Here is a 144,179-nt window from a genome sequence, read left to right as displayed (position 1 = left end):
ATTTTTTTGTATCTATAACCGTTCAAGAGTTATAGGGAAATCAAAGACATATGAAAATCTAAAATATGACCTTGACCTTTGACCTTGACCTAATTTTGTTAGGAATCAGGGGACTCAAATAAAAACATTCCAGGGTTATACGGTTAACGGTTTATGAGTTAAAAAAACATACCGACAAATTTATTCCGAAAAGATAGATAACTCCTATAAAATTTCTTCGAATCGCTTCGATCCAAATACGTCAAAAATTACTGAGGATGTAACGAACAATTTTGTAAAATAAATTTGTCATAATCTTTAACGGTTGCGAAGGAGATGCCATAACAAGGAAAACAGTGTTTGGGGAGATAACTCCTACAAAGAAAAGTATTCGTTTACGCAGGGTAAATTTCAAAAGCGCATAAACTGTTCGATATCATATACAAAATATCTAAGCGACATATTGCTAAACAAATGTTTATCGCAAGAACAAAATTAGGCGGAAGAAAAAAAAAAAAATAATCAGAAGAAAAACAATAGGTCTTTCCACAGAAAAGTGGAAAGACCTAATAATATGGAAAAAACTGGAGTTGTCGTTCGTTTTACGTTGATAGAATAGATAGCACACAACCTACATTCAGTTGTAAGTGGAGGGTTAAAAAAAAAAGGGGGGGGGGCAAAAGGGGGTCTCGGGGAGATTTTTTTTTTTTTATTAACGGAACAGAATGGTTAAAAAGGTTTTTTACAATATAAATCAATTGCTTTAAAAAAGCAATTGTAGGGGGTCTTTCCCCCTGTAAAATTAATTGAATTGGGGGGGGGGGGGGGGGGTGTTTGTTTGTTTGTTTGTTTGTTTGTTTGTTTCTGTATGGGGTCTATATTATTGTTACCGGAGAAGTTTCATGTTTAGTTTGGAAAGTTTTTCTTTTATTTTAGGTACAGCGCGCGCGCCACATCACGTGACACGGGTTTATAATAACGAAAAGATAGTCTTTTTATTTCTTTTTAGGTGGGGACGTTAAACAGACAACATCTATAGAGATGGAATGTACACAATGTAATTTCTTTTGTCATTGTAGGAAATTGACATTTTGATGACAGTTCACAAGTAGTGCATGTTTTGGATTTAATTGATCCGGTGTAACTTTAAAACACATTTATTGATTATTTTCTGATAATGTACATTTTTCAGCACCTGTTTGTAACACAGATTAGTATTTCAAACTCGGAGCGGACATTTTATTGTAGGTTTTTACTGAGATTTACGGACCTAGCAAGCTATTTTTACAGCATTGCCATTTCTTTTCTCTAGGAAAAGCTTTGAGAGATATCTGCACCAAGTTTTTTTATAAACGTTTAGTACATGTATGCCCTGCTGACTGCAAATTTTGAGGTCGATTGTACTTGTAGTTTCAGAGAACATGTGGATTTTTTTTCAGAAGTGACGTAAGAACAATATTAAATTTCAATTTTTCTTGAATAATTGAGAGTTTGTTCCTTCAATAAACTGTCATGATTAAACAGTCATACGGATTGATTGATTGATTGATTGATTGATTGATTGATTGATTGATTGATTGATTGATTGATAAGTTGGTTAGTTGGTTGGTTGGTTGGTTGATTGGTTGGTTGGTTAAACACGTTGGATAGGGTCAATTGAAACACGGAAAAAGAAACAAAGAAGATCTTGGACCCTATATTAAACACATGAGACGGAAACATGATTGATTGATCATGATCATGATTGATTGATTAGTTGATTGATTGATTAATTGATTAGTTGGTTGGTTGGTTGGTTGGTTGGTTGGTTAAACACGTTGGATAGGGTCAATTGAAACACGGAAAAAGAAACAAAGAAGATCTTGGACCCTATATTAAACACATGAGACGGAAACATGATTGATTGATCATGATCATGATTGATTGATTGGTTGATTGATTGATTAATTGATTAGTTGGTTGGTTGGTTGGTTAAACACGTTGGATAGGGTCAATTGAAACACGGAAAAAGAAACAGAAGATCTTGGACCCTATATTAAACACATGAGACGGAAACATGATTGATTGATCATGATCATGATTGATTGATTGATTGATTGATTGATTGATTGATTAGTTGGTTGGTTGGTTGGTTGGTTGGTTGGTTGGTTAAACACATTGGATAGGGTCAATTGAAACACGGAAAAAGACACACAAAGAAGATCTTGGACCCTATATTAAACACATGAGACGGAAACATGATTGATTGATCATGATCATGATTGATTGATTGGTTGATTGATTGATTAATTGATTAGTTGGTTGGTTGGTTGGTTGGTTAAACACATTGGATAGGGTCAATTGAAACACGGAAAAAGACACAAAGAAGATCTTGGACCCTATATTAAACACATGAGACGGAAACATGATTGGTTGATCATGATCATGATTGATTGATTGATTGATTGATTGGTTGGTTGATTGGTTGGTTGGTTGGTTGGTTGGTTGAACCCTATAAGAAACACATGAGACGGAAACATGATTGATTGATTGATCATGATCATTATTGGTTGATTGATCATGATCATGATTGATTGATTGATTGATTGATTGGTTGGTTGGTTGGTTGGTTGGTTGGTTGGTATGTTGGTTGGTTGGTTGAAATTCAAACACACATAAAACTGTTTAAATAGTGCCAAAACCACATAATTTGATGACCTTGACCTTTGACCTTGTAACCTTCGTCAAGGTCACTGCTCCACAAGGTCATTGCAAAAGACCCTATGGGTCAAGGACCTTTTGTTTAAGAGTTTTGCCTAAAAATGGCCTTTTAAAAACCATCGATGGGAGTTATGTCCCTTACATGATGGTAAAATCAATATAGTCATAATGTAAAAAAAGTTGCCCCTTGAAGTACCAAGCATTTTTCACTGCTTAATTTTTTTGTATCTATAACCGTTCAAGAGTTATAGGGAAATCAAAGACATATGAAAATCTAAAATATGACCTTGACCTTTGACCTTGACCTAATTTTCTAAGTTAGGAATCAGGGGACTCAAATAAAAACATTCCAGGGTTATACGGTTAACGGTTTATGAGTTAAAAAAACATACCGACAAATTTATTCCGAAAAGATAGATAACTCCTATAAAATTTCTTCGAATCGCTTCGATCCAAATACGTCAAAAATTACTGAGGATGTAACGAACAATTTTGTAAAATAAATTTGTCATAATCTTTAACGGTTGCGAAGGAGATGCCATAACAAGGAAAACAGTGTTTGGGGAGATAACTCCTACAAAGAAAAGTATTCGTTTACGCAGGGTAAATTTCAAAAGCGCATAAACTGTTCGATATCATATACAAAATATCTAAGCGACATATTGCTAAACAAATGTTTATCGCAAGAACAAAATTAGGCGGAAGAAAAAAAAAAAAATAATCAGAAGAAAAACAATAGGTCTTTCCACAGAAAAGTGGAAAGACCTAATAATATGGAAAAAACTGGAGTTGTCGTTCGTTTTACGTTGATAGAATAGATAGCACACAACCTACATTCAGTTGTAAGTGGAGGGTTAAAAAAAAAAGGGGGGGGGGCAAAAGGGGGTCTCGGGGAGATTTTTTTTTTTTTATTAACGGAACAGAATGGTTAAAAAGGTTTTTTACAATATAAATCAATTGCTTTAAAAAAGCAATTGTAGGGGGTCTTTCCCCCTGTAAAATTAATTGAATTGGGGGGGGGGGGGGGGGGTGTTTGTTTGTTTGTTTGTTTGTTTGTTTGTTTCTGTATGGGGTCTATATTATTGTTACCGGAGAAGTTTCATGTTTAGTTTGGAAAGTTTTTCTTTTATTTTAGGTACAGCGCGCGCGCCACATCACGTGACACGGGTTTATAATAACGAAAAGATAGTCTTTTTATTTCTTTTTAGGTGGGGACGTTAAACAGACAACATCTATAGAGATGGAATGTACACAATGTAATTTCTTTTGTCATTGTAGGAAATTGACATTTTGATGACAGTTCACAAGTAGTGCATGTTTTGGATTTAATTGATCCGGTGTAACTTTAAAACACATTTATTGATTATTTTCTGATAATGTACATTTTTCAGCACCTGTTTGTAACACAGATTAGTATTTCAAACTCGGAGCGGACATTTTATTGTAGGTTTTTACTGAGATTTACGGACCTAGCAAGCTATTTTTACAGCATTGCCATTTCTTTTCTCTAGGAAAAGCTTTGAGAGATATCTGCACCAAGTTTTTTTATAAACGTTTAGTACATGTATGCCCTGCTGACTGCAAATTTTGAGGTCGATTGTACTTGTAGTTTCAGAGAACATGTGGATTTTTTTTCAGAAGTGACGTAAGAACAATATTAAATTTCAATTTTTCTTGAATAATTGAGAGTTTGTTCCTTCAATAAACTGTCATGATTAAACAGTCATACAGATTGATTGATTGATTGATTGATTGATTGATTGATTGATTGATTGATTGATTGATTGATAAGTTGGTTAGTTGGTTGGTTGGTTGGTTGATTGGTTGGTTGGTTAAACACGTTGGATAGGGTCAATTGAAACACGGAAAAAGAAACAAAGAAGATCTTGGACCCTATATTAAACACATGAGACGGAAACATGATTGATTGATCATGATCATGATTGATTGATTAGTTGATTGATTGATTAATTGATTAGTTGGTTGGTTGGTTGGTTGGTTGGTTGGTTAAACACGTTGGATAGGGTCAATTGAAACACGGAAAAAGAAACAAAGAAGATCTTGGACCCTATATTAAACACATGAGACGGAAACATGATTGATTGATCATGATCATGATTGATTGATTGGTTGATTGATTGATTAATTGATTAGTTGGTTGGTTGGTTGGTTAAACACGTTGGATAGGGTCAATTGAAACACGGAAAAAGAAACAGAAGATCTTGGACCCTATATTAAACACATGAGACGGAAACATGATTGATTGATCATGATCATGATTGATTGATTGATTGATTGATTGATTGATTGATTAGTTGGTTGGTTGGTTGGTTGGTTGGTTGGTTAAACACATTGGATAGGGTCAATTGAAACACGGAAAAAGACACACAAAGAAGATCTTGGACCCTATATTAAACACATGAGACGGAAACATGATTGATTGATCATGATCATGATTGATTGATTGGTTGATTGATTGATTAATTGATTAGTTGGTTGGTTGGTTGGTTGGTTAAACACATTGGATAGGGTCAATTGAAACACGGAAAAAGACACAAAGAAGATCTTGGACCCTATATTAAACACATGAGACGGAAACATGATTGGTTGATCATGATCATGATTGATTGATTGATTGATTGATTGGTTGGTTGATTGGTTGGTTGGTTGGTTGGTTGGTTGAACCCTATAAGAAACACATGAGACGGAAACATGATTGATTGATTGATCATGATCATTATTGGTTGATTGATCATGATCATGATTGATTGATTGATTGATTGATTGGTTGGTTGGTTGGTTGGTTGGTTGGTTGGTATGTTGGTTGGTTGGTTGAAATTCAAACACACATAAAACTGTTTAAATAGTGCCAAAACCACATAATTTGATGACCTTGACCTTTGACCTTGTAACCTTCGTCAAGGTCACTGCTCCACAAGGTCATTGCAAAAGACCCTATGGGTCAAGGACCTTTTGTTTAAGAGTTTTGCCTAAAAATGGCCTTTTAAAAACCATCGATGGGAGTTATGTCCCTTACATGATGGTAAAATCAATATAGTCATAATGTAAAAAAAGTTGCCCCTTGAAGTACCAAGCATTTTTCACTGCTTAATTTTTTTGTATCTATAACCGTTCAAGAGTTATAGGGAAATCAAAGACATATGAAAATCTAAAATATGACCTTGACCTTTGACCTTGACCTAATTTTCTAAGTTAGGAATCAGGGGACTCAAATAAAAACATTCCAGGGTTATACGGTTAACGGTTTATGAGTTAAAAAAACATACCGACAAATTTATTCCGAAAAGATAGATAACTCCTATAAAATTTCTTCGAATCGCTTCGATCCAAATACGTCAAAAATTACTGAGGATGTAACGAACAATTTTGTAAAATAAATTTGTCATAATCTTTAACGGTTGCGAAGGAGATGCCATAACAAGGAAAACAGTGTTTGGGGAGATAACTCCTACAAAGAAAAGTATTCGTTTACGCAGGGTAAATTTCAAAAGCGCATAAACTGTTCGATATCATATACAAAATATCTAAGCGACATATTGCTAAACAAATGTTTATCGCAAGAACAAAATTAGGCGGAAGAAAAAAAAAAAAATAATCAGAAGAAAAACAATAGGTCTTTCCACAGAAAAGTGGAAAGACCTAATAATATGGAAAAAACTGGAGTTGTCGTTCGTTTTACGTTGATAGAATAGATAGCACACAACCTACATTCAGTTGTAAGTGGAGGGTTAAAAAAAAAAGGGGGGGGGGCAAAAGGGGGTCTCGGGGAGATTTTTTTTTTTTTATTAACGGAACAGAATGGTTAAAAAGGTTTTTTACAATATAAATCAATTGCTTTAAAAAAGCAATTGTAGGGGGTCTTTCCCCCTGTAAAATTAATTGAATTGGGGGGGGGGGGGGGGGGTGTTTGTTTGTTTGTTTGTTTGTTTGTTTGTTTCTGTATGGGGTCTATATTATTGTTACCGGAGAAGTTTCATGTTTAGTTTGGAAAGTTTTTCTTTTATTTTAGGTACAGCGCGCGCGCCACATCACGTGACACGGGTTTATAATAACGAAAAGATAGTCTTTTTATTTCTTTTTAGGTGGGGACGTTAAACAGACAACATCTATAGAGATGGAATGTACACAATGTAATTTCTTTTGTCATTGTAGGAAATTGACATTTTGATGACAGTTCACAAGTAGTGCATGTTTTGGATTTAATTGATCCGGTGTAACTTTAAAACACATTTATTGATTATTTTCTGATAATGTACATTTTTCAGCACCTGTTTGTAACACAGATTAGTATTTCAAACTCGGAGCGGACATTTTATTGTAGGTTTTTACTGAGATTTACGGACCTAGCAAGCTATTTTTACAGCATTGCCATTTCTTTTCTCTAGGAAAAGCTTTGAGAGATATCTGCACCAAGTTTTTTTATAAACGTTTAGTACATGTATGCCCTGCTGACTGCAAATTTTGAGGTCGATTGTACTTGTAGTTTCAGAGAACATGTGGATTTTTTTTCAGAAGTGACGTAAGAACAATATTAAATTTCAATTTTTCTTGAATAATTGAGAGTTTGTTCCTTCAATAAACTGTCATGATTAAACAGTCATACAGATTGATTGATTGATTGATTGATTGATTGATTGATTGATTGATTGATTGATTGATTGATAAGTTGGTTAGTTGGTTGGTTGGTTGGTTGATTGGTTGGTTGGTTAAACACGTTGGATAGGGTCAATTGAAACACGGAAAAAGAAACAAAGAAGATCTTGGACCCTATATTAAACACATGAGACGGAAACATGATTGATTGATCATGATCATGATTGATTGATTAGTTGATTGATTGATTAATTGATTAGTTGGTTGGTTGGTTGGTTGGTTGGTTGGTTAAACACGTTGGATAGGGTCAATTGAAACACGGAAAAAGAAACAAAGAAGATCTTGGACCCTATATTAAACACATGAGACGGAAACATGATTGATTGATCATGATCATGATTGATTGATTGGTTGATTGATTGATTAATTGATTAGTTGGTTGGTTGGTTGGTTAAACACGTTGGATAGGGTCAATTGAAACACGGAAAAAGAAACAGAAGATCTTGGACCCTATATTAAACACATGAGACGGAAACATGATTGATTGATCATGATCATGATTGATTGATTGATTGATTGATTGATTGATTGATTAGTTGGTTGGTTGGTTGGTTGGTTGGTTGGTTAAACACATTGGATAGGGTCAATTGAAACACGGAAAAAGACACACAAAGAAGATCTTGGACCCTATATTAAACACATGAGACGGAAACATGATTGATTGATCATGATCATGATTGATTGATTGGTTGATTGATTGATTAATTGATTAGTTGGTTGGTTGGTTGGTTGGTTAAACACATTGGATAGGGTCAATTGAAACACGGAAAAAGACACAAAGAAGATCTTGGACCCTATATTAAACACATGAGACGGAAACATGATTGGTTGATCATGATCATGATTGATTGATTGATTGATTGATTGGTTGGTTGATTGGTTGGTTGGTTGGTTGGTTGGTTGAACCCTATAAGAAACACATGAGACGGAAACATGATTGATTGATTGATCATGATCATTATTGGTTGATTGATCATGATCATGATTGATTGATTGATTGATTGATTGGTTGGTTGGTTGGTTGGTTGGTTGGTTGGTATGTTGGTTGGTTGGTTGAAATTCAAACACACATAAAACTGTTTAAATAGTGCCAAAACCACATAATTTGATGACCTTGACCTTTGACCTTGTAACCTTCGTCAAGGTCACTGCTCCACAAGGTCATTGCAAAAGACCCTATGGGTCAAGGACCTTTTGTTTAAGAGTTTTGCCTAAAAATGGCCTTTTAAAAACCATCGATGGGAGTTATGTCCCTTACATGATGGTAAAATCAATATAGTCATAATGTAAAAAAAGTTGCCCCTTGAAGTACCAAGCATTTTTCACTGCTTAATTTTTTTGTATCTATAACCGTTCAAGAGTTATAGGGAAATCAAAGACATATGAAAATCTAAAATATGACCTTGACCTTTGACCTTGACCTAATTTTCTAAGTTAGGAATCAGGGGACTCAAATAAAAACATTCCAGGGTTATACGGTTAACGGTTTATGAGTTAAAAAAACATACCGACAAATTTATTCCGAAAAGATAGATAACTCCTATAAAATTTCTTCGAATCGCTTCGATCCAAATACGTCAAAAATTACTGAGGATGTAACGAACAATTTTGTAAAATAAATTTGTCATAATCTTTAACGGTTGCGAAGGAGATGCCATAACAAGGAAAACAGTGTTTGGGGAGATAACTCCTACAAAGAAAAGTATTCGTTTACGCAGGGTAAATTTCAAAAGCGCATAAACTGTTCGATATCATATACAAAATATCTAAGCGACATATTGCTAAACAAATGTTTATCGCAAGAACAAAATTAGGCGGAAGAAAAAAAAAAAAATAATCAGAAGAAAAACAATAGGTCTTTCCACAGAAAAGTGGAAAGACCTAATAATATGGAAAAAACTGGAGTTGTCGTTCGTTTTACGTTGATAGAATAGATAGCACACAACCTACATTCAGTTGTAAGTGGAGGGTTAAAAAAAAAAGGGGGGGGGGCAAAAGGGGGTCTCGGGGAGATTTTTTTTTTTTTATTAACGGAACAGAATGGTTAAAAAGGTTTTTTACAATATAAATCAATTGCTTTAAAAAAGCAATTGTAGGGGGTCTTTCCCCCTGTAAAATTAATTGAATTGGGGGGGGGGGGGGGGGGTGTTTGTTTGTTTGTTTGTTTGTTTGTTTGTTTCTGTATGGGGTCTATATTATTGTTACCGGAGAAGTTTCATGTTTAGTTTGGAAAGTTTTTCTTTTATTTTAGGTACAGCGCGCGCGCCACATCACGTGACACGGGTTTATAATAACGAAAAGATAGTCTTTTTATTTCTTTTTAGGTGGGGACGTTAAACAGACAACATCTATAGAGATGGAATGTACACAATGTAATTTCTTTTGTCATTGTAGGAAATTGACATTTTGATGACAGTTCACAAGTAGTGCATGTTTTGGATTTAATTGATCCGGTGTAACTTTAAAACACATTTATTGATTATTTTCTGATAATGTACATTTTTCAGCACCTGTTTGTAACACAGATTAGTATTTCAAACTCGGAGCGGACATTTTATTGTAGGTTTTTACTGAGATTTACGGACCTAGCAAGCTATTTTTACAGCATTGCCATTTCTTTTCTCTAGGAAAAGCTTTGAGAGATATCTGCACCAAGTTTTTTTATAAACGTTTAGTACATGTATGCCCTGCTGACTGCAAATTTTGAGGTCGATTGTACTTGTAGTTTCAGAGAACATGTGGATTTTTTTTCAGAAGTGACGTAAGAACAATATTAAATTTCAATTTTTCTTGAATAATTGAGAGTTTGTTCCTTCAATAAACTGTCATGATTAAACAGTCATACAGATTGATTGATTGATTGATTGATTGATTGATTGATTGATTGATTGATTGATTGATTGATAAGTTGGTTAGTTGGTTGGTTGGTTGGTTGATTGGTTGGTTGGTTAAACACGTTGGATAGGGTCAATTGAAACACGGAAAAAGAAACAAAGAAGATCTTGGACCCTATATTAAACACATGAGACGGAAACATGATTGATTGATCATGATCATGATTGATTGATTAGTTGATTGATTGATTAATTGATTAGTTGGTTGGTTGGTTGGTTGGTTGGTTGGTTAAACACGTTGGATAGGGTCAATTGAAACACGGAAAAAGAAACAAAGAAGATCTTGGACCCTATATTAAACACATGAGACGGAAACATGATTGATTGATCATGATCATGATTGATTGATTGGTTGATTGATTGATTAATTGATTAGTTGGTTGGTTGGTTGGTTAAACACGTTGGATAGGGTCAATTGAAACACGGAAAAAGAAACAGAAGATCTTGGACCCTATATTAAACACATGAGACGGAAACATGATTGATTGATCATGATCATGATTGATTGATTGATTGATTGATTGATTGATTGATTAGTTGGTTGGTTGGTTGGTTGGTTGGTTGGTTAAACACATTGGATAGGGTCAATTGAAACACGGAAAAAGACACACAAAGAAGATCTTGGACCCTATATTAAACACATGAGACGGAAACATGATTGATTGATCATGATCATGATTGATTGATTGGTTGATTGATTGATTAATTGATTAGTTGGTTGGTTGGTTGGTTGGTTAAACACATTGGATAGGGTCAATTGAAACACGGAAAAAGACACAAAGAAGATCTTGGACCCTATATTAAACACATGAGACGGAAACATGATTGGTTGATCATGATCATGATTGATTGATTGATTGATTGATTGGTTGGTTGATTGGTTGGTTGGTTGGTTGGTTGGTTGAACCCTATAAGAAACACATGAGACGGAAACATGATTGATTGATTGATCATGATCATTATTGGTTGATTGATCATGATCATGATTGATTGATTGATTGATTGATTGGTTGGTTGGTTGGTTGGTTGGTTGGTTGGTATGTTGGTTGGTTGGTTGAAATTCAAACACACATAAAACTGTTTAAATAGTGCCAAAACCACATAATTTGATGACCTTGACCTTTGACCTTGTAACCTTCGTCAAGGTCACTGCTCCACAAGGTCATTGCAAAAGACCCTATGGGTCAAGGACCTTTTGTTTAAGAGTTTTGCCTAAAAATGGCCTTTTAAAAACCATCGATGGGAGTTATGTCCCTTACATGATGGTAAAATCAATATAGTCATAATGTAAAAAAAGTTGCCCCTTGAAGTACCAAGCATTTTTCACTGCTTAATTTTTTTGTATCTATAACCGTTCAAGAGTTATAGGGAAATCAAAGACATATGAAAATCTAAAATATGACCTTGACCTTTGACCTTGACCTAATTTTCTAAGTTAGGAATCAGGGGACTCAAATAAAAACATTCCAGGGTTATACGGTTAACGGTTTATGAGTTAAAAAAACATACCGACAAATTTATTCCGAAAAGATAGATAACTCCTATAAAATTTCTTCGAATCGCTTCGATCCAAATACGTCAAAAATTACTGAGGATGTAACGAACAATTTTGTAAAATAAATTTGTCATAATCTTTAACGGTTGCGAAGGAGATGCCATAACAAGGAAAACAGTGTTTGGGGAGATAACTCCTACAAAGAAAAGTATTCGTTTACGCAGGGTAAATTTCAAAAGCGCATAAACTGTTCGATATCATATACAAAATATCTAAGCGACATATTGCTAAACAAATGTTTATCGCAAGAACAAAATTAGGCGGAAGAAAAAAAAAAAAATAATCAGAAGAAAAACAATAGGTCTTTCCACAGAAAAGTGGAAAGACCTAATAATATGGAAAAAACTGGAGTTGTCGTTCGTTTTACGTTGATAGAATAGATAGCACACAACCTACATTCAGTTGTAAGTGGAGGGTTAAAAAAAAAAGGGGGGGGGGCAAAAGGGGGTCTCGGGGAGATTTTTTTTTTTTTATTAACGGAACAGAATGGTTAAAAAGGTTTTTTACAATATAAATCAATTGCTTTAAAAAAGCAATTGTAGGGGGTCTTTCCCCCTGTAAAATTAATTGAATTGGGGGGGGGGGGGGGGGGTGTTTGTTTGTTTGTTTGTTTGTTTGTTTGTTTCTGTATGGGGTCTATATTATTGTTACCGGAGAAGTTTCATGTTTAGTTTGGAAAGTTTTTCTTTTATTTTAGGTACAGCGCGCGCGCCACATCACGTGACACGGGTTTATAATAACGAAAAGATAGTCTTTTTATTTCTTTTTAGGTGGGGACGTTAAACAGACAACATCTATAGAGATGGAATGTACACAATGTAATTTCTTTTGTCATTGTAGGAAATTGACATTTTGATGACAGTTCACAAGTAGTGCATGTTTTGGATTTAATTGATCCGGTGTAACTTTAAAACACATTTATTGATTATTTTCTGATAATGTACATTTTTCAGCACCTGTTTGTAACACAGATTAGTATTTCAAACTCGGAGCGGACATTTTATTGTAGGTTTTTACTGAGATTTACGGACCTAGCAAGCTATTTTTACAGCATTGCCATTTCTTTTCTCTAGGAAAAGCTTTGAGAGATATCTGCACCAAGTTTTTTTATAAACGTTTAGTACATGTATGCCCTGCTGACTGCAAATTTTGAGGTCGATTGTACTTGTAGTTTCAGAGAACATGTGGATTTTTTTTCAGAAGTGACGTAAGAACAATATTAAATTTCAATTTTTCTTGAATAATTGAGAGTTTGTTCCTTCAATAAACTGTCATGATTAAACAGTCATACAGATTGATTGATTGATTGATTGATTGATTGATTGATTGATTGATTGATTGATTGATTGATAAGTTGGTTAGTTGGTTGGTTGGTTGGTTGATTGGTTGGTTGGTTAAACACGTTGGATAGGGTCAATTGAAACACGGAAAAAGAAACAAAGAAGATCTTGGACCCTATATTAAACACATGAGACGGAAACATGATTGATTGATCATGATCATGATTGATTGATTAGTTGATTGATTGATTAATTGATTAGTTGGTTGGTTGGTTGGTTGGTTGGTTGGTTAAACACGTTGGATAGGGTCAATTGAAACACGGAAAAAGAAACAAAGAAGATCTTGGACCCTATATTAAACACATGAGACGGAAACATGATTGATTGATCATGATCATGATTGATTGATTGGTTGATTGATTGATTAATTGATTAGTTGGTTGGTTGGTTGGTTAAACACGTTGGATAGGGTCAATTGAAACACGGAAAAAGAAACAGAAGATCTTGGACCCTATATTAAACACATGAGACGGAAACATGATTGATTGATCATGATCATGATTGATTGATTGATTGATTGATTGATTGATTGATTAGTTGGTTGGTTGGTTGGTTGGTTGGTTGGTTAAACACATTGGATAGGGTCAATTGAAACACGGAAAAAGACACACAAAGAAGATCTTGGACCCTATATTAAACACATGAGACGGAAACATGATTGATTGATCATGATCATGATTGATTGATTGGTTGATTGATTGATTAATTGATTAGTTGGTTGGTTGGTTGGTTGGTTAAACACATTGGATAGGGTCAATTGAAACACGGAAAAAGACACAAAGAAGATCTTGGACCCTATATTAAACACATGAGACGGAAACATGATTGGTTGATCATGATCATGATTGATTGATTGATTGATTGATTGGTTGGTTGATTGGTTGGTTGGTTGGTTGGTTGGTTGAACCCTATAAGAAACACATGAGACGGAAACATGATTGATTGATTGATCATGATCATTATTGGTTGATTGATCATGATCATGATTGATTGATTGATTGATTGATTGGTTGGTTGGTTGGTTGGTTGGTTGGTTGGTATGTTGGTTGGTTGGTTGAAATTCAAACACACATAAAACTGTTTAAATAGTGCCAAAACCACATAATTTGATGACCTTGACCTTTGACCTTGTAACCTTCGTCAAGGTCACTGCTCCACAAGGTCATTGCAAAAGACCCTATGGGTCAAGGACCTTTTGTTTAAGAGTTTTGCCTAAAAATGGCCTTTTAAAAACCATCGATGGGAGTTATGTCCCTTACATGATGGTAAAATCAATATAGTCATAATGTAAAAAAAGTTGCCCCTTGAAGTACCAAGCATTTTTCACTGCTTAATTTTTTTGTATCTATAACCGTTCAAGAGTTATAGGGAAATCAAAGACATATGAAAATCTAAAATATGACCTTGACCTTTGACCTTGACCTAATTTTCTAAGTTAGGAATCAGGGGACTCAAATAAAAACATTCCAGGGTTATACGGTTAACGGTTTATGAGTTAAAAAAACATACCGACAAATTTATTCCGAAAAGATAGATAACTCCTATAAAATTTCTTCGAATCGCTTCGATCCAAATACGTCAAAAATTACTGAGGATGTAACGAACAATTTTGTAAAATAAATTTGTCATAATCTTTAACGGTTGCGAAGGAGATGCCATAACAAGGAAAACAGTGTTTGGGGAGATAACTCCTACAAAGAAAAGTATTCGTTTACGCAGGGTAAATTTCAAAAGCGCATAAACTGTTCGATATCATATACAAAATATCTAAGCGACATATTGCTAAACAAATGTTTATCGCAAGAACAAAATTAGGCGGAAGAAAAAAAAAAAAATAATCAGAAGAAAAACAATAGGTCTTTCCACAGAAAAGTGGAAAGACCTAATAATATGGAAAAAACTGGAGTTGTCGTTCGTTTTACGTTGATAGAATAGATAGCACACAACCTACATTCAGTTGTAAGTGGAGGGTTAAAAAAAAAAGGGGGGGGGGCAAAAGGGGGTCTCGGGGAGATTTTTTTTTTTTTATTAACGGAACAGAATGGTTAAAAAGGTTTTTTACAATATAAATCAATTGCTTTAAAAAAGCAATTGTAGGGGGTCTTTCCCCCTGTAAAATTAATTGAATTGGGGGGGGGGGGGGGGGGTGTTTGTTTGTTTGTTTGTTTGTTTGTTTGTTTCTGTATGGGGTCTATATTATTGTTACCGGAGAAGTTTCATGTTTAGTTTGGAAAGTTTTTCTTTTATTTTAGGTACAGCGCGCGCGCCACATCACGTGACACGGGTTTATAATAACGAAAAGATAGTCTTTTTATTTCTTTTTAGGTGGGGACGTTAAACAGACAACATCTATAGAGATGGAATGTACACAATGTAATTTCTTTTGTCATTGTAGGAAATTGACATTTTGATGACAGTTCACAAGTAGTGCATGTTTTGGATTTAATTGATCCGGTGTAACTTTAAAACACATTTATTGATTATTTTCTGATAATGTACATTTTTCAGCACCTGTTTGTAACACAGATTAGTATTTCAAACTCGGAGCGGACATTTTATTGTAGGTTTTTACTGAGATTTACGGACCTAGCAAGCTATTTTTACAGCATTGCCATTTCTTTTCTCTAGGAAAAGCTTTGAGAGATATCTGCACCAAGTTTTTTTATAAACGTTTAGTACATGTATGCCCTGCTGACTGCAAATTTTGAGGTCGATTGTACTTGTAGTTTCAGAGAACATGTGGATTTTTTTTCAGAAGTGACGTAAGAACAATATTAAATTTCAATTTTTCTTGAATAATTGAGAGTTTGTTCCTTCAATAAACTGTCATGATTAAACAGTCATACAGATTGATTGATTGATTGATTGATTGATTGATTGATTGATTGATTGATTGATTGATTGATAAGTTGGTTAGTTGGTTGGTTGGTTGGTTGATTGGTTGGTTGGTTAAACACGTTGGATAGGGTCAATTGAAACACGGAAAAAGAAACAAAGAAGATCTTGGACCCTATATTAAACACATGAGACGGAAACATGATTGATTGATCATGATCATGATTGATTGATTAGTTGATTGATTGATTAATTGATTAGTTGGTTGGTTGGTTGGTTGGTTGGTTGGTTAAACACGTTGGATAGGGTCAATTGAAACACGGAAAAAGAAACAAAGAAGATCTTGGACCCTATATTAAACACATGAGACGGAAACATGATTGATTGATCATGATCATGATTGATTGATTGGTTGATTGATTGATTAATTGATTAGTTGGTTGGTTGGTTGGTTAAACACGTTGGATAGGGTCAATTGAAACACGGAAAAAGAAACAGAAGATCTTGGACCCTATATTAAACACATGAGACGGAAACATGATTGATTGATCATGATCATGATTGATTGATTGATTGATTGATTGATTGATTGATTAGTTGGTTGGTTGGTTGGTTGGTTGGTTGGTTAAACACATTGGATAGGGTCAATTGAAACACGGAAAAAGACACACAAAGAAGATCTTGGACCCTATATTAAACACATGAGACGGAAACATGATTGATTGATCATGATCATGATTGATTGATTGGTTGATTGATTGATTAATTGATTAGTTGGTTGGTTGGTTGGTTGGTTAAACACATTGGATAGGGTCAATTGAAACACGGAAAAAGACACAAAGAAGATCTTGGACCCTATATTAAACACATGAGACGGAAACATGATTGGTTGATCATGATCATGATTGATTGATTGATTGATTGATTGGTTGGTTGATTGGTTGGTTGGTTGGTTGGTTGGTTGAACCCTATAAGAAACACATGAGACGGAAACATGATTGATTGATTGATCATGATCATTATTGGTTGATTGATCATGATCATGATTGATTGATTGATTGATTGATTGGTTGGTTGGTTGGTTGGTTGGTTGGTTGGTTGGTATGTTGGTTGGTTGGTTGAAATTCAAACACACATAAAACTGTTTAAATAGTGCCAAAACCACATAATTTGATGACCTTGACCTTTGACCTTGTAACCTTCGTCAAGGTCACTGCTCCACAAGGTCATTGCAAAAGACCCTATGGGTCAAGGACCTTTTGTTTAAGAGTTTTGCCTAAAAATGGCCTTTTAAAAACCATCGATGGGAGTTATGTCCCTTACATGATGGTAAAATCAATATAGTCATAATGTAAAAAAAGTTGCCCCTTGAAGTACCAAGCATTTTTCACTGCTTAATTTTTTTGTATCTATAACCGTTCAAGAGTTATAGGGAAATCAAAGACATATGAAAATCTAAAATATGACCTTGACCTTTGACCTTGACCTAATTTTCTAAGTTAGGAATCAGGGGACTCAAATAAAAACATTCCAGGGTTATACGGTTAACGGTTTATGAGTTAAAAAAACATACCGACAAATTTATTCCGAAAAGATAGATAACTCCTATAAAATTTCTTCGAATCGCTTCGATCCAAATACGTCAAAAATTACTGAGGATGTAACGAACAATTTTGTAAAATAAATTTGTCATAATCTTTAACGGTTGCGAAGGAGATGCCATAACAAGGAAAACAGTGTTTGGGGAGATAACTCCTACAAAGAAAAGTATTCGTTTACGCAGGGTAAATTTCAAAAGCGCATAAACTGTTCGATATCATATACAAAATATCTAAGCGACATATTGCTAAACAAATGTTTATCGCAAGAACAAAATTAGGCGGAAGAAAAAAAAAAAAATAATCAGAAGAAAAACAATAGGTCTTTCCACAGAAAAGTGGAAAGACCTAATAAACAGAAGAAATACAGTAAGGTCTTTCCCTTTTGTAAAAGGAAAGACCTTAATTAAACTGTCAATTGTTCTTGTTCTTGAACAATTGAGAGGTCTTTCCTTTTGTAATGTAAAATACATGTTCAAACAGACGTAAAATGTATTGAAAAGGTCAAAGTCAACCTTAAAAAGCTCGAAAAAACACTAAAAATCCTTTACATAAGGTTAAAAACACTAAATTCGCTATCTGGGACATGACCCTGACCTTTGACCTTTGTCAAGGTCATGAGTCCCCAATGCCATTACTGAAAACCCCAAGGGTCTAGGACCTTTGGTTATATAGTAAAACCTGATTTTGTCTTTTCAGAAACCTAAAACAGGGGTTATGCCCCTTAAAAAAAGGTCAAATCTTTTTAGTCAAAATGTAACAAAGTTGCGCCATAATGACCCAAACATTTTCCACTATTTAAAACTTCTGTAAGTATAATCGTTCCTGAGATAATCCCATAACAAGGTGTTAGGTCAAAGGTCAAGGTCAAGATACAAATATGGCCTTGAGGTATTTTACAAAGATAAATGAATTGATGATGATTGGTGAAGATCCTAGGTGTCTACGACTTACGGTTTCTGAGTTTTGGTGGTCAACCGACACCGGTTAATTTTCATAGGGGCATAACCCTACCAATGAGTCGTTGAATCTTTTCGATCCAAATGTAACGAAGAACCGGGGTCTGGTCCTGAACAAATTTCACCCTTTGTTTTTTTTCTACCTATTACGGTTACAGTGTTGGAACGATAACAAGGTTTTTGGGTTTCGGAGGGATTACTCCGAACCGACAAAATATTTCGACTAACAGGGTGAGTTCCAGATAGGTATTCATGACACCGATACAAAGTGTGAACGTGAAAGCGACACGTCTTACGGTTAACGCGGCTAAATTTGTCAAAGTTTGGCGGAAAAAGAATAATAATAATAATAATAATAATAATAATAATAATAATAATAAACAGAAGAAATACAGTAAGGTCTTTCCCTTTTGTAAAAGGAAAGACCTTAATAATAATAATAATAATAATAATAATAATAATAATAATAATAATAATCAGAAGAAATACAGTAAGGTCTTTCCTTATAGAAAAGGAAAGACCTTAATAATAATAAACAGAAGAAATACAGTAAGGTCTTTCCCTTTTGTAAAAGGAAAGACCTTAATAAACAAAAGAAATACAGTAAGGTCTTTCCCTTTTGTAAAAGGAAAGACCTTAATAAACAAACGAAATACAGTAAGGTCTTTCCATTTAAGAAAGGAAAGACCTTAATTATGGCATACCATGTACACCTCTGCCAGTAAGAAATATGACTGTGTAAAGCGAGACAATCTAGTTACATTTGTTACATTCGATGGATCAGAATGGTTGAATATTTACAGATTTTACAACGGTCATATGCAATTTGTTATAGAGCATACAAGTAACTATCGTATCGTCAATATAATTAAGGTCTTTCCTTTTACTAAAGGGAAAGACCTTACTGTATTTCATCTGATTATTATTATTATTATTATTATTATTATTATTATTATTAAGGTCTTTCCTTTTACAAAAGGGAAAGACCTTACTGTATTTCTTCTGTTTATTATTATTATTATTATTATTCTTCCGCCAAACTTTGACGAAGTTAGCAGCCTAAACCATAAGACGTGTCGCTTTCATGTTCACACTTTGTATCGGTGTCATGAATACCTATCTGGAACTCACCCTGTAAGTCGAAATATTTTGTCGGTTCGGAGTAATCCCTCCGAAACCAAAAAACCTTGTTATCGTTCCAACACCGTAACCGTAATAGGTAGAAAAAAACCGAAGGGTGAAATTTGTTCAGGACCAGACCCCGGTTCTTCGTTACATTTGGATCGAAAAGATTCAACGACTCATTGGTAGGGTTATGCCCCTCTGAAAATTAACCGGTGTCGGTTGACCACCAAAACTCAGAAACCATAAGTCGTAGACACCTAGGATCTTCACCAATCATCATCAATTAATGTATCTTTGAAAAATACCTCAAGGTCAAATTTGTATGTTGACCTTGACCTTTGACCTAACACCTTGTTATGGGATAATCTCAGAAACCATTATACTTACAGAAGTTTTAAATAGTGGAAAATGTTTGGGTCATTTTGGCGCAACTTTGTTACATTTTGACCGAAGAGATTTGACCTTTCTGTAAGGGGCATAACCCCTGATTTCGGTTTCTGAAAAGACAAAATCAGCTTTTACTATATAACCAAAGGTCCTAGACCCATGGGATCTTCAGCAATGACATTTGGGACTAATGACCTTGACAAAGGTCACAAGGTCAAAGGTCAAGGTCAAGTCCCAGATAGCGAATTATGTGTTTTTGACCTTATTTTAAGGATTTTTAGTGTGTTTTAAAGCTTTTTAAGGTTGACCTTGACCTTTGACCTTTCAAATTTTTAGTCGATATCTCAAAAACGGTTACTCTTACAGAAATAGTAAACAGTGAAAAATGTTTGGGTGACTAAGGCACAACTTTTCTACATTTTGACCGAAAGGATTTGACATATTCTTAAGGGGCATAACCCCCGTTAACGGTTTCTGAAAAGGTAAAATTAGCTTTAACTCTTGAACGAAAAGTCCTAGACCCATGGGGTCTTTTATAATGACATTGTGGACCAATGACCTTCACAAAAGTTACAAGGTCAAAAGTCAAGGTCATGTCCAAATTATCGAATTTGTTGTTTTTGTCATTTTTTAACGGTTTTGTGTGTGTTTGAGAGCTTTTCAATGCATTCTACGACTATTGGAACATGTACATTACATTTCGAAAAGGAAAGACCTCTCAATTGTTCAAGAACAATTGACATTTTAATTAAGGTCTTTCCTTTTACAAAAGGGAAAGACCTTACTGTATTTCTTCTGTTTATTATTATTATTATTATTATTATTATTATTATTATTCTTTTTCCGCCAAACTTTGACAAATTTAGCCGCGTTAACCGTAAGACGTGTCGCTTTCATATTCACACTTTGTATCAGTGTCATGAATACCTATCCGGAACTCACCCTGTGAGTCGAAATATTTTGTCGGTTCGGAGTAATCCCTCCGAAACCAAAAAACCTTGTTATCGTTCCAACACCGTAACCGTAATAGGTAGAAAAAAAACAAAGGGTGAAATTTGTTCAGGACCAGACCCTGGTTCTTCGTTACATTTGGATCGAAAAGATTCAACGACTCATTGGTAGGGTTATGCCCCTATGAAAATTAACCGGTGTCGGTTGACCACCAAAACTCAGAAACCGTAAGTCGTAGACACCTAGGATCTTCACCAATCATCATCAATTTATGTATCTTTGAAAAATATCTCAAGGTCAAATTTGTATGTTGACCTTGACCTTTGACCTAACACCTTGTTATGGGATAATCTCAGAAACCATTCTACCTACAGAAGTTTTAAATAGTGGAAAATGTTTGGGTCATTACGGCACAACTTTGTTACATTTTGACCGAAGAGATTTGACCTTTTTTTAAGGGGCATAAAACCTGTTTTAGGTTTCTGGAAAGACAAAATCATCTTTTACTATATAACCAAAGGTCCTAGACCCATGGGGTCCTCGGCAATGACATTGGGGACTAATGACCTTGACAAAGGTCAAAAGGTCAAAGGTCAAGGTCATGTCCCATATAGCGAATTTGGTGTTTTTAACCTTATTTAAAGGTTTTTCAGTGTGTTTTAAAGCTTTTCAATACATTCTACGTCTATTTGAACATGTATTTTACATTACAAAAGGAAAGACCTCTCAATTGTTCAAGAACAATTGACAGTTTAATTATTATTATTATTCTTCCGCCAAACTTTGACAAATTTATCCGCGTTAACCGTAAGACGTGTCGCTTTCATGTTCACACTTTGTATCGGTGTCATGAATACCTATTCGGAACTCACCCTGTGAGTCGAAATATTTTGTCGGTTCGGAGTAATCCCTCCGAAACCAAAAAACCTTGTTATCGTTCCAACACCGTAACCGTAATAGATAGAAAAAAAGCGAAGGGTGAAATTTGTTCAGGACCAGACCCCGGTTCTTCGTTACATTTGGATCGAAAGGATTCAACGACTCATTGGTAGGGTTATGCCCCTATGAAAATTAACCGGTGTCGGTTGATCACCAAAACTCAGAAACCGTAAGTCGTAGACACCTAGGATCTTCACCATTCATCATCAATTCATGTGACTTTGAAAAATACCTCAAGGTCAAATGTGTATGTTGACCTTGACCTTTGACCTTACACCTTGTTATGGGTTAATCTCAGAAACCATTATACTTATAGAAGTTTTGAATAGTGGAAAATGTTTGGGTCATTAAGGCGCAACTTTGTTACATTTTGACCGAAAAGATTTGACCTTTCTGTAAGGGGCATAACCCCTGATTTAGGTTTCTGAAAAGACAAAATCAGCTTTTATTATATAACCAAAGGTCCTAGACCCATGGGGTCTTCAGCAATGACATTGGGGACTAATGACCTTGACAAAGGTCACAAGGTCAAAGGTCAAGGTCATGTCCCAGATAGCGAATTTTGTGTTTTTGACCTATTTTAAGGATTTTTAGTGTGTTTAAACGTTTTTAAGGTTGACCTTGACCTTTGACCTTTCAACTTTTTAGTCGATATCTCAAAAACGGTTAATCTTACAGAAATAGTAAACAGTGAAAAATGTTTAGGTGACTGAGGCACAACTTTTTTACATTTTGACCGAAAGGATTTGACATATTCTTAAGGGGCATAACCGCCGTTAACGGTTTCTGAAAAGGTAAATTTAGCCTTAACTCTTGAACGAAAAGTCCTAGACCCATGGGGTCTTTTACAATGACATTGTGGACCAATGACCTTCACAAAGGTTACAAGGTCAAAAGTCAAGGTCATGTCCAAATTATCGAATTTGTTGTTGTTGTCATTTTTTAACGGTTTTATGTGTGTTCGAGAGCTTTTCAATGCATTCTAAGCCTATTGGAACATGTACTTTACATTTCGAAAAGGAAAAACCTCTCAATTGTTCAAGAACAATTGACATTTTAATTATTATTATTATTATTCTTTTTGTTCCGCCAAACTTTGACGAAGTTAGCCTCCGTAACCGTAAGACGTGTCGCTTTCATGTTCACACTTTGTATCGGTGTCATGAATACCTATCCGGAACTCACCCTGTGAGTCGAAATATTTTGTCGGTTCGGAGTAATCCCTCCGAAACCCAAAAACCTTGTTATCGTTCCAACACCGTAACCGTAATAGGTAGAAAAAAAACAAAGGGTGAAATTTGTTCAGGACCAGACCCTGGTTCTTCGTTACATTTGGATCGAAAAGATTCAACGACTCATTGGTAGGGTTATGCCCCTATGAAAATTAACCGGTGTCGGTTGACCACCAAAACTCAGAAACCGTAAGTCGTAGACACCTAGGATCTTCACCAATCATCATCAATTTATGTATCTTTGAAAAATACCTCAAGGTCAAATTTGTATGTTGACCTTGACCTTTGACCTAACACCTTGTTATGGGATAATCTCAGAAACCATTATACTTACAGAAGTTTTAAATAGTGGAAAATGTTTGGGTCATTACGGCACAACTTTGTTATATTTTGACCGAAGAGATTTGACCTTTTTTTTAAGGGGCATAACACCTGTTTTAAGTTTCTGGAAAGACAAAATCATCTTTTACTATATAACCAAAGGTCCTAGACCCATGGGGTCTTCGGCAATGACATTGGGGACTAATGACCTTGACAAAGGTCAAAAGGTCAAAGGTCAAGGTCATGTCCCATATAGCGAATTTGGTGTTTTTAACGTTATTTAAAGGTTTTTCAGTGTGTTTTAAAGCTTTTCAATACATTCTACGTCTATTTGAACATGTATTTCACATTACAAAAGGAAAGACCTCTCAATTGTTCAAGAACAATTGACAGTTTAATTATTTCTTTAATGTTCAGAGAATTTGGTTTTCAAAAGTGCATACAATGCCAATGCCTTTGTATTTAAACGCATAAAATCATGCTTATAAGAATATATATGTAAACCTCAGATCTGTGTACGACCTCAAATCTGTGTCTGTTTCTCAAATCTATGCCCCATCGTGACGTCAATCGCTAATCTATGTCCGTAAAAAATTATACAGCCTCAAATCTGTGTCCGATTTTCAATCGTAACGTCATTCGCAAATCTGTGTTCGTTAAAAAGATAAGGTCTCAAATCTGTGTTATGTTTTAATTTTTTTCCAAATTAATGCCTGTCTAATAAGTTATAATAAGTAATTTCCCATAATTCAATACTAAGTTGGTATGTGATCTCCATGTATGTGCAAGAGCTGAAGTATAGTTTACCTTTAAGAAAATCTGGCTAAATTATTTAGCTGGTATTTATAATATTGTTTCAAGTACGGTCTTATATGCTATTTGTTTTATTAAGTATTTTTCCATGTGTGTGGTTAAAATCTCTACATGCGTGTGTTATTATTGTATGCCGTCTTTAAGAATGAAACCACACATATTTATTTTACTAAAAAAGACAGTAAAGAACGAATATTTGTTTGCAACTTCAACGTACTTCGTTTTGTCTTTGAATTTGTCATATCGCTGTTTCACTGACATTTATACCACTTTATCTATGTTTTTCCTTGAATACTACAATGTAGTATCAAAAAATCATTCTAATTTGCTAAAAATAAAATGTCTTTTTAATTTTATTTGAAATATTTGTGAATCACAATAGAACATATATCAATTGTTTGGTCTTAGCTGATATCTATTTATATAATTAGTTCAACTGTAAAACTTGTAATAATGTCTTTAATAACGAACATATTTCCCCTAGAAGATGATCATTCTTTATGTTTTGGCATATTCCTTCTCTCCAGAAACCAGATTTAACACTGCAGTCCCTTTGTTCATGGCTGGATTTGTTTTGAATTGTAAATATTCCCCAATAGTAGGAGTAAAGATATCCTGATAATTGTCAGAAAACATTTCAAGAGGATAAATCTCTAGTTGACGTTTTTGAAAATATTCCATCAGTCTACTATTTAATTCATGACAGATTTTCCTCGAGTTTAAAAAACAAAACATAAAGCAATTTTAAACCATGTGTATTAATAGACAAAATGTTACCCTTGCTTTTGTCATGTAAACCACTTGTACAATGTTTGTTCGGTGTTAGTTAATGCCCCGTGTTGAAGGCCCATTGTTTCCTTGATGACGTTTTGTTATGTTTTACGTCGATGAAAGGCCATAGATTTGAGTAAATAAAGGTCATAGATGTGAGACAATACAGGACATAGATTTGAGACAATAAAAGACATGGATTTGAAACGTCTATGACGCAATATAAAAAAGGACATAGATTTGCGGAAAGGACATAGATTTGAGGCCGGAGATAGATTTGAGGCTTACATATATACGCTTGTTTGTGTTCTTGTGTGAGATATCTATATTTATCGCATATGTGTTATGAATACCTTAGGTTTTGCATATGCAATAACCTCAAAATTGCCCGGGGCAAACAATAGTATATTGATATTGTGCCCTGATTCCAAATGACGTGACGTCATTGCGTCCTTAACTTCACGTTTGTGATAAAATGTTTCAGATTTTACCTTTTATGTTTCATTAAATTGTTATAATTGACCTTTTTTCTCTTTTCTGCAGAACTCAAATATGTGATAAAAAGATTATAACATGTCTGTTCCCTATTAGCACGGGTATCATCCCTCGACCCATATCGGCCCTCGGCTAAAGCCTCGAGGCCGATATGGGAGTCTCGGGATGATACCAGGGCCAATATGGAAAATGGCGTTATAATCTATACATCTTTCTGTTTAAGCATAACATTCCCTGAAAATCCGTCAAATTGGTTCTTTCAGTGTGAATAGCAGCTTAAATTTTTAAAAGTGTATACACAATTACTTTGTACTCAAAATATGTTTCTTATAGCTTCTATAAACTAAAGCGAGAGCAACCCGTTCAACCTAAATTTATTTCCTACAGTTTGAAACAAGCTTTTACCTGAAAATATGGCAAATGGGTTCCTTTTAAATTAGCATTTATACATATGTACTATCATAGGATTTAGAGATGTTTAATTAAAAAAAAAACAAGAATGTGTCCATAGTACACGAATGCCCCACTCGCACTATCATTTTCTATGTTCAGTGGACCGTGAAATTGGGGTCAAAACTTTAATTTGGAATTAAAATTAGAAAGATCATATCATAGGGAATATGTGTACTAAGTTTCAAGTTGATGTAACTTTAACTTCATCAAAAACTACCTTGACCAAAAACTTTAACCTGAACTTCGCACTATCATTTTCTATGTTCAGTGGACCATGAAATTGGGGTCAAAACTATAATTTGGCATTAAAATTAGAAAGATCATATTATGGGGAACAAGTGTACTAAGTTTCAAGTTGATTGGACTTCAACTTCTTCAAAAACTACCTTGACCAAAAACTTTAACCTGAAGCGGACGGACGAACGGAGGCACAGACCAGAAAACATAATGCCCCTCTACTATCGTAGGTGGGGCATAAAAACAAAAACGTGTCCATAGTACACGGATGCCCCACTCGCACTATCATTTTCTATGTTCAGTGGACGGTGAAATAGGTATCAAAACTTTGATTTGGAATTAAAATTAGAAAGATCATATCATAGGGAACATGTGTACTAAGTTTCAAGTTGATGTAACTTTAACTTCATCAAAAACTACCTTGACCAAAAACTTTAACCTGAACTTCGCTCTATCATATATATATATGTTCAGTGGACCATGACATTGGGGTTAAAACTATAATTTGGCATTAAAATTAGAAAGATCATACAGTGAAATGCAGTGAAGTTTAGCATTTGATAGTTCATTGATGACATTCTGGCGTATCATAAACAAACAACTTGTAACGTCTCATTTCATTGGCCGAAAGATTCAAATACAAAAACAATGTACAGTAGTCAGTGTGCACGTGAATTGACACAGGTGACCAACAATGGAATGTACTATGTTACTACGAACGTAAAAACAAGGATTTGTTTAATTTACAAACCTTTGGTCAAAAGAATTCAATAAATCTTTTGTTAACTTCAAATAATGGGGTCGAAATATTATACTGATATTTTGTATTAAGACTTAGTAATATTCTAAGTTCTTTATGCATGCAGCAACTCAATTATCGTGTACCGCAAAATGAGAAATATAAGGATAAAATAAAATGCATGTGCTGCTTTTATACAAATGAATATATGAACTACTTTTAATGTCTTTCATACTGACGATAGGTTATAATCCTAACAATGTCGTAGTCACTTATAATAAGTATCTCATACTACTGATCCATTACAATAATTAATGATGGGTTGCACTGACATCCTCTTTTATAATTTTCATGCTATAAAACATACACACAGTAGCTAAGCGTACCATAAACGGAGGAAATTGTCCCCCAAAATAGAAACAAAATAACTTTAATCGTATCATTTGTGCACCTGAATGAATTCAGTGAAGGCATGCTGTTGTAATAAATTGAAAAGCTACATCGGCGAAGATTATTCAGTTCGTTTGCATGTGTTGAACAAAATAATAAATTAATACTTGTGAGAAATGTCGTAGTTTACAAGGAACAATTCTCGTTGGAATTATTTTACATTGTCATTTCGGGGCCTTTTATGGCTGACTTTGCAGTATGGGCTTTGCTCATTATTGAAAGCCGTACGGTGATCTATTATAGTTGTTAATTTCTGTGTTATTTTGTTCTCTTGTGGACAGTTGTCTCATTGGCAATCATACCACATCTTCTTTTATATATGTTTTTATAGTATACAAGGTATTATCCCGCAGTTGTGATTTTTCCACTTTTTAAGAACACATCCGTAAAAAACGGACGCCCACCGGACAGAAGGGGTCAGAAGGGAAATCATACCACATCTTCTTTTTTAAATATAAATGTACTGTTTTCGATTTTAAATGGATGAACATTTATTTTTTAATTTTATACTGTAAGAATAGAGCTGCATAACATTGTTGAACTATTCGTAAAAGTACATGTAGTATGTATTCGTATTTAAAATGAAATACAAAACGAAACATGTATGATAAACTGATAAACAAAATATCAAGAAATTAAGGATGACTAAATGCATGTACAAGAAGAAACTCACCTTTTTATCAAAACATTTTATGAATAAACACTTTTTTTTTAAAACTGATTGTTTCAATTTACATGTACATATTAACAATTATTATATACAATTTACGTTCGTTTTTCAACCGAGAATAGCAAAACCTCATGAAGTATATCGTTGGAGTTTATAAACTACCTTTAATTCCCCTGTGTCATGGTTTGCCATCTGCGTTTTTTTTTTAACAAAGCATGGTTGGTTACATATTATGAATTTACTTACAATTTCGGAATTTTTTTCTCTCAAGTAAACGGAATCAGAAAAAAAAATCACTATCCTGTGTCGAATACCTAAAACTTGTCAAAGAATATGAAAAGTGTTTGTAGAAAAGTACGGTTTCATTTTTCAAGTACAACGCTAATTCATCGAGTCCATTGAGTGAAAGAAAAGGCAGGATGAGCAACTTGTGTGGGGGGGGGGGGGGACGGATGAGTATGTGAAATATGAAATATGAAATATGTGGATTGAGTTTTTTTTAGTTTTTCATCGAACTTTTGATGTCGTCCCTTGATCCCGAGGACACATTTGAATTAAATATTTCGATGGGAGAACTCTTAAGATTTTAAAGTTTAAAATTTTACTATCAATTGCAGAAAATTATAAAACCAATGAATTTCACATGCACATTTATAAAAGCTAGAATTGTGATTGCTTAATCAAGAACAAAATCATGTACGCAAATACGACGATGGAAGCTTTAAACGACCTTGACCAGCTACGTGAATATTGATCAGTCCATTCAACGTTATAGTACGTGTGTTCTATTTTCGCAGGTGTGAGGTCGAAGGTTTGAACTGACCAGTGAAAACGATCGTTCCTTGAAGAGTTAATCTAATAAAGTTTGTTTGACTGATTACGTCGCAATACCTTTCGCTAAGCTTTACCGTATATGAGTATACCATGGGAAACATGTGTACTAAGTTTCAAGATTGAACTTCAACTTCATCGAAAACTACCTTGACCAAAAACCTGAAGCGAACGGACGCACGGACGGACGGAGGCACAGACCAGAAAACATAATGCCCCTCTACTATCGTAGGTGGGGCATAAAAAAGAAACGAACATATTTTAAATTATGAATAGTTATAATTCTTATCACCAGTTTTAATACTAAAGTTTATTGGTATAAAAGTCATTTTGTTTTAAAAGATAGGACAATGAACCTCGAGTCTGTGTTTTAAAACAACACTATTTCATCTTATGTTACAGAGCTCTCGAGCTGCTCGAAGCGGATATAGTCTTTACCAATGTTGACTCTGACAAGCTTTAAGCAATTTTTTGATGAACGAATCAATCAAAATAACCGTTCTTTGAAATAATTCTACATCAATACACAATATGTACACTTCAAATCACTCAAAATTCTTATAAAAGATATGTTATCATACAATTTTTGTATATATAACTGTCATGCATGTTGAACAAAAGGTAAACCAGCAAGTTACATAGAGACAAATGATGTTAGCACTGAATACTTGTCGAAAACCTCTGAACAGAATGACCGCGTCATAAAATGTGTATTCAACAGCTACTTTTAGCCTAAAGATATTGAAAGATAATGATATAAGTGTAGGTAAAGAAAGAGATGACAAATTTGGTACAGATCACCAGTGATGGCTGTAGGGAATTTGGCCTGACTCACGACAGATACAACATCTTTCACTGGTGCACTTTAGGACACCTCTGTCAAATCAAAGAATGTTGTACGGAGGTCTAATAAGGGAGAATATGTAAGTATGTTCGTGCAATAGTCAGATTAGCTGAGAATTGTCCCAAGATTTCCCCTCCATTTTCATAGAATATTGACATAAGATTTAGTTGTCAAATAGAACGTAAAAGATAATACGTGTTGGATAACTCGGAAAAATGAAGGTAAGAAAAGAATTGTTGAACTTTTATAAGTAAACAATTTAGACTGAATAATTTAAACTCAGTATTATCAAAAATTAAGAACATAACATGAACACATCAGTATTTTTCTGTATTAAAGACAAGAACGAGATCAGATAAGTGTAGCAGTTGATGAGATGTGAGTGATCATGGTTCAAATCGAATATTTTTGCTTGACATTTTTATACAATAAATCAAACTATTTTAAACAGTAGTTGCTTAGAGTAAGTGTTCTTTGTACACGTATAAAAACAGTTTATAAGACAATTTAGTATACTTTATCAAAAGCATCAAGATTTTAAGCATATACATTCAATACGCTTAATAAGTCTAAAAACTTCATTGTTCGTTGTCGTGAATCAGTGACTGTTCAATCAATAATTAAACCATTGCTTCGTTCACTCATAGTCTGTTAACTTCTTTTATTTCAGTTGCTGTACCTTCTTTCGTTCATTGTTTCGGATTTAACTTACAATTACGTAGTTGCAGATCCTGAAAGTAAGTTGATGATACATCATGTTCAGTAATAATGCAAGCGCATACAAGTTAGAGTGAAATTTATACATGTATATAAAAAAGACAAATAAATGACAACCGCTTAAAAATATTTATCACAATAAATATTTAATGGTTTATGTGGTTAAGATGTTAGACAGATAAAAAACACAAAAAAGGGAAAGAAAACTAGTTCGCCAATGTCTTCATTGAAAATTTTTTACCACGAATGTTCCGAAATGAAAATTGTAAATCTGAGCAAAATAATTAGACATGGACTTGCAATGTATAACGGTATCATCATATCTCTAAATGTATAGGAAAGTCAAATAGGCCGTCTTGCTTGATTTGTTACGTGTAAAGTATAGTGTGTCTTTAATATGAATATAAAAGAGATACATTGTACAGAAGATACCAAAGGGGTATTAAATCATATAAGTCGAAGACAACGCCATGGAAAAAAAACCGGAAAACGTCGAAAATAGAAGCAACAAAGAAGTCTACAAAACGTAACAAAGAATAACATGAACCCAAATCAAAAATCTAGTGTGATCACGGGTGCTCTGGAAGGGTTAAAAAATTAGATGCAAGGTTTACACTAATGACACAACAAGCAAACACTATAATAGTAATTGACAAAGAAATCTATGGTTGTGTACAAGTAACTATTCAATATAACAAGCTCTATAAATCGTTCTCAATTTATAAACAAAAACATCAAGATATTAACAACAATAGTCATTAACAAGGGTTCCTTAAAAATGGAGGCGGGATTATATTGTATGTGGATATACCAGTTTTTGAAATTAAATGTTGGAAAACTAGGGCATTTTTTTCAAATATCAAAGGTTTGTATTTTCCTATTAACCTTCATTTTTTTTTGTTAACCAAAAGATATCATTCGATGCATTTACGTGTACCTTTTTTAATTTAATAATAAATACATGTATCTCCTTTTGAACCAACCATATTCCTGGAATATTGTCTGTTACAGAAAGACTAATTCGGCAATCTCTAAATTTAGTATATTTAGATGTTTCGATAAAATGGACCTCTGTCTAACTAAAGCCAGTTTAATGTTTTAAGGTGTCAGCTCTTTATCCCATCCTGCATCTCTCTGTAAATGTTGAGATAAATAACACGATAAAGGAGCTGATAAATAACACTCTTTTGTAAAAGCTTTTAGTGATTGCTATTAGAGTAGAGCAAAAACTTTAACTATGTAATCGTAATCGAAATTGAAATAGACATCACATACGCGACATACTATGTCAGATTTGACATGTTTCATTTGTAGCATAATAGATAATTTATTTGTCACCTTTTTTTCGTTTTTAAGGGTGAAAGGGATTCATTTAAAGTATAGATTCAAATAATCAACCAATGTGTTTATATTTAATTTAACAGGATGTACCTTACCAGTGATGAAAGGATCCTGCCAAGCCAGCATACCTAACTACTATTACAACACAAAAACTGGCCAGTGTGAGAAGTTTATGTACGGAGGATGCGGCGGCAATGATAATAGGTTTATGTCATTGGATGACTGTATCGGGAGCTGCGCATGCCAAGTGAGTCCCGATGCCGGACCATGCAAGGCTATCAAGGAAAGATGGTATTATAATCCATCACGAGGCTGTTGTGAAAAGTTTTGGTATGGTGGTTGCCAAGGGAATGGTAATAATTTTAAATCATACGAGGAATGTAATAAAGTATGTTCAGGTTCGTTCACAATAAACCTTGAACCAAAAGGACTTAATTGGGGAAGTATGAAAATATCTTCTATTTCCGGGGACCGAAGTATGGGTGGAACTTTCGGAAAAACATTTGGTGGAAGTAGAACCGTATGGCTGCATAATGAAAACGCACCAGCTTTAAATAAAGGTGTTTTCCAAGCTATGTCAAGGTCATCAAACATACCTGGAGGAGCGGGTAATATGAATGTTATTGGACGCGAATTAACAGGACCTGGTCTTGCAAAGTCCGAAAAAATGAGGCAGTCTTGGTCATCAGGACCAATGGCTACTGGTGGCAAAAGAACATTAAGTATTCAATCATCCGGTCCAGTGTCAGGAGGTATGACAAGTTTCTCCGGAAGCTCTGGTTCTATGCCGGTGGGAGGTAGAGGAATGTCAATGGGAGGTGGAAGCATGTCAGGTGGAAGCATGGCAATGGGAGGTGGAGGTAGAGGAATGCCAATGGGAGGTGGAAGCATGTCAGGTGGAGGCATGTCAATGGGAGGTGGAGGCATGCCAATGGGAGGTGGAAGCATGTCAATGGGAGGTGGAGGTAGAGGAATGCCAATGGGAGGTGGAAGCATGTCAGATGGCGGTGGAAGCATGTCAATGGGAGGTGGAGGCATGCCAATGGGAGGTGGAAGCATGTCAGATGGCGGTGGAAGCATGTCAATGGGAGGTGGAGGCATGCCAATGGGAGGTGGACGAATGTCAATGGGCGGTGGAGGCAGGACAATGGGAGGTGGAGGAATGACTAGCGGAGGTGGAGGTGGATTTAGTATGAACTCTTTGTCGGGAAAATCAGGAGGAAAAGTCAACCCAGGAGGCTTTAGAGTCAATAGTGGAGGAGGAGTAATGAGTGAACTCCCTGCAGGAGGTGGTCGAGGAATGGCAACAAGTATGAATGGAGCGTCACGAAAAATCTCATCACCAGTACAACCGTCTTGGATGAATAATATTGCTGTTTAAATATGTCACCAAACACGTACAAACTAACCGTCATTGAGATGAAAATGATACATTTGTAATGTCCAAGAATATGAAATTGGAGATCGATTAAAATAAATGTAAACCAAGACTGTCGTCCCTGTTCAAAGAACAACTTTCCGGATCGAATTCCAAATGTACAAAACTATACTTTTTCATTTATTAAAGTCTTATGAAAAAGCGCAGAGTTTATTGTACAAGTGCCCCTAAAAATGTGGTTATCAGTGGCGGATCCATAAATTTTCATAAGTGGGGGCACACTGACTGCCTAACAGGTGACAACTTCGGTTAAGCTTCATTGATTCCTTATATAATCAACCCATTTTTTCCTAGAAAAAGGGGGAGCGAGCCCTCCTTCCCCTGTCCCCTAAATCCGCCTCTGGTTAAATGTTTTAAAGTCGAGTTAATACAAAAAATATTAAAAAACAAATAAAATATTCTGTAAATGTCTCAAAAATAATTTAACTGATATCTGGCTGATCAATATTGCTTTAGTAAGACGTCAAAGATGTCATTTTACGAAAAAAGCATTGTATTTACTTGATATGAATGTTGGGGAAGACGATTTTCTAGTTAGGACTTAGTGTTAATCATTCGATTTATAAGTCAATACTTCATATACGATAAAGACATAGACAATTCAAATTCACATGTGATATCAAACAAAGGCAAATCTTATAAGAGAAATTTACATTTTTTAGTTTGCTTTGTATTGTTTAACTGTGGGTAAATGAAAGGGACTAACACCATACATTAGTACATTTGTACTTATAGTTAGAAGAGTCTGTCAATTTCTCATTCTCTAATACTTAGTAATCTGATCAGGTAGAACATTTGCAGTTATAATATTTCAAATACATATAAATGTATTTTATATACTATTAGGTAGGTATATATACAGCCATGTATCACCATCATTGCTGGTGATCCAATGGATAAATCTGTTGTAGAGTTGTCACTGACTCAGACGTACTTATAAATATAATTATTTTCTGTGACTGTATGATCTTGTATTAATTTGTAGGATCCTTTACAATAGATAATTGAGCTGATCTGTAACAATAACATCTCCATGCCTGATATATCATGTACTGTAGTACGACGCTAGATTAAAACTGACGAGGAAAGGTAACACACGGCCACCGAAAGCTTTAATATTGTGAAGCCCAGGTGTTCGTTTGGTCTAGCGGGACGGCTACAGTGCAGGCGATTCGGCGAGGGAAGAATAAAAAATTTGCGAAAGCAAATTTATAGATTCTAACATTGTTGGGTTGATGTTTAGACGAGTTGTATATATACAATTAAGTAAAATTAAATAAATTATATCCTCAGTACTGTTCTATAGCAATATAACGGAAGTTTCCTTAGGAATACGCAGTTGATGTTATATATAGTGTACAGGATACGTAATTTGATAAAATATTTCTAGACTCCTTTGAAATGAAAATAAAAATAAAAAATGACCGTCTACCTATTTTTTGATTCGTAATAAATTTCTGAAAATAACAAAACAAATTATATAAAAATATAGAACGTAACACAGATTTGAAATTACATTATAAATCATCATTCTTTATCTAATTGTGTAATATCTTCTATAAATAAATGTTTCATACACGACAACAATTAATTAGCCTTGTCTGTAACTCGCCGAAAGCTCCATGTTAATATCTAAACTTAACCACGCCTGTTTCAAATGTTTCTTAAAAGTAAAAAAATATCACCACGATGTCGTAATCTTATTCTTATAACTGCATTTAAACATCTTTACTGGTGCTTACTTAGGCAAGTTTTTGACATTCAAATATCTATAGACGTATGGGAAGTTACAAGTATATACAAGTTTCATTTTGCTAAAATCATATGCAAATCTTAAAAAAGAGGACTTTTGATTCTTAATACAAATGACCAGTTATAAATCCTACATATTTATAACAAGTCGTGTAAAATCAAACAAGACGTTCGTAGAGCATGTCAAAACAGCAACTACTTAAAAAAATCTCCATGTTCAGGTAGCTCCATCTTGGATTTTAATATAGCACATAGCAATCGGTCTAGATCTTTAATAAAAATGTGTGCAAATTTCAAGAGTAGAATGTAATTCATGTGTAAGACTTGTCATTTTAATATATAAAATTATGTGTTTTATCATATTTAAGGTTAGATCTTGCAAAAAATAGAATATTAAGTAACGTTTACATAGCTCTACATCTTTTATATAAGCTTTGGATTTTACATATTTTGGCCACGAGCATCACTGAAGAGACATGTTTTGTCGAAATGCGCATCTGGTGCAGAAAAATTGGTACCGTTAATGTTATTACTACCACTGGGTCGATGCCTCTGCTGGTGGACTGTTAGTCCCCGAGGGTATCACCAGCCCAGTAGCCAGTACTCCGGTACTGGCAGATTCAGATTCAGATTCAATAGTTTATTAAAGTCTCACCACATACAACATGATTAAAACAAGATACAATTATAAAATTAATTATACAGTAAACATAGTTAAAACAATTAGATATATGTATGTGCCATTCTTAAAAGAATTGTGAGAGACTATTACTTATTCATTTTATAAAATACTACACAAATTAATACAATAGTTAATGATATAAAATACTGTTTCTCCTTGTTAAAATGTTATTGCAGGTTTTGGCAACAATATTACAAATATTGGTATTTTTAAACATATATATAACTTTTTCTTCATCAGACAGGTTAAAAAACATATCATTATGACACAATATATCAATAAAAAGAGCATGTCTTAGATCTTCATACAACGGACAATTTAAAAGTACATGTTGTTCATCCTCTAAAATATTGCAGTTAAAACAGACTCTTTCGTCTAGATTTTTTTTTCATATCGACCAGTTTCAATTTTTAATGGTGCTACACCACATCTAAACTTTGAAAAAGCACTACGATGGTTCTGTGGCATTAAAATACGGATTTTTTTGTGTCATTAAATTTGCTGTTACAAAATGTTAAAAATTATAAATTAAGGAATGTATCTCCCTCATGCAAAGCTCTGATTCCTTTCACGGATTTGGCTATACTTTTTGGAACTTTTGGATTATAGCTCTACATCTTTTATGTAAGCTTTGGATTTTACATATTTTGGCCACGAGCTTCACTGAAGAGACATGTTTTGTCGAAATGGGCATCTGGTGCAGAAAAATTGGTACCGTTAATGTTATTACAAAAGAATGTGACGTGAATTTAACCACTCTATTATGAAGCAAGAAAACGAGTCCAGTGAACCCATTTTATTCTTTTTCTTACCTGAACGCATATTATGAGGGCTATAATATCTTAAAATTATATGGTGTAGTTCTCTTTTCATCACACAAACTTGGGTTTACCAGACATTATCTGTACGAAATCTGACAATTTGGCACAACATGTAGAGTGATATAAAGTCCGGTTTTATTATATTTTCCATAAAGCATAACATTAACTACATTTTCAAAGTATTTAATCGATATCAAGACAAGACGATATATCAAACTAGTAAAATGTACATAAAAAAGTTTTTTTAAAAAGATTTAAAATGCCCTAATGTGTGCTGTCGGCAGAAAAAGAAGAAACAAAAATAACACCCACCATGACAGTCACACATTCACACATAAAAGTCGTGTAGATGTTGTTTATATATAAGGAAGAATCTGTTTTACTATTGTACTTCTAAAGAAAAATCTATCTGGAGGTTGCAAAATTTCCTGCTGTATTTTATTCCCCGGATACTAATGGGAATAAACTCATCATATATACCAGGATTGAAATTCTGTATTTGCTCCAGACGCGCGTTTCGTCTACAAAAGATCCATTAGTGACGCTCGAATAAAAGGGCAAACAAAAGTACGAAGTTGAAGAGCATTGAGGATAAAAAAAATTACTAAAAGTTTTGCCAAATACAGTATAAAAAAGATGTGGTATGATTGCCAATGAGACAACTATCCACAAAAGACCAAAATAACACAGACATTAACAACTATAGGTCACCGTACGGCCTTCAACAATGAGCAAAGCCCATACCGCATAGTGAGCTATAAAAGGCCCCGATAAGACAATGTAAAACAATTCAAACAAGAAAACTAACGGCCTTATTTATGTAAAAAAATGAACGAAAAACAAATATGTAACACATAAACAAACGACAACCACTGAATTACAGGCTCCTGACTTGGGACAGGCACATACATAAATAATGTGGCGGGGTTAAACATGTCAGCGGGATCCCAACCCTCCCCCTAACCTTGGACAGTGGTATAACAGTACACCATAAGAACGAACTATAAAAATCAGTTGAAAAAGGCTTAACTCATCAGATGGACAAAAATACAGTGGACGTGGCCCGGTACTTATACATCCCGACACAAAAAGACACAATGAACAGATCTGAGAGTACCCGCAGTTATCTGACAGCTAGTTCAAAGCCACTAACAACTAATAAAAAAAATCATGCAACTAAGACTAAACTATCAATCCGTACACATCCAACATCCAATGGATTTAGTGTAAAGACGTCATAAACAGCCAAACAAAATCATGACCTTGTGCAATGACAAGTTACAGGTATCGATAGATTGTAGCTAAGGTAATCTATTCCTGAGGTAGAAAAGCCTTAGTATTACAAAAATTCAAAGTGATATTTGGGTATGTATCACCTTTTCTTAATAATTGAGAGCGTTAATCTAGATCAGTAACCTGCTGTGTAAAATCATAAGATTATTCCACTGTATTATTATCGGGTAGTTGCTGAAGAGATGATAGAGTATCACTCATACAAATCTTTATAGATGAACCACAATAGAAGATCTAACTCAGATCAGTAGATAATCATATGACACTCTGAAAAGGAACACTGTCTTCAGATTTATTATATTTTCAATATGGATATGTAAGAATTGATAGCAAGGTGAACAATAACTATCAAAATTATGATTCATTTATTTTCGATAGCACGTGTTTGGAATTCTGTAAATATTAATATAGCAGAAATATCGAACTCCAAGGATAATTCAAATCCGTAAGTCCCTTAAAAAATGTCAAAATCAAAAACTCAAACACATCAATTTGACAAACGAATGGAAAATATACCAAACTCCAATGAAAATTCAAATCCGAAAGTCCCTTATAAAATGTCAAAATTAAAAGCTAAAACACATCAATTAGACGGGCGCAGGACATTTGAGCGAACAAATCAAAACTACTAGGGGACATTTGAGGGCCAACATTAGAGCCCATTTAAGCGCCGGATTAATCCGCTGACCTGTAATATGCACCACAATCGAGAAAAGATAAAGATAAAGAGCAGTTCCTAATGCAATGTTGTGAACAGTATTGTACAGGGGGTATATCTAGAGCCCATTACGTACGTTCTCTAGGTTATAAATTCCAGTCTAGAACAGACTTTTAACATTTGATTTAACCTTTCAGACTTTTAATGCTGTATTGTAATTGAAAAAATTTATATTGTTTTATGTTGTGCTGTCTTAAGTCTATTAGTGCTGTATTTTAATGGACACGTTTTATATTTTTATATTGTGCTGTCTTGAGTCTATTAAACATTTTTTAATTTAATATATATTATTTATTTACTAAAAAAGGGTTAAAAAATATTTCGCTTAAATGGGCTGTGACAATTTTAATTTTCGCTAAAATGGGTTAAAATTCTGGCGCTCAAATGGGTTCTACTTTAGCGCTAAAACGTGCTTATTTTTTCGCTCAAATGTCCTCTGCCGAATTAGACAAATGAAAAGAAAATATATCTAGGTCGAATAAAGATATACTTATAATTTCCCTTTTCTCGTTGAGATATATATATATATTCTACAAAACCAACGTATATGGGTATTTAAAAAACAATTACATTGCAAATGAACATTAGTATGCAAACTGGTGGTCATAACTGACATCAGACTAATTCAGCCAGTCATGAAGTAGACATGATATATATGGAAATGTAGAACGAGGCACACAGGAAGCTGGTGTAAGTTTGATTACTTATTTAGATATTTAATTCAGGTATGATAATGTTGCCTTTTTTGGCCTTATGAATTCGAAAATCAAAATGTACTATAAATCTTCTTTCAAATGACATCTTTTAAATGTTCAACAGACATTGGTTAAGGTTATTAGAGCTCATACTTAACTTAGCCATAAACTTCGTGTCAAATTATAATTAAGGTCAAATATATTAATATATTAATGTAGTAATGACATCACAACATTTTTTTCACTAAAGTGTTCGGATTATAATTATGCATATTCAGATTCAGTATTTTATTAAAATTTTCTATATGCATAATCGATATAATTAGCCAAACATTGAAAGGACTGATGATATTTTTTATATAATTTTAGAGGACAGATAAGGGCTTATTATTCCTCCATTTTATCCCGCTACGTTTTTATTATAGGAAGTTTATATAGCTGTTTGGGGAAAAAAATGTATAAACAAATTTAATTAAACCTAAGATAATTAGGTGCATCACATGCATATTTCAATAATTCATCTAAATGATCTCAAAGGTAACATTCTGAACGAATTATTTATTTTATAATCTAAATCTTGCCTTCTAACGTAGTTTTAAGAATAAAATAATATTCTTAAAATCGGTTGAAAAAGGCAATACTGATGTTTTTTTCAAATATAATTTCTATACTGTTTATTCTTTGGAGAATTTGTTGGGGTTAAATGATATATTTGGTTGAGAAGTAACATAATCGTTTATATTTATGCAAATGTTTATATATAATAGCGAGAGGTGTCAAGGAAACAATCAGAAGTTACAAATAGCCAAAGGACGGTAAATTAATGACCAAAAACTACATTAACATGGTATTTTGCAATACCTTAACACCGCAAATAAATGAAATAGTAACAAAATGATAATATTGTACTCATAAAAAAGACAGAAAGAAAAGAAAGAAGGAACTTCAATTAGGTATTCAATTTGTAACTTGATAAACCTTATTTACATTTTTGAAAATTGTTTGAACATATTCGTTGCATTTTTATCTCTTTTAAACAAATGAAATACATTTTTTTAAATTTATTTTTGAAAAATCCGAATCTGATTTTATTTGTAGCCAACTAATTTCTGCTGAAACTATCCAGAACGATTATTGTACTCAAATATTAGATGAAGCAGTTAGCTCTGTTAGTATGTGTTCTCTTGTATGCAAGAAGTGGTGATGCTCAAGCTAAAAAAGCAACACCAAAACCTGTTGCTGCTGGAGCTGTTGGCAAAATGGATAGAAGTAAGCATTTAATATTTTTATTGACTAGTTATATTTCTGATTCTGTGATGGGTGTTTAAAGCATATACTAGTTATATTATTCATTGAGCGATCGGTGTTTAGTCCATATACTAGATATATTAGTTTGAGCATTATGTGTTTATTCAACTGGCTACCTAAAATTATTAGTGATTGAGCGGTCAATGTTGAGTCCACAGACTAGTTATATTATAAACAGATCAAAAATGTTTATCATAAATGGAGCAGCAAATGTTTCAAGACCATAAGTAGTAAATATCTTCATAGGATAATATAAAAAAGAAGATGTGCTATGATTGCCAATGAGACAACTATCCACAAAAGACCAAAATGACACAGACATTAACAACTATAGGTCACCGTACGGCCTTCAAAAATGAGCAAAGCCCATACCGCATAGTGAGCTATAAAAGACAATGTAATACAATTCATACGAGAAAACTAACGGCCTTATTAATGTTAAAAAATGAACGAAAAACAAATATGTAACACATAAACAAACGACAACCACTGAATTACAGGCTCCTGACTTGGGACAGGCACATATATAAATAATGTGGCGGGGTTAAAGCTTATGAGCGCCAAAAACCGTGCGAAGCCTTAACAAAAAGTGGGTAAATTTCATTAATGAATATAAACGAAAATTTGTCACTAGTTTACCAAAGTCCTTTGAAGTAACTACCAAGTAATCACAATAATTTACCTTTCAGTTTGTGTATAGTTCGTTAGTGAGACGTCTGAGTCTACATATTACCTTTCAGCTTGTGTATAGTTCATTAGTGAGGCGTCTGAGTCTACATATTACCTTTCAGTTTGTGTATAGTTCATTAGTGAGGCGTCTGAGTCTACACACAATATTACCTTTCAGTTTGTGTATAGTTCATTAGTGAGGCGTCTGAGTCTACACACAATATTACCTTTCAGTTTGTGTATAGTTCGTTAGTGAGGCGTCTGAGTCTACATATTACCTTTCAGTTTGTGTATAGTTCATTAGTGAGGCGTCTGAGTCTACAATCATCTCGAAAGCCACTGGAAAATTATTTAGAAATAAAGGTTTCAACTCCCGTAAGAGAAGTGAATAATATACGAACTTGGATATTCCTTTTATATTATTTTTGGTGCTTACGAGGCGTTTGTTTGACTGTGTGGGATGTTTAAATACGCATTCACATCCGGTCGGAGTGGAGACGTTATATGCAATTCCTTGTGATCCCTTGTTCATTTCTGCATCTGTCCAACAAACCATATTTTTTTATTGTGGTAGTTGAAATTTACCAGATCGTTATTCTTTGAAGATACTACTACTGTATTATTGATTTTTTCTTGTCCTTAATAGACGTGGCACTCGAGTTAAGAAAACAACATGGGTTTTGCTTCTTATTGAAAGCTGTATGAAGACCTGTAATTAATGACACCTTCGTCCTTTTGGTTAATAGTTGTCTCATCGGCAATCAAACAATATATCTCCTTATTTCATAACAACATCATGAATCGATATTTTACTTATATAGTAGAGACATTAATACACCAGAAACCAAACTTAAGGACAACGATGTTGGTATGTTTGACCATTACAAAAAAAAAACAGTCTGTCCGTGGTGTGCTTGTGCGGAAACAAGCTAAATTGTATTGGATGTGTTTTAAACATGTTATATGATAAATAATACAACCTGTTTTATTTCTTAAAAACATTTTTTTATATTAATAGATTGCTTTGACATGCCTCAAACTGGTATGTGTATGGGTATGTTTGTACCAAGATGGTTTTTCAGTGAGACTTCCGGTAGATGTTTTATGAATCGAGGTTGCTTTTATCAGGGATTTGCAACCATACGTGAATGTAATAAGGAATGCAGGTGCAAACAACCTATGAATGAGGGAGCTGGAAGTGGAGGTTTCAACTGTGAATTGGAAGTACAAAAGTATGCATTTGCTGGAGAAGCGTGTACTCCATTTATGTATACTGGTTGCGGCGGTAATGGAAACAGGTTTAATTCTATAACACAGTGTATGAACACCTGCAAAGCAAGAGAGTTTGAACACATGGAAATGATGGGAGAGTTTGGAATGATGGGACAAGGTTTTAACCAAATGGGCTGGAATGGGGGGAATATGGGAAACAATGGCGGCGGATTTAGAAACGGAATGAATCGAAATAATATGAACTCTCGTGGTATGGGAAATAATGGTAGGGGTATGGGAAGTAGCGGTATGGGTATGGGAAATAATGGTATGGGTATGGGAAATAATGGTATGGGTATGGGAAATCCTAGTAATGGTATGGGAAATTCTAATATGGGAATGGGAAATTCTAATATGGGTATGCGAAATCCAAGTAATGGTATGGGAAATTCTAATATGGGTATGGGAAATCCAAGTAATGGTATGGGAAATTCTAATATGGGTATGGGAAATCCTAATATGGGTATGGGAAATCCTAATATGGGTATGGGAAATCCAAATACGGGAATGTCGGGATTGGGGAATGGACAAATGGGAATGGGTAATAACGGGGGAAATGGAATGGGTGGTAATAATGGACAAATGAGAATGGGTAATAATGGAGGAAATGGAATGCGAAACATGGGTACTACAGTGAGTAGTATGAATAATCAAAACGTAGGCATGGCAAATACAAATTCTGGAATGGGAAGCGGAAATCCTGGCATGGGAAGCCAAAAATCTGGAACGAGTATCACACAACCCAATCAACCTGCAAGTCTTGTAACTGGTTCTACATCGGCAGGTGCTACAGAAACTAAGGCTAGTACGGGAATAGCGTCAGCTAATCCTGGCACTGTTGGTTCGAAAAATGTCAGAAATCACATTCTTGATAAAAGTGTAATGTCAAACCAAGGAAATGGACAAATGCCGGGTCTGACTAATCCTGGCACTGGATGGCCTAACACAGGAATGGGGAATATGCAAAACACAAACAATCCTGGAATGGGAAATACTGGAATGAATAATAACCCTTCAGGAAGCATGGGAACAGGTAGAAGAGGAATGAATATGGCCCAAAACATGCCCCCACCTCAAAATCATAATTTTGGCCAAGGAAATTCCTTTTTTGGGTCACAAAGAACTAATTCACAAAGTTCATTTGGAAATAGCAATGCAATGAATCCAACTACAACAATAATGCCAGGTTCTACAAACATGGCAACATGGATGTACATGGGAGTTAAGTGAGACAGTCCAATCAATAGAATTAAATCAATTGTTTATAATAAACAGAAAATTATTATCTGACGAACACCTTTACTGCACTTAAGTTCGTATTCATATTACATAAGTTCTCTTTAAGATATGTAGCGATTATCAAGGAGTATGAGAGCATACTGAAGTCCACAATATGAGCTATATAGTTTTTTGCTAAAAGGTGTGCCCTCTTAACCTAGTCATTGTAGATCTTCTATCAACTGTCAAGATAATGATCGAAAATAAAGCTCTATTTTATTAATAAATGGGTTATTTCTTTGTGTTCAAACGGATTATTTGCTCATGAACTTTTATCTTTTATCTCTAATTTTCGTAATACTGTGCATTTAAACTGTTCGGTCATGATAGAACATGGGAATGGTTGTTTGTTAACAATTCTCAGATACATATTTAAAATAAGGAGATGCGGTATAAAAACTTATAAAACAAATATAAAAAAAGATATAAGGACAATGATATTAATAATTACAGGTCAACTGAAGGTTCTGAACAATAAATAAGATCTAATACCGTACAGTAGTAAGTCATACTTATCGGGCCTCGGGTTCACCAGATGAAAAGCAATTTAATCAATATAGGCGACACAAGTTATACCGATGTTCAAATATCAAAAAATGATTATGATAATAAATCAAAGGTAATAAAAAAAGATCTAAGGAAGTCGAAGTTACTCCAAAAGGATCGAAAACGGGTACGTAAACACGATAAGGATCTCCTTCTATGCATGCATCAGCCCATGCAAATTCACACTCAGTTAGAATGTCAAAACCGGAAATATGTCAACATAAAATTACAGACTAGACGGAATCTAAAATTCAAAGGAAACATGTCGCTAGTGAATTGAAACACAGATATATCATAGTGGTTAACCTTATTTTTTTTAATAACTGCCATATTCCTGACATGGTACAGGATCTATTAAGAACAAAATGTTGGGTTGAACCAGGTGTTATGGCTAGCAAAACCTCCCGCTTATATTGCAATGTAACAAATACCGCTAGAATGACATCTTTACGTGACATGAATGAGCGAAAGAACACTCAGGACTGAGCAATAATAAATAAATAGTATGACGTTACACTTTCTATTTTTTTCTAAATTTGTAATTCGAATAAAATGATGGTGTGCATCAAATTTTCGGAGTGTCGTTTTTAATCGTTCCTACTCCTAACTCTTTAGGAACAGTTACTGTGTAAGGAGACAATATAATTTTAACTTACACGTGCATAGTATTTTAACTGAGATATGTAAACACTATACGATGGGGCAAATGTATTTGGAAAGTTAAAATCGTGGTTTCTAGTCAATTTGTACTATTACTGTTTCGTTCCATTCTTACACTAAATTACTATTTTGTACCAGGAATTAGCCATTTCTTACAATGAACATAAATCATTTTGTACCATATGAAAAAACCCAGATTAACCAGATCATACTTGGTACATAAAAAATATTCAGGTCTAAATGGGAATATCAGAATGGAATTTATTTTGTGATAATTTTCCTTATACTGTCTCATAAGTGTTCATATTATAATGAATTAAGATTGGTATAATTAAAAATTAGATGGATACTTTTGTGTTTGAACAGTGTTTGTAGTTCATTAATTCCTTGATTCCACAAAAAAGAGCTAGGTTTATTAGACAACGAAAGAACAATAATCTGCATATGATACGGAATGATCCACATTATAATCTTTCATATGATACGAAATGGTATACATTATAATCTTCCATAAGGTACGAAATGGTATACATAATAGTATTCCATAAGGTACGAAATGTTCATGGAACTAAATGGTTTTGGTACTAAATTGTTTTTGCTATGGTACGAAATGGTTATGGTACGGAATGAGTTTTATTCGAAATCGTCCCGTTTGTCATAGATTTTAGTGTAAATAAACTCATCATAGATACCAGGACTAAATTTAGTATATACGCCAGACGCGCGTTTAGTCTACAAAAGACTTCTCAGTGACGCTCGATTCCAAAAAAGTTAAAAGGCCAAATAAAGTACGAAGTTGAAGAGCATTGAGGACCAAAATTCCTAAAAGTTTTGCCAAATACAGCTAAGGTAATCTATGCCTCAGGTAATAAAGCCTTAGTATTTCAAAAAATTCAAAAATTTGTAAACAGTAAATTTATAAATACAACCATATCAATGACAATTCATGTCAGCACAAAAAGTGCTGACTACTAGGCTTGTGATACCCTCAGGGAAATAAATCTCCACCATCAGTGGCATCGACCCAGTGGTTGTAAATAAACTCATCATAGATACCAGGACAAAATTTAGTATATACGCCAGACGCGCGTTTCGTCTACAGAGACTCATCAGTGACTCTCGAATCCAAAAAAGTTAAAAGGCCAAATAATGTACGAAGTTGAAGAGAATAAAGTTGTCAATATTGAGAAAAAGATAAAGGTATGAAGCAGTCCTCCTTGTATAAGTAGCAACCTTAATTTCAAGTTCATATTGATATATGAGATGTAAGTACTGACTGAAGACTATCGTCTTTTGTAGGACTTAAAAGTATCATATTGTGGATCGACTAACTAGCACATAGTGCTCTGCATGCACCTGACGGTGAAAGTCCTATAACTCTGGGATGACAAAAAAAAAATGTTCTGGTATGTTACTTTAACCTATAACTTCAGTTGTGTAAAGTTTTCCGTAAACAGAAGCAAGCATAGTGAAATTATGGAACACATGAGAATAATATATATCTATCCTACAGTTAAAGTGTGGCTACTCCGGAACGACATTTTAGATAATCTTTAGAATCAAAAGGCAGCTTCCATTGATCAATTTCAACTTCATTGCAAAGTTTCGAGGAAATCAATCGCAAACAATGTTAAATTTTCATGAGTAAAGTCACATAAATATCGAATAATAAAAAGTAAAGTCATGACAATTCAAAAAGAGATTGCTTTGATCAAATATAACCCTGTGATAAAATTTCAGGCAAAAGAACTACAAAAAAAAAGATTTTCTATAATCATAATTGTTTAGTTAAAATTTCATTTAGAATTGACATACGAATGGACGTAAAAATGGATGAATGGATGGACAGACAGACAGCAGACGAAAATAGGAACGAACAGATGTACGGACAGTCCATGTTATTGCAAAATAACCCCCCTTTTTTTATAGAAAGGTATAGATTATCAATTATTATTTCTCCAATGTATTAAATAAATGATAATAGATTTAATTGTTTTATCATTTTCAGGTAACAGTTTATTCGTATACACATTTTTTGTTTTAATTTGAATTCATAAAATAATGTAGTTATTCATAAAAATACAGATGTTTCTACTTTTGTAATTTAAAATTACAATTCTGAGTCAATTTTCATATATTTCAATAAAAGTAAATATACTCATCATGGTGTCCTTAAAAGGAATTCCTTCAACTTCGCCAATTTAAACTTTTATTTCCAAAGCGTCATCGTAAGGAAATTATGATAAGAACTGTAAACTATGGAATACGTATTTACTCGAAGATATATACTTTAATACACTCGCTGTTGGAATGTCGCTACATACAAATGGAAATTTCACAATTAGGAATCTGAAATCTACTTTGTTTTCGTTTTGTTTTGTTCTCGACCGACTCTTATTATCAATTTCCAGACGATAGTCAATATATGAGACAGACTATATGTTTTATTTTTTATTTCAAGTTCTTTAAGATAAACGTTTTCAACATAGTACCAAACTTTTTATTATTTGGTGATAAGGCTAGTGAGTCATATAGTATATCAGTCATTTCTGTATATCAGCTTCTAGAATAATATTGGCGTCAACAGTTGTGTATTGGATTGTCTAACAAAGTGTCTTATTTATCATACAAGACATGTGTTAGGTGTTATTATTTTTTTTTAGATTTGATTGACATGAAGGGAATATGATTTCAGGTCCACCTTATCACCAATTTCTTGTGCATCTTGACAGTTATCAATTATTCATGAGGTGTAACTGTACTTGTATATATAAAGAAAGCAAACTCAAATTGTCAAAACTAATGACATGCATACTTGAATGAACTACTCTACCGATATAATAACTCATTCATTTGTGCATATGTACAAAACATGATAACTATATTTCATTGGGTACATATTTTGTAGCTTATATGTCTCCCTTCTGGTTGGGGACGGTGCCTTATGAAAGACTTGAAACAATAGTTTAAACATTTTCGAAAATAATACTAGAAGCTTTCATGATCATTGAGACGTTATACTTCTTTATAATAACATTTTCTAAAAACAAAAGGAACAACAAAGAAGGAAGTTTTATTGAAGTAGAAATTTAGTGTTCAAATAGAATGTTGGCGATCATTTAGTAATGATGAAATACATTTAACCGTTAATCAAAACGTTGTCATAGAAATACTCCTTTCACCGATATACAAAAAACTTCATTTTACTGATATCTGTCACAATGATTTGACATGGCGTTTTATTATTGATACAAATTGATAAATATGCAGTAAATTTATTGTAGACGAGCTATTCTCATAAGCCTGGGAATGTCGTGGATAGGCTCAGATTTCAGTAATATCTTAATGACTTTATTTTCATTCAGAGCCTATTCATGAATGATGTTCGACTTGTTTTTTGGACTCATATGAAGCAGAATTTACACAAAACCTTCTCATAGACAAAAAGAAAACATCTCGCATAATTGTTTATTCTTTCTTATATAATGATGATGTTCTGTCAATAACTTACAGTTTAGTGAGTGATTGTATCTGATTATATAATATACCCTGTTGAAGTTCAGATTAATGATAATACCCAAACCGAAAGGTCGGCTTCAAATATATCGCTTGCATAGCTTTCAATTTCTCTGCAGTAACATACCCTCTGTTCCATCTCCATTGATGCGTTACTCCTGTGATCGTTCACAATAAACGAACTACATTAGCAGGGTGTGCTTCTTACCCAAATATTACACTGATCTGAAAGTAATGCAAGGAAGAGAGATTGAAATCGACACTTCACAAGTTTTACGGTTACAATCATAAATTGGTTGACCGATAGGATGTATATGTCTCAATTCTCTAGCGCCATGTTTTCGCACCCGTAGATCTTTAGATTCCGCAATAGTTGTCTAATTTGTAATTCTACCGAGAATGTCCTATTTCCAACTATGAAATTTAAAATAAGTTCAGAACACAGCTGATGGTGGTGCATTCTTAGTTCGAGACTCTTGTCGTATCGACGCACCCTGTCTCGATCTTTTGGAGTTCATGCGATTCTTTAAGTTTTTGTGTGTTGCCTTGATTTATCGCCTTAAGCGAATGGTACGATTTTAACATCGGTTAACTACTGTCATAATTTGAAATAAGAATAGAACACACCCGCGAAATCGCGGGCATTTAGAGCTTGGATGAAAGTCTATATGTAAAGTCTATATGTAAACTGGTGTAAGAAGAATGTTTGTAAAAGATTGTATGTCTGGAAAATTTCAGAAAAGGTATCAAAATTCATAGGTACTTCCATTATTTTCGCGTTTCTGTATACTATGATCATACGTTTATTATAAATAAAGTGTATTTGCTATTAACTATCAATTCCAAGTTTCTTCTCCACGGCGATCACTGCTATATTATATAGATAGTCTCCATCAACGCGAAAATCATTCTCCTATCCCCGAGTAGTCTTGTGAAAATTATGTGCAAGTTTAAAATCGGAAGTCTTGATCTGATAAAACATCCGGATGCCTTTATTTTCCTTTTTCTCCCAAAATAACCCAAACTGAATAATTATAAGAATAGATGACAAATGCGACTATGCATGGTACCTATAGAACACAGAGGCATGATGATCAATTTATTGTGGAAGGATGAGAAGCAACACACAAAATGAGGTCTTCTCCTTTAATAGTATAGATACAAACAAACAAACAAACAACAAACAAACAAACAAACAAACAAACAAAACAAAACAAAACAAAACAAAACAAAACAAAACAAAACAAATCAAATCAAAACAAACAAGCAAAAAAAACACACAAAAAAAAAAACAAAACAAAAAACAAATTCAAAACATATACAAAACATAAATAATGATTTAAAGTTCGATATTGAATCTAATCTTATACAACGTATTATGTATAAATTAGCTGTTGCACAACATTTAATTCTTTTCAAAGGGAATAATCTCAACAGCATCTGCACCTCTTCCGGCTACTTTTTTTTTTGTAAAACATTTACTTTTTAATTGATGAGAAAAGTGTCTGACTACTAAAAGCCAAATAAGTTTAGCCTTAAGACTATTACAAGGATCATACTACTGAGTTTTGTTTCCTTACAAATTAATATAATTAATTGCTAACGAGCTAATTTAAACATATTAAAAAAAAGGTTACATGACCGACCTTATATGCAGATGTTAACAAAAAGTGAAAAATAACGAGATGTATAAATAAAGAGAACATGAAACAATACCGATTTTGCCATCTTGTTTATATATGTAATTAAAATTAATATAAGTGAATTTAATTAAAGTTTAATATGTAAATTAAGTTATTATGGAAGTATAAACAATAACACGTTTTATTCACATTTTAAAGACATGTATTTCGTGCGAGATTATGTCGCCAATTATCATAATTTACCTCAAATATCTACAAGAAAAAGGACGATAGGTGAGTTTTTATAAACTTTTAAAGACTCCAAACTGTTGTCGCTCGTGTCATCTCAATATTCTTATCTATTTAGGGCTGCAAATTCGACTGATTTAATTTATTGTTTCTAAATTGGTTCTTACATTGCAGCCATATATCATCGAAACAAGTTTGAACATAAATCAATTTAACAAACAAGTAATATGTATATTAAATTAGCAGTCTGTCACAATTTTGAAAAACCTTTCCCTATTTAACATTTGAAATTGGTTTGATCTTGCTCAAATCTAAATAACAATAGGTTTTGTCAAAACTACTTCAATTGCATACTAAATATGATTCTACTACAAACTTTTAACCGCATTTGATATTCCATTTTCTTTAGTAAGCATTGCATTTACCTTTGAAATGATCTCTAACACACCTTCTTACCTGATATCATTAAGGTACATATACAAAGGATCTGTATTCTCAGCTACCATTCTAAAACATTTGTTTATGCAATGTTGTACTCCAAATTGTGATCTGTGATTATGATAGTTGTTTTCCATTTTTAATGTTAGTTGATAAAGTGTAACATATGATTTTGTCAGTTTTAATGAACTTCTCCTTATTGAAATTACCTAGAAAATCGGTATTTTTGTTAATACTTATTATCTCTTGTATCTGAAGTACCGATAGCCAGAAAAGGGTGTGCTATTCTTTTACGACGTTTTGTCTGGTTCATTGCTTTATCTGTTGATTGACTTCATTTTGGTTGTTCCTTATGCATGCACACAAAGTTATGATATATTTGTTGTTTATTGCTAAATACCCGGTGGTAAATATTCCATGAATAGTCTTACTTGCAACAGACCACCAACGAACCCTGGTAAGATTTATTGGTATGATTTTTAAACTTCAGAAAGTAGAGAAATTTCTCTACAAGAGCCGTCGAATTCAACGTCCCAAACTCGACCGAACATACCTGCATAATTATGCAACCCGCACAACTAAACAGACACCCCAAAAGGGTAGTACTGTACTCTCAGATAAAGAAACCTTGACAAATGCTTTACCACAGAGAACAACATGGAGAATATGTTGGATATCATCATTTTAACCTATTATGTCTGTTTGTTTTGTTCACACATCGGTGTCAGTATAATGAGATTTTATGCATTTGTCATACAATTGAGAGGTCCAGCTATAAATCCAGGCATAATTCATCATTTTTTACATGAGAAAATATCTGTACCAAATCAGGAATATGACAGTTATTATCCATTCGTTTGATGTGTTAGAGCTTTTGATTTTGCCATTTGATTACGGACTCTCCGTTTTGACTTTTTATAGGCGTGGTGCTTATTAAGTATTCAAGTTCCTAATTTTTCAACTTGATAATTGGAGTTAGATAGAAAGATGTAAAACGAATATTACCTCAGAAAGGGCACTTAAATCCAAAGTATCTATATTATAGACAACGGAACCAAAGGTACAAAATAAAACAATCTGAAATACCAATAATTCTATAATCAAATACTAGTAGAATACACGTATTTATTGGCTATGAGGACAATAGTAAAATTGTTGTTTCTGAGACACCAAGTAGCTGTGTGTCGAGGGGGTGAATGAAATTTCTATTGTCGGAATAGGCAGCAAATAAATAAGAGTTTTGTAACACTGAAAGTACGAGAATTGTTTTTGCTTCCAGTTCATAGCTCATATCCAGTAAATAGTTTTTTGAAACTATTATCGGTAAATAATCTTTTTCAGACAATTTCTTAAAAGAGAGGCGACAGAAACCTAAGGAACATTCAAACTCACAAGTCGATAATGAACTTACAACGCCAAATGCTTATGTTATTACCCTATAAATTTATAATGAATAATGAGGAATAATGATTAAATTTACTGTACACAATCATATCAAAACTTTTAAATTTGCTGATACAGTAATCCTGCCTCCTAACACACTATTACCGACTGCTTTACTTCTAAACAGATTTCATTCAGCAACTTTGTGAGCAGTAAAGAAAACCTTATCTTAATTTTCATTTTTTTTACTTTCTTATTTCAGATGCAACATGATATTGTTCATTCAAATTACTTTTTTACTGATGTGTGTTGTGTCCTGTAATTCCAAATCTGGTGCTAATGTCCTTCCATATGGTAAGTTATTTATCCTGAGCTAATGTCCTATCATATGTAAAGTTATTTATTCTGATTCTCAAATTATTTTATGCATTTTAATTTGATGTTATCATTAAAAGCGCTAGGCTTGGCAAGACACAAACCAAGGTTCAACCCACCTTTTTTTTCTAAAAATGTCCTGTACCAAGTCAGGAAAATGAAAGTTGTTATCTAATATTTCGTTTTATGTATGTTGCATTGTCGTTTGTTTTTTTGTTGCATTTTCTCTTATAGTTGATGTGTTTTCCTCGGTTTTAGTTTGTAACCGGGATTTGTTTTCTCTCAATCGATTTATGACTTTTGAACAGAGGTATACTACTGTTGCCTTTATTTCTCACTATTGTGTACACGTTACCAAATGTTAATGTAAGAACAAAATGATAAGACTCTCAACTAACAGGAATAACACAAAATGAACTAGTCTCTTTATTTATTTCCTAGAATGTATTTTACCAAGTGACAGTGGTCACCGTTGTCGACATAGTCGGACGAGATGGTATTTCAATGTTAAACAGGGACAGTGTGCCAAGTTTAAATACAATGGGTGTGGAGGAAATCAAAACCGCTTCGATTCTTATTCTGAATGTCGAAGAAAATGTTCATGTCATGCTGAAATAAATCAGGGTATATATTGTTCAGAGAAGTATGTTCTACGTTACTACTGGGAAACCTCGAGTAAAATGTGCCGAGAATTCTGGTTTAGTGGCTGTAAAGGAAACGAGAACCGGTACAGGACAATACGACAATGTAAACGAGTATGTGACTAATCAAATGAAAAAAGTATTATTAATTTTACATGTTATTTTATTATGCGAGTATTTTATTTACTAAGTTATCAATTTAAGAAGGAAAATTAAATGATTTACACATTCTCCTTTATTGAAGAACTATTGTTTGAGTCAGCCATTGCAAATATCATGACTCATGCCAAGTCCAGTCTATAATAAATGATGATTCACCCTTTTTATTAAATGAAATACCACCAAGTCATGGATGACCGAAGTCATATTTAGTACAATTTTTGGTTTTATATGTTCTTCATTAGCTTATTGGATTTGTTTTTGATTTTTTTACTATTTTGATTCGAACCCCAGTGATGAGTCTATTAAGTTACAAATTATAAACCTGGTTTCTTTGATGTTTTATTCTATCTATCTTTTAAACTTGCTTAAAAAAAGAAGCTCTAAAGCACTGCAGCAGTGACCATCGATATAACACATTCTGAAACATGTAGTAAACAGATTCTGATGATCTGAAATAAAACCATAATAACTGATCGAAAATTCCTAACAACAATCACATATCAAGCTGTACTTTACAAGACCCTACTTACCAAGAACGTTTTAAGATAAGTAGTCTTATAGAGGGGACACAGTCATAACCGCATAGTAAATATTGGTGATAGAGTAGTATTTATCATCTCTCTAAAAAGTAAAATAACAAAAATATCGAACTACGAGGGAAATTCTAAACGGAAAATTCCCTAAGCAAACGTCAAAATCAAAAGCTCTTGCACATCAAACGAACGTACAAGGTACAAGGCTCATAATTTAAAACACCAGACGCGTGTTTCGGCTACATAAGACTCATCAGTGACGCTCATATCAAAATTGTTAGCAAGCCAAACGAGTATAAAGTTGAAAAGCATTAAGGACCCAAAATTCCAAAAAGTTGTGCCTAATACGGCTATGATAATCTATGCCTCGGATAAGAAAATCCATACTATTTCGAATAATTCATACTTTTGCAAACAGTAAATTTAAAAAAAAATGACCATATAATTAACAACTGTCATATTCCTGATTTGGTATAGACATTTTCTGATGTAGGAAATGGTGAATTAAATATGGTTTTATAGATAGCTAAACCACTCACTTGTATGACACTTGAATAAATTTCAAAATTTCATTAAAGTGACAACGATGTGGAAACAAAACGAACAGACATGATAGGTAACATTTTAAAAATAACATATTCTAATATTAGACTTGGTTCTGTAGTACTGTAGCGAGTTAATTAAGACATTGTTGTACGATTTTACTAGATAATTAATCTTTTGTCTCAATGTGTCTCACTTTCCATATTTGCAGTCAACGAACAACTAACAAACGTGCAATTCGAACATTAAATGGTGTAAATTGGCACGAATTTATACCAAACTGCTCTAGGGGAGCTAATATCAAGTCATTAGTGAATTAGAACTTTGACAAAAATAAAACATCTTTACAATCCAATAGGTACCAACGTCACCGTATGTATGACAATTAAAAGTATACTACCATTTAAAAGTATGATAATGAGGATAAAGCAGTAATGTTTTCATATCTATGAAATATAAAAAAGTACTTTGTAAATATATTTCTTCCTTTAATAACAAAATAAGCTTCGTCTATAAGAAAAATAAATAGAATCTTGTGATAATTATTTAACTACAAATTGCGTTATGTTTTGTTTCTAACATGATATTATATTAAGTAAAAATCAGGCAGTAGTAACAATGTGGCATTCAAACTCATAAGTCGAGAAAAACTCACAATGTCATGCCGAAATGTAAACCCGACTTAAAGACAAACATTACATGTAAAACTACACAGAGTAACACTTACCCCACAAAAAAAAAAAAAAAAAAAACACTTGAGGCGATCTCATGTGTCCCGCAAGGGTAAGCAGATAGTTCTCCTATTATGGCACCCGTCTTGTAACTTATTTAATTTCATATCAGGTACATCATATTCAAACTTTAAATGAAGACACACACCATGTATCAAAACATAACACCAAAATCTAGAGATTGAGCAATACGAACACAACAAAAAATTAATTGAAATGAAATCCGGTGCTCCGGAAAGAGAAGTAGTATATTTTTCACTTGTGGTAACCGTCCCGTAGCTGATGACAATTACTAATGTTTCTGTTTCCAAAAATGAAAACATATTACCGTCACGATAAAATAAACTTTCAATTTAGCAATCTAGTCCATTTTTTTTCAAATTTCACAGCTGGCAATTTAAACTCGGCAAAAGTTATTGTCTCCGAAGGAGACCAAAACATAGCCCAATATATTAAAGAAAATAACAAATGATGAAAGTGAAATATTTAGCAAGAAAAGGTCCTTTTAGTTAAACCTTATTGAAGATAATCAAATGTATTTTGGTCACACACATTTTCTTAAGAAAACTTTATTTCAAATTCTCTTATTATATAGCTCAAATCTGGTCATCCACTTAATATTGAATTGCTCTTCAAATGCATAAAGTGTGTTTTAATCTTAAAGCGTATAATGGATCCTGAGGAATTTTTGCTATTGGTTCTTTGTTTAGATAATGATTTAAACCTGGAGGAGATGTAGATACAAAGGGGTCAATGCAATACATGTAAGAAGGACAGATAACTAAATGGCCAAACGAAAAAGGACGAAAAAAGACAATTAGACCAACAGAAACATTAGTAATTGTCATCAGCTACGGGACGGTTACCACAAGTGAAAAATACACTACTTCTCTTTCCGGAGCACCGGATTTCATTTCAACAAAATTTTAAACAGAAAACTTTTTCAATGTCAAAATTGTTGTGTTTTTCTGAATACCTTTTACCTTCCTGTATGAAAGAATCCATATGGAATGTACAGGGAATAAAGTAGGAAAATTGCTTTGAACTCCTACCAGAAAAAAGTGATATTCTAGTCAGACAGTAGAAGGAATCCACACGGAAAATAGCCGAAAAATTTAAATGAGCAGGAATTTCTTAGTAGGAATATTGTATATTGCTACCAGGAATATGCAAATTACCAGGAATAATTTGGTAGGAAAATAAAATTCCTACTAGAAAACCTGGCAGGAATTTTTCAAAATTCCACCCAGTAAAAAATATTTTCTGATAGGAATCTAAAAATATAAAAAATGTAAGTGTATATTCACAAATACACAACTGGGTCAATGATAAGTTTGAATCTCAACAATAAAGAACAAAGGAAATTCATGGAATAAATTCCTTTTTAATAAAATGGACTTTTGAAATTTTTAAGGAAACTGCAATATACGCAAGCTATAAAAATTGTTATACATAAACATGTAAATCTATATTAGTTTAATGAACAAGTAATGAGTAAGATTATGCACTATTGATGAATTAATTGATTACTAAATATTTTTTGGCAGGCAGATAAAAAAATCCTCTTGAATGTATAAGAATTATCTTTAGTCTTGATTAGCCATATTTTCTTACATTTCTATATTGTAGTTGTGTGACCCTAGCTTGCAGCATTGTATTCCAACACAACTTTTCATTCTTTCCCCTCCAACTTTTGAATTTGTGAACTGGAACTTGCTTGCATTTAACATTGCAAAATGTGTCATTAGCAAACAGGAATCCAGTTCAAGATAACTTTCCAGGTAGAAAGATTTTTTGGTAGGAATTTATAAATTAATTCTGGTAGGAATCTTAAACATGTAGAAGGAAAATGAATAATCAAATCAGATTTTCAAAACAAAAAAATCCATACAGATTTTTAAAATTCCACCTAGGTAGTAGGATTTTTGAAGTAGGAATATTAAAAAATCCAGTCAGAATTTTGTTCATTGTCCATGTCCGCCTACTTTCTATATGGATTCTCTGAATCTTGGTGGATTCCTACTTCATTCCTACAAGTGTCTAAGTGGAATCCTACTACTTATTTCGTACGGGTTAATCAAGCTTTCAGTAATTTAAGAATATGTATGAAAACTTTTAAATTTGCTGTAATTTGTGGGCCAGATAAGGGCCTTATTGCCTCATCTCCAAAAATACAGACATTTCTAGATGACACCCGTTAAACTTTCGATGAGATTACATTAAAGGTTACATTCCTCGTGTCATTTCTTTTAATTCCATTCCATGATTTGAAATATCTGAGACGATAGATTTAAGTTTGTGTTGATTAAAATGGGGTTAGAAACAAGTCTTAGGATTTCAAAATATTTGTTTACATTTGCTTTAGAAAAGGGTAGTAAAGTTGATTTTAATATTTAACGGTGTCTGTAAATCACGAAAGGTAGGTCTGTATTTTGATGATAATCAAGATGTATCAATATGTACATCAAGGAACAGAGTTGAAGATATTCATCGCATTCACCAAGCTGTAGGAAGGACTTGATTATATACATACATGATCAGTTTTGCAAATACATACACAGAGTGTCGCAGTTCTATAATCGAGTAGAACTTGTTGTCTACTGAAATGTGTTTCGATTTAATGATCCATTTGTTAGTTCTGTGTTATAGTTATATAATAGGATTAAAATGTTGAAAGATCGCATTGATTGAAATGTTGAAATACAAGGTCGTTTGAATTGTTGCTGGCATCTAACCTAAAGTAACACAATGCCACATATCATGCTATATGTGAAAACGCTTTAAAAATATTAATCATATGGATTATTCATACAAACAGTTTATTTGACACATGTTAGTAGTCTTATTGAGATTTCTGCTACTGTTTCCTAATTTAAAAAAAAAAGATATTTTGGATTTAGAAGTAATTTTCAAATTAGAATTGCATGCAAGTTGTATCCGTCTGTTTATTCACGAGTTTCAGACCTACCATCGCTTCTTGTCGTAGCCGTATGAACTTTAAGCTATATATCATATCGTCTTTAATTGTTGTGACAGTGCACTAACCAGTTCTGACGAAGATAATAACTATTTTTAATTAAATTGTAATCAGAACTAGTATGAGCAGGAAAATTTTGGAATAGTTCAAACATAAATCACTTATTTTTATTGTTATTGTAGTGAGTGCATGCGAAGGTATACAATCAAAATTATATATTGCAAGCATGCTACCAAATTTGACATGTACCGCCATTGAACATCATTAATATGAAAATTCACGTGCAATGAATAAATTACGAAAGTTTTTAGCTAGATACGCCGAGGTTCACTAAAAAGACTTTTAGTTCAAAGACAAAGTTCCGATTAAATGTGAGTATACTGATTTCGTTATTGACTAATTTAAGGTATTTTTCAATAAATTTTCTGTGCCTATACATGTTCAATTAAATCTACATTTTGTTTGACATTTGTTCACAAAATGCAGTAACCGTTTTGATTCATGTGAACGAATAATTAATAGAGCATTTTATAGCTGGTAAAATGTCTATACCATTTTCTTGTATCAATTGTTTCCAATGATAATGTCTGCAAGGTTCAAAATTCTATCATTTTCAATAACTCATAAATCATCTAAAAATAAATTCTTATTTGATAGAGATTGTATTCATACGGATTTTATTGTAATAGTTTTAAATTATAATTTCAAGTTCTTCTTTTTTCACTGAAGAAACGTATCGAAACGATGAAAACAGTACCAGTTCATAGTATATTATAACTTAATAGGATGCAAAATCTATTTATAATCGCAACAAAAGTCAACAATTATTCTTCCAAACCATGGAAAACTCGCTTATTATTTTAATGGGATTCTTAAAGACTAGAATAAACTCCTCACTTTTTTATAAACATTATTTTAAGGACATGCGCATAAGCAAGTACGCATAAATCGTTTATCAAAACAAATTGCGTAGTCATAATAGCCTTATTTTGTATCTAATAATGTTATATATAATGATATAATAAAACAAAAACTTATATAATTTATACGTCCATTTTTCAGTAAGCATACGTGCTGACCTACAATGAACAGCCTACTTTTGGTTGTGTCTATATGGACGTTTCTTGTAGTCGTGACGTATGCGGCCAAAAAAACCAAGGAGGATCCGTTCGACCTCAGTGGAATAATGTCGATGCTGGATGGCCCAAACAAAGTAGGAGCAAAGATGGGACCTATGGAAATCATGTCGCTACTGACTCAAGTTCAAACCTTACAAGAAAACTTAGACAAGAAGCCAAGTTCTAGTTCAAAAGACACGAAGAAGTCGTCAAAGAAGTCAAAGAAATCTAAAAAATCGTCAAAAAAATCTTCTAAAAAGTCCAAGAAAGCGCCTAAAAAATCATCAAAAAAATCAAAGAAGGACAGGAAAAGTAAAAAATCCTCCAAAAAAGAATAAGTGATGTTTTAATGACACAGGTAAGTTTTTACGACATCAAACATGTTCTAAAAAAAACCCTTGCAAATATATATATATGAAAATTGATTGATTGATTGTTGTTTAACGCCTCTTTCAGCCCTTTTATGCTATTTCTTTCCGGTAGGTTTTCATTGGTGGAGGAATTCGGTGTGCCCGGAAAAAAACACCGACCTCAGGTAGGAAAACTGTCAATACAAGTCAATTAAGATTGGAGTCGAGCGCACCTGTCATGTGCGGGATTCGATCTTGCAAACTATGTGTTGACATGCTAGTGATATAGTAGTTCCACTACTTATACCATCCTTTTTATACTTGTTTAAACATTACTGTTGGAAATAATTTTACGTTATTCACGGTTCGCAACAAGCCATTTACAGATTTCGTTTATCCTCGGAGACTTTTTCATAATGCTTGTAGTTTGGTTGGCTTGCTTGCTCTGTTTGTATAAAAGTTTGGTCATGCATTGTAATTAAGATTGACATCTGCAATCAATAGATAGGCGGGGCTTCAACTTGTATATATTGCTCAACTTCCACTAACATCTACAAGTATAATGTATACAAGACGAAGCCCCGCCTATCTATTATTCATATCATACATGTATCAAACGCGATAAATTTTCCAAATCTTTCCGGAGCATTTTGTTTCCTTCTATATGTTAAACATATCACAAACACAAACTATAGGAGATAAAACAAATATATATAAGTCCTACAACAACGCAAAACGATAAAATGGAATAGAAAGACCAACATACAGAATATATGTGAAAGTTTTCAAATATGCAGATTGTATGGTATTAGGAAGTCTGAAAAACTAAATTTAGACCATGAACAACATGAAGAAACCAATGGGATATTAAAACTCATCAGTCGAAAATAAACTGATATTGCGATAGGATAAAACTGAAATCGACGGAAAGATCAACGATAGAATGCAAAACACAGCGTAGAAAACGAAAAACTGGGCAACAAGAACGTTAACCCCCGGAAACCGTGTGAATGATCTAAGGTGCTCCGGAAGAGTAAGAGATCCTGCTTCAATGCGACACCCGTTGTTTTTCTCATTAAAACACGAACTTGATGACACGTCTAATTCGGTAGGTCATATTCAAGTAAAAAGGGTTACAACCATTGGAACATATTCGTCGTCATCTGTGAATCAGAAATTCTATAACGGTCAACCAAGTAGTTATGGGGTCCGTTTTTTGAAGATATGATCTATAAATTCTTTAAAATGCCACTTCTGCGAGTCCAGCCCTATGTTATTCTATCTAATGAGTTAACACAAATTATTCAGTAAAGTTCTATTTTCTAGTATTGATTACCTCATGCAATGTCAAAAAGTAAGGTTTATTTTAAAGTAGAATTTGTCATCGACGTCTCCTTAATTACAAAGTTTACAATATCGACTTTCTCTTGAAACATTATTCCACCACCTAACTATTCCAATGTATAATGCCGCTAATATTAGAATGTAGAATAGCATTAATGTGTATCAACAGGTTAGATACTTTTTAACTAACAGCACATATTTTTTACATGATATTGTTTTAATGCCCCGTTTATTGGCATTATGTTTTCTGGTCTGTGCGTCCGACCGTTCGCCCGTCTGTCCCGCTTCAGGTTAAAGTTTTTGGTCGAGGTAGTGTTTGATGAAGTTGAAGTCCAATCAATTTGAAACTTAATACACATGTTCCTATGATATGATCTTTCTAATTGTAATGCCAAATTAGAGATTTTATTCCATTTTCACGGTCCACTGAATATAGAAAATGATAGTGTGGATGGGGCATCCGTGTACTGGGGACAAATTCTTGTTTATTAATCTTTTTATTTCACTTGTGCTAACATTTATCATAAACTGTTTTGTTGTACGTGTTTACGTAACTTTTGTTATTAATAAGGACCCCAAGGTTGAATGGGGTAAAGAAATATACTGCTCACTGAATTCTCCCATCAGACAATAGAACCTTAACAAAAACTTAGAAACGTTTATCTGTTGCCACGTGAAGGGATGGTTTCATAGACTCTGCACCTTTACAACAACTCTTGGAGAGGTCACTAGGTGGTCTGTCACGAGCTAAATTTTTTGTCCCTATCTAACATACTACCCTTATTTCCAGTGGCATTCCAAATTGCCGCCGTTTATCTCGGTCAACACACTTTACAGGCCCTACTTTTTTTTAAATGCTTGCTTATTTGTTGTCGTCATGAATTATGCATGAGCTATTTACTGCTGAATGTTGAGTAAACAGCAATCAATCAATCAACTGAAGTCTGTACACGTGACAATCATTGTTTACAATTAAACTTAATAAAGCATTTAATTTACATTTAATTAACCTGTCATCTTATTTTAAGGTGGTTCATAACACTACAGGAAGATAAAAAAATCCAGCTGAACGTTTTTATTACATTCTTTTGTTCAGGAAATTTGAAGCTTCTCAGAGATCAAAATTGGTGTTAGTCAAACTGCTATTTATCTTACGAAAATGTTCAGATTAAGTGGTTCAAGTTTTTTGAAATTTTCATATTTTTGTAATATGGTCAAAGTAAACATGTCAAATTTTAATGAAAATTAAACGAGCCAAATTTATTTTAGTAAAGGTGCATGGTACCACCTTAAGATGTCTTAGAACTAATTTGTCTTGTTTATATTTAAAGCTATAGATATGACAATTCACAAACGGTTTCATATCTAAAACGCACGGTTAACACAAGTTTCGAATCTCATAAAAATTCGCTAACTATTGCACATATCATTTTCATATGAACAATGAATTACTTTAAACAAAAATGATAATCTTTTCTTTTATGCTTTCAGATATTAAATCAAATAGAGAAACCAATTGTAAAAGAAAGTGTTGGACAAAGAGAGTTTCTAATTTTTAATCAAAATAAATAAAATTGTAGTGTCAGATTTCGTTTTTATTTTACGTTTTGTTTACCCTATGTATGGTGTTAAGATTTCTGTAACGTTAGCAATGGTTAGTTACTTCTAAGAAACATTTTCATAACCGCTATACTAATGCTGGCAATAATAATGAAACATTTACCTTGAAGTTGTTTGTCATCGGCTATTGATAACTGTGATTTTACGCTCACTCAGTCTGTCAATGGACTTCCAGTTGGTATTTCAATAGAATAAAAGAGCACAGTACATGCAGGTGCACGAGAAGAAACCGAAGCACCCGATATCACCCCCAGTTTTTTTTTGTGGGATTCGTGTTGCTTAGTCTTTAGTTTTCTATGTTGTGTCTTGTGTACTATTATTTGTCTGTTTGTCTTTTTTCTTTTTAGTCATGGTATTGTGAGTTTATTTTCGATCTATGAGTTTGACTGTCCCTGGACTCTTTCACCCCTCTCTTAAGTATTCACCATTTTAATTTAAACACAAGGTTTAGTCCTCTGCTAGTTATTCGTATTATTGATTTTGGCGTTTAGAACTTTTGGAGATCGCACAGTTTAAATGTCTATAGCACGTACGATATGATAAGTAGGCATTACAGACGAACATTCCCCTAATCTGACCCAGTCGACCTGAGCGCATCAAGAAAGGGTCTTGTCCACGCTGTTATGAAAATGATTCTATTTGCAAGTTTTGTGAGAGATTTCATACAATAATAAAGACTTGAAAGTAGGGATAAAATGGCTTAAATACATAATTTAGGATAACTGTACTTCAAAATGAATTGTATAAAAAAAAAAATGAACTAAGACTGAAGACAAGCATGTGCTGCAATATTCAAAATTAAAAAAAATATATAGAAATATAGAAAAGTAGAAACTGTCCATGTAGCTAGAACTTTCCAGATGATTGAAATCAAAGTATATTGTATAAAAATGAGCTAGAGCTAATGACAAAGAAGTGCTGTTTTAGCCGAATTTTGAAAAAAAAATAAATGTAGAAACGTATGCAATGCCCCTAGTGATAAACTTTCCGGATAATTCAAAACAAAATTTAACCACACGAAATTAATTACATGTCACCCGTATGACATTTCACATGTCAGGCCAAATTATTTTTGTATAATTACATTTATAAATACGTGATTTGAATATTTAAATTTAATGACACTTTCGTAATTTCTATTTTATTGGTGAAATTACAAAAGGACTGTTCTGCAACTACACTAGAGTAAGTGACCTCTTATTTCCATCTTTTTAAATACCGAAGAATATCTATATCAAAATATATTTTATATTTACTTGATAAAAGCCATCGGATATAACTTGTAAGTAGCTCTTTTTGTGAATTGGAATAATTTGACTTTAAGTAAGTTTAGCTTTGTATACATTTGCTACACTGACTTTAATCAACTTGGTTAACTTTCAAATGTATTTTTCATCAAAATTTAAAAAAAAAATATATATAAATATTTCAACATAGTATTTGCAGCAGTTACACGGTCTGATTAAATTTTGAATGTCTTTGGAATGTCTTTTTAGATATTTTTAAAATCTAAAATTCTCATCTTCGAAATAGTGTGCTGATTTTTGTCATCCGTGACTTTCCACACAATAAATTTGACATAACATTTTTCTTACTATCATGCTTGGAATTTTTTTTAATAGACATTATATGCATCTTCTTTGAAATGATTGGTTTTTATTGGTTGATTTAAAAGGGTTTTCTATTTAGTATCTTTTAGGGAAAAAAAGAGTTCAAACTTGTTTATCGCTACATTTTATTAAAACTAGTATATTTTAACATCTTAATCACACACTATAACGAAAATCATAAATTGGGCAACTATACCCACCAAAATCTGGTTGAACTCGGAAATTCAGGAAAATTCTTTTTTTATCTGGTGAAAACAATTGTTTCACTTGATGAAACATGTGCGCCAACAAGACATGATAAAGAAAAATACGTTGATATCTCTTGTCGTAAATCGTAAAAGGGGATCCGTAAAGATCTCTTGTCATACTCAAACATATAAAACATCGTTGCATGAGATTTCTGTAATTCTAATACATGACCGAATATCAAAAGATTAAATAGAAAACCCCAATTGTTTGGATAGACAAGATAGTTTCTGGAGGATCAAAATAAAAAAAAAACCTACAACACAGAATATTGTACTCCTGTCCCCCGATTGCACCCGTTGTGTTGCACGTGATACAGATTCAATGATCAGTTTACTCGGTGATCTGTGACAGATATTCCATATCACACTTTTATTCCATTACTGGAAGAAAAAAAGACACTAAATTGAAATATATAACCATACGAAAGCCTACAAAGTATTCCTTACTTTTTATAGATATTTTCAAGAAAAAATGATATCAGATGATTACATGGCATTTTTCATATCGGTACCGATTATCAGGTTGTCTGCATGTTGATATCGTAAAATATCAGCTGCGAGACATAATATGAAGCTTTTTGTCGAGTAAGCGCAGCGAACGAGATTAAAAAGCCTTCATATTATGTCGAGCAGCTGATATTTTACAATATTAATATGCCGATAACCTGATAATCGATTTATCGGGCTGTATTTGCGTCTTTTGGAAGTATTGTCTTAGTTTCACCAGCAACCGGAAGTTGACTTGATAAGTTCGGGTCAAACTTATCAACGTCGGTTCAAACATTATGACGTCGCTGATATGTCCGGGTCAAAGTAATTAAGGCCAGGTCAACGTATTTGACGTCACAAAGCCGTGATATGGAGTTTTATTAAGAGCTGAGCAGATTGATATAGACAGTTGGACGACCGATAACATGTATTATCAGCCTTAAGTCCAATATCAGCCCAAGAGCCGCATGGCTCGAGGGCTGATATTGACCGAAGGCTGATAATACATGCGATATGAAAAATGACATGTTATGATCTTTTTATCATATGCTTCAACAATGGAGAAAATAACAGATTCATATATTGATCCTTTTACGTTGTTCCCAAATAGAAGTTCAAAGAGTGGAAAGTTCACGAACGTCGGACCCAAAATTTAGTCATATGCCTCCATAGAGAAAAACAACAACATTTTAATAAGGACGAATCGACAATAAAAAAATAATCCAACAATATATATAATGAACACTGTTTCGGAATTTGCCGAGTATCACCGGAAAGCCATGTGCGATAACGTTACGGAAAGGCATGTGATAACAATCGAAGCATGTGATAAACTTTTCATATCAGCCCGCTAAGCACCAATTCGAAGTTGATGTAAAATTTAATGCTTTTATCATACAGTAAAATTTATATGTTATTTAGTCTAAGTATATGATAAAAATAGATAATTACATTGATACAAGTGGATTATGGGATTTATCTAATCGAGATAGTTAAATTATCAATTTTAAAGTCCGAGCCTCAGCGAGGACTTTAAAATTGTTTTGATTGGATAAATCCGATAATCCACGCGTTACTACGTAATAATCTGTTTCTCTAATGATTAAAAGATAAATTTCCTTCTTTTCTAAACCAAAATCCCCTAAGAGTGCCTTCGACTTTCCGCGAAGTTGTCAATTTCATTAACACCTGTCAGAACATTTTGATCATTTAAGGGAGCTGAGAAAGGTTATGACCCTTTGACTCAGCCAATCATCTTCTGAGATCACCGGCAACTGCACGTTGATTAAATTTGTTTATACAATGGGTTCGGAAAGGGACATATTTCCATAGAATTAGAGAAAATAGTTTCCATAAGGAACTGTGTAATTAACACTCTTTAAGCTAATATTCTGTTTTAATATCATGCTATCCGCTTGGTGATGGATTGAAAAAAGGCAGATTTCTCGAAATACCGGAAATACTGATAATCAGGTTTTAAGCTGAGATATGCATTTTTTAAAAAGTTTAAAGTGGTATTATGTTACTGGTTGTTAAAATGTGGTCAAATTGATTTATTTGAAAAACAACAGACAGGATTGTCTGGCTTATTTTACATTAAGTGGCTACTTCATTCAATCAGTTCTTAGATAACGGACATGTTTTTTAGGTTTGTGCATGACTATAAATATCCGAGATCATAATCATAGTATAAAGTATATAAAATCATCGTTGGATTTAACAGCCAAATGGACACCTCTCTTTCGCATAGATTTTACTGTTGAATAGAACTTTCGAGTAATTTTTTTGTACTCATACTCAAAAATCAACCAGTGAAAATGCTGGATTTCATGTTTTGAGCATGATTTTTGTGAGCACATAACAATTGAAAATTTTAAGACTTCAACAAGACAGTTTTAACAATTTGGAATACATTTATCGTACTCACTCAGAATTTAACCAATTAAAATGCTGGATTTGGTGTTCGAGCACAAATTTTGTATCCCGAGTACTGAGTAAAGTTTTATTACCGAGGTCCCACATATCTATATCATAATCGACGTTTGGATTCATAGGGTTTGAAGAAAAAAACATAACCAAAAAACAATTGTAAAATCCGGAAACGACAATAACTAGTCGAAATGTCTAATGGATGAAAGGGAGCACGTGTTATTAAGCTAATGACAGACTTTAAATTTCTTCAAGTAAAAACCGAAATACTGTTAAGATCAACCAATTTATATGAGCCTATGTTTGACGTGTGGTTATGGTTTCAGTCTTATATTTCCCAAGAATTGTGCTTGATAACTATACCCGAGTGGAAAATATACAACGGTGTGTAAAATCGTCCAACAGGAATGCGCTCAGGTCTTTTGTATCAAGAGAAATACACAAATTCTGCAGGCCAGATCACTGTATGTTTCTCCTCAATGCATCCGGGGGGTGGGGGGGGGGGGGGTGGTGGGGGGGATTAAACTTCAAATCAAATATTTAAACAATGGTATCTTATTAAAGTGTTTTACTCGTATACATTTTCAAAATTGTTTTTCTTTGATTTTCTCAGACAAGTAAGACTTATTGCAAAACCTGAAGAGGTTTGGAAAAGTAAACACCTGCGTGTCAAGCCTCTCCCATTTATTCTCATAAACAACTAGTTTTTACCAACATGTACATGATATTTATCACATAAAAGTACAAGAACTTATTAATAATGTTAATTATTCACATACTAAAATTTGCCCATAAGTTTGAATGAGTCAAAGAAATATGGTCACTTGGACTTTGCCTATCCCATCGGAAGGGCCAAAACGAAAAAGGTTTGTTTAGTTGTGCGGGCATTTAAAAGCCCAACCCATATTGTCGGAATCAACGAGAATGCTATATTCGAACTCCATGAACGGAGAGGTGAATCCGTAGTGACCTATTGCAAGGGAAATTGTCTGCTTTACCAACAACATACGTTTTTTGTGCAGTTTAAGCTTCATTTTCTGCCCTATACCCATGTTGATCCACAATGTATTTGTTAATTTGTTCTCGTCCTATATATAGATGTGGTACGGATTAGAAGTTTATAAGTATAGGTCACTGAGAGGCCTTCGCTCATCAATGAGCAAATCCATACCACATAGTCAGCTATGAAAGTGTATGAAATTTTAACTACTGCTTTTATATGTTTATCTATGTTTCAGACAGTAAAAATGAACAAAAACATTATTTCACTGGGCCTATGTTTGTGTAGCATTCTACTGCTCACGAGTGCTCACAGACAAAAAAGATCTATTTTTTCGGTGAGAAAATATAATCCATTATCGCCAAATGAAGTACAGTATTACTTACAAGAACTACAAGAACTGAAGCAAAGGTTAAATGGAGGCAAATCACATGGAAGCAAATCAAGAAGGAGAGACAGACACTCAAAGAAAGGAGGTAAGAGATCCGGGAGAGACGAGCCGACATGGCGAGCAGGCATGTCCTGGTGGGATAGCACGCATGGCAAAAAAGCCCGGAGTTCTTCAGGTTCATGGGCATCATCATCATCATCTTATAGTAAGTTAAAAGGGGAATCCCCATATATATGTTATACTTCGTAAGTTGAAATTCAATGTATCATTTGATTTTACCACATATTTTAGTTAACAACTTCACACCTGTATTGTATAAATGAATACAAAGGCAAAGTTGGCACATTTAGATGATGATGTTTGTGAAGTTAAGGGGTAAATGAACACCTGTACCAAAAGTGTATATTTCGCTGATGATTTCCTTGATGTTCAAGGTTAAACAACCACCTGATTTCTGTCCATTAACAGGAAACCGTAAAATTGTGTATCCCAAAACTACATACAAGAGGGAATAAGGGGATGATCATTCATTTATACCTACGAGAAAGTAACACCATCTTTAATGAACGGTGTTATGAAATATGCTAGAAGACTTAAGGCTGTTAAGGCGACTGTGGAATGCGAGACATCGTAGTTGGAGGACAACTAAGGTTTCATGCTCCCGCAGGCAGAATCAAAGCATATTAAAAGATTCATTCTAAAATATTTTCGTTGATCGTGTAGGCCCATACTATGACTTTTTTTTTTATTGAAAGTTACATTTTTTAGACCTTCTATTTTTAACTTAAGTACTTTTTTGTTTATCTTTTATATTATAGAATATCCTCTGTTCAACGATCGCTAACCTGTTATTATTGAATCTCTATATTTTACACTTTGAAGTAGACATTTTGGTAAATAATATTTAAAAGATGCTAACAACATTTAGTACATTGCTCGTGACTATTCGCTTTAATGTCTTGAGGTCAGTTGACTTTGTTACGTCATACCATATTAAAAGACAAGACTATTAAAGTGTTATCAGATGAACCATCATCATGTACTTATTAATCATATTCTCACTAATTAGTTATAAATATTTTTTATTTTAGAATGTGACCAGCCAATTGCTTACGGAAATACAGACTGTACGGCCCATACTGTGAGATATTACTATGAAAAAGCAAGCAAGATGTGCCGAAAGTTCCATTACACCGGATGTGGAGGCAACAAGAACAACTTTCACAGTAAACGTGAATGCATGCGCAGATGCAGACATTAACACGTGTCAACCATGAAAAATTTTCGTTATAAATCTATATATCATTTCATTACATGAACACTCAGTCTGTACAATCTAAATAATCGTTACTTATACATTTATTTTAAGACCTGTTGTTTGTTTAATTAATTTCAACAAAAAGAAGATGTTTCAACCAATGTCGACTGAATTTAATAACCTTAACACTACTTAACATACAATCGTAAACAAAATCGAGGGAAACTGTCAAAGCCATGACAAACAAGAAAAACAACGAAAAGACTAAAAAGATCACAAAGCAATATGTAGCAAGCTAAAGATTGTGCAACACGAACCCCACTTAAAACTTGGAGTGATATCCGGTGCTCCATAAAGGTAAGCAGATCCTGATCCACCAGTGGCACCCATCAGGTTGCTTGTGATAAAATGGCGGACATGTCACTAAATTGGAAATGAACATGGAATAGCTTTAAAACAATTTAAATATACCCGTTGTTATTTGTGACAAAGTTATTATATAACGGTTAACATACTCATGATGATCTACGTAAATCTTTGAACTTGACGATTTGGAACCTTTTTATTATATTCTAATTCGTAACCTCAACCGAACATAAAACATTTATCAATTTAATACAAAACTCTCACATGGGAGTAGCCACTTGAAAAAGTCAAGTGCATTTTTATTCAGGTAATAAGTACACGTAATTCATTTTATATCAATGAGAATTATGAAAATTGTCTGTCTCTAACTAGCACTGCAACATCAATATTTGCGACTCCTCTTGGACTATCAACCTGTAAATAAATAATTTTTATAATCATTTATTTGGAAAAAAGCATCTAGAGCACTTGACTGCAATGACTCGAATGACTTTAACAGCTATCAAACCACCCGTGCATGAAATTCTTCCCGTATACTTTATATATACAAACATGTTTGAAGTATAAACACATGTTCCTTATCAAACATAACAAACTAGCATTGATATATGTACAACTTTGATAAATATAATTATTCAATAGCTTACATGTGAGCAACAACTCTCTATCAAGTAAATAATAGTAGAAAACACGAGCTCAGCTCTATGATATCGTACATGTATATGTAGGAAAACATATTATACTCCATATGCAGTTGCTGCTAGAATGTTGCTTCATAGACAAAAAATAAAAAAAATTACACACATGATTCTGGATTGAAACAAGCTCAAATTCAGGCAGACCCCGGTTGAAATAGAACAAAAGAATCGAAACTCTTTGCCAGAGAAGGCGATAAATGCTTAATGTAATGTTTACTATAGTAACAAAAAAAATTAAAAGTTAACAGAAGCAAATAAAATGACAATTTTCTTCTCAATTACGAAGTGTTCTATTTTAAAAACGCCATTTGCATAAGGTTTCAATTTATCTATTACATAGTTAAGCAGAACAATTAGATATCAAGTCGACGACATGGGTATCTATCAAGTTGGATGTAAAAAAATGCATAACCTCCGATTTTTTTTTGAAAAAAATACCACGGACGGAGAACATATCAATCTATAAGTTCAGTAATTTTCGTGTCTGCCCTTCTATCATGTGACTCAAGAAAAAATTCTAAAAATGGGTAACAATTGTATCGAAAAGAGAAATCGAGCGCACCTTTTTATGTTAGGGCGTGTTTGAGTTGAATATTTTGTCTTGAAAACGTACAAAGCAAGAATATTTGATACATCATCTCGCTTCAGATTCTATCATTTTTATATAGCAAAGCTACAGGTTGACTTTATAACCTAAAAAATCACGGTACTAAAAGATGAAATATATGGGTCAAGTGAAATACCTATCTAATGAATCATAAAAACAGAGTAGGTGTGTTCGAATAGCTATTTTTTTTACTAAAAGTACTTGACGACAGTCTTTCAAGTTGGATGATGAAAATGCATATCTTCGAAAATTGATATTTTTTTTGTGTGTGATAAATAAGGTTGAAGGAGACTATATCTATTATAGTCTTCAACCACTTAACAAATTTATAGTCTGCCCTTCCACGAAATATTTAATTAGAATTTTTTTTTAAATATTTATGAATTTTCAAAAATTCCACCTGACAACCGATTAGACAATAATTCTAAGTTGAATCAAATGCAGACAAGATCATTAACTGATGCTTATTAGCTAGTAGATACATTTGTCTTTTAAAATACAACTGACATATAAGGATCGTAATGGTGCTATGCTGATAAATCTATCGGTTTTCAAGAGCAAAATTGGCAGCGCGTCATCCCTACAATGGCTTCCATTTCTACGACTGGCGTAATGGGGATATAATTTTAACGAAGTAAAATCCTGACTGATTATATGGATAACTTACATTAGTTTATGAGTACTTGATGCCCTATGTTTAATCGGATACGGTGATATATACATAACCCCAACAACAAAAATTAACAATCTACAAGACAACGTCTTATCTTTAACAGACCTTTTAACAATCATTACAAAACGTTGCACAATAAACCAGTTAAATAATTCTTAAAAAAAAAAGAATATGAATTAAAAAAAGAGATGCGGAAAATACAGCGATAAGACAGTAACGCTAAAAAGCGTTAAAACCATAAAAGATAATAGGAACGCAACATACGGTTTACGTAAACAGACACCTATGTAAAGATTTAAATCGTCAGGAGTCTAGAAAAGATGGACGAAAGATGAGGGACCTCAAAATAGATCGAAAATAAACTGACAACGCAATGGCTAAAAAGGAAAAATGAAAAACACACAAATAATAGTACTCAAGACACACCATAGAAAAACTAAGCAACACGAATCCCACCAAAAAACTGGGGGTAGTCTCAGGGCTTATTTTGCTAGAAAACAAGTAAAACAACAGACTACAAAACAATCAGCCATCAACACCAACTTCCTTACATGGGTACACTACTAAAATAGACAGGCAACCAATAACGAGATACTTGACTTGTAAAACACACATTTATGTTGTAGGTAAAAGAGCTTGTGTACACTTGCTACATTTATATATATATATATTATATAACACTAAATGCAAATTTCGGTGAGGTTTTTCGATTTTGAAAATAGACATCTAATTTTTAGGATTGAGCAAACCAAACAAAACTGCGACAAAAGAACATGTGGGAAGCACTGAACAAAGGTTTCCAGAGTAGCGAATTGATTAGTTAAAAAATAATATAAAAGCAAATTCAACTGAAGCTCCGGATCCAAACATAACAGTATCATTAGAAGCACCAAATTAAGGTCAAATATATCATCATGGCATAATAAACTAATGTAGGCAAAACCAAACAGTTTATTATCTGTCATTTAAAAATACGACGTTGTATGAAATACCAATGACAAAACTATCCACATAAATCAAATGTCATAGATGTAAGCCACTATTAATAATGTCTACTTTACTATATATATTCAGCTTAGAGTATCTGTTAAAAAACGACAACTTTTATTTTATTTATAGTTTTGTTTATTCTATGTATGAAATAAGTCAACATGACATTACTGCTATAGTTATGTTGTTTTTGCTAAAAGAAAGATAACCATGACATTGTAGTATGTCCCCATACATGTTATAACAACTCTATGTATCAGTAATGCTACTTCTACATCTATGTTGTGGTTCTTTGCTCTTGATCAGCTATGCTTTTGGTCTTTTTCTGTGATACACGTATCAACTATTCAACGGTTGTATAAGGTATAGGATTAACGTACAGTATTTTCTCTACATCACTGTCATTATTTATCAAAATGTGCGTTTAATGATTTTTGCTGCTCGGGGACGAGAAATTAAACAAGAATATGTCCTTAGTACACGAATGCCCCATCCGCACTATCATTTTCTATGTTCATTGGACTGTGCAATTGGGGCAAAAACTCTTATAGAAAGATCATATCATAGGTAACATGTGTACTAAATTTCAAGTTGATTAGACTTAAATTTAATCAAAAACTACCTCGACCAAAAACTTTAATCAAAAACTTTAAAATAAAGCTGGACAGACAGACGAACGAACGAACGAACGAACGAACGGACGGACGAACGGACGCACAGACCAGAAAACATAATGCCCATAAATGGGGCATTACAAATGAAAATCCCATTCCGTTAATCAAAATTACACATACACATGCACATTTATTTTAAAATATATAATTTATTACACGTGTGTCTATTTGACTTTCGTACAAGTGATAGGTTTAACTAGCGATAAATCAGGTTTAAAACACCATTTTCTACATAAGGAATATGACAGTTGTTTTCCATTCGTTTGAGGTTTTCTTTTTTATTTGATAATAGACATTCCGTTACTTTTCACTACCATAGTGGTGACTATTTAGTCAATTAAAAATCTATCTAACTGTATTTCGTGGCAATATTAGAGTTCTATTTTCTGGAACCCTGCTTTAAATTCTGATTCTCTCGCTTTGAAAATTAATAACACAAAAAAAATGTGTTTCTTAACAGTTGGTGCTTACCTGCTTTCCTGTTAGGGCCAATCACAGTCCTTAAAACATTTCGCAAATTAACCAAAAGACCACTGAAGATTCACAAACATGTTCTGGTTTTTTTTCAGAAATGATTTGGAAATTGAAAAAAACATTGCTGCAGTAGTGGAAAAGGAGTTCTTAATGCTCCATAAAATATGATTCAATCACAATTTTCATTTTCAAAGTTCTTGTCAGTCTGTAGCAATATAAAAATAAAGAAATGAAGTAGGATTGCTAATGAGACAACTATTTACAAAAGTTCTAAGTTCTAATGAAGTGGATGTAAGACATTATAAGCAATCATACAGCTTTCAATAATTAGAAGGAAAAAATCATAAACAGTATTGTCCACTATTGAAAGCCCCGACATGAAAAAAGTGAAACAATTCAATTGACAAAAACTAACGTTTTAATCTATAACAAAACAATTTAGTGAAAAACAATTTGATAGACATGAACCAAAGGCAACCTCTGAACTACATGCTCCTGACTTGCGCCAGACAAATAAAGAATGAAACGGGGTTTAACATGCATGTAAGCGCTTAGCCCTCCCCTTACCTTACCTTATCTTTGACTGTGGTGTTACAGCACAACATAAGAACAAACTGTAAAAATTAGTAGCAATGGGCTTAACCCAAAAGATCGGAAACAAGTGCTCTCAAAACCTAGAATAAAAGTGACATAGTTTACCTGAATGACAGAACTTTCCTATACGTATTGCATAAAACCAATGCTAAAATGTTATGTACGTTTAGCATTTATCACTGTATATCCCCTTGTAGAAATAACTATTGAATTATTCTAAAAAAAAAATCCGTCTGGATATGCATGCAATATTTGCCAAGTGACGTGAAGCAAAAAGACCAGTAATAAACCAATCCAATTATACAAAAATGATACTAGACTTAAGTACTTGTAGCTTTTTCTACATATACAATTTAGCATCAATTCGGAATAAGTGAAGGTGTACGAAATACGAACACAAATCTACGCTTTACACTACCATTTTTCGTGCTTAACCGGAAGAGAGATTACAATATCTTATCGAACAGAGCTTTAAATCAATTTCTTCAAAATGGGAAACGTAGGATGTTTTTAGTCATTGAAGAACAGTTACTTCCAAAACAAATATACCAAAGATTTTTATTTTTATGAAAACGTATTTGTTATGTATGGCGGATTATTGCTATTTTAACAGAATCGGTATTCCAATGGGGTTCAATCGTGCACCCTACTAGCCAATCCGGGGGATAGGGCATGGTAATCGTCTCCGTCTATCCGTCCGAAACACATCAATGATAAGAATTCCAAAAGCTGGAATTCTAGTTCTTTGCAGGACTATTTGTCGTAGTATACTCTAGATTGTACCATATAATCATTTTGATAATGCTTATTGATAAAAAAATATTTTTTTTAAATTTCCGAACGACGGAACAAACAAATCTTACACTGATGAATTAATGTTCCAATTACTTTCTACTTGAATTTTGCTAGATAGTCTTTTCCATATAATTAATTATAAGTTTTATAGTGGATTTGGCATTCCCGCCAAAATGTTACAGAATAGGAAAGCATGCATAACAAAGAGACTCAAACTGGGGTGATCTGGTAGGGGTGATCCGGCTCAGATCACCCCTGTTAGAACAAAGGAGCTGGGATGTAATCGCAAATACAATGAATTGCTGTACGGGTCATTTCACGCGCATTCTTAATAATCAGAGGTCGGCAATAGATTACGTATTTCTGACAAAAAGCTGGTCAGAAAATGTCTCTAGTGTTTTAATAGAGGTAACCGGTGAGATCACGAACCGACGAATAATGACGAACGAACGTATTGGGAGCAGTGATTTGCATATTTGGTAAAGCTAATTAAAATCAAATAATCGACTGATAAATATTTTTTTTCAAATTTAATTTCTTGCATGGGACTGTAAGCAGTCAGGATTCTACTTCGTCAGAATTATCTCCCCATTACGCCAGTTCATTTTCACAATCGTAGAAATGGAAGCCATTGTAGGGATGACGCGCTACCAATTTTGTTCATGGAAACCGATAAATTTATCCACATTGCACCATTAAGATCCTTATATGTCAGTTGTATTTTAAAAGATTACAATATCTTATCGAACAGAGCTTTAAATCAATTTCTTCAAAATGGGAAACGTAGGATGTTTTTAGTCATTGAAGAACAGTTACTTCCAAAACAAATATACCAAAGATTTTTATTTTTATGAAAACGTATTTGTTATGTATGGCGGATTATTGCTATTTTAACAGAATCGGTATTCCAATGGGGTTCAATCGTGCACCCTACTAGCCAATCCGGGGGATAGGGCATGGTAATCGTCTCCGTCTATCCGTCCGAAACACATCAATGATAAGAATTCCAAAAGCTGGAATTCTAGTTCTTTGCAGGACTATTTGTCGTAGTATACTCTAGATTGTACCATATAATCATTTTGATAATGCTTATTGATAAAAAAAATATTTTTTTTTAAATTTCCGAACGACGGAACAAACAAATCTTACACTGATGAATTAATGTTCCAATTACTAGACGAAACGTCTCGTTTAAATGCCATGGGATATGAAATACTACTCATGGGCGATTTCAACGGGCGTTGGTTGGTGTTTGCGAACATACAGGTAAAAATAAACAATATAGTTTACTGTTATATAACGGAAATCGCTTATTACAGTTCATGGACGTAAGTCAAATGATAGTTAATAGTTATCCCACGATGACGCGGCGTGTCAGTGTAAGATCATCCTGATGGCCGGAGGCCAAAGGTGATCTAACACTGACACACTAAGTCCGAATGGGATAACTATTTTATATCCCAGCTGTTTTAGGTTAGACGAAAAACCATTTACAATTCATAAAATCTAGTTTAGAACGCCACACAACCATTATAATATACTTTATATATTACTATATGATGTATACCCTTAATGACCCCCGAACACGATGAGTAGATATTAAATAATGTCAACTCGCCCCACTGGCCAATCGACCCACACTATATTGTCACTTTATAAAAAAAATGCCCCACTCTTGTTTACCGACTCGCCCCAATTTGAAAAAGTGTAAAATCAAATGGAACAATCAGTCTGACAACTCACTTATTAACGAAAAGGGTTTAAACCCCAATAAATACAGTTCTGCCAACTCGCCCCACTTATAAAAATATCTTGCTTCCTTTAAGTATGTTAAATTACTGATAGTTCGTATCCAGTAGTCCTGGTGTAGTGGAATGTGCCGTGGCTTGATAATGTTATAGGTCTTGAGTTCGAATCCCAGCATATACACTGGATTTTTTCTACTTGAATTTTGCTAGATAGTCTTTTCCATATAATTAATTATAAGTTTTATAGTGGATTTGGCATTCCCGCCAAAATGTTACAGAACAAAGGAAAGCATGCATAACAAAGAGACTCAAACTGGGGTGATCTGGTAGGGGTGATCCGGCTCAGATCACCCCTGTTAGAACAAAGGAGCTGGGATGTAATCGCAAATACAATGAATTGCTGTACGGGTCATTTCACGCGCATTCTTAATAATCAGAGGTCGGCAATAGATTACGTATTTCTGACAAAAAGCTGGTCAGAAAATGTCTCTAGTGTTTTAATAGAGGTAACCGGTGAGATCACGAACCGACGAATAATGACGAACGAACGTATTGGGAGCAGTGATTTGCATATTTGGTAAAGCTAATTAAAATCAAATAATCGACTGATAAATATTTTTTTTTCAAATTTAATTTCTTGCATGGGACTGTAAGCAGTCAGGATTCTACTTCGTCAGAATTATCTCCCCATTACGCCAGTTCATTTTCACAATCGTAGAAATGGAAGCCATTGTAGGGATGACGCGCTAACAATTTTGTTTATGGAAACCGATAAATTTATCCACATTGCACCATTACGATCCTTATATGTCAGTTGTATTTTAAAAGACAAATGTATCAACTAGCTAATGAGCATCAGTTAATGATCTTGTCTGCATTGATTCAACTTAAAACTATTGTCTGATCGGTTGTCAGGTGGAATTTTCGAAAATTCATAAACATTTAAAAAAATTCTAATTAAAAATTTCGTGGGAGGGCAGACTAGATTTTTTTAGTGTATAAAGACTATAAACCCTAGTTTTCACACAAAAAAAAAATTATATTTTTTCAAAGATATGCATTTTCATCATCCAACTTGAAAGACTGTCGTCAAGTACTTTCAGTAAAAAAATAGCTATTCGAACACAGTCACCTTCTCTGTTTTTGTGACTCATTAGATAGGTATTTCAATTGACCCATATATTTCATCTTTTAGTACTGTTATTTTTTTGTTATAAAGTCAATCTGTAGCTTTGATATATAAAAATAATAGAATCTGAAGCGAGACGATGTATGAAATAATCTTACTTTGTACGATATCAAGACAAAATATTTAACTCAAACACGCCCTAACATAAAAAGGTGCACTCGATTTTCTCTTTTCGATACAATTGTTACACATTTTTGGGAATTTTTTCTTGAGTCACATAATGGAAGGGCAGACACGAAAATTTTTGAACTAATAGATTGATATGTTTTCCGTCCGCGGTAATTTTGTCAAAAAAAATCGGAGGTTATGCATTTTCTTCATCTAACTTGAAAGATACCCATGTCGTCGACTTGAAATCTAATTGTTCTGCTTAACGATGTACTAGATAAATTGAAAACTTATGCAAATGGTGTTTTTAAAATAAAACACCTCGTAATTGAGAAGACAATTGTAATTTTGTTTGTTTCTATTAACTTTTAAAATTTTTGTCACTATAGTTAACAATACAGTACACATTTATCGCCTTCTCTAACAAAGAGCTTCGATTCTTTTGTTCTATTTCAGCCGGGTTTCCGACTGTAAGGGACTTCCGTTACAAGAAATTTGTAACAAATAATAATAATAAAAAAAAAACATTTGACACTCCCACCCCCATTTTTATCGCAGTTATAGCGGGTATCGATCATCTATCTTTTAGGAGGGTATAAGGGGATAACCATTTGATTCTGAGGGCCCGGACTGGCAGATTTGGACAGTCAGATTATTTATTTCAGAAAAAATGTCAACTGCTACATGCAAGATTATTTATTACACATGTATCATTTCACTGTATAATAGAATTCAATTTGTAGGCCAGGGTTTTTTTAGGTGGAAGCCATCACATTTACTACTATTTTATTCCTGGCCAATAAATCTATTTACAAAATCTGCCAGCTCCGATCCTAGAGTCAAAGGGTGTCCTCTACCCCCATTTAGTATGCGGTATTGCTGTTATTATTATAGTACGCAGAAAAAAATGGAACTGAATACGCTGGAATTGTAAAATTAAATTATTATATCTTTATTAGTTTTCAGTGGCGGATCTAAAAATTTTCATAAGACTGCCTAAGGGGGGATTCCGTCACGCTTCAGTGATTCCCTATATAACCAACAAAAATTTTCTAAAAAACGGGGTGGCGGGCCCCGGCCCCCCGTCCCCCCTAAATCCGCATCAGGTTTTCTGTTAAAGTATTCAGTACAAGGAATCCCCCCTTTTATTTTGTTATTTAGCTCATTGTAAATAATGATCCGGATTAATACAAATGTTCATGTCTTGGAAGTCGCCCTTTTCAAGACTACCCATGCGACTTGTTTCGAACGAAAAAGATGACAAGCAATTATTACATATATAAATAACAAACTTTATAATGGTCAATTACGGACCATTGGTTTATTTGGGAAAATAAGTAACACACAGTCACCTATATATAACTTTTGGACTATTTTCAATCTCGGTATATTTCTGATATTTATTCTTACATACTTTTGATTTTTTAACCCTATATGCTAAAATTGCCTATGTAAATTTTAAAATTGTTTGCATGCACATTGAACGACAAATTTAAGTGACGTATATAATTTTCTGACGTCAGACTCAATGAATGTGTTTGTTTTTGTGTTCTGTTAAATTGTTCCTTTTAAAATTGTTATACGATGATGACTGATGTACCAATATTTTGACTAGTTTATTTATTGTGTCTTTTTAGTTAACGCATCAATGTAAATATAACGGAATTTGATGAGACTGTCATCAAAGTGAGAGGGTTAGCGCTAACGTGACGGTACCCAAATTGCACCTATTTTGACAGTTTTTTCAACTACGTTTTTTTATGATTAAGACAAAAGTTTCCATTTTGTGTTTATTTTGTAGCCGTATCCTTCTTTACTATATAGGTACACCAATTTGATTTTCAATTTATATGGAATCATAGAAAAATTAGTCTGAACTAACCTTCAAACCATCAATGATTCTGTAATGAGGAGTACCCAAATTGCATCCATGCTTAAATTCGCATCGTCAAACAGAGCTTTTGTTTATTTTTTTCAAATATTTTGAACAATTGGATATTTGTCCATGCTTACTCTTCTTTTTTTAAGAAATGAATACTTGAAACATATTGTATTTGCTAATTTTAAAAAGATGACGTTTTGATGACATCGCATGGCGACGTTTCAGTACATTTTGCTTTTTCAGTAAACACTTCATCTGTTGATAAATACTGTGAACGTTTTGTGTTTATCTAAATATATTTACCTATTTTGAAAGACATGTATAGTATCAAATCATAAAAATACAAATTGTTTAGTCTCTAGGAGATCTTGTAAGATTTCCGCTGCTTTTTTTGCTAAATAGGTTGCTGTACTAAAACTGTAGCTGTGTGATCCTCAGGAACATCTATGATATCTATAAAAAAAAAGTATGTATACAAATATAAAACTTATTTGTAGAAAGAACAATCGAAGAAATGAAGAAAAAAAGGATATATATATATTACAGATGTCAAATGTGAACTCTATTTAATGCGTTTGTTAAGTACCCAAATGTAGGTTTACAAATATATTATTGCAGATTGTTTGTAGAATACACAAGTTGATCCATCTGTTACCTTTTGTGCAATGTTATTGGCTGTACATATACGTGTGGCATTTTTTTTATTTTCTTACTATTCAAAGTGACACGTGCACTTCAATAATACACATTTTGATAATTTTACTTCTGTATTCTTTTTTCCATGCCAACATACTTCATAAAGTTCATTTTTTTGTATTTATTAAAAATACCAGAATGATTATTACCTTTAACAGTTTCAACTTCAATTTCTTTGATAGATATGGGAACATTTTTTGCAATATCCTCCTGTGTAAATAGTGATGGCTGGTTTCTTTTTCATCTATCCATATAACATCAATTGTTTCATTTGGAATATCTGTTAAAAATAATAGAAAATTCCAATAAATATGGTGTTTTTAAAGCAATTTTTTTTAACCATCAACTTGCCACCAATGAGTATTTGTGCATGTACCCTTTGTTTACATTTATACATGTAGCTCAAAAATGCATAACAGTGTGATAAGATGCAAAACTTTTTTTCTTTACACATTAGCATTCTTGCTTATTTGTGAAAACAAAATAAGCAAGTTTAATCAGACTTTTACACAGTATTAGGCTTCACTACAATTTTTAAAAGTACAAAATGTATAATATTAATATGAACAAGTTAAACCTAACTTTTTGCATGCTTTTTTGTCTTTAAAAGTATGTTTTTTAAGTCACTTCTTTTCTTCTTTTTTGAATTTTTGTACATATAAAGATACTGATTAAACTTGCAACACATCGTACCTTTGTTTTGGAATTTCAATTCTCTTTTTCTTTGGCTTGGTTTAATAGCTGCAAGGATTTGTCTCTTTTTAATAGAGCTATCTGGTCTTTCTGATAATGGTTGTTTGAAGTTATTTTTATGGAATAATTCTGGAATATTGTTTTGTGCAGTCATTATACCACCAACAAAATGTCTACTACAAACACGGTGCCAAGCAGGGGGGGGGGGGGGGTCATAATCAGCTGGTCTATCAATCATTTTTAACCACTTTCTCCTCAACTGAGCATTTTTTTTTTATCTTTGTTGGGAATGGATAAAACTCTACATTCTTCATAAACTCGTGTTTGTCAGTGTTCTTTCTAGTATCTGATTTGCAACCGGGAACAACACAACATAAATTTCGTTTTCCGTCAGCTTTCTTGGCTCTACCCATTGTTTTGAAAATTTACCGCTGTTGAACTAAAAGTGCCCTAAATTTTGACGTTGTCACGTGATCGACATACCGTTTCTAGTCTTACGACAGAAGAGTTCCAACATCTCGGAAACGACGTATTTGGGTACTCGTTGCAATTTGGGTACCGTTACGTTATGAAAACCAGGTTTAATCCACCATTTTCTACATTTGAAAATGCCTGTACCAAGTCAGGAATATGACAGTTCTTAGCTTGTCCATTCGTTTTTGATGCGTTTTGTTATTTGATTTAGCCATGTGATTATGGACTTTCCGAATTGATTTTCCTCTAAGTTCAGTATTTTTGTGATTTTACTTTTCACCGGCAACTTGATTTTTGTCGAGCCTAGGTGGTCGAGTGGTCTAGATCGTCGGACATCTAACATTGTTGTGCTGTTATTTAGAGTAATTATGTATATAATATGTGTTTTCAGCCATGTATCGCTTTCACTTGTGATCCAATGTATCGATCCATCCTAGAGTTGTCACTTGTTGAGATGTATAATATTGAAAACTACGTTCAAATCTATGATTGCGTTGGATAGAAACCGCAATTTTTATACGTGTGCATATAAAAAAATTGTTGAAGAAGGATCTAAATACAGCACAAACAGCATTTTCCAAAAGACCAAAAAGTGAAAAAGTATACTTTAGCAAAACGCATTTGACTAACAGGTCAAACAACTGATGTTCTTAACCCTTGCTGACTGCCATTGGCGAGTGCCAAATGCATTTGATTACAAGTTGTTACAAAATGGATCTTAATATTAATTTAATTTTAAACAGAAAAAAAATAATCAATAAAAAATGCACAAAGCGAGATAATCATGAACACTTATGCATCCGAACTTGAAACTAATGATCCCGCTCCGTGTCATACGGCAAAGTAGGTGAAACGTTCGTGATTCGTACCTGATTCATGATCTCACCGGTTACCTCTATTAGACGATTCAGGCAGGTTCGAGTTGCACACTGACCATGGTTTAATAAGATTAACTCTAATTTGTAAACCTATTGTACAGAAAAAGACACAAAATGAAAAATAAGCTATATGAGATATCTTATAAATTATATTAGATATCTCATATAAGTTATCGTATATAATGAAGTATTAAATATTTTATATACGATATCTGATATGATCTAGTTTTCAGTATAAGATATCGAACATAGATCTCTTATATGAGGCATCTTATATACTTTATAAGATAGGATCTCCTAAAACTCATAAGATACCTTATAAAGTATGTTAGATGTATTAAAGTTATTTTTTATATCAGATATCGTATATACTTTAGAACAAAATGAGTTATCTTATTAAATATATAAACCAGGCATACCAGCAATACATTCATTATATTATAAATGAAATATATATACTGTCTGACATTTATAAGTTCGATGCCTTTAAAGCTGACTTTACGGTAAAGGCTTTGCTCATTGTTGACGGCCCTACGTTGACCCAAAACTATAAATTTCAGTGTCATTTGGTTTCTTGTGGAGAGTTGCCTCATTTGCAATTATACCATATCTTCTTTTTTTAATTATTATTTATAAATGACAAAGTTTCATTGTTGTTTACCGTTCACTACGCACAGTTATATTCTACTCACGTAAGAAATGTTCTTTACAAACAACTAAAGGTCACACGATGTTCAAGTGTTTAAGCATCTAATTAATATATGTTAATAAAATTTTAATTATTATGTTACTTAATTAGTCACTTTTAAAATAGTTGGATTGCAATAACATTATACATGTAAGTAAACGAGAGGTTGATCATCATCATTAATAATCAGGTTCGTTTTACTTCAATTTTGCTTTAAAAAATATTGTTAAGTTCTGCTTGCCTGTACAATATAATAATTTGAGGGATATCTTATTCTAAACAAATTGATATCCCATTTGAAATATAAATTGGTACAAAATAATTGATTTGTTGTGTTTTGATACACGTGTTCAATCATACAACAATACCTGTTAATTTACAATTACGAGATTCGAGTATAGGTAAACTACTATCGCAATAACTGACCATTGAAGATTTGAATGGAAAGGAACAGCAATTTAACGATATGAAATCAAAAGACGTGTATGGAGATCTACATGTAGATGTAGTTTTCAAAATCAGTCGGAAACCCGGTTGAAATAGAACATAAGAATCGAAGTTCTTTGTTAGAGAAGGCGATAAATGCTTACTGTAATGTTTACTATAGTGACAAAATTTTTAAAACTTAATAGAAACAAACAAAATTACAATTTTCTTCTCAATTACGAAGTGCTTTATTTTAAAAACACCATGTGCATAAGTTTTTTATTTATCTAGTACATAGTTAAGCAGAAAAATTAGATATTAAGTCGACGACATGGGTATCTTTCAAATTGGATGTAGAAAATGCATAACCTCCGATATTTTAAAAAAAATTACCACGGACGGAAAACATATCAATCTATTAGTTCAGTAATTTTCCTGTCTGCCCTTCTATTATGTGACTCAAGAAAAATTCCAACAAGAGCTGTCAAAATGATAGTAAACCGGATTCTTTAACATTTATTTGTGTTTTGGCATTTATCAATATTACAAGGATCAAAACTCCTAATAGGTAAAATTTATGATTATCAATATCAAACTTGACTTCCATGTTGTCAACAATAACAACATATAAACTAGATAGAAAATGACCCTCCAGCAGGACAAACTGTGTGCCCTTAATGCATAAAGTAAGAAACAATTACTAAGTCCACCTACCTAGGATTTTGAAAATATCTAAAAAATGTTCTAAAGTTAATGAATCCCATTTCTGTTGTATAATCTGCCAATAATACTCAGGTAACACAATTTTTCAATCTTTCAAGAACGGAAAGGTTTGTGAGCAAATGCACGGACACGACATTTATTAAACTTTCAAGAACCGTTACTCCTGAACGGTAAAAGTCAAAATCGTCATTATTGAACTTGACCTCCATTTTGTTGTCAGTAACAACATATTAAAATTTTAAAAGGTTTGGTTGAACGGTTCATGAGTAAATGCACGGACACAACATTTTTTAAACTTTCAAGAACCGTAACTCCTGAACGGTAAAAGTCAAAATCGTCATTATTGAACTTGACCTCCATTTTGTTGTCAGTAACAACATATTAAAATTTTAAAAGGTTTGGTTGAACGGTTCATGAGTAAATGCACGGACACAACATTTTTTAAACTTTCAAGAACCGTAACTCCTGAACGGTAAAAGCCAAATCGTCATTATTGAACTTGACCTCCATTTTGTTGTCAGTAACAACATATTAAAATTTTAAAAGGTTTGGTTGAACGCTTCATAAGTAAATGCACGGACAACATTTGGTTGCCGCCCGCCCGAAGGCCCGCCCACCCGGCCGCCCGCCGTACATCCCCAAATCAATAACCGACATTTTTGACACAAAAATCCGGTTAAAAATGGGTAACAATTGTATAGAAAAGAGAAAATCGAGTACACCTTTTTATATTAGGGCGTGTTTGAGTTTAATATTTTGTCTTGATATCGTACAAAGCAAGAATATTTCATACATCGTCTCGCTTCAGATTCTAACATTTTTATATATCAAAGCTACAGATTGACTTTATAACATAAAAAAAAATCACAAGTCAAGTGAAATACCAATCTAATGAATCACAAAAACAGAGTAGGTGTGTTCGAATAGCTCTATTTTTACTGAAAGTACTTGACGACAGTCTTTCAAGTTGGATGATGAAAATGCATATCTTCGAAAAATAATAGTTTTGTGTGTGTGATAACTAGGATTTATTGTTTTCAACCACTAAAAAAATCTAGTCTGCCCCTCTACGAAATATTTAATTAGATTTTTTTTAAATGTTTATGAATTTTCGAAAATTCCACCTGACAACCGATCAGACAATAGTTTTAAGTTGAATCAATGCAAACAAAATCATTAAAAGATGCGCATTAGCTAGTTGACACATTTGTCTTTTAAAATACAACTGACATATAAGGATCGTAATGGTGCAATGTGGATAATTTATCGGTTTCCAAGAGCAAAATTAGCATCGCGTCATTCCTACAATGACTTCCATTTCTACGATTGTGAAAATGAACTGGCGTAATGGGGAGATAATTTTGACAAAGTAGAATCATGACTGAAATGTGTGGTAAAGAGTAAAAATATACATCAAGATGCTGCTAAATGTAGTTTTTCAAGTATACTATTGTGGTATAGTATTTATTATAAAGTCAGGAATATGGCAGTTGTTTCCCACTCGTTTCAATGGTGATAAAGTTAGGTTTTTTTCAGTTTTTAAGGGCTTTCCTTGTTTTAATTTCCCTTAAAATACGTATTTTTTGTATACTTTTTATATGCTGTTCTATGTGTAAGCGTCCCAAATGCTTAACGAGTTTCTATTGCTTGTTTTAAATATTCTGCTATTATTTCTATATCGTATCTTTATTTCGTTATTTTTAACTTCACTACTTTTGTTAATTTATCAAAATAGCAAAATTAAATAATGAAAAAAAATTAACCTCTATATGTCTCGTTTGTTTAACTTTTGTTGATGGGTTGCGTTTTGTCATCTGTCATCTTTCATAATAATAAATTTGAAAATGAAAATGGTGAATGTGTCAAAGAGAAAACAACCCGATCAAAGAGCAGAAAATAGCCCGAAGGCCGGCACCAACGGGTATTCAGTAAAGCATGAAAATCCCGTACCGGAAAGCGGGATTCAGCTGACCTCTAAACAAAAATGTGTTACTATACTGTCTTGTTTCTTCTTCTGCTATGAAAGGTAAATACAATATCATTGATTTATTTGTATTAAAAAATGGTATATTTATTGTTGTCTTTTTCATTTTTCAGTGTGCAATATTAGTATGTTACGTCTACTGATATTACTATGCATGCCTGTTCTGTATGCTCAGATTAATTTTCAACAGATTCTGGCATGGAAGCAGCTTCCACGAAGTAAGTTTATACTGTATTAAGTTGACAGAAACAATTATTTAATTGTGATCAATTGTATTAAATCAGATTTTTTTTCAACTCTTAAATGAAACAAATCTTTCTTCACTACCCTATTAATTCAAGACAAGTTATTTTTTTTTCAAACAGCTGGTAAAGGGTATACCAAAGCTGAAAAAAGTAAAATCACAATAATACTGAACTCCGAGGAAAATTCAAAACGGAAAGTCAAATGATGAAACACATCAAACGAATGGACAACAACTGTCATGTTCCTGACTTGGTACAGGTATTTTCAAATGTTAAAAGGTGGATTGAACCTGGTTTTGTAGCGCTAAACCTCTCACTTGTATGGCAGTGCATCAAATTCCGTTATTTTTACAACGATGCGCGAACAAAACAGACATAATCGGTAAAATAGTCAAAATATGGTTACAAAATACTTAATTTAAAAACAAATTTGGGAATAAAATCAAAATTTTAATCTTACATATTTTTTTTACAATTTAAAGTACACTATATTGCTTTTGCAATGTAACATATACACCTGTTATAGTTAATATTTTTTTTTATTAGGATGTAGAATACCACCATATACAGGAACCAGCCCATTAAGCCATATGATCAAGATACCGATGTATTATTACAGTTCACAAAGTGGGCGATGTGAATCATTTAATTACAGTGGATTAGGGAAGAGCAAAAATATGTTCAGAAACCCAATTGATTGTCTCAGGAAATGTGCATGCTACGCCCCAATGGACGCTGGAACGTGTACTAATTCCACTACCGGAACAACTCGATACTACTACAATAGAAGGTTCAAAATGTGTACTACATTCCAGTTCTCAGGTTGTGAAGGAAATGATAATAACTTTTCAGATTATGTGAGTTGTCATATTGCTTGCAATAGACGTCGTGCTGAAGATCTGTAAATCTAAATGATGCCATGAAAGTCTTGAAAGATCAACTGTACAAAAAAATGAATTAAAAAAAAACATGTCTGAATGTGCATATTTAATACAACAGATAGTTCAGATATCAAAAATTTTGTTTAATCTGTTCAGTTTTATTTTCCTTGATGTTAAATATTTTTTTTATATTCCAATTGTCACAACTTATGTCTCAATACGTACAAGATAAGCGAGACAATTTTTGTCCTTATTCTGAGGAACTTCTAAATATACAATGCTGGGTTTACCAAAAGTTTGAAACCTGCAATTTTGCAAGTGCCACTGTCGTAAATATGCATTGATCAAATAGTATATATTAATCGTAGCTTACTAGTGATATGATAGTGGTCAATGAAATGTTTGTTTGATCATGGTATTTCATGTAGGCATGGTGTTGTTGTTTTTCGTCTTCATCGTCTGTTTCTAAATCGACTTTAGTTATTATCTTCCCAGAAATCTGAATATGTGAGAAATGAAAGTTAGAGATAATATAGTAAATGTGTCTCAACACTGTACTGTATCCGCATAACTTTAGCATTAGCATTAGAATTACATTTTATGTTGTACCTTGTTGCATCCAACAGACACAACACTCATAAAATTGGTTTCTCCCTTCTAGATGAATAAAAGGAGATTAAGGGTATGCATCTACGGAGCATCAACTTAAAGACAAAACATACTATTCCTCAACAATTATAAACAGTCTACGCAATATTTCTAACTCTAAATGTTTTTGTTATATCCTATATTAACATCCTGTTTGTTGTTGTTACACTTATGTTTAACACAGATGTCGATTGGCACTATTTTGAGACGGAGTATTGCTGCTATAGAAATTATCAATATATCTAAGGGGAAACCTATAGCTAATGTTTATCGCAGCATAGAACACATGCTATTTTCTTTGATAAAACATCTATGCTGAGATACGTACGGAGAAAAACACTCTGACACACAGTGGATGTATCTTAAGTCATTGTACAGATAGTATCACATTTGCAACAAGTGTTTCAACGCATTACACAACATTATACACAACTGTACGTATGTAGCAAATTATATTTTATTTTCGACAATTAGTGTGTCGAGAAATTTTCTAACCAAAGTCAAACCTTCAACCAAATGTTAGGTGTGACCGAGGCTTAATATGAAAAAAAACCAAAATATATCATAGGAATAGTATAGATAATCTACTGTTTATACATTGTTTGTTGGTGACTTATAGCACGTATTAAGATTGTCTTCGATAGGGCAACCAATAGGAACAATGTCTAAAGGAATGCGAAAAAATCGGAATGGTACGATAAACAAAGAGCTACAATGCAATGTTATGTACATGATAGTTATAAATTTAGCTTACATGGATATATTGTCCAATTTGAATAGACAAATTATTCTTTTTTGCACAATATTATATTTACACAACAAAGCTAATAGAGTGAATCACATTCTTGTATTAATCAATTTAATAATAAACACGATTATGTGTCTTAGGAAAGAAATGTTTTGTTGTTCCAATTTGATTCTTAGCTGATGATATAATTTCGTTTAAATCAAAAGCCGAAGAATGATTTTTCACTGAAATTCTTTTCTAAAGAAGAATAGGATCTCATAATGCTAAGATTTCATCTATCAAAGTCGAAATCTCCTTAAATCCTTAAACCATTGGCAGGGCCTATGAAGTCTTCGAAATCTATTGGCATATCAATCAAAGGAAAGCATGACATCAATTTAAAAGCGTATCAGATAAAAGTTTTGATAAAATGTCATATTCAACTAGACCCCGTTCGTCAAGTTTGCAATAGTCACATCCGGATTACAAAATTAAAAAAAAAATATTGTTTTGATTTTATTCAGAAGGCTCGACGGTTTTAACATAGAAATGAAACGCATATATATAAATATGTTTTCCGTATGCAGTGAACTCAGCGTAATCTTTCTCGCCGGTAAAAATCCGGTGATAGCAATACGCATGGATCTGTCATTTAAATAAACTATTATCTTATTGTACATGTTATACACTTGCTCAATATACGTGCTTCTTTGTTGATTTTTTACTATAAAGGTGACAATCGGTAAACTACGGCTTCAAAACACGACAATAAATTAGCTGCCATATTTTCACATCATAACAGACCGAGAGAAATAATTTTCGACGATTAAACGATATGGATGCATAAAATGTTATTAAATCGTGCATAGAAGACGAAGATGTTGATATATATGAATTGGTTCAAGAATTTGTTAAACTGTTATTTTTCATCAGTCACTCGTTTCATATGACTTTAAAAAATCCCCATCATCAAGTTGGGTAACATAGAGTGAGCTACAAGATTGTCAGTTTAATAATCACATATACATGCTTACTGTTTTTTTTATAATTATTTTGGCGATAATGAAAGTGCTATTTATAGATATGTTCTATATTTTATTATCTGTTACACCCCTATAAATATCTGATCATTCCGGTTAATCACCCCAGACGCTATAGGCCGAGTTCACTTGAAACTCTACAATCGACTTCAGAGTTGATAGATTATCACGTGAACGCACCAGAGTTGATATTCGGAACAACTCTAAGTAACTCTAGGGTAAGGCCCTGACCAAGCATAAAAAATAAAATATTCTCATTGGTTTGACGTCATTCAAGAGTTTCTCGAGTTGAAGTCTAGCTCGGTGAAGGTTGGTTAACTCGAGTGGTTCAAGTAAAATCGTATTGTTGAAATCCGAGTAAGTAAAGTTAACTCGAGAGTTTCAAGTGAGCTCGGCCATTTATATGTGAGAGGTCATTGTCCGAGACTAAAGTATATCATGAAAATGACAGTGTAGTGTTCATTAAGTTAATAGTGAAGTGTTGAATTTAAATATTTTAATGACACAAGGTCAAACGAAAGAGTGATTCAAATTTATTGAGTTTTGATCTGTCTTTATTATTGAATTGTGTATGCAGAAATTAAATATAAATATTATTTTAACTTTTGCATTCATAACTAAATTGGATTTAAAATCAGTTTCTGAGTTACAAATCATCAATAAAATTACAGTATATCACTCGTGCGTATCGTTATATGTGATAATTAGGTCATTCCATCTTTCCGTGGAAAGTCCTTTTTTGTTGTCCTGATTATTATTATTATTATTTTTTCTTACGTAGTATTGTTGTTCCACAATATGTCGCTTAGATTTTTTGTATATGATATCGAACAATGTATACGTCTTTAAAACTTACCCTGTTTACCCGAATTCTTTTTCTTGTGAGAGTTATCTCCCCAAAGACTGTTTTTCTTTTTTCAACTTCTCCGTCGCATCCATAAAAGATAGCAACAAATGTTTATTTTACCAAATTGCTCGTTACATCTTCAGGATTAGGATGACCATTTGGATCGAAGCATAGTGGGTCCATATGAGAGTAATGCCCCTTATACAAGTGAAATCCATTTCTAACTGGTAAACCATAAGTGATAGATCGCGGTGAGCGTGGTGCAATCGTGGTCGAGTGGGACTGAGGCTTAAACTAAATTCAGATCGTGGTGAGGTCGCGGTATGAGCGGCATGAAAATGTAAATTTCCGTTGCTTTCACGATGCTACTAGGTCCTCATTACGCTTCTTCAACGATCCCGCTACGTTCTACCGCGCTTATTCTGCGACCTCAATACTTTTGTCCAGATCTTTCTACGCTCACCACGTTCTCGCTACGACCATACCACGAGTTATCCGATTGCAACACGATCTTAAATCGCTTTTACTGCGATTATAGCACGTTCTTACCACGATTATACTACGTTCATACTGCGATCTTCCTACGTCCTTAGCAAAAACGTCAGCATCGTGTTCCATATCAATACAGTTCCATTCCTTTTATTTCTGATTAATACGTAGATTTCGCGAAAACAATACAGTCCTGCCACCAAAATCTACTAGAATATGTGGGCGTCACGGATGGTAGGGATTGATGTAGAGGCAGAGGGAGCTCTGATATTAACGAATCCTGATCAAGCAGAGATGTCAGACTGACTAATCCAAACTAAATTACAACCTATTGCTGGTCCATAAAGCTGAAATGACGATATTTAAATGAACGATGGCGGAGATGACACTGATGTATCAATAGATATAGGAAGATGTGGTATGATTGCCAATGAGAAAACTCTCCATCCAAGGGGCAATTTATAAAAGTAAACCATTATAGACCAAGGTACGGTCTTCAACACAGAGCCTTGGCTCACACCCAACAGCAAGCTATATTGGGCCCAAAAAATTACTAGTGTAAAAGCATTCAAACGGGAAAACTAACGTTCTAATCTAAAAACGAGAATCATGGTTGAACCTTTGGAGGAAATGGACAAGAAGTCTAATTACATACAGACAAACACAACTTTGAGAGATTTAATATATTTTATGTGAAAATGACAATGAGAATGATGGTCGTAGTATGAACGTAGTCAGGTCGTAAGAACAGCGTGATGAGGACGGCAAGGGTGTGCTACAATCGTACTATGGTCTTGAACAGCGTGGTTTAAACGTGGTATAGTCGTAGTGGAAGCGTAGTTGGGTCGCGGTAGGAACATGATGGTCGTAGTGAGGTCGTAATAACGTCGCTGTGAGATCGTAGCACAGACTCTCCGAATAGGATCACGATTTCGCTACGCTTTCGCTACGATGGTACAGCGACCTTTGCGATCTTACTACGACCTTAGGGCGCTCTCACTACGCTTCTACTACGACCTGAGTTCGCCACGACCACACCACGATTGTTTTAAACATGATCAAAGTTGGCCACGCTCATTTCGATCTTGATGACCTCACCACGACCGTGATACGACCTTACTGCGATCTACACGATCGTACTACGATAATCAAAATTTTCATTTTTTAACAGTGCGATCGTGGCCTTGTGGGACTGCGGTATTAGCTTACGAAATAACAACACTGTTACGTATTTAACGTGCTCTTCGCTATAATAGGTTTGTATTATATCAAAAACGTTTATAATGACTTTATACTGACTGACAAAGGCGTTTTAAGAAATTCTCAGGTAAGGTGATTTTTTACAGAAATGATTTTTAATTTTTTTTGTACTTGGGAGCTACCATTCGATTTTAATGATGAAAAATTTTGTCCTGCATTTTGTTTTAGTTGTAATGTCTGTCCCGCCTAATTATTTTTCATTTTTTTCGGTCCTTCCTTTTTTACATAGATTGTCATCCTGTTTTTTTTTGCCAAGTTGCTCATCCTGCCTTTTTTTACTCCAAACTCCGGTCATGCCTTTAATTTCAAATTTCATCCCAACATCCCCCTCTCATAACAATCAAATGGTAATCAGTTATAGTTTTGAGAGATATTGATAAAACAAAAAGGAGAAAGTAATGATAAATAATACACTGCAGATATATAAATACCATACCAATTCAAGAATAACATGCATTGGGTTTGTATTTTTTCAACATATCTTAGTTTCAAGTGTTTGCAGATTCATGTCCTTTCCTCCTGCTATATCTAATCCACAAAAACTAGCATGTTATAAAAACGGTAAGGAGTCATTCTTTAAAATAAAGTATCTGGAAAGAACAGTTGTATTACATTTTTCTTTGACTTGGGACTTTTATCATTTTACCAGTTGTTCCATTGATATCTTACATCTCGTTTAATAAAAGCAACAGTAGTAAACAGTTGTTCAAAAGTCATAAATCAATTAAAAGAAAAAAATTCGCGTTACAAACTAAAACCGATGGATGAAAATTATATAAACATGTAACTATTAACGTGACGGTACCCAAATTGCACCTATTTTGCCAGTTTTTTCAATTACGTCTTTTTATGATCAAAACAAAACTTTCCATTTTGTGTTTATTTTGTAGCTGTATCCTTCTTTCTCATATAGGTACACCAATCTGATTTTCAATCCATATGGAATCATAGAAAAATTGGTCTGAACTAACCTCCAAACCATCAATGATTATGTAATGAGGAGTACCCAAATTGCATTCATGCTTAAATTCGCATCGTCAAAAGTCCCTTTTGTTTATTTTTTTTCGAAAAATATTTTGAACAATTGGATATTTGTCCATGTTACTTTTCATTTTTTAAGAAATGGATAATTGAAACATATTGTATGTGCTAATTTTAAAAAGATGACTTTCGGTACATTTTGCTTTTTCAGTAAACACTTCATCTGTTGATAAATACTGTGAACGTTTTGTGTATATCTAAATATTTTTACCTATGTTGAAAGACTTGCATAGTATCAAATCGTAAAAATACAATTTGTTTAGTCTCTAGGAAATCTTGTAATATTTCCGCTGCTATATTTGCTAAATAGGTGCAATTTGGGTACCATTACGTTATATACAATATTGATATACATGACATATAACAACACACCCGGCAGAGTATACTGATTTGTAATACTACAGTGTAATAGTTATTAGTGAGGTCGAATTCCATGTTATTTATTTATCATCCACGCACGAGCTTGTCTCCGAAAAAATGTATATCTCTGTACCTTAACCCCACATTCAGGTATAGTGATGTGATTCTTTTTCTGATGCAATTGCTTGTGACCATCCACAAGAACTTGCCGTCATCCGATGTTCAGTACTTTAATTACATTTGCCGCGTTACACTTTATAAATGTTTTTTTTCTGCCAATTTCTTTTTAGCGCGACAAAAGGGATTGAACACAAACCATTTCTATTGACATTCGGTGTGTTCCAACAGATTGTCATGGTCAGTATAAACCAGTTAATCAATATTCGTTCCTTAAATTCAAAATGATACAAACATACTTATAATCTTTTCATACATATTTGTTAACGTTAAACGCTGATATTTGTAAAAATCTTAACATTTCTGTAAGATTTAAATTGATAGTCGAAAAGTTGGATATATTTATGAAGGTATTAATACCTCGAGCATCACTATTAAAGTATTAGTAGTTGAAATGGCAATCTGAAGCAGTAAAACTGGCACGGTAATCACAACTTTTTAATAGTATATCCTTTAAATAAGTAAATCAAGTATAGTTGTCAGCAGCATTACAATACAAAAACTCTGACAACAAAAATCTGGTCATCAACCTCCTTTCATACAAGGTCAATTAAAATTGAGAATGGAAATGGGGAATGCGTCAGAGATAACAACCCGACCATAGAAGAACAGACAACAGCAGAAGGTCGCCAACAGGTCTTCAATGTAGCGAAAAATTCTCGCACCCGGAGTCGTCCTTCAGCTGTCCCCTGAACAATATAAATACTAGTTCAGTGATAATGAACGCCATACTAAACTCCAAATTGTACACAAGAAACTAAAATTAAAAATAATACAAGACTAACAAAGGCCAGAAGCTCCTGACTTGGGACAGGCGCAAAAATGCAGCGGGGTTAAACATGTTTATGAGATCTCAACCCTCCCCCTATACCTCTAGCCAATGTAGAAAAGTAAACGCATAACAATACGCACATTAAAATTCAGTTCAAGAGAAGTCCGAGTCTGATTTCAGAAGGTGTAATAAAAAAAAATTAACAAAATGACAATAATACATAAATAACTACAGACTACTAGCAGTTAACTGACATGCCTTCTCCCGACTTCAATTAAACTGGTTGAAAGATTATGTCTTCATCATATGAATATCAGGTATAATCCTTCCCGTTAGGGGTTTAGTATCATTCCATCATAACATATATTAGAAAAACATAACCCGTGTCATGCCAACAACTGGTTTTTAAATGAATGTGTTTAGTTCCGACGCAAAGACCCTATAAGTGAATCAATATTACTGCCAAAGTATGCAATCTTCAATGACCTGACAACAGTATCGTAACTATATCCCTTCTTAATAAGTCTATTTAAAGGTTTTGTTAGATTCTGAGGTGAATATTGACATTTTTGTGCTTTATAAAGAATATTTCCATAAAAAAATGGATGTGAAATACCTGAACGTAAAAGAAGTCAGCAAAGACTAGACACATAATATAACCCCGTCTATCCAACTTTTAATAAGTGTTATTTTCAAATTATAATTTTGTCATTTTTAACTACTTTTATTATAAAAGGAAAGGTATATATAGGGATTTGGTGTTCCAACTGTATTTTGTTATAAATTAATTAGCATCAATGTTACAAAAGGTCGCATATCCCTCTAATATCAACTGTCGGTCGAATAAAATTATAAATGTTCGCCATTGTAGCCAGTACAATCGAGTCATATTTTGCTAAATTAACAGATACAATGCAACTTACTATAATTCACAAATAATACGAACCAAATTTTATACTTACATGAATATGTGTGTTTTAGTTTTGTTTTTATATAAAAGTTATAGGTCTATGACGTTACGTTACGTAATTTAATTAAGTTTTTCTTCCTTTTGTTTGCTTTTAAGGATTTGAAAGATATAATGATCAGAGATATGTGCACTAGATCATTTCTTTCCTCCTGCAACCTTGAAAACATGCAAATTCGTTTGAATTGTGACGTCATTAATGCTTTCATAACTTCTGCTTGTCAAAATTAATGGCGTCAATTGTAAACGTAAATTTCCAGAAAATCATTATGTAGAAGGTATGCAAGAACTTTTAATCTTAAATGGTACATGGTAGCGAAGTTTTTCAATAGAATAAAGGAAGAATTTAATTTGAATGTTTCTTTCTTTTAAAAAAGCTCTACATAAACGAATACTGTGATAAAAAAATATGTAGAAATAATTCATGTTTAAAAAATGTGTATTATTTTAATTAGAAATGTCGAAACCAGTACATTTTAAACTCACAATTGAGATAGGATGTCAACAACAGGTGGACGTAGTTGGCATGGTTAAAGTAGTAAATGGATTGCATGGAAATAAAGCTATGTTTAATTTCAGGGTGAGTATTATACCAAATGTAATATTGTCCATATCAAATACTTCGCTTTTAGATCTCAGTTGACATTTCACACTTTAAACTTGACTTAAAGTAGGTAAAACCTAAACGAAAAGGATACAGCTAAGTTCAGAAAGAAGAAAAGTAATAATATTGTGGAAAGTAAGAAGCGGACACTACAAAAAGTAGAAAATAAATCCACAAAGTCACGACAAAAAACCCCAAAAGATGAACAAGATCTACAAAACACTGCAGTACATTAAAAACTAGGCTGAGCAACACCAGCCCACCCAAGAAACTGGGAGTAATCACAGATGCTAACACAAAAGTGTCGATAAACAACAAATAACAGTACATGTAAGATAAACATAGGTGTATTTCTGTTTTCAGGTTGTTGGTGAACCAAAGATATTGGCATGTAAGTATTTTTAACTTAGCAACACATGTGACACTATAACATGGGGAAGAAGTTTTCTGAATACCTTAAACTATCTTCATAATTATATTAAACACATACACATAAGACAATCTAAACAGTCTGTAAATGTATCATTGGACAAAAGTTTGAAGATGCAAAATAATATTGGCTATGCAGGATGCTTGAATATGAACCAACGTCTGTCAGAATCGGAATGTTAGATCCGATATCGATGCATCATGTAGACAGAGTAACCACCAAAAAAAAAAAACCTGAACGGACTCCTCATTTTATTGATTTTATATTTACATTGTATCATGGATCGTTCAGTGTATGTTCACTTGTGTTAATATGTCTTTTGATTGAGTTAAGCTATTTCAGTTGATATTTTATAGTGTTTCTTTCTATTATGTGATGTTATATTGTTTCAGATAAGTGTGAAGGTTGGTACATATTAAAACGTTTAAACCCGCTGCATTTGTTTACTACTGTCCTAAATCAAGAATCTGATGTTCAGTAGTTGTCGTTTAGTGACGTGATTCATAAGTGTTTCTCGTTTTTTTTATGTAGATTATGTTGGTTTTCCCGTTTCAATGGTTTTACACTAGTCATTTTTGGGACCTTCTATAGCTTGCTGTTTGGTGTGAGCCAAGACTTCATATTTAAGACCGTACTTTGACCTATGATTGTTTACATTTACAAATTCTGACTTGGATGGAGAGGTGTATCATTAGCACTCATACCACATCTTCTTATATCTATTTAAACAAAATGTTTTAATCATTGAGAGTCTGTAGGAGGCACGTATTTAGTCAAACATTTCTCTACTTATCAAGCAAAATCTTTCTCAAGCGGTAATAAAAATTTCCAACCTTTATCCAGTTCTACCTATACTTGCATATATTATTTTTCAGTATTTTGGTTGTATTTATTGTTTGTTTTCTGTTCTAGAGGGGCGAAAGATACCAGAGTCACATTCAAACTCATAATCGAAAATAAACTGACAACGCAATGGCTAAAATAAGAAAAATAAAAACAATATTACACAACACACAACATAGAAAACTAAAGATTTAGCAACACGAACCCCACCAAAAACTGGGGGTGATCTCAGGAGCTCCGGAAGGATAAGCAGATCCTGCATCACATGTGGCATCCGTCGTGTTGCTCATGTTAGTATTAACCCGGTAACAAGTCTTATTTGGTAGGTCACATTTTCGTGAAAAGAGGACGGGATTGTAGCTACGACATTAGGAATATAGCTGCTATCATCTGTGAGACGGTTATTCAATAACAGTCAACCAACTCGAGATGGCGTCCGTGACATTTACGAAGGGATGATTTCAACTTCACCATTTAGAAATCTTGGTTTAATAGCTTCCGTGTGAGCAACAACCCTATATCATTGAGATTTTTTTGAGTTTTACTTTTGCGACCTATGACTTGCAAAACGTTGATCCAGATTTGTACACACAGAAAATTGGTATGACCCAATCACATTATATGTTTGTACTATATATATCAGGATATATAAACAGTCTATTGCTCGTTATTGTTAATCTATATTTAGCAAAACAATCGAGTATTCAATTTGGTGATTGATGTGGTTTGATTTACAGTCCTACATGTTTGGTTACTCCTGCGTTTCCTTTTATGTTTTATGTTATTCTATCTTTTTGTAGTCTGTGAGGTTCAATATTAAGCGGAAGTAAGTACCATGTGTTCCAGTATAATGCAAAAAGGTAATTTCAAAGTTTGATGTACTTCTTTATTGACCACTGAGGAGTGGGCACAAATAATCGGAGTTGACAGCAAACTTACTGGACCCCCACCAAGAAAACTTACTAAAGAGGTGGTGTATATGATTGAAGCCAATGCCGAATACAACGGTATGCATTTTTATTATTCATACATGTATATTCAAGTTTACAAATAATGGAATGTTACCTATATGCTAGTAAAGTAATTTTCTTTGATTTGTTTTTGGACTGTATCATGATTGATTTAATCATATTACCTGATATAATAGTTATGTAACTGTTCCGGTCCATATGAGTATTTGGACCATACACGTATGGTCATGACCATATGGGTATATACTCATATGGTCGGGGTAATTAATACTCTGTTACAGTTTACTTTTAATACTTATAAACTCGTTCATTAAAAAGACGCTATCATATATACGAGGACAAAACGGAACTGATGCTATTTGCTCCGAAAAACCGAGTGAAAGATTTGAAGGATTGCAATCTCACCTTTAAAGGAAACATCATTACAAGTTCTGAGTGTATTAAAAATCTGGGCGTTCATTTTGATAAGACTCTGTCAATGCACCAACAAGTCAGTTCAGTTTCGAGATCATGTTTTTATCAAATACGAAATATAGGCCGCATACGTCCGTACATCAACGAGGATGCATGTAAAACTCCGGTCAATTCGTTAATCATTTCTCGATTGGATTATGGCAACGCTTTACTCTATGGACTACCAGCTTACATGATTCAGAGACTACAAAGGGTTCAGAACACTGCTGCGCGAGTGGTTACAAGAAAAAAGAAATACGAACACATTACTTCGACACTTGAGTCTCTTCACTGGCTGCCTGTGCAATACAGGGTGCAATACAAAATATTATTATATGTATTCAAGTCCGTGAAACATGAAGCGCCATTATATCTTAGTGAACTTGTAAATTTATACAGGCCATCAAGATCATTAAGGTCTGAAAACAACTTAACACTCGTAACTCCTATTGTGCGAACCAAAACCTACGGCAATAGAAGATTTGATCAAGCAGCAGCCATCCTTTGGAATGCATTACCAAAATAACTTCAAAATGCAAAGTCGGTGCCTGTATTCAAAAAGAACTTAAAAACTCACTTTTTTCGACAAGCATTTTTAATCCCTTAAATTGGTTTCTGTGATACATTGTGCCATAGACGTTAGCCTGCTTTTGATTTATCGAACCTTTCTTTTAACTGGAGATATGTTTCATTTATAATATGTACATTGACCGGATGTAGCCGAACAAGACAGTCACGAAAATTTTAGCTCCAACAAAAAATGTGGGATTCAATGTAAACTGAAGGTATATATTACGGAAAACATAACACAATAGCTGCTTTGATTACTTTCTCCATTTTTCGTAATTTTACTTCGTTAAAATCAAGGACACGTTTGATATCAATTATTATTTATTTGCTCGAAGTTTAGTCTTGTATGTATTCGGCAAACGTCGCCAAGGAACTTCGACGTCATAAATAGTATCTAACAGTTTTTCATTGTTCTCTTAAATGGCGTCTTAGTGACAATCCGTACATTACGAAATCTATAGATACAAGTAAAGATTTGTTTATATATATATTTTATACGCGAGTGCCGATAATAAATAAAACATGTCTAAAACAAAAGTAACCTTCGGTCAAAGTGCGGATGAAGCACTAGCTCTTCTAAAAAACATTCAAAACATTGTTTCCAAACTTGAATCTCGTATTGAAAATATTGAAAAAGAAGTAAGCAAGATAGAAGATATAAAGATACAATTAATTTCAATGTCTTCCAAAATAAATGATATGGAAAACCGTGTTCAGGAAGTCGAAGACCGAAACAGCAAAATAGAGGACAGCGTCGAGGAGATGAGTCAAATTGTTAACTCGGCATTAGATAAATATACTAACAACTCGGATCAAATCGAAATTTTAAATAAAGCTATCAAAGCTCTTCAAAATACCAAAGATAATCGGAAACTCGATGAAGTACATGTCTCCAAGTTGCGATCTCTTGAAGAAGATGTCGTTGAAATGAAGTGGAGATCAATGCACAATAATTTAATTTTCAGTGGACTAAGGTATCAACCAGACGAGGATACGGAAATAAAAATACCTAATTTCATCAACAAAGAGCTTGGCCTATACAACATTATATCCTTTTGAAATGTCCATCGATTCGGCAAAAAAGATCGAAACGGTATTAGGCCTATAGTAGCTCGCTTCACATCCAGACGAGATCTTGAGTATGTCTTGAAATGCGCGTACAGATTGAAAGGTACCGATTACGGGATAAAGGAACAATTTCCCAAAGAAATAGAATTAAAACGCAAAGAACTTTATCCTATATTAAAACAGGCCAAAAAGGACAATACCAAAGCGGTTCTAGTACGAGATCGATTATATATTAACGGAGAACTTTACAAACCGCAACCAAATATTTCAAACACTCAAGGAAGGGAATTTAGAGATAGCCTTATTGATAGACCAACAAACTCTCAGATTTCAGTGAATAGTGGCCTTCCAGTTTCACCAAGGCCCTATAAACGTTCACGCATAAATTCTGACGAGATAGAAAATACTCATTTATAGGACAGGTCAACAAGAGGTGAATTGAAATTTTCATTTTTAAACATATGTGGACTTAAATCAAAATCTTTAGCACCAGAATTTTCAGATCTCGTTATCAACAACGATATCTCTATATTTGTAGAAACAAAAACAGATAAATGAGACATTATATCACTCCGTAACGGATATAGTTGTTTTAGTAAACATCGATCAAAGTTTAAAAGAAAGTCAGGTGGCATAGTAATTATTTACAAATCTGAACTTGAAAAATTTCTTACATTTCCAAAAACAAAATCAGAATTTGTACAGTGGATACAATTTTCGAAAGATCTTTTAAATGACAATGTACTAATGGGCTGTGTCTATATACCACCAGAAGGATCTAAATACTCATCAGTAGATGCTTTTACTGAAATTGAAAACGAATTTCTTCATTTGTCTGAACCTAATCTAAAAAACGTCTTAATAGGGGATTTTAACGCCAAGACATCTACATTACCGGATTATGTTATCCCAGATCAACATTTACTTGAAATTCTAAATACTGATGATACACAGACGATGCATTACTTTTCCGATTACAATGGACTCTTAACAAACAATATTTCCATGCAAAGATATAGCAAATGTGCATGTCGACCAAATACGTATGGTCACCGACTTCTAGAATTGTGTAAAAAAATGAATATGTATATTGCAAATTCAAGAATAGGTAATGACAAAACAGTAGGAAAAATTACTTGTAATGACGTTAGTGTCGTTGATTATCTAATACTTAGTTCTGATCTTTTTCAAATGACAAAGAATTTCGAAGTAGAAGAATTTAATCCTATCCTATCAGATGTCCACTGTAACCTTAAGTTTACTCTGGAATCACAACCATATACTAATATCAACAATGTAAAAACCGTCGAGAAGCAAGTTATAAAATGGAATAATAATAAACAAGATAACTTTGTCAAATTTGTTAAAGAAAAAAAGTCTGAAGGAATACGGGACATAGAAACTATACTTGATAAATTAATCGATCGAAATGATACTGTACATCAAAACGATATTGATACGGCAATGAATAAAATTTGTGAAATATTTAACAGCTCTTCCATCTCAGTGTTTGGAACAAAATGTAAAAACCAGAAATATGCAAAGCACAATGAAAAACCATAGTATAAAAGAGGATGCAAGAGCAAAAGAAATTTATTTCATCAGGCTAGACAAAGATACGGGAACCTAAAGAGTAAAGAAAATAAAAAAGCTTTAAAAGAAGCAAGTAAATCTTATAAAAAAGAACTAAATCGGAATTATAATGATTTCCAAATGAATACCGCAAAAGATCTTAGAAAACTGGCTAAATCTGACCCAAAACGGCTATGGCAAAAATTAAATAGTATAAATACCAACAAATCAAATAAAACTGATGCTGTTAAAATTGAAGACTTATATGAACATTTTAAACGTCTAAGCCAAGATGAAGTCATTGAAGACAACTCAGACATAGATTTAACAAAGGTACCACCAGAGAACATCAACAGAATTTTAAATTCTCCAATCACAGAAGAAGAAATTTTGAATGTCGTAAAAAAACTTAAAAACAATAAGGCTTCCGGATATGATGGTATTGTGAATGAACATATTAAACATACAGTTAAGGAAATATTGACCATCTATCACAAGTTATTCAATATTGTTTTAAATACTGGGAAGGTACCAGATTCATGGACAATGGGAATTATTCAACCTATCTTCAAGAATAAAGGCAATATATATGATCCAAGCTCGTACAGACCAATAACATTAGTGTCATGTCTTGGGAAAACTTTCACATCTATCTTAAATGAAAGACTCGGGGAACTGTCAACTGAGGTCAATCTGATTTCCGAGGCTCAAACAGGTTTCAGAAAAGGTTATAGTACATTGGATAACATATTTGTATTACATTCATTAATATCAATTTATCAAGCACTCGGAAAAAAACTCTTTTGCACTTTTAATGATTTTTCGAGAGCCTTTGATACAATCTCTCATACATCTTTGTGGATTAAATTACAAAAGGCGAACATTTCTGGGAAAATTTTTAAGGTAATATATAGTATGTATAGTGATGTTAAATCTTGCGTAAGAAATGGGAACGAAGTGTCAGCCGTTTTTAACTGTAACATTGGAGTGAGACAGGGAGAAAACTTATCCCCCTTTTTATTTGCTGTTTATCTAAACGATCTGGAGTCTTTCTTTGCTGAGAATGATGTTCAGAACCTACAAGTTATCGAAAATATTTGCCACAATCATTTGCACATATATATTAAACTTTTCGTTCTTTTGAACGCCGACGACACTATAATTATATCTGAAACGGCCGAATCAATGCAACACGCCTTAAATGTTTTTGAAAGATACTGTGTCCGATGGAAGTTAAACATTAATTTATCGAAGACAAAGGTTGTTGTGTTCTGCAAACGGAAATCAAGAACATTACCAAAATTTCAAATATTTAACCAGTCTATTGAAATTCAGGATTCATATCCATATCTAGGACTAACCTTTAATTATAATGGTTCATTTGCAACAGCAAAAAAACGTCTTAGTGAACAAGCGCAGAAAGCTCTTTTTAGTCTCTATACAAAGATACGTAACCTCTCAATTCCTGTCGACTTACAATTACAACTGTTTGATGCACTTGTACTTCCAATTCTGACATATGGATGTGAAATATGGGGATTCGGAAACAATTACATGTTGGAAAAAATCCATCTACAGTTTTGCCGGAATGTGTTGAAAATTAGAACGTCGACACCACATTTTATGACATATGGAGAACTTGGTCGTACACCAATAGATATCGTAATAAAATGTAGAATGGTGTGTTTTTGGAACAAACTTCTCACCAATGAAAATAAACTTAGCAGTATACTTTATCAAATTATGTTCAACTTAAAAGATGATCACACTTTCAAATGGATGGATTATATTAAATCGATCCTAGACCATGCCGGACTAAGCTATGCTTGGACTCAGCAATCACCATTATACATAAATCAACTAAAGATCGTACTGACAGAACAACTAAAAGATTCATTCATTCAACAATGGCATAGTCAAATGACAACTCATCCAGAGGAGAATTTTATGGACTTTTTAAAACAATCTTTGGCTTAGAAAACTATCTTTTAAAATTAACACCATTCGAACGTAAATATATTTCAAAATTAAGATGCTGCAATGTAAAAATTCCAGTAGAGCTGGGAAGATGGTATAACATTCCAAAAGAAGAGAGGACATGTAATTTGTGTTTAACTGCAATTGGCAATGAATACCATTATTTATTTGAATGCAACTCTATATTAGTAAAAAATATCAGAAATCAGCATATTCCAGAGTACTATGTGAAATATCCGTGTGAAGCAAAAATGAAAGGACTACTGTCATTGACTAATATTAACGTACTTAAAAATGTGTCTTTATTCATTTCAAAGTTAACTAAAATATTATAATATTAAAATACTATAATGTAAAGTAAAGTAATATTCTATATATAACATTTCTTTTAAGTTGTTTTATTTATTTCTTTAATTGTATGTGATTGTATTTTGTATTTTTTGTAATTTACCTCTTGTTTCACATGTCAATGTGACGGAGTGTTTTTGAAATAAAAGCATATTGTATATTGTATATTGTACATTGTATGTTTTTTTAGTAGCACACATATTTTTTCATTTCAGTAATTATATTTTTACATGGTAATATTCCTTTTTCATCTTTTGAATACGTTTTCAAATTTTTAACTTATATTTGATAATTTGTAATAGCAATCTTATTTTAGACTTTTTTGGCTATTTATTTTACCAACTTTATTCAGTATAATTTTTTACTCGTTTTTTTATTTTGATTCATTGATATATGTATTCCACTTTTTTTGAAAAAAATTCCACATTATTAATCCTTTTATCTAGAAAAGTTTTAACACTTAAATATTTATTTTGTGGGTTCATGTTTTATATTTTTATCACTGTCTGTGTGTATATTTCGTTTAACATGTGATGTAAAGCGCTTTGAGTAATATTGTTTTAGATTTAGCGCTATAGAAAAATTGTAATAATAATAATAATAATAATAATAATAATAATAATAATAATAATAATAATAATAATAATATATTTATTCGGTAATTTTATTATAATACTATTATAAAACGATTAACTGAATAATAAATTAGAAGTTTCACACAGTTAATTTTACTTGCTTGTCACTGAAAACTATAATAAACACATTTTATACCGATGGTCATTATCGATGGTCATTACCGATTTGTTATAACGAGTGAATGGCAATATGTCGACTTAAAAAAATAAATTCCAAAAATTTCTTAATGAACTGTTACACAAGAAGTCACTGGAAAGTAACATAGTTAATTTAAGTTATCTTGTGAGTATGGTGTATTGCAGTCATGCTACGATATTTGAGATCTAGAGCTTCTTAAAAAACGCCGTAGACATATCCGAATGGCCCAAGACCTCGGTATCAATGTACGGAGCTACAAAAATGTTAGTTTTTCACTCGCAAACAAAAGGTGAAAATGGAAAGGATCGTGCACAACCAAGACTTGCAAATGCAAAAAATCTATGATACCGTGTGGAAGTAAATGTCACCCCAAGCCTATATGAAAGAATGTAATTAGCGATAAAAACTAACTATGCCATCAATATTTAATTTTTACGTAGTATTTAATTATAAAAATAATACATTGTCATCTAACAATCATTGTTTTTTTTAGATAAAATTTTTGTATTATTGAAACTTTAATAATGTAATTTAAAAAAAAAAATTACCTGTATAGTCCCAATACTCATATGGTCCGGCCCGTTAATAACCAAACGAGTATTATACTCATATGGTCCGACCATACGCGTACGGTCGAACCATACGCGTACGGTCGGACCATACGCGTATTGTCGGACCATATGAGTATACGCGTATGGTCCAATTACTCATATGGTCCGGAACATAACCACATAGAATAATTTAATGCGGAAATTTTGAGAAGCATTCTGCTTTTTATACAAATATGAATCGCATTTTATCTCGAAATTCAAGCGTATATTTTCTCTTAATAACACAGATGTTTCCACAATACTAGCTAAAATCCACCATCCTGATCATACCGGAAGAAAATGATAAGTCTTCAGACAATGATATTTGTTTGTTATTGTTTGTAAAAGCACATGCAATGGCATATAGTATCATACATTTTCTGAAGTGAACAGACAATAGTTGTAAAATAATATGTATGGTAGTAGCTATAATGTATTGTTACTATCCTTTGCCCATTACAGAACTTTTACAGGACGAAGGTCTGTCAAACATTCTATCAAACTGTCAAACCTACTTTATGCTAAGGAGTTAGTCTGGGTTAGTCTCCGGGACAGCATAGTCAGTTGCAATTGTAATTTTTTATATCATGTATCTTAAGTAATAACAAAGTCATCATACCTTATTTAACCTTGTTGACGAATTTACTCTCTTGCTTCGTCTTTGACAAAAAGGTATCTATCATCGTGCACACAACGTGGAACCAAATTACCTGCTATGTTGTCTATTTATGGAATAAAACTTGCATACTACTTAGCAGTTCACCTAATTGACATATATGTTCATGGAATGGCGCTGATTATATATTTATATATGTGACTGTATCTTGCATTAATTTGTAGGATCCTTTACTATAGATAATTGAGTTGATCTGTAACAATAACATCTCCATGACTTATATATCATGTACTGTAGTACGACACTAGATTAAAACTGACGAGGAAAGGTAACACACGGCCACTGAAAGCTTTATTTTTGTGAAGCCCAGGGTCGTGTGGTCTAGCTGGACGGCTACAGTGCAGGCGATTAGGTGTCACGATATCTCAGTAGCATGGGTTCGAATCCAGGCGAGGGAAGAACAAAAAATTTACGAAATTTGAGTTGATGTTTAGACGAGTTATATATATATATATTTATGTTACAGTGAATTTGTATAATCAGGGATTATGTAGAATTCCTAAAATTTTCAGGTATTATGTATAATCACTGGTTAGTTTAGGGATTATATATAATCACTGGTTAGTTTAGGGATTATGTATAATCACTAGAAAAAACGTCAGGGATTATACAGAAAAACTAAAATGATACTAAAATATATAACATATTGAAATATATTAAAAGTTAACCTTAATATATCACAATAATAACCTTAATATTGTAAAACGTTAGGCATAATTTATTAATATGAAAGACAGAAACAAATTGAAATGTTATACACAAAATAATTAAATGATAAGCACAATATAATTAAATGATAAGCAAAATATATATAGAATAATTGATGTTTTGTTTTTAATACTGACTTTATCAGTAATAATATCAAGCGAGCTCTTTTTGATATTGACTGAATTAGTATTAATAATATCAAGCGAGCCCACACGGGCGGGTTGATGAAGTCAACTTAGGAAAATATTAAATTGCACAATGATTATTCTTTTTATCGTATTGTTTTAGCAATTGTTTTTAGGTTGAGAATATGAAATAAAATGAAATTGTCATTAAAACTATTTTTATGCGTACAGTCGTTTTGATAAATGATTATGTTATGTATAATATTTTAATATTAAACATTTTATTTACAAACTAAATTTGGATGGCATCGACTATTACACATTTGCCCTGATTTTCTACAGGCATATCTATCAAATTCACATTTGTATTTACCACAATATCAACATTTAAAAAAAACCTTGTCCTTCACATCAAATCAGATTTTACGGCGCGTCTCAGTGAAATAGAGTTTTCAGCCCAAACATCTGAAGGTACAAATTGTACTAATGAAGGGAAATCAGCCACCTCAAAATGATTTCTTGTATCGAAGATCCGAGCAGGATTACATGCAATATAGCAAGGCGATATCCTTCTTCATTCTTTTCGTGAATATTGACCATTAGTTTTTTAGGATCTCCCTTTACTGGAAGCAAGGATTTGTATAGTAAGACTATACAAATCCTTGCTGGAACCACTAGTGTTATTGGTTTGAGATATCATCTTTGAAGCTTTTAATTATTGATAATCCCTGAAATCATATTAGGGAATTTGTAGAATAATAATTAAAATTATCAGTGATTATATAAAATCACTGGTCATTTTCAGGGAATCTATATAATCACTAATGATTTTAGTGATTCTACATAATTCCTGAAAAATCAGGGATTCTACACACACATATATATATATATATATATATATATGTTACAGTGAATTTGTATATATATGTGAAATAATGATATTTTTCATAATTGAATATCTTACAAAGCTGTAATTCCTTTCTTCGGGTCCATTTTGGTTTGATCAGCTTTAAGAACGTTTGTGTACGTGTAAGATTTCAAATATTTGACCTTCAGCATCAATATAAAGACATTAATTGTCGAAATGCGCATCTGGTGCAGTGGGATTGGTAACGTTTATTTGATTCTCGTACCAGAAGGTAGAAAAACTGGTGCTTTCTTAAAAATAAACAAAATTTGTAACAAATTTGGATATCACATCAAAAAGAAAGAGAAGAGCTTTTAATATGTATAACAATGGTTTATTTATGAGATATTCTATGTCCTTGTCTTTATGCACGTATGTGCTGCCCTTATTTGTCAGGACATAAATATAGGAGATGAATATCCTTCTCCTATTTCACCGACCAGTTGGGGAACTGCCATCAATTTAAATCAAGTTGTTGATGACAGTTCTTAACTTTAATGTTGCCTAACCACAAACTCCATCAAAAACGTTAAACATCTTTTCTCACGTATAGGTGCAGTCTCACCAAACAAGTGGGTTTCTAGGAAAGAACAGTTCTACTTTGAAATGGACAAATACTATTGATATTTTAATGTCCCCAATTCATTAAATTTATATATGTCTTTCTCCGCCGTGAATTCACCCTCTCTCACCATGTCTTCATGTGGAAATCATCGTCATTCTTAGAACATCATTGTGGTTAGTAGAAGGAGTAAACTTGGTAATTGATGTATAGTTTAAGAAATAATTCTTTCATGTCATGCTCTATGCTCATTTTAACATAGGTAGGCATTATATTTGTTAATATCTTAATACCGAGCGTTAGTGAGGTATTAAATGTTTACATATATAATGCCTACCCATGTTAAATGATAGAATTATTTCGATTATAATAGGAATATTTTGAACTTTTGTACTTCGAAGCGGACCTATAGCAGACGCTCGAAATGTCGCCATTTTCATTTGATGAACAAAAACGTCTTACAAAAATCAGCAGTTTATCAATAAAGAAGAACAGAAACATTTAAACTTACTTTTAGAATGTTTTTAATTAATTTTCTAGCAGGCAACACCAACAAAAATGTCCATTTTGATCTCTAGCGAACTTGTTCAAAATTCATCTGACGTTGCAATTTCAATTGTGACGTCAATCACGTGCAGCCCATGTTTTATTCGAATTAGAACATGGCTTTGTACCCAAAGCTAAAGAAGAATGTCATATTAGAATATCAATGATAGCAAGGAATGCCGAAAACAATCAATTTGATAGGAAATTAGTTTTCTTTAGAAATGTAGAAAAATACAAAATCTTCACTTAATTATCATTTGTATCTGCTTTAATTATCGCAGTGACGTCAGAATTGGGATCAGTTTGAACCTCTCTTAGAGTTTATTATAGGAACTTTAATGACATGTATTTTAATTTCAAACATTGACATTGATCTTTGTAATGAATATTTACGTTTAAGGTATTAAAACAGATGAATTTTTAAATATCTGGAAGGAAGAGGCAACAGCTGCCTTATCTGTCAGAGCTGCAGGTGTAAACCCAGAACTGTTTAAAGTATTTGGACAGAGAAAGGTATGTATGAATATATACATATAGTGTTAATTGACACCCAACAGTAATACACAATAAAAAAAAAAGGTAACCACCATTCACATCTGAACATTGTCGTAAATCCAGATTCTACAGCAATTCTGAAATTTTGTAGCATTTATTCAACGTGCATCTAATATTGAAAACCATGCTGCCTGTTGTATGTGCAGCATTTATACTACAACGGTTACACTAAATTGTAAAATAAAAAAAAGTTGTACCATAAACGTCAAAATCATTCAATCGCGTAGTGGAATGAACTATTTGTGGATTCTTATAAATTCTATATATAACATTTGGACTATTTTCAATCTCAGTCTATTTCTGAAATCTATTCTTACATACTTTTGATTTTGTTATCCCTATATGCTAACATTGCCTATGTAGATTTAAAAATTTTTTGTATGTACATTGAACGACAAATCTATGTGACGTATAAAATTTTCTGACGTCAGACACACAAATCAATGAATGTGTTAAACTTTGTAGATAGATGTTTTTGTGTTTTGTTAAATTGTTACTTTTAAAATTGTTATACGATGATGACTGATGTACCCATATTTTTACTATTTTATTTATTGTGTCTGTTTAGTTAAAGCCTCAATGTAAATATAACGGAATTTGGTGAGACTGTCATCAAAGTGAGAGGGTTAGCGCTTAAAAACCAGGTTTAATCCACCATTTTTGATATCTGAAAATGCCTGTACCAAGTCAGGAATATGACACTTCTTGTCCATTCGTTTTTGGTGCGTTTTGTTTATATTTGATTTTGCCATGTGATTATGGACTTTCCGAATTGATTTTCCTCTAAGTTCAGTATTTTTGTGATTTTACTTTACACTAAATTGTAAAATAAAAAAAAGTTGTGAAAAAGATCTGTGAATGTACAGAATGTCTGTAAAAAGATTCGAAAAAGAAAATCTGAGTTTGCGAGCTATTGTTGGTACACACAATTTTGGTTGAAATTTATACGACTTACATCAACATCAAGGATCCTCTATATACCTTATTGCGGCGCTGGGTGTACGGGATTATTGCACTGATTTTATATTTAATGGCAGAAGCTTTGTCATTATTATTTTTCTGGGAACACATCTACATAATACGGTGTGTACTATCAACTGCAAAAACTTTTTTTATCTGCATCCTTGTCAATTTGATCTCTCCTACAAAAATTGTTTTGGTGACGTCTCTATCGAATTTATTATAGACTACAAAACCTTTTTTTTTCTTGGCGTCTTTGTTCGATTTATTTGTATGTTTAATTTTATTGTTTTAATCATTTGCGTTGTATGTCTGTGATGTGTGTTAACACAGTTATGACTGCATGATACCAATTATCAAATAAACCCATTATCTCTGTTTGGGTCGCGCACCACATTTTGTCAATACAACTGAACTATAAACAACCATTATAAACGTTGGAGGTTTAGCTAGCTATAAAACAAGATTTAATCCACCATTGACTCTGCTGGTGAACTATTAGTCCCCGAGGGTATCAACAGCCCAGTTACCAGTACTTCGGTACTGGCATGAAAATACGGATTTTTTGTGTTATTAAAATTTGCTGTTACAAAATGATAGAAATTATTATAAATTAAGGAATGTATCTCCCTCATGCAAAGCTCTGATTCATTTCACGGATTTGGCTATACTTTTGGGACCTTTTGGATTATAGCTCCTCATCTTTTTTATAAGCTTTGGATTTCAAATATTTTGGCCACGAGCATCACTGAAGAGACATGTATTGTCGAAATGCGCATCTGGTGCAAGAAAATTGGTACCGTTAATTTTATTACCTTTGAAAATAACGTGTACCAAGTCAGGAATATGATGTTGTTTTACTTGTTGCGTTGGTTGATACCGTTTGATTTTGTCAGTTTTACTAGATTTTATTCTCCTTTTTGAATTTGCTTTGCAGCTCGGTATTTTTGTTACACTTCTTTCTTGCAATACCACTGATATTATATAAGTATTGAATTTAGAAAAATGCGAATCGTAAGCAGATGCCGAAATTGAAGACAATGATGACTTCTATACCAATATTGTTACTATTATACCTGTTATGTCCGTTTTGTTCACACATCGTTGTAAATATAATGAAATTTGATGCGACTGTCATAGAAGTGAGAGGGTAAGCGCTATAAAATCCGGTTCAATCCAACATTTTTTACATTTGAAAATGCCTGTACCAAGGCAGGAATATGACAGTTGTCCATTCGTTTGGTGTGTTTTATCATTTGAATTTACAATTTGATTAGGCATTTTCCGTTTGCAATTTTCCTCGGAGTTCAGTTTTTTTTATATTTTTTTCCCATCTTTAAAGCGTTATTTTAATGAAAAACGGATTCCAACATTTTTAGTACAAATACACTTATCTCCCAAAATCTGCTAGTGTAAAATTTAGTGTCGCTGTAAGAGATCGCTGCCAGTTTGTTTATTGATTCGAATTAAATCTACCATAATAATTAGAGCTCTATTTTAATAACTTTCATTTCCTTAATCGATTTTATCCCAGGCATACATTACCTTAGCCGTATTTGGCACAACTTTTTAAAATATTGGATCCTCAGTGCTCTTCAACTTTGCACTTGTTTGGCTTTTTAAATATTTTGATATGAGCGTCACTGATGAGTCTCATGTAGACGAAAAGCACGTCTGGCGTACTAAATTATAATCCTGGTACCTTTGATAACTATTAATAAATTGTACTGATTTAAGAACTGTAATGTAAAAATGTATGACAGTCATTTTAAAAATAAATTGTTTTGTTGACTTGGCTCTAAATGGAGAAAGGGATTAGAAAGCTAGATCAAGTAAATACTTTCGTCATTTTCTTTTTCTGAAATTATATTACGTTTTTTTTTCGAGAAATCTAGCAAATATTAAAAAAAAAATCATGCAAGAGTTCCAGATATTAAATAATTCCCTTTATTATTCATAAATTTGTGAATCAGATTTCACTTAAGCCGTCAACATTTTTATGGTAGTGTAATACTAATATCATCAATCTAGGTTCCGTTTTTAAGAAATACGTTTTCCTTTATTGATTTAAGAAATTGATAATTTGTTTCCTTACCAAACTCATACTTACATATTAAGAAAAGGTAGTCAGATCAAGTAGAATATTTGTATTGGCCTATCAACAGATGATCTCTTCTTTACAGTATGTCATTAAACTGGAAAACATATAATATTTTCTGATAGCCATTTTGTAATGCTATATACAAATAATAGATGTTCACTGTTAACTTTCCGGAATGAACAAATTCTAGATATATGAATAAAATAATGTCCTTAAAATCGGTCCCGTCTTTTGTTACCCAGTAATACATCTATAATGGTTTTTTTTTCATTTCAGGTTATTAGTTTAAAATGTCAAGATAGTCCAGGTGACTGGGAAAAATTGATACAGAATCTTCCATTCGTAAAGAAAATGTTCGACTGTTGCAACTTCGAACTTACAACACTTACAAAACTATGAAAACATAGATATTTTATATTCATCGTTTACAAAGATACATTTAAAACAGTTTATACTAGATGCCCTATGAATAAAATAATATACTTAGTGGATTTAAAATAGTTTTTTTCAAGCTCAATATTTGTATGTTTATATGAACCTCAATGAAATAGCAATACGCCAACATAGCAAACATAGAAGCGACAACTAGACGTATACACACGTTCTGCAATAATAAACCAGGTAGTTTTAGTATTCGATTATATTTCTGAACTGATGCTGTCTTTAATATTTAACGGTAATATATTCAAATCTTTTTGTTTGGTCAAAGATATATGTGAATAAACAAAGATGTGAAACATACGTTATCGAAAGAGTAATCCAACAATATAAGAAATTAAGGCAACAGTAGTATACCGCTGTTCAAAACAACGTAAAATCACAAAGATACTGAACTCCGAGGAAAATTCAAAACGAAAAGTCCCTAATCAAATGGCAAAATCAAATGACAAAACTCATCAAACGAAATGACAACAACTGTCATATTCCTGACTTGCTACAGGCATTTTCAAATGTAGAAAATAGCAGATTGAACCTGGTTTTATAGCGCTAAACCTCTGACTTGTATGGCAGTCGCATCAAATTCCATTATATTTACAACCATGCGTGAACAAAACAGACATAATAGGTAAAATAGTCAAAATATGGGTACCGTAGTCATCACTGTGTCACAATCTCAAAACAAACAAATATTTAAGAAAAAAGCACAAAAAGCATCTATCAAATTTAAAAACCACATGCATTGCTTCGCGTGTTTGGTGTCAAAATGTTCTTATATATTTTCACATAGGGCATGATGGTAAACAGGGTTAAAAAATTAAAAGTATCTTGGAACTAATTTCAGAAACATACCGAGATTTAAAATTATCCAGAAGTTCTTAAGAATTTTTAAGAATCCACATATGGTTAATACCCCTACGCGAGTAAACTAATTTTGTCGTTCGAAATATTTCAACTTTAATTTATAATAGAACAATAACATAATGACATATAATAAGACAATAACACATTGTACATCTTTAAAAGTACAGAGTCGTGTCATGTGAACCAAAGAAACACAAAAAGTCGCCCATAAAAAACACATCAGCAAAAATGAAAGATAATACAAACACATTGACGGGATGTATAAGTACCGAGCCACGTCAAGTGGATTTCACAGAAAACAGGACTCATTTTCGAAGTAAAATGTACTGACAAAAGAAAACCGGGTATACATTTCAGACACCCCCTAAAATTTCCTTGCCGAAAAAGTTTTCGTTTGATCTTCAAAAATAAATAGCTTTAAAAACAAATCTTGTTTTGGGTATGTATCTATGATAACATTTTTTAGCTGAATTGACAGGTCGACTTCTCAGCAATGGCTTTGATTATCATGATTGAATAACTATTGCGTAATAATAAGATATTTTTATTAGACATTTTCGAGGAAGTAGAATTCTGCCTGTGAGACCTCAACATTTTTTTTAGCTAGTTAAATTTAATCCACAATTTTCTACATTATAAAATGCCTGTACCAAGTTAGTTGTTATTCATTCGTTTAATGTGTTTGGGCTTTTGATTTTGCAATTTGATTACGGACTTTCCGTTTTGAATTTTCCTCGGAGTTCAGTATTTTTATGATTTTACTTTTTATGATAAGTTTTTTGATAGTAGTTAAGAAACTTGTAAATATACCCATAATGGGACGGGCGGACAGAGTTAAAACAATTTACCACCAACCTTTAGTTGTAGGGGCATTAAAAAGATTTAAATGAAAATTGGTTATTTTTTTTTTAATTGAGACTTACTAATTGCGATAAATCTGACAAAACTTTAACGGTCATGTGCATATTCAATACATCACATAATTCAGGTACCGGAAATTTTGTACAATGTAAGATTGATCAAATGCATAAATCCATAATTTTACAAGTGAATACGCCTTAACTGAATAGTATATATCTTTATCATATACTTAGACTAAATAACTTATGATTTTTACCATATGATAATAGCATTAAATTAACGTAAATTCCATATTTTTCAAAATGGTGCTTAGCGGGCTGAAACGAAAAATTTATGACATACTTCGACTTTATCAGATGCCTTTCCGTAACGTTCTCACATTCCGGTGATATTCGTCACATTTCAGAAAAATACACCTCAATGGTACGTTTTTAGTAAAAAAAAGTATACAGTAGGGTACAAAACAGTTATTTGGATACTGGAAAGTATAGTGTGTAAAATGAAAAAAAAAAAAAGATTCCAACAGCAAACAAATAATAACATAACTGTTTTTTTTTAAAGTTTCAGACATAGCTTTTCCAAACAGTGTTCATTGTGTATAGTGTTGAATTATTTGTTTTATCGTCTATATTAGATTATATCATATGTTATTGAGTCCACTCCAGTTATCTTCTCCCTTTTTCTTAAAAGAGGTTCTGTTTAGAAATCTGACTTTGTGAGAATTAAACAAAAAGAATTAAAATAGTTATCAAAGGTACCAGGATTATAATTTAGTACGCCAGACGCGCGTTTCGTCTACATAAGACTCATCAGTGACGCTCATATCAAAATCTCTATAAAGCCAAACAAGTACAAAGTTGAAGAGCATCGAGGATCCAAAAATTCCAAAAAGTTGTGTCAAATACGGCTAAGGTAATCTATGCCAGGGATAAGAAAATCCTTAGTTTTTTTCGAAAAATTCAAAGTTATGTAAACAGGAAAATTTATAAAAATGACCAAATTATTGATATTCATGTCAACACCGAAGTGTCGACTACTGGGCTGGTGATACCCTAGGAGACGCAACTCCACCAGCAATGGCATCGACCCAGTGGTGAAAATAGTTATCAAATGTACCAGGAGTATAATTTAGTACGCCAAACGCGCGTTTTGTCTACATAAGACTCATCAGTGACGCTCATATCAAAATATCTATAAAGCCAAACAAAAATCATACATACTCTTGAGGTATCTTTCTGAATATCTAGTATCCAGATTATATAAGTATATACAAAAACGAAAGAAGGCCGTGTGTTATAGGCTAAAAAAGGCCTATGCATAAAGAAATAAAATGTATAAAACGAGATTAATCAAGACAGCAATATGCGAAACATTATGTTTTTTCTTTGTTTTACTAAGGTTTTCACAGATCTGCAGTGTTCTTAGTCCCCTAAATGTATCAATTGTGTTCTGCATATAAATGTGTCTAAACACTGTAACATGTTCATATAACTTTCCAATAGCAATTTCCTCTTTTTATTAATTGATTTTTCTTCTCTATATGAATAAGATTTGGGGTATTCGTCAACAGAGCAACAACCCAAAGACAGAAATAACCATTTTTCACCAATCATAGACAGTCGTCTACACAATTTGTGAAACTCTAAATGTATTTGTTTCACCCTATATTAAAGAAAGCGTTTAGTTTCCTGCTTGTTGTTGGTACCCCTGCTAAGTACTAATGTCGATTAGCATTATTTTGGAAAGAAATATTCTTGTTATAGAAATGATCAATCTATCCAATGGGACACATATAGCCAATGCATATCGTAGCATACAAAAGAGGGACGAAAGATACCAGATGGACAGGGACAGTCAAAATCATAGATTAAAAACAACTGACAACGCCATGGCTAAAAATAAAAATAGACAAATAATAGTACAGAAGACACAACATAAAAAACTAAAGACTAAGAAACACGAACCTCACCAAAACCTGGAAGTGATCTCAGGTGCTCTGGAAGGGTAGACAGATCCTGCTCCACATGTGACACCCGTCGTGTTGCTTATGTAATTACAAATCCGGTAAATAGTCTAATTCTGTAGGTCAAATTCGTGAAAAGGGAAGGTTATTGTAGTAACGACATAAGGAACATATACGATATGATCTGTGAAAGGGTTATTTTTTAACAATCAACCAACTCGTTATGGCGTCCGTAAAATGTACGAAGGGATGATTTCTACTTCATCATTTGGAACTCTTGATTCAATAGCTTCCTTGTGAGCAGCAATCCACTATTAAAGAAATCATGATAGGAAATACAAGCCCTAGAATATCGTATCAGTTGGGATATATGTATTCCGTATGCAGGCGCTGCTGGAATGTTGCTACATAGAAATAGAATGTTCACAATTGGGAATCTGAAATCATCTCTTTTGTCGTAAAGTTTTGTTTTCAACCGACCCTCATTGTCAATTTCTAGATGTTAGTTAAGATATGAGGCAGACTTAACTGTATCTATATTTTCCTTTATGTCTAGTTCGATGAGATGAATCATAATCTTTATAACGTAACGTAAAGTTAAAGGATATTGCTAACTTCTTATCTTTCTTACTAAGAAGTTCCTGTATGAAATCAGCCTCATAATAATAAAGAAACAAGTCGGCAAGAAGAGATGCACAATTGGTTCCATTTGCAATTCCGACAGTCTGTTGAAAAACACGTCCCCCAAACGTAACAAATATATTTTTAATCAAGAAATCAAGCATCTTGATAATGTCATATAATATAGGTTATTTGCTTTGATTAAATGCATATCCTAGGATGTGTATGTAGAAAACGACAGCAGAAAAACATGCTGGCAAACCTTGATTGTATCTTTAAGTCGATATATAGGAAGTATAGATAATCTACTGTTCATACATTGTTTGTCGGTGGTTGATAACACTTATCAAGATTATTTTATATAGGGCAACCACGTGAAATAATTTCCAGGGGATTGGAAAAGATCAGAATGGTACGATTAACAGAAAGCCACAACAAAATGTTGCGTACATGATATTTATAATTTTATTCTATGCACACACTATTCTATTTACACAACAACTAATTCAGCGCATGACATTCTCACATTAATCAATTTAACAATAAACACGATTTTATGTCTTAAGGAAAGATATTTTTTGTTCTTTCAATTTGATTCTTAGCTAATGATGTAATGTCGTTTAAATTAAATGTCGAAGAACATTGAAGAATGGATTTTCACTACAGAATAAGATCTCATAATGCTAAGATTTCATCTATCAAAGTCGAAATCTCCTTAAATCCTTAAACCATTGGCAGGGCCTACGAAGACTTCGAGATCTATTGACACATCAATCAAAGGAAAGCATGACATCAATTTAAAACGGTATCAGCTAAAACATACATATGACATTTACTATGTAATCCTCGCACGAATCCGGAAGTCTTGCGAAACATATATATAATAAAGTATAATCAGATACATTTACAAATGACTTTGTACAATTTATTTGTTATAGTTTAAAACACTAGAAGACAGGGCTGCTTAACGTTTTTCATCAAGGGGAAATATATTGTATATTTTGAAAAAAATATTAATATACATATACAATTTTAAAATGTGTAGTTTAATGGTTATCTGCTACACTTAAGAAATTCAGTTTGCTGATAATCACATACATGTAAGTCTAACGATTAGTGCAATGATACTGATATGGGAAATGTTTATATGTTATATATTTTTTAGACAAGTCGGCTCAACAAATGTCTTTAACAATGCCAATATTTAAAAAATATATATCTGTATTACGAATTAAATGGTGACACAGTATCAAACTAAAAAAGGGGGCCAAATTCTGTTAAAGTTGTAGTTGTTTGCCAAAAGTACGGAAAAGTTATGCCAAATAAAGGCAGCAGTAGTATGTCGCTGTTCGAAATTTATAAATCGATTGAGAATAAACCCCAATCCGGGTTACAAACCAAAATTGAGAGAAACACATCACATATAAAAGGAGAGCAATGACACAACAGAAACACTACACTAAAATGCAACACAAACAGAAACGAGCTATAATATAAGTATTGTAATTTTCATTGTTATTATTACATGCTATATCAGTATTACAAACCTAATCTTGACTGTATCCTATTTTTGGACATTTTAAAAAAAAAATGTGACGTCACTTTTGTGCGTTAATCTTTTCGATTAACATATAATACGTTCTTCGGCTGTGCCTTTTTATGAGCTGATTTAGGTGGTTTTACGTATTCGTTTTTATTCTGTAGTTAGTCACCATTTCGGTGTAAACATATATATGTATTATTTAGTCATTTTATAAATTTACTTTTTGCAAAAGTATGAATTATTCTATATACTAAGGATTTTCTTATCCCAGGCAGATAACTTTACCCGTATTTGGCACAACTTTTTGGTCTTCAATGCTCTTCAACTTTTTACTTGTACACTACCAAGAATTTACCCACGTTTTTTTGAGGGTACATTTCTACCCTCGTACATATCAGTACTGTTAGGAAAGACTAAAAAACTTATATTGTTATACTTTCTATGAATTCAGTACTGATTTCGTCAGCACTATTGCAGTACTGTTTCAGTACTGATTTTTCCAAATGATAATTTTAAGCATATAAAACAGTTTCGCTCTCATCTCATAATGAATGTATTGACCCCGTATATATCTATAAGGTTTCACGTGCACTGTGTAACTAAATATTTTGGAAGAGGCTTTGTCCGTCCGTGTTCGGGGCAAAATGATTTTTGTCTATTCGACTAAAATCATACTTGTTGTAAAGAATGGATAAAAACAATCATCAATCTTGGGGATATCGAAAGCATCAATAACCCTTGTAAGTATGTAAAGTAAATTGTTTATTATAGTGACATGTGTTTTTCACAAAATATTATATAATACAGTGAAATATAAATAATTAGAACACCCGACCCTTTGGGTCTATAAGTCTCTTGTTCTCATTGTACGTGATAGATTTCGAATGCATTATTGATTGCTTGATCCATTCAGATCAAGTGTCGAGCTTTTTTTTTATCTAAATAAAGGCAACAGTAGTATACCGGTGTTAAAAGTCATAAATCGACTGAAAGGAAACAAATCCGGGCTACAAACCAAAACCGAGAAAACACATGTAACCCTGATTTACGATTATCATCATATATAGAGAGAACAGACGACAAATATGTATTTCGGACATTCCATACCTCAAATGTATTTGAAATCACGTTTAAGAATTTTACCTGGATTTGCCAATATAGGCGAGCGACTTTAATCATAAAATTTAATTTTTAATGCACCCACCTAACACACGGCTAAATTATATATCATTTGAAAGCTACTTATCTGTACTATCTGTTGTGCCCGGTCGTAAAAAACATACGGTGCAATTTCCGTCAAATCAAGATTGAAAGCCAAGGACGAATAAGTGCATATTTTCAATGATTTCAGCTTGATTGCATAATATGACTTTTATTGCTAAATTCACATATGCAAACAATTTTAACTTTTTAGCAGAGATTCAGTCATTAATCAAATGCATATTTAAATATTTAAAGCGTGTTTTTGATATACAGCACATGTTTCCTGAAATTCGAGTAAAAGTAAACAAAATGTGTGAAAACCCCCTAAAAAAAATCTGATGCAACTGCTTATCACTTTACACTAAGTAAAACCCTGTAATAACTATCAAAGAAGTTTTTGACATCATAAATTTCCTTAAATTATGCTTACTTCTAATCAAACAGCAAATCACAACAACACATACAGTTGCCCAATATTCCGCCATCTGCGAAAAAACAGCTTTTAAGCATTTTTCCTATTTAAACATTGTATGCGGTCAATATAAGATTTAATAACCAAATTCTTAAGAGTCTGAAAAATTTAAAGTAAAACAAAATGTGCGCAAATCATACTATTGCTTGAAATAAAGTGGGCGAAACTAAGTGATTGCAATCTCGTATTTTCCATTGAAATTGACAATAAAAGACTTAACAGATATGGTTTACTCTTTCGACACTGGGGGTTGGTTAAGAACAAAACACTCCTTACTACCCAATTATAAACTTTTCATTTCTATGTAGCAACATAATAGCAACGCATGCATATCTATACTTCTACTAAAGTGGGAGACCGATTGCATTGAGCCTCAAATCCTCTGAAACAATAACAAGTCGGAAATACTTATGATATGACGTATATAAATGTAGGGTTTTGTATTTCCTAAATTTGTCTTTGCATGCTCAGTCAACGTACTGCCCGCGAAATTAAATAAAACTCTTTATTTAAACACTTGCCCAATTGTAACACGATATCGCGGCATCTTCAAATTGATACAATATTCCAGATCTTGCATTTACTTTCACAATTTTCGTGATAGTGCGTAACTGCGTCCCAACCAAAACCGAGGGAAACGCATCAACTTTAAGAGGAACACAACGGAATAAAAGAAACAATGAACTGTTACAAAAACAAACGCAAACATACAAAGAAACAGATTATTCGATACCAACTGCCATATGCCTGACTTGGTAAAGGACATTTGAAGAAAATGGTGGTTTGAACATGGCTTTAAACCAGAGTTCAAATGCAAAGTTAAAATCATGCCTTCAAAATTTTTATGGACGCCACTACGAGTTGGTTGACAATTATGAAATATCTGTTTCGCCAGAGGACGACTGATAAGTTCCAACCGTCATCTCTGTCTTGAATGTCGCCTACCAAATAAAGCTTGGCACCGAGTTAGGAATTACATGAGCCACAAGACGGGTGTCACATGTGGAACATGATCTGCTCACCCTTTGGGAGCCCTTGAGTTCACTCCAAATATATTTGGGGGGTTTGTGTTACTCAATCTGTAGTTTTATATGTTGTGTTTTGTATACTGTTGCTTATCTTGTTCGTTTTTTGCTCGGCTTTGTCAGTTCGTTTTCAATTATGAGTTTGATGTCCCTTCAATATATTTCGTCACTCTTCAAGTAGTGAAAGTTTTAAGAATTGTAGATCATTGTATTTAAATGTATCATGATATCGATTTGGTTATATATATATATCCCCGTGAGTAAATTAAGTTCTTTTCGCGGATATTTGTTTTATTGCGATAATCTTCTTCAGTTTACTTTGAGGCGATTTTTTTGCCGATTTTCGTTACTGCAAGTTAATGTCTTTCAAGTAAAATAATAGCAAATAAAAGGGACAATCAACATCTCAAACCATGAATCAAATAAACTTAGCTAAAACAATGAACAAAATAAAATCCAAATCGAAGAGACGAACAACAGTCCACAAAACACAGCACAGCATGAAAACGATCACTGCCTAAAACAGCGTATGACCTTATGAGGTCAGGTATTCAACTTTTTCATTTTTTTTTATTTCACAACTGCTTATAGTGTTTTACATACACAATGACCTGCATTTGTATTTTAAAAGCTTATGTTGAAAATACTCAAATCAACTTCTATTCAAATAATTAAAAAGATTAAACTTCTGAACACATTTAATTTGTCTAACACGATTTTAAACTAAATAAGAAGCAGCAGCATTATTTTAGTTCGTTTATATCCCGCATTAGACAAACAAGTGTTTTTAAGCAAGGTTTCTTATTTCAATGTTGCCTACGATTTATGCAAAGTCATGTTTGCATTTAAACATGATTACAAAAGGTAAATAAATTTGACTACGTAAAAAACATATTTTTACCTCAATTAGCTAGTATATATTCTTTTCGAACTTTAAATACCCCTTCTTTTATTATGGAAAATCATTCTCCTCTTTGATATTGACAATTAGCGATGTGATATCTTAACATAGAATAACAAAATGATCGCTATTTGCAGATGAAAGATTTTTGGGCCACTGCAAACACTTCAATAGAAGGCTGTTTAATGAACAATTATTAATAATTGCATCTTACAATTACAGAAAAAATATTCCTTGACCTAAAACATATACATTTATCTACTTTTTTTGCATAAAAATATCGATCCCCCAAGATATATTTTGCTTTTGGAACAATTTTTATTTTTTTTAGGATTTGTGATGAATTTCAATTTTCGGGAAATATTGCGCATCTAACCTCTTATTTTTTGTTTGATTTGGAAAAAATGTATCATGTTATAAAGTTCATATGTTCTTTTGAAAAATTTAATGGTACAAGAATTAGAAAATAGCCTTTTGTTAAGTAAACGCAAAAATTGGAATGTTTATTTATGACCTTTGACCTTCATTTAACAGAAAATGCACCGTACTATTTTTTTACGACCGGGCAAAACCGAAAGTACAGATTATTAGCTTTCGAATGATACAGCCGTGTGTTATGTGGGTGCATTAAAGTCGTTAACTAAGCGTCTTTTTGAAATTAGTCACTCGCCTAATAATGACAGTTTTGATCAGAAATTATGGATATTTTTTCGTTTCTTGTTAAACGAAAGAAAAAAACACATCGCTAAAGTTTATTGTATCAAGTCATTCCTAAACAATACACCAATCCAAAGCGCATGATACATTGGGGTCAATCAATTAAACCACAAATACGTATCATGTTATATCCTATTCAAAACTTGTAAGGTAAGTTGATTATACTAGATATTAAAAAGGAAATGATACTCAAAATGAAAAAAATACGAAAAAACAGAATTTTAATATTTTAATCGATCACTATTTGAGTTGAGGCTATTTTTTTCAGAAGTGTTTAACTTAGGCCACAGCAATATAATTTCTTGTTCTAAGAATTGTGCGACTCCAAACATTGGGTCGAGCGAGCGATTTGAAATTTAACTTAAGAAAAATAATAGTTTGCAAATTTTTGAGGCGAAGCCAGAAATTAAAGGCGAGCGATTATATTGTTCTTTTGTAAACATAAAATAATAGGTTTTACCAATATTGATCAAAACAAGATGGTATAAAACTTGATTTACCACTTGTACTTAACATTTCTTTAATTTATCATTTACTGAAAAAAAAAAATTCCCCCGTTGACCAAGAAATAATTGAAGAATTACTTTAACTGATATAAATTATCTCCATTGAATTGGCATCGATGTCTTTCCTCACCGCACATGACTTACAGCTCTCAACATGGCAGCTGTTTTGCAAGAAGCAGGAACTACTCAACCTTGTCTGTGTTCTCATTTTTGTTTTTTTGTCTTTTTTCAATATGTATATAAATAAGTTGTGGTATGAGTGCCAATGACACAATCTCCATCCAAGTCGTAGTCGGGTTGGGAAAATCCCCTAAATGATATTTAACTATCTCTTTTATGAAAGGTACATTTTTAGTGATATAATTTGTAAAAAAACACTTTTTAGTACAAGAGGGCACATTCTCATATTATTTGAAGAACCTTTTTCCAAAGAACTATACATCTATCTTGTATTATATGGTCAACACATGTCCAAGAATTTTGTAATATTCCTTGACTTTAATATATCTTCTTCATATAAGTTGGCCCCTCTTTTAGAAAAAAATGTGTAAATATGATGAATTACCCCCACCCCACCTTTTAGGTTTTCTTTTTTCACCAGTAAAATGACCCCTTGTCTGAAAACAGTCCCTCATTTAAGAAATTATTTATTTGGAGGGTTGTTCCCATACTGATAATTTATTTAAATTAAATACAAGTCATAGTACGGCCTTTAATACAGGGCTTTGGCCCAGACCAAACAGCAAGCTAAAAAGGAACCCAAACTAACTACTGTAAAGCAATTCAAACAGAAAAACCAATGATCTCATCTACAGTCGTCCGCCATAAGTATTCGTAAAAACAAAATGGCCGCCAGTCAATATAAATCTGCACCTGAAAAAACTTGGAACTATTTAACAAGTAACAAAATAAAAAAATCCTACCTCAATACTTTGTTATGTTTCCTTTGTTCCTCATTACTCGTAAAATCCTCCTTGGAATGCTGTTATACAACGATTTCAGGTAGTAACAGTTAATTTGTCCCATATGTCACGAATTTCACGTTCCAGGTCTTTGGTATTATTTATGTTCTGAGTTCGTTTTTGCAGTTCCCTTTTTAATACCCACCAACAATTCTCTATAATATTGAGGTCGGGACTCTGAGCTGGCCAGTTCATGCTTTTTAGACCCGTTTCCCTACGAAAATCTTGAACAGATCGGGCTCGATGGACGGGGGCATTATCATCTTGAAAAACGTAGTTATCATCTGGAAAATGACGAACAACCACTGGCCACAAGTTATTGTCAATAATTTCAATGTATTTTAAGGCATTTATGTTACCTTCAACAACAGTAATAGTTCCGACACCATGGTAAGTGATGCATCCCCAGATCATTAAACTATACTTGCGCTGAGATAGAGGACAAATACAATCTGTCAGCCACTCTTCTCCGACCTTTCTCCAGACACTGACACGAGAATCCTGCCCAATGATTACCTTGCACTCATCACTGAAGATTACTTTACTCCAGTGTGCATTAACAGTTTTATGTAAATTCCCCCTGCAATATGCCACTCGTTTCTTCTTGTTGACCTCACGGATACGAATTTTTTTCTTTACTGACCGCTTGTGAAACCCATCAGAATGTAATTTACGTTCAACAGTTCGTTTAGAGAAAGGTCGATCAATGCTCTCATTAAAAATATTAGTAATTTCAGATAAAGATTTACGGCGATGTTTTTTTACACAACGGGAAAGTTTTCTCATGTCCCGGTCATGAAAGGATTTTGGTCTGCCTGTTCTCCGAATGTTTTCTATATCACCCCGGTGCTCATACCTCTTCAAAAAACTGTAAACAGTACTCTGTTTAATGCCTGTCAATTTGACGATTTCACTTTTTCTGTAACCTGCATCATTTAATGCATCGAGACGACTTTTCTGATCAGATGTCAGTTCTTTTCCCTTGCGACCCATTTTGTTTACATTAGATACAACGTAAGTGCAGACGCCTCTGACGTCATTACGCACGTGTCACATGACAACCACATGTTTTTCCACATGATCATCTATATATAGATTCATTGCCATCCCGATTGTGACATGGAGACGACGGTCAAATCTTGTTTACCCTTCCGTGACGTGACCGCCATTGTTGTTTTACGAATACTTATGGCGGAGTACTGTATATACAAACGAAGAAATACCTATGAACTAACCCAACAAACGACAAATGAATAACAGGCTCCTGGCTTAGGACAGGTGCATAAACATGCAGCGAGTATGGATAGTTTTGTTCCACCGGCAAGCAATATTGCAGTTGAAGGCAACACTTCTCCGTCTCCGTACTTCAGTCTTAAAACGAAAAACAGCATGATTTTACGGGGGAATGTAAGTAAGGGAGAAGAAACCAATTTTAATATGCTGGGATTGCTATTTAAATGTTTACAAATAAAAAATCGTCGCAGGAAATAGACACGATTACTGAAAGAGTATAAATATTTTTGATAAAATTACGTGTGGATGGGTCCGTCCAACAAGGAATTAAATTGGTGTGGTTTTATATAACTTTCTCTAAACTCATGGTCACATAGAAATATATACAAGCTGTAAAGATACTGTTGAGACTGTTGTTGACCTGCAAGGTTCGTTCATTTGTATATTTCTGTTGTTTGCCTCATTAACATATAAGTCGCATACGTTCTTGTTCAGACCCAAAGGGTTAACTCGGGTGAATAAATATGGAACCTAAACTTCTCAGCCCGGTATCAGAATCCTATTTAAAGTGGGACGTTCGTTTGGCTGTTCGTCGTGTATAAATATGCAATCTGTAACGTTCGGATGGAAGTAGGACGTTAGATCCGATTCTTCATGTCGGAAGACCTCCACATTTTCAATATCTTAATGAGTACTTTTAACAATATTCTAAGGGTAATTGGTTAGCCTGTTGCAATATTTGATCCTACCAAACATGCCCTTAATTTGTAATGGCAGGAGAAATTCGAGTTCTTCATTCCGGTCAAACCATTTGCGGAACTTATCCATTTGAATCATTAATCAAATTATAATTTTGATTGCCTCTTAGTATTCTTTTTTTGTTTGTTACATACGCACGTGTTTACACTCAGTTTTTCATTTAAACCAATAAATAATCAACGTTAAAATGTAAACTGACTTAGTACAGACATTACTCATGCATATGATCGTCCAAATGATGACAGAATTTTAAGTACCAATGATATAAAAACAATCTTTCCGATAACTTTTTAAGTATTTTTAAACCCCTCCTCCGACCCCTTCACAACCCCCCAACAAAACCCGGACAGACGAGATCCACAGCAGTACTGATGAAATCTATAATAAGATTGACGTGTATAACTTTTCTGCATTTGAAGAGCCACAACTTTAACAGCTATAGATATTAATTTTAGACCAAAAAATAGGAACAGGCATGACTTTTGATCTAGGGAACATTTTATTATTAAATAACTAGATAACTTTGTTAATTAGATTTCAAACTAATGTCACCGAAAGAAGAAAAGCTCAAATATAACAATTTGTGACTGACATTGTCATAGGCTTCCGAAAGTTTACTAAATCTCCTAAATCAAATATACACCGCCAATGAATAAACTTTATAACTGAAAAAAATGTCAACACAATATAACTTGAACGATAGAAAATACAAAGTAAACAGTCTATAACTTTTTTTTCGATTGGTATACATCTTTTCTTTTCATTTTAAATAAAGTTCTATATTATATGTATTATAGAAAAAAGGTTATTTAAACTTATAGTATCTGATTATAGACGAAGCCAATTATTATTTTACACAAATGTAATGTACATAATATATATAATACTATTATATTAAATAGAAGTACACGTTAAAAATCAGAAACTTTGGTAGTTATTTGGATCATTCATAAGTTAAGGTATTTTTTGGAACATTGCTTCTCAAGTTTCACCCTTCATTTCAATTGAAACAGTATAGTTGTATTGTATCAAAAACATTCATACGACCAGGGCGTTTTTAAAAATTGTCAGGTAAGGTGATTTTCAACAGATATGTATTTTTTATATTTTTTATATTAAAACAGTTATCTTGTTTATTATATTATTACAAAATCAAAAATAGAAAATAACAATGATAAATAATAAACCACAAGTATAAAAAAAACCATACCAATACTATAATAACATAGTTTGTATTTTTTTCTAACAATCTCAAAATCAAGTTTCTGCGAATTCCTGTCCTTACCTCCTTCTGTTTCCAGTCCACAAAATACTAGTATAATATAATAATTAAAAAGGGTAAGCCTTCAAATTTATATATTATATAGTGTGTTTTTCCTTGTTTTGATGTTATACTATTGTTACAGAAAAGGAAGAAGATTTGGTGGCTTAAAACGTTTAATCCCGCTGCAATTGTTTGCACCTGTCCCAAGTCAGGAATCTGATGCTCAGTGGTTGTCGTCTGTTAATGTAGTTCATAAGTGTTTCTCGTTTTTATTAGATTATACCGATTGTTTTCCTGTTTGAATGGTTCTATACTATTTTTGGTCCCTTTATAGCTTGCTGTTCGGTGTGAGCCAAGGCTCCGTGTTGAATGCTATAACTTGAACTATAGTGGTTTACTTTTATAAATTGTGACTCGGATGGAGTGTTGTCTCATGGGCACTCATACCACATCTTCCTATATCTATAAGCAGTCATTCTTTAAAATAAAGTATCGGAATGAAAAGTTTTAGGAGTTTTGAATGGGAATGTTGCTGCTATTTTTTTTTATAACGTGAGAAGAAATATTCAAAAACAATTTCTATTGACATTAGGTGTGTTACATGCACCATGTTCAATGTAAATCAATTTATCAATATTCATTTCTTAAATACAAAATGATACAATAATACTTATAATATTTTCCTACATATTTTTTTTAACGTCAGACGCAAATATCTGTAAAAATCTTAGACACTGATATCTGTTAAACTTAATAATTCTTTATGGGTTGCATTGTTAGGCGAAAAGTTGAATATATAAAAGATGGAATATTGATCTCGATAATCATTGAACATTTGTGGTTGAAATGGGCAAAACTGGTAGAGTTATCGTTAAAGGAAAAAGTCCGGTAAGGGTTAATTTCGGCCTAATACTCAAAGTACGTCTGATGAAAGGGTTATGCCATTTTCAAACACTTCAGTGTCTATTTCATTCGATTCTATTGGTTATTATAAAAGATTTTGACTGACTTGGTCATTAAAAAGGTTAAAATTCCAGCTTAAATAAGTAAAATCCATAAAGTGTACCATTTAATCTCACTTTTCAGACACTTTTTCGTTTAAAATGGAAGTGACCGCATTCGTGTTCATCTCAAACATTCATATATGTTGTGTATTATCTCTGAATACAACCTATTTTAAAATATTAAGACTAAACACAAGTTCTGCCACATTCATATTAGTCTAAAATTAGCACAAATGTTTAAATTGTGACGAAATCAAGTATTTTTGAATGAAGTATTGATGATGTTTGTCTATTGTATTATCAAAAACAGACCACATTTTTTTTAATTAAAGTATTCTACTTTTCATTCAATAAATAATAGTTTGCAATTGAACAACTTTGTAAAACTCTATAGTTTGGGACCAAAAAGGGATCTTACCGGGCCTACTCCTTTAATATATCATTTAAATAAGTATATTTAGCAGATTCAAGAGCAATACGATACACAAACTTCTTATAAAACAATCTGGTCATCAACCTCCTTTTTTACAAGTTCAAATCGATTCGACCATGAACCTCCTTGTATACAAGTCTAAATCGACAGTCTACGACACATATTATAACCCCGTCTATTCAACTCTAATAAGTTATAATAGTTATATTTTTATTTAAATACTTTTAAAGGAAAGGTATAAATTTTACGAAAATAAATATAGGGATTTAGTTTTCACAACTAAAATTGATAATGGAAATGGGGAATATGTCAAAGAGACAAGAACCCAACCACAGAAAAAACAACAGCAGAAGGTCACCAAAAGGTTTTCAATGCAGCGAGAAATTCCCGCACCCGGAGGCGTCCTTCAGCTGGCCCCTAAACAAATATAATATTATATACTAGTTCAGTGATAATGAACGTCAAATGATACACAAGAAACTAAAATTAAAATAATACTAGACTAACAAAGGCCAGAGGCTCCTGACTTGGGACAGGCGCATAATGCGGCCGGGTTAAACCTGTTTATGAGATCTCAACCCTCCCCCTATACCTCTAGCCAATGTAGAAAAGTAAACGCATAGCAATACGCACATTAAAATTCAGTTCAAGAAAAGTTCGAGTCTGATGTCTGCAGATGTAACAAAAGAAAATAAACAAAACGACAATGACTACTAGCAGTTAACTGACATGCCAGCTCCAGACTTCAATTAAACTGACTGAAAGATTATATCTGCATCATATGAATATCAGACACAATCCCTCCAGTTACGGATTTAGTGTCATACCATCATCACATATATGAGAAGAGCATAACCCGTGTCATGCCAACAACTGGTTTTTAAATTAATGTGGTTCCAATGCAAAGACCCTATAAGTGAATCAATATTAAAGCCAAAATATGCAATCTGTAATGACCTGACAACAGAATCGTAACTATATCCCTTCATAATGAGTCTATTTAAAGTTTTTTTTAGCTTCTGAGGTGAATACTGACATTTTTGTGCTTTATAAAGAATATTACCATAAAAGATTGGATGTAAAATACCTGAACGTATTAGAAGTCTGCATGTTGAGCTATATTTACGAATGATGTCCTTGTACCGATGATAAAATTTAGTAAATGTTTTGACTAGTTTGTGATATCGAAAACCCTGGTGTAATATTATTTTTCAGTTATACATAAATTTCTCTCGTTAAAATCTAAAACGTTGTTACATACACGAGCGAATCGTACAAGTTGAGATATATAAACACCGTAAGATGGTGACAAGGGAACTTCACCATCTAAAAATGGATAATTAACGATAGGAAATGAAAAATCATCTCTTTTATCATAAATTTAATAGTATTAAGCTATCCGTTATTGATATAAATATCAAGATCGGGGAAAGGGCAGTGGTCACGTTAGTATTAGCTTTATTTAAAGTAAGTTCAACAGGATAAATTTCTTTAGTATACATACTGAAGTCGTCATTATTGAAAGCCAATATATCATCCAAATATCTAAAAGTATTTTTTCGTATCAGATGTTGTTTCGATGGGTCTTTGCTGATTTTTGTCATAAATTGTAACTCATAGCAATACAAAAACAGCTCCGCAAAAAGTGGTGCATAGTTAGTCCCCATTTGAATTCCGATAACCTGACGATATACGGAATCTCCAAAGCGAACAAAAATGTTATCTAGTAAAAAGGGCAGATATAGTATCAAAGCATGTCCAATTGACACAGTTCTTTTCTTTATTGCTACTAAAAAAATTACCTAAAAGAGTTTGAAGATAGATATTCACATTCTCTCCGATAAATGCACATTTAATTAGGTGTGTGATATTTTTTCTTAGTAAGAATGTGAGGCAATGTGGTATAGAGGTTAGAAAAAAAAAAACTTTGAACAGATTCAAAATCACCAATATAAGCATGCAATTTATCAAGTAGTTCCAACGAGTTTTTGACACTCCAAAAGTATTCAATTCCACTATTTTCAAAGGCCTTATTTGAACAATTTATTATCAGGTTTTTGATTGTACGAAGTGTACTTGGTAAGAAGAATAGACAATTTAGTAGTGAAACAATGGCTTGAAGACGAAATTAATCTATATTTGTAAGGTGTTTTGTGTAGCTTCGGAAGCCAATACATAGTTGGGACTTTCATTGTATTTGGTTCTGCTTGTAAAGAGGTAGCTAAATGTTTATGTTTGTTACCGATGTTGTTTTCTGAAAATGGAGTCAGTTGGAATGTTGGTGAATTTGTGATTTCTTTTTTCAGAACCTCAATGTAAAATTTACGTCAAACAATAATAAAATTATTAGCAGCTTTATCGGCCGGGACAAAAATAAATTCCATGGTTAGTTCTTTTAGTTTATGTTTGATACGAGAAATATGTTTAATGTGGTTGTTGTTAAGAGTAAAATATTCTTTAAAATGTTCAATACGTATATCAACTATGTTCATTACTGAATTAAAAAAAGAGTCCAAAGATTTTTTGTCAGCTTTTTCCCGTTTTATCCATTTAAAACAGTAAGTACGGAGTGAGCCGTATATCTGGGTTGGTTTTTGTTTGTTTTAAAAGTAATATGACGTTACTGTATTGATTTTTAAGATGTAAGGATCAGAGATATGTTCCAATCAATCTTAAAAACATGCAAAATTCGTTTGAATTGTGACGTTATAAATTATCACTGTTGCTTGTGATAATAATGGCGTCAATTCTAAACGGAATTTTCAAAGAAGGCAAGCAAGAGTCTTTTGTTTCAGAAATGGAAATCTTATTTGGAACATAATCAATGTTTTCCAATACTTTAGCTTGAATATTTGTCGATAAAGTAAGACTCTATATAAACGAATACTATGATAAAGAAATATATATAGAAATATTTCATGTTTAAAAAGAATGTGTATTATTTTAATTAGAAATGTCGAAACCAGCACATTTTCTACTCACAATTGAGATAGGATGTCAACAAAAGGTGGACGTAGAGGGCATGGTTCAAGAAGTTAATGGCTTGCTGGGAAATAAAGCTATGTTCAAGTTCAGGGTAGGTTTTCTACCAAATGTAATATTGTGCATAATGAAAACACAGGTATAAAATAAAAGAAAATGGAACAGCAAAGTAAAGAAAGAACACAAATAATTATATTTTAGAAGGAAATGGCGGAAACTACAAAAATTCATAGAGAATTCGTCAAAATCATGGCAAAACAATTGGCAAAACGATGAAAACAAAACATTTTCAAAACACTGAAGTACATTAAAAACTAGACTGAGCAACACAACTCCATTCAAAACCGGGAGTAATCACGGACGATACATGTAACATAACAGTCGAAAACAGTACATGTTAGACATTCAGCAATAACATCAATGTGTTTCTGTTTTCAGGTTGTTGGTGAACCAAAGATATTGGCATGTTAGTATTTTTAACCAAGACGGTGTGTAAAAAAAAATCATTGAACAAAAGATTGAAGATTCAAAATAATATTGATACGCGGGATGCATGAATACGAACCAAGTCTGTCCCAATAGGAACGTTAGATCTGATGCATCGTGAAGAGAAAAGATTAAATTTTGCTGACAATTTGCATATAGGCTATTTTTTGCCTGATTAAATCAAATATGTAATAAAAAAAATATACCTTCATGTGCTACTTTTTGAGGTCCAAATTGTATATATTTACACAAAATTCGGGTTTGTGGACGTATTTTTCCTTTCAACAGAAATGCATAACTTTTTTGTTTTAAAAGATAAACACGAGCTGTTTTTTGTTAAATTATTTGTAAATTCGGTTTTATAAAAATGTCCTTTAAATTTGTGCAATTTGTTTTTCAAATAACTCATATTTATCAAATGTACACGAATGTAGTAAAAAAAAACGCTTGTTTTTGCTGCATATTTATCAAATTTAGAAAGAAAAAAAATGCACTATTTACGTTTTGATGAAAATCTTGATAATGATAATCTTCTTACATAATCAAACCAAGCAGAGGGGTCCATGAACTCGTTTTCAAGTTAGATAAGTTTGAATGATAAAAATCAGTCGAAAACTGAATCTTTTCCCGATAAGTCATAGTTTGACCTCGCGAAAATAACAATTTACGTTAGCAATGTCAGTACCTCCCCTGTAACTGTATCGTATGTCAGTTGTCATCCTGCTGATTCATACACTATTTCCATTTTGTGTTTTAGTTTTGCAACATATGGTTTGCAAAAGCATTGAAGCAAATTTGAACAGAGAGACAATAGCAATGACCCACCCACATGTTGTGCCTGTTGTTGTAAGTATATATATTGCAAACGAGTTTTTGGTGTTGATGTGGTCTGATTTACATCCCAACATGTTTGGTTTCTCTTGCTACCCTTTTTACGTTTTAAAAATTCTGTTTGTTTTGTAGTCTTTGAGGTTAAAAATCCCGCAGAAGTAAGTACCATGTCTTCCAGTATAATGCAAAAAGGTAATTTCAAAGTTACATGTACTTCTTTGGTGACATATGAGGAGTGGGCACAAATAATCGGAGTTGACAGCAAACTGACTGGAACTCCACCAAGGAAACTTACAAAAGCAGTGGTGTATAAATTTGATCTAAATGTTGAATGCAACGGTATGTATTTTATTATTTACATATATATTTGTTTAAGTTTACAAATTACGGAATGTTACCTATATACTTGTATAGTAATTTTCTTTGTTTTTTTGGACTGTACCCCATCTGAGCTATAGGTCACAATCATCAGTTGATATGTCGAGTATTGAATCCGATTACCTTATATAATGCTAATGTAACCCCATAGATGATATCGTTTAGAATAATTTATGGCTGAAATTTGGGGAAGACACCTTTCTGGTTATACAAATATGAATCGCATTCTATGTCAACTCATGAATATATTTGAAAGATGTTTTCCATTCGTTTGATGTGTTTTATCCTTTTATTTTGCATTTTGATTAGAGGCTTTCCGTTTTGAATTCAGTATTTTTCGTGATTTTACTTTTTGTTGCTATATGCAACAACACATTCAATGAAAAAAATTATCATACATTTTCTGAAGTGAACCATAAAAACCAATGGTTGTAAAATAATATGTAACTATCCTTTGTCCTTTCAATAAAGTAAAGTGTGTGAAGTGTGTTCATCTATGTGTAACAAAGAAGTTGCATCACGTTGTATGATTATGACAAAAAGATTGAATAACTAGTCAGGAAGTGTGAAACAATTCACGATGGCAAAATCCATAGATCGAGATTTCAAAATACGAAGGTCTAACAAACGTCATATAAATCCTAAAATCCTAAACCCAATTCCATGCTAAGACGTTGATCTATAATTTCGGTTTGTTCCCGGGACAGCATTGTCAGTTGTAATATTTGAACTTTTCATTGAAGTAATAACAAAATTACCTTATTTAAATTGTTGGTGAGTTTACACATCCATTTTATGGATGTATGGAATGGTTCTTACATATTACTATACTTGGTAGCTAACCTTATTGATAGTTGATTAAGAAATACAGCTGATTATGTATCTATCATTGCTTTATAGTTTAACATTCTGCATATCAAACTGTCAGAGGAACTGGAATTGTCCTCAAAATAAAACAAAATCATTATCTTCAACAATTTTGGAGTTCTTTATTAAGAACTAGGATGAAAATAATTTTAATTTAACTTTTGTAATGAATATTTACGTTTAAGGTATGACGACAGATGAATTTTTAAATACATGGAAGGAAGAGGCAACAACTGCCTTAACTGTCAGAGGTACTGGTCTAGAACTAGAACTGTTTAAAGTGTTTGGACAGAGAAAGGTATGTATGAATATATGATTATAAAAGGGGCATGAAAAAATCGAATACGCATGAAGTGTGTGTGTGTGTGCGGTTATTCAAAGGGAAAGAATGTCAACATGGAAAGTGAAATGTATATCTCTAATATGCCCATCGGTCTTCGGAGGTCAACTCGATAGTTAATTGGATGGAATCAATACTAAACTACACACGTAACGAAACTACAGATTATCGAGCTTGTTCCCTGTACATTGCTCATATTAGACTGTCTATAATTTGAATAAATGTTTTACATGGTTATAAATCAAATATGGGAATTTCAGTCAAATCGGTGAACATGAATTTTTCAGCTAGTACCCCTTTAAAAAACATTACTGTACCTGTACCGAGTCAGGAATATTTGGCTTTCAGAGACTGTCCGTTTTGGGTTGTCTTTGGAGATCAGTTTTGTAATTTCAATTTTCATTTATACATCCGACTGCTTTAGACAACCAAAAATGTAACCACCATTCAACATTTCAACATTGTTGTAAACCTGGATTCTACAGCAATTCAAAAATGGGAAGCTTTAAGAACTATAAAATACATCTAATATAAAACAAAAAAACTGAATACATGTATAGATAAATGACGGGATGTACAAGTACATAGACAAAAATTAGCATAGAACAATAACGCAATGACATGATGTATAAGTACAGAGACACGCCAAATGAATACAACCAAAAGAACAGACAAAACAGTAAACATAATATTTATAAAGACACATAAAAGAAAAATATTACACATTTATTAAAATGATAAACAACGTCTGTACCCAGAATCTAAATTTAAAGACCATCGTATTATTTGTAAAGTTGATACGGAATATTTGTCAACAAGGTCTTGTTGAATTACGATGAACCTTTTAGAAAAAGGAGGAGACGTTTTACAAAGTCTGAGTAGTTGCTACATACTCTTGAAACCAAACAAGTTGGGAAATGTATACCTCATATGCAGGTGAAGTTGGTATATTGCTACAGAGTTGGGGGGAATTAGTTAATTCAAAATTAAAATCGTCTCGTTTGTCATTGATTCAGATACTGAGATGATGGTGCATGTCAAATTCGAGGTATCAGTCTGAAAATGAGGCGGAGGAAGCCGTATCTGTTGTTTCTTCAATTTCTAGTTCTGGGGAAGATTTTAATGGAACTCAAACCAATCAGCAAAGCTGTTACAAAATGTTAGAAATTATTATAAATTAAAGAATGTGTCTCCCTCATGCAAAGCTCTGATTCCTTTCACGGATTTGGCTATACTTTTTGGACCTTTTGGATTATAGCTCTTCATCTTTTATATAAGCTTTGGATTTCAAATATTTTGGCCACGAGCATCACTGAAGAGACATGTATTGTCGAAATGCGCATCTGGTGCAGGAAAATTGGTACCGTTAATGTTTTACTACCACTGGGTCGATGCCTCTTGCTGGTGGACTGTTAGTCCCCGAGGGTATCACCAGCCCAGTAGCCAGTACTTGAAAATACGGATTTTTTGTGTTATTAAAATTTGCTGTTACAAAATGTTAAAAATTATTATAAATTAAGGAATGTTTCTCCCTCATGCAAAGCTCTGATTCCTTTCACGGATTTGGCTGTACTTTTTGGACCTTTTGGATTATAGCTCTTCATCTTTTATATAAGCTTTGGATTTCAAATATTTTGGCCACGAGCATCACTGAAGAGACATGTATTGTCGAAATGCGCATCTGGTGTAGGAAAATTGGTACCGTTAATGTTATTACTACCGCTGGGTCGATGCCTCTTGCTGGTGGACTGTTAGTCCCCGAGGGTATCACCAGCCAAGTAGCCAGTACTTCGGTACTGGCATGAAAATACGGATTTTTTGTGTTATTAAAATTTGCTGTTACAAAATGTTAGAAATTATTATAAATTAAGGAATGTTTCTCCCTCATGCAAAGCTCTGATTCCTTTCACGGATTTGGCTATACTTTTTGGACCTTTTGGATTATAGCTCTTCATCTTTTATATAAGCTTTGGATTTCTAATATTTTAGCCACGAGCATCAATGAAATGACATGTATTGTCGAAATGCGCATCTGGTGCAGGAAAATTGGTACCGTTAATGTTATTTGGATAAGGGATTTAAATCAAAAATGAACTTTCTTTTTTCCTCCGAACCTTTATCATATTCTTTTTCGAGAATAATGTGCAAAAATAGTTTTAAAAAGAAGACATGCAATAGTTCCAGCTGTAAAATAATCCACATCTTATTTCATAAATGTTAACACAATTTCCAAGTATGATTTGACTTAAACCGTCAAAAATTCGTTGTAGTGTAATAACAAGATCATCAATCTTAGATTTCGTTATAATCTTATTTTACTTGATTGATTTATATCCTTAAATACCAAACTCGTTCTTACATATTAAGTTAGTCAGATTAAGTGATAAATCTATATGGACCATTTCAAAGATGGTCTTTAAACTGGAAAATACATAATATTTCGGATAGCTATTTTGTAATGCTATATACAAATATTAAATGTTCACTGTTTATTTTCCTGAATATACATATTCAAGATATATATGAATAAAAAGTCCTAAAAATCGGTCGCCTCTTTTTTTTTACATCTATAATGTTTTGTGTATTGCAGGCTATGGGTTTAGTATGCCAAGATAGTCCAGGTGACTTTGAAAAATTGATGCAGAATCTTCCATTCGTAAAGAAAATGTTCGACCGCTGCCACTTCGAACTTACAACACTTACAAAACTATGAAAATATAAACATTTTATATTTATATCGTTTAGAAATGTGTAATCATAACAGTAAATACTAGATGCAATATGAATAAAACTATATAGTTAGTTTATTTAGTTTACAAACTCAAACATTTGTTTATGTATATCAGCTCCAAAGAGATAGAAACCTACCAACATAACAGATCTAAAATGACAACTAGAGATATTTACAAGGTCTCGTTTTCGTTTTCGATAAAATTTATAAACTGAAGCTGTTATTAATATATGAACGTTAGTATATTAAAATGTGCTTGCTTCGTTAACATACAATATAAAATTGAGAATGGAATACAATGTATACATGCATATAAAAAAAGACGTGGAACACACTTCATGGAAACAGCAATATAAGCAAAACAAGAAAACTTGAAAAATTTAAGCACATTATTGTTTTATACATGACAATGTAATAAAAAAAAAAAAAAGTGGGGCACACCATTCAGGCACCTCTAAAATGTCCTTGACGTCAGACTTTACGTTTTATATTGAAAATACACAATCATATTTTTGGGGTATGGTATCTATTTTGCAGTAAATAATTGGTTATTTCAATAGCTTAATTGATAGCTCACCATCACACAAATGGCTTTAATTTTCATCAATTAAAATCAGTATGTGTAATAATGAGACAATTTGATGATTTTGAGGATGCAGAGTTCTCTCTGTAAGACCTCGTCATATTTAACTCAGTTGTTAACTTGTTATGCAACGCTATACATTTATTTCCCGTGCCTGAGGGAGATATGAATATTTGATCACCCAAGAATATTCATATTTCACGAGGGCTCTCCCCGAGGGAAATATGATTTTTCGAGGGTGAACAAATCTTCATATCTCCCGAGGCCAAGGGAAATGAATATTTTATTGCACTGCCTAAGCTGTGTATACTATCTGAACTTCAAATATAAGTTTGCATACCGGCATTTTTCCGACTTATCCGCATGTTTTTATTACTAAACACGACATACATATTGATAAACAGTACGGATAAACATTACTTATTTAATTAGTCTTTTTGTTTTAACGTCTGAAATAAGTTTTAACACGATAATGATATTTACTAAAACTTTTTAAAAAATAAGAAGTTCAAGACGTTATGTACATAAACCGCGCGTAACGTCGCACGATTTACTCCAGACATGTCAGAGGGAAATATGATGCCTCGTTCACACGGACATTTAATTCGAATTGAATTCGAATCAAATGCGAATCGAATTCGCTAATCGCGTTCACACACTCTCCTTTTTAAATTCGAATTGGCTAATTCGAATTCGCTAATTCGAATTAGAAATACGTTTTTGTTAATACGAATTAAAAGTTAACGTCGTTTGGACAGTAAAGCGAATTTGACGCGCATTGTAATTCGAATTAGAATTGACGTTAGGGCGTAAAGCGTTTCGAATGCGAATTAAACTAATTCGAATTAGTTAATGTGAATCAAATTCGAATTACGTGTGAACTCAGCATGATACTCAGAGGTGAATATGAAGTTTTGTTCGACGTGTGAACGTTTAAATCAATCAAATGTTGATTTCGCTATCAAAATCAACATGCAGTGGAATAAAAAGTTTTGGAACATATTTGTCACTTACGTAAAACTTAAGTAAAATAACGAAAATACCGAACTCCAAGGAAAATTCAACTCATAAAGTCCTGTAGCAAACGGCAAATCGAAAGCTCAAACGCATCCAAAGAACGGAACCCAACTGTCATATTCCATCCTTTGGAATAGCTATTTCCTTATGTAGAAAATGGTGGATTAGACCTGATTCATCACCACTATATACGATCTTAGTAGGAGAAAACATGGCGTATGTCACAAAGAGAGCAGTAACTGGGAGATTTGCCTTGCATGTTAAATCACTAATTTGCTGTGTAGTTCATTGTGAACTATTATTGTTTGTCGCGGTTTGTTTTCACGGTTATTTCGCTTTGTTTTACTCATGGTATCCTAAGTGTTTACTATGGTCTAGAAATAATATGGTAATATCTTGAACGTTACCGTCCGTCAGTAAAACCCTTGCTAAAGTGGAATGTCCAATTTCTGTGAAGATATGTAAATACGCAGTCACGTCCCCTAAGAATAGGAAACTTACATACGAAGCATCTTAAAGGAAGAGCACAATGCTTTGTGGTGCAACAACTCGATAATGTAGATGGCATGTTGCAAGGCCAAATATCTAACCTAACCAGCAATCTTCATTTTGCAAGAGAAGTTCAAATTTAATTGTTCTAACCAAATAAAATTTCTATTAAGTTGTGCCTTCTGTAGGTAGAATGGTACATGCCAAAATAAAGGGTAGGTTAGTGTAACCGTCCTGACAGCAATAATGGTATTGATCCGTATTTTATTCGAGCTTTCCGTAATGATGATCAGACTTTTAAATAACTGGAACATATACAAGTCCCTAAAATTTTCTATTGAACACTGACGAACAACTATATTTATCCTTTCCCCCTAATGCCCACCCACCCACACACAAAATGACATATTTATTTTTTTTTTTAAATTCCACATCGAAGAATCGGTTAAATTATTTATATTAGAGTTACGAATGGCGATAAGTCTGACAATACTTTGACGGTCTCGTCTTGCACTGTGATCAGTTTGATATCATTTCTATTTTGAAAATAGATTGTAAATTTCTGATAGTGGTTTATGATTGTCTGACAGAAAATCGAAATAGTAGCTTTTGTTTTAATTTGCTGACAATCTTTTGTATATCTAATGTCTCCATAGAGTCGGAATAAAAATGTTCAATCACTATTATCTCTAAAGGAATCGGTAACCTTTTCTCTTTTTCATCTCAGTATTTGTATATTTACGTATTGTTTTACAATTTGGTAAATTAAAGATAAATTGCAGAGATATAATAGACGACAAAATGTCATTATTTACTATCAACAGTAAAAGGATACTTGTAATTATACTATCATAGTCTTTAAATTTCAGGCTATTGTATTTTGATTGATAAAATGGTTGAATCAATAAAATGAGAATTTTGCATTATCGGTACATAGACGTGTATGAATTGGGAAACGTTTGATATTTTTCAACATTTACCTTTTATTTATTTTAAGAATTGAATGCTTCTTTTTGTAACTTCATTGGGGTGTAAAAGCCTTGACCGAAATACATTTTGTATGAAGCGCTTCCGCGCTTCATACTACAAGTGTGCGCACGGTCAACGCTTTTACAACCCTATGAAGTTACAAAAAGAAGCATTCAATACTTATAATTACATTTTTTTTAGCAATGATCATGAAAACACGAATTTTATTATTGTTTTATTTAATTCACCGGTGCACTTTATTGTAGGACCACGTGTTATCATGAATGAAAAGTTTTAATGAGCAATGCAATTACTTACGGAATAACACGTGATGTGCAGTTAGCCAATCAGAATAAAGTATCATAATGAAACATACATCTAATGTAATTATATCAATATAAAAATAAGGAGATATGGTAAGAATGCCAATAAGACAACTATCGGTATCGATCTATCAAAGTTCTAATGGATTAGGTGAAAGCAGTTATAGGCAACCGTACAGACTTCAACTATGAAAATAACCATACCATATTATCAGAAGAGCAATTTATGAAATTAAAAACAAATATGACAGACATGACCCAACAACAACCACTGAACTACAGACTCCTTGGGACAAGCACTCAAAGAATGTTGCAGCTTAAAACATGTTTGATGTCGCCAACTCTCCCCTTACCATGGACAGTCACTGTGGTTTAACGGCACAGCATAAGAACAAACTCTGAAAAACAGTAAACGAAAAACATATATAAGAAGCAACAGATACCACAACCAATCAACTGCAGGCTTCTGATTTGGACCAGGCATATATAGAGTGTGGCAGGTTTAAACATATCTGTACCATCTGCTGTCTTAATTCTTTTTTACATTGTGACTTATAAATCGGTTATCGTCGATGACTACAATTTGCGGACACGATGGCAAAAATGGTTCATATGTTCCTTTTCCTTCTACAGTTTTTTACACATATCTTTGAACACTCAAATATTATGAAATGAAGAAATGCAATCTACATCAGTGAAATTGGAGTTTTACCTGAAACATCGCAATGTTTCGGATTTTTCAAATTATATTTCTAGACTTAGCTGTAGATTTCTAATGATGTATTTCAAAATGTCTCCCGATATTTTTCTAAGATATTAGACATGTTACTAAATATTCGAATACGAATTTGTCCGTCAGGTAAATCCTGGATTTAGTAGAGTGGGATGTATAAATACGTTGCCACGAGATGTGGCAATTAAGACGTTAAATCTAAGCGCGTGAGGCGTTAATGCCATGCTCTCTAAATGTCAAAAAGAACACTTTTAACAACGCTATGACGAGTCTGTAGGTGGCTTTTTGAAAGGCAAAATTTCTGTTCCAATACAACATATCCTAATTTCCAAGTGAAATCATCATGAGTATCGTTTTGTTATTTAATTTCCTTTACCCTTGTCAACCTTCATTTGTAATAATTGTTGATCAAAAAGCACTTCTAAGGAATACTAAGGAACTATTGAAACTTCGAAAGTTACAGGGACCAAAAGAACACTAGTTCTCCGAGGACGTCAAAGGCTTGAAATTAGAATGAAGTATCGCTATAATATATTGTCACTGGCTTCAAAATATTGTTATCTTTTTATATGAATCTAGATTCCAGTAAACCTTAATTATTTTCTCTTGTTAATCGTATTGCCTGATTATACTAGTAATTCGCTTAGTTTCCGACAGAAAAAATATTTTTTGTCCAGTGAGATTGCCGTTTGACCCAGAACAAATTGCAACAGAAAAAATAAAGACGTTAAAATATTCACCTTCCATCACTATACTATACAGAAAAAAAATCGCCACCAAAATATACTGTTTTTCACAAATAATACATTATACAATTTTTTTTTTTTTAAATTATGACACAAACGCTGATCCATAGGTGATCCGGTATTTAGAATTTTGTTTATAATTTATCATGACCAACCTCCGAAGCAAGATTGTCGGCTCTCCGGACATTCCCGAAGTCCTGCGTTTAACATTGATTGCCGAGTTTATGAGCTTCTGTCCTTGCTTGGAAGTTGATATCATGACGTCAACATGA

At 33.0% G+C, this 144,179-nt stretch overlaps 4 protein-coding genes and 2 long non-coding RNA genes across 8 annotated transcripts; all 6 read left to right on the top strand.

Annotated features, from left to right (window-relative positions):
• The first annotated feature begins 29,883 nt into the window (after positions 1–29,883).
• On the top strand, positions 29,884–33,430 carry LOC143068181 (uncharacterized). Of its 2 annotated transcripts, XM_076242023.1 has the most exons (5): positions 29,884–30,013; positions 30,463–30,529; positions 31,934–32,731; positions 32,768–32,815; positions 32,942–33,430. In XM_076242023.1, the coding sequence occupies exons 1-5, from the start codon at positions 30,008–30,010 to the stop codon at positions 33,229–33,231; spliced, it is 1,209 nt and encodes a 402-aa protein (XP_076098138.1). In that variant the 5' UTR covers positions 29,884–30,007; the 3' UTR covers positions 33,232–33,430. The 2 variants fall into 2 exon arrangements, with proteins under 2 accessions (XP_076098138.1, XP_076098137.1); XM_076242022.1 differs by having other exon boundaries at positions 31,934–32,815.
• Positions 33,431–39,125: 5,695 nt separating this feature from the next.
• Positions 39,126–44,003, top strand: LOC143068180 (uncharacterized). The gene is made up of 3 exons (XM_076242020.1): positions 39,126–39,244; positions 40,348–40,518; positions 42,245–44,003. The coding sequence occupies exons 2-3, from the start codon at positions 40,401–40,403 to the stop codon at positions 43,726–43,728; spliced, it is 1,602 nt and encodes a 533-aa protein (XP_076098135.1). The 5' UTR covers positions 39,126–39,244; positions 40,348–40,400; the 3' UTR covers positions 43,729–44,003.
• A 6,316-nt stretch (positions 44,004–50,319) lies between these two features.
• Positions 50,320–69,619, top strand: LOC143066269 (actinia tenebrosa protease inhibitors-like). Its single transcript, XM_076239261.1, has 6 exons — positions 50,320–50,414; positions 52,453–52,544; positions 53,007–53,324; positions 63,717–63,769; positions 68,099–68,456; positions 69,343–69,619. Exons 2-6 carry the CDS (start codon positions 52,460–52,462, stop codon positions 69,510–69,512), a joined length of 984 nt encoding a protein of 327 aa, XP_076095376.1. The 5' UTR covers positions 50,320–50,414; positions 52,453–52,459; the 3' UTR covers positions 69,513–69,619.
• On the top strand, positions 58,378–62,549 carry LOC143068179 (uncharacterized). The gene is made up of 3 exons (XR_012976132.1): positions 58,378–58,523; positions 59,215–59,628; positions 62,456–62,549. It is a non-coding gene; the product is annotated as an uncharacterized LOC143068179 (long non-coding RNA).
• A 40,285-nt stretch (positions 69,620–109,904) lies between the features above and the next one.
• LOC143066451 (uncharacterized) lies at positions 109,905–114,161 on the top strand. The gene is made up of 2 exons (XR_012975621.1): positions 109,905–110,560; positions 113,940–114,161. It is a non-coding gene; the product is annotated as an uncharacterized LOC143066451 (long non-coding RNA).
• Positions 114,162–127,275: 13,114 nt separating this feature from the next.
• On the top strand, positions 127,276–139,123 carry LOC143066450 (uncharacterized). 2 transcript variants are annotated; one of them, XM_076239373.1, is made up of 6 exons: positions 127,276–127,400; positions 133,384–133,508; positions 133,853–133,880; positions 134,864–135,070; positions 136,162–136,274; positions 138,907–139,123. In XM_076239373.1, exons 2-6 carry the CDS (start codon positions 133,386–133,388, stop codon positions 139,027–139,029), a joined length of 594 nt encoding a protein of 197 aa, XP_076095488.1. In that variant the 5' UTR covers positions 127,276–127,400; positions 133,384–133,385; the 3' UTR covers positions 139,030–139,123. The 2 variants fall into 2 exon arrangements, with proteins under 2 accessions (XP_076095488.1, XP_076095487.1); XM_076239372.1 differs by lacking the exon at positions 127,276–127,400 and adding an exon at positions 128,664–128,802.
• Positions 139,124–144,179: the final 5,056 nt, after the last annotated feature.

The sequence above is a fragment of the Mytilus galloprovincialis genome, chromosome 3 (assembly GCF_965363235.1).
Source record: "Mytilus galloprovincialis chromosome 3, xbMytGall1.hap1.1, whole genome shotgun sequence".
Lineage (NCBI taxonomy): Eukaryota > Metazoa > Mollusca > Bivalvia > Mytilida > Mytilidae > Mytilus > Mytilus galloprovincialis.
Note: the sequence above shows the minus strand (reverse complement) of the source record. Positions and strands in the feature narration are given on the sequence as shown.

Coding starts and splice junctions, on each gene's coding strand:
- LOC143068181 (XM_076242022.1), top strand. Junction 30,530..31,933: donor CGTAGTTGCAGATCCTGAAA/GTAAGTTGATGA, acceptor TTAATTTAACAG/GATGTACCTTACCAGTGATG. Junction 32,816..32,941: donor CATGTCAATGGGAGGTGGAG/GTAGAGGAATGC, acceptor TGTCAATGGGAG/GTGGAGGCATGCCAATGGGA.
- LOC143068180 (XM_076242020.1), top strand. CDS start 40,401: ATGAAGCAGTTAGCTCTGTTAGTATGTGTTCTCTTGTATGCAAGAAGT. Junction 40,519..42,244: donor TGTTGGCAAAATGGATAGAA/GTAAGCATTTAA, acceptor TTATATTAATAG/ATTGCTTTGACATGCCTCAA.
- LOC143066269 (XM_076239261.1), top strand. CDS start 52,460: ATGATATTGTTCATTCAAATTACTTTTTTACTGATGTGTGTTGTGTCC. Junction 52,545..53,006: donor TGCTAATGTCCTTCCATATG/GTAAGTTATTTA, acceptor TTTATTTCCTAG/AATGTATTTTACCAAGTGAC. Junction 53,325..63,716: donor ACGACAATGTAAACGAGTAT/GTGACTAATCAA, acceptor GACACTTTCGTA/ATTTCTATTTTATTGGTGAA.
- LOC143066450 (XM_076239373.1), top strand. CDS start 133,386: ATGTCGAAACCAGCACATTTTCTACTCACAATTGAGATAGGATGTCAA. Junction 133,509..133,852: donor AAGCTATGTTCAAGTTCAGG/GTAGGTTTTCTA, acceptor TTCTGTTTTCAG/GTTGTTGGTGAACCAAAGAT. Junction 135,071..136,161: donor TCTAAATGTTGAATGCAACG/GTATGTATTTTA, acceptor TTTACGTTTAAG/GTATGACGACAGATGAATTT.